This window comes from Alosa pseudoharengus, unplaced genomic scaffold (genome assembly GCF_046254945.1).
Source record: "Alosa pseudoharengus isolate Yale_2024_CS ecotype anadromous, Long Island Sound unplaced genomic scaffold, YU_APseudo_1.1 YU_APseudo_1.1_scf_18, whole genome shotgun sequence".
In the NCBI taxonomy this organism is placed as follows: domain Eukaryota; kingdom Metazoa; phylum Chordata; class Actinopteri; order Clupeiformes; family Clupeidae; genus Alosa; species Alosa pseudoharengus.
In genome coordinates, this window is record NW_027468650.1 from 35,831,462 (window position 1) to 35,975,640 (window position 144,179).

Below are 144,179 nucleotides of genomic sequence, written 5' to 3' on the forward strand. Positions count from 1 at the left end.
ACATCTGACTGTTGTACTTTTACTTGTACTTGAGTAAAATTTAGCAAGGGGTATGTGTACTTTTACTCAAGTAATGAAGCTCTCTCCGCCTCTGCTGCCAGATTTAAAATAAGTTACGCGCGCACACACACACACGCGCGCGCGCGCGCACACGCACGAAAAGTCAATAAAATACTTAGGCGCGCACACCTAAACTCTCCCGGGATACGAGACCCTCCCCCGGGGTCTAGGCTTTGGCGCTGGATGGCACAGGGAGAAAGCAGAGGCCGATTCCAGGCCTCCGAACAATAGCGGAACCGGAGCACCTCTTTTCTGAGATGCAGCAACGCCTACGCACTCCTATGCCCGGCCTTATCTACAGGTTAGCCCGCTAAACTATCTTCGCCGCCGGCAGCCCTACATAGCATGCGAACGGCACCCACCCCCAAACCTTGACTGCAGCTCGGCGTTAGCAACCACACGCCACTTCCCAGTTCACTACCCTTCGCTGTGCTCTTCTTTTTATGGCTATGCCTCTCCTTCAACTCCACGATAATCACTGTTTCAAAGTTCCTGCTCCTTCACGCTCATCAGTGGTCAGGTGCGAGCAATCAATTAACTCAACCCACTCTTCCCTCAAATCCCTCCCCCCACATATGACAATCATAACAATACATTCATCCAATGTCATTTCATTACACATTCACAAAAATCCATGACTTGACCTCTCTTCTTGATAGCTGTTGAAAACTGCATGGAACTGACATGGATTGTTTTGTTTCATAATAAATAAATAAATACATTATGCTGCTACCTTCTGCTTTTCCCAAATACAATGTAGCCTACAGGTGTACCTTTCATCAGTCCAGTTGCAATGGATGGACTGTGATGAACTGCCCTACTTGTGATTGTTTAGAGATTTTAAAGGTTTTATAACAATGCTACAAATTTTTGGCAAGTGCTACAAATCTATTCACCTTTGCAGCGCCAGTAGGCTACTTTGTGTGCGGCCCGCAAACACACATTCCAAACAAGCATACACAAAAGTTTCAAGAGTGGGGGATGGAGTAGAAGATGGAGACAAATTCATGATTTATTTTCACGGAATGGATTTACAGGACTGAGCGGCGGTCATATTTTGTACCGCTATGCGGTACATCTAGTTCCAACTGCCATAAAGATGCTCAATGATAGACAGTTGGCTACCTATATTTTATCCAGTGTGCAGCTCTGACTTAGTTGTTTTTTGTTGTTACTGTGGTGGTGTGGGGCTGTATGTGTAACTGTTGTTTTAAATTGCCTTATGCATGAGCTGTTTATGTCTGTGATGCAGTGATTGTGAAGCCCAAGACAAATTTCCTCTTGGGGACAATAAAGTATACTTTACTTTACTTTACTTACTTAACAATAATGGACACGTACCGTCACAGTCATTTTCCATGCTTGCCTCCTGGTTCTTGTTTAAGTACAAGTTCTGTAGAGAGGAGAGCCCCAATAATCCATTCAGCCCTCCTCCCTCTTCATTGCAGTCTGTTTCTTTCATATGTTGCACTGAACCAGACTGTGATTGATTAGCATAGTACAGACGATTACAGCAGTGTAAAATTAGATCCATGGCAGACCATGCTTTCTCAGTTGCCACAGAAAGTACCTCTGCTGGGCCTTTTTGAGGATGGAGTTGACTCCCACCTCAAGTTTTGGTAGCTCCCTGGAGATTGCAGGGAACTGTTGGATATTGTGAGTGAGCAGAGCTGAGGGGTGCCTCCTAAAAGCTTCAATCGTCTCCACAGTTTTGAGCATGTTCGGTTCTAGATTATTCTTACTGCACCACAGCATCAGCCACTCATCTTATGATATTTTATATTTCTGTACTATTCCAACCATTCTGTCTTGCAAAGGGTAATATTAAGAATAAATTATTATTTCAAAATACAGCATTGACTTTCTCTGGCACTGCATGGCATTTAGTTTAGTTGTTCTCTGGCACTGCATTGCCAACGTTGTTCCCAATAAAAAAGATGTGAAAAGTCTGACATACATAGCAACAATAGGCTCACTAAGAGGGATGGGACATGCGAAAGGTAAATTAATGACTGTAGTGAAAGACAACATTAAACCATTACAACTTTCACAAATATTAGATATTTAGCATTGCAGATTGGTTGAATGATACTGTAGATGAAAGTGAGGTGATGGTGAAATGATAATGAAAACAATGTTTTAAGTGTTACCAAAATGTCTTCCATTATTTGGCACATTACTATTTGTTGACATGTGTGATCTTGACATTGATCTAATGTCACCCTCGTGTTAAAAGAAAATCAAAGAAATAAATCAATGAGCAAGGTCAGTCTTCTACATCGTAGTAAAAGTAATTATGCAGTATCATAAGTCAGCATATATTTACATGTCATGATGACCCTAAAATTGATCAAAAATGATGTCATAAACAAAGAATACATACAACCCTTCAGTCCTAGAATGTATGATTTTACTTCCCTGTTTAACTTGGTATTGGTTATAATGACTCAATGATGATTTTACAACAAGTTCACACAAATACACAGGACATATTAGTTAGTTGTCTGTGTGACTCAAATGAATGTAGTGTGCATTATTGCAAACCTATATATAAAACACAGGAAATAAGTACAAGATACAAGATAAGTTAAACAAATGTCAAATATATAGAAGCCTTTCCTCGGTCTCTCAGCACTGGCTTTCGGGCAGCAGTAATGTTTGCATGATCGTAGCACAGAGAAGAGACTATTGTTGGGATGACATGGGGTCTCTGCTTACTTTCTTTGCTCAGGACTGATGTAAATGTGCTGAAGGCTGAGAAATGTACTGGTGGTATGTTCTGTTGACCTCACCACCCTGTGATCTGTGCTGCTTCCATACCAGGTTATTATACTTTATACTGTAAAAACATTCAATGGGGGATCTGTAGAACACATGAAAAACAACCTGTGGTTGACCAGAGTACTCTAAAGTAAGTGCATACTGTAGATAATTTACAAATAACAAAGACAACAACAGCTCAACACAAACCTAAAGAAAACAAGTGGGTTTTTAGGATTTAAAGCATCCAATGGTGAGGCCTGATTGAACTTGGAGAGGTAGACTATTCCACATCTTGGGCCTGGCCAGAGAAAAAACAAGGTGACATGGTGACCTTTATGCTTCAAACTGTGGATGAAAAGCTGCAGTTTATCAAATGAACTTTCTGGCTCAAGCTTTATATATCTTATACATTTGTGTGAATTTGGCTAATCACAAACAATTAATACAAGGGGATTAAAAAATGTGACCTCACAGTGAAACTACATTAGTGAATGGTCAGGGACCACTTACAATGCCTTATCACCTGGGGGCCATAGACCAGCGGTTGAACACCCCTGACGGCATAACATGAACATGGATAAAGGGCAAAAAAATTAATTAATGTAACTTAATTGCAAATGTAATGTCATCTCACTAGTAGGGAGGTACTACAATGATCTGTCTGTAAATATATTTTCTGATCCAAGGGACAGAAATGTAGAAATAGTCACTTAAAAGTCTTAAGTTAACATGTTATGTCATCCACTCTAATAATTCTATTCCATCCACTGAATGAACTATCCTCATGTAATTTGAAATACATTTATTTTTGAATATTTTTCTATCTCTTATACTTACTCACTGGTGCAGTGCTGGGTCAGCAATTAATTCCCTTAATTCCCTTGAAAGTCAAATCATAGTGACCCGCCTGTTGGGTCAGGTCACTGTGGGTGATGTGGGTGGAGATAGGGGATTTATATGGTCTATAAATACATATAGTTTCTGTTTGTCTTTAATCTTCCACTGACTGAGCACAGAATCTTAGTATATTCAAGGTAAGTGATTCACAAAATCCTAATTGTTTTTTTGTTTAAGATTTTAATTTAAAATATACTGTACTTGCATCACAGCTCATGATAGTAGGTAATCAGATGTGCTTTTATTCATGTTTGCTAGATTTCCTTGTAGATTTCTATAAATCTGTATCACCTACACTAGAGCTTTCAGTATTGCCAGATATAATATATAATATATTATATAACTATAAAATCCCAAGATCAACGCCATATAACCTGTTAGGGTAACCTAACATATCCTAAAAGCCATAAATATTGAACAGGCAAAAAATGTGGGCTATGCTATTACACTGAATTACATGATTATATGGAAGTTATATGAGTTATGTGTTCATTGTGTTAAATTGTGTTTAAAGATAGACAAGTTTGTAAATGAATGCTAAACATTATAAGGCATCATACAGAGATGTTGTCAATGAAAAAAGTTAATGGCCAAGTTGTTTGCTTAATACAGGCCTTTATATACCTTTATAAATGAATTTGTGCTATATGATTACTGTAATATACTGCACTATACATGTAATACAACTGTACTGTGTCACTACTTCAGTGTACCCTATAATTTTCCTGTACTATTATTGTAATGCTTGCTGTGTTATCACATTCATTTCAATTCAGAATGGATCCTTAGTCTAAACCTAACATTTGAACCGATTTATCATAAATATCATAAATATAGGCAGATGGAGTCTCATCTCAATTCTCATCCCAAATAGATTAAATTAGATTAGGAACATAGGAACAAGACGTGCGTCAAGATTTTCACCACGATGCACTGGGTGTAAGATAGGGCCCTAAATCTATAAATTAATTTGGTCACTGCTAGCATAAGAATTATGTCATATAATCTCACTGTTGTCATAGTAAATAGTATGTGTCTTAATTGATTCTGATTCTTGATTCTGCCTTACAGTTTATAAAAAATTGCTTCAATATACATAATGGAACATCCAGAGCAGCTTCTTCCTGATTTCAGCATGCCCTACCGTGGAAGACTAAATGCCCCCAAGGTTAAATCTGATGCTGAGAAGGATCACCTGCCTGAATTTGAATCTTTTAAAGGAGCAGTACCTCGTGGATCACAAGATTATAGTATGCCATGCATTATAGAACATGTAGGCATTTGTGTGATGGGGGTGTGACGTGTGTGACGTGTGATGGGGGTGTGACGTGTGTGTGACGTGTGATGGGGGTGTGACGTGTGTTTGTGTGAGAGAGAAAGAGGGGCAACTTTTTTTGACATGAGGAATAATAGACATGATAGCTATGCAAAGAGCATGCAAAAACACTACCAACAACCCAGATAGCACTGATAAAAACTTGATAAAAACATTTTATTGGTAACTTATGTCTTTTTGATATATATTTGGCAATGTCTAGCTGTCTTTGTGCAGACAACTACATTGGTCATGGGTGGCTAGTGGGGAAATAGCCTGAGGTTTATACTATTATTACATTTATGTGGCAAAGTGTCGCAACGAGTGGACCCCAGATTTCAGACAAAACTGATCTAAAAAAATAAAATAATCAGGGCCCCAGCAGACACCTTTAGCCGTTAATTCAGTACTGCTTGAGTATCATTTCCTTTTTTGTGCATGCTGCTTTTTCTATTCTTCATCTCCAGACAGCTTGACGCTGGTGAAATTAGACCTGCACAAGGATGAGAATACCATGGCACATCGAACCAACTCATTTAAACATGACAATCTCATCATACGGCGGGGCCAGAAGTTCATAATGACCCTCACCTTCAACCGTACATACAATCTCAATACAGACACGGCCATGTTGGAGTTTGTAATGGGTAAGCTTTGTTGTTTTGCAACATCTTGTGAAAAGCAGCATTAACATTAAGAAACATTTTTGACTGCTTAACATACAGTAAACAACATTTTAATTTAGTGATCTCAATATCAAGATCTTTGTGACGTATACAAATCATTACAGAAGCAATGCATTGAGCTTTCCTCCTAGTTGAATTTCCTTCCTGAGTCATTTGCTCAAAACTCTAAGGTTTAATGGTAATTTTGATAGTACAGACGAATGAAGACCCAATCGGACCAATGGTAGGAAAAATCAAGAATGTTTTATTTACCATGATGCGCATCAAAGGAGAGACAGCATGATTTCACCTAAAGATCCACCAGATGCTCTAACTACACAAGGAAATAGTTAGGGTTTAAGTATCCGGTTTCAGAGGTGTCAAAAGTATTCGCATTCATTACTCAGGTAGAAGTATAGATACTAGGGTTTAAAGTAGTAGTACTGGTTTCAAAACTACATAAAGTATAAAAGTAAAAGTAATGTAAGGGGAAAAAATGCTATTAAGGACAAAACTTAGGCCGCGCCATAGGGGCCTATAGTGCACTACCCAGGGATGGATTACTGCACGGGCCTACCGGGCCCAAGGGGTCAGGGGGCCCTGAAGCCCAAGCCATTGCATGGAATCATTGCCTCAATATCATCACATCAGGATGTAGGCTATAAATCTGATTGAATTAAAGTATTGGCCATCCCCAAAATGCACCAGAATACAGGAAATCACATCGACCAAATTAAACATTTTTGAGGAAAGTTAACACATATGCAACAAATTTATTTATTTTTCACAACAATTAGTGGGGGGCCCTTAACCCATTTACTCCTAAAATGCCTGCTAAAAACGCCTATAGAATCCTATGGCATTCTAGACTAAATAACCTTATTTCCTGAGGGTTTTCTGAAAACATACTAAAAATTGTCAACGTCTACCATAATGTAATATGTAAGCGACTTACAACATGGTAACAATTTTAAGTTTTAAAGCGATTCTCAACAATTTTAGGACAATTTAAAGAACAGTTTAAAAACAGTAGAGTACAGTAAGAATAAGTGCATCGGTGAGTGCTGTTACGTCTCAGTTCAAGACGGCTGGTGAGTGCTAGGATCAGCAAGACTTGTTGTGAGTGGTGCTATGAGAGGAGATGTTCTCTAAAGAGCTGGGTCTTCAGGAGTTTTTTGAAAATGGAGAAGGATGTCCCTGCCCTTGTAGGAACTGGCAGTGTGTTCCACCAGCGAGGAACAACAGATGAGAAAAGTTTGGTTTGGCCTGAGCGTACCGGTGGTAGAGCTAGACGTCGTTCGTCTGAGGAGCGCAGCTGTCTGGTGGTAGTGTATGTCTGTATGAGGGCATTCAAGTAGGTGGGAGCAGAACCGGAGACTACTTTGTAGGCAAGGGTTAGAGCCTTGAATTTGATGCGGGCCGCCATAGGTAGCCAGTGTAGCTGGATGAGCAACGGGGTAACATGTGCCCTTTTGGGTTGGTTGTAGACCAGGCGCGCCGCGGCGTTCTGGATCATCTGAAGGGGTTTCACTGCGCAGGCTGGGAGACCTGTCAGGAGGGCGTTGCAGTAGTCGAGTCGTGAGATGACTATTGCCTGAACCAGGAGTTGGGTAGCATCTTGAGTCAAGTAAGTCCTGATTTTCCGTATGTTGTAGAGTGCAAAACGGCATGACCGGGTGACTGAGGCAACATGATCTGAGAAGTTCAGTTGGTTGTCGAGAACAACTCCTAGATTTCTTGCAGTCCTGGTAGGTGAAACAGACAGGGAGTCAAATTTGATGTTGATGTCGTGGTGTATGGTAGGTTTAGCTGGGAGGACCAGCAGTTCAGTCTTTGAGAGGTTCAGCTGGAGGTGGTGTGCCTTCATCCATGTAGCTATGTCTGAGAGGCAGTCCGAGATCCGTGCTGAAACCAAGGGGTCATCAGGTGGAAAGGACAGATAGAGCTGTGTGTCGTCTGCATAGCAGTGGTATGAGAAGCCATGTGAACGGATAATCTGTCCCAAGGAGGTAGTGTATAGTAGATAGCAAAGAGAAGGGGGCCCAGCACTGAGCCCTGGGGGACCCCTGTGGTGAGATGGTGAGATGCAGATAGTTGACCAAGCCATGATACGTTAAACGAGCGTCCTGTGAGGTAGGATTCAAACCAGGAGAGAGCAGAACCGGAGATTCCCATGTTAGCGAGTATAGAGAGAAGGATGCGGTGATTAACCGTGTCAAAGGCAGCCGATAATTCAAGCAGAATGAGTACTGATGACCGATCGGTCGCCCTGGCTTCTTTTAAGGCTTCTGTTACAGACAGCAGAGCCGTTTCGGTAGAGTGGCCGCTTTTGAATCCAGACTGATTTGGATCCAGAAGGTTGTTCTGTGAAAGGAAGTCAGAGACCTGTTTGGAGACTTCTCATTCAATGCCTTTGGATAGGAAAGGCAGGAGTGAGACAGGGCTGTAGTTCTCGACTTGAGCAGGGTTGAGAGAAGGTTTCTTAAGTAACGGTGTTACCCGGGCCATTTTTTGAACGCTGTTGGAAATGTGCCGGAGGTTAGCGAGGCATTGATCACATGTGTGATAGCTGGTGCGATGGTCGGGCTGATGGACTGAAGTAGGCTCGTAGGTATAGGGTCCAGCGAGCATGTGGTAGGATGGCTGCATGTCAGGAGTCTAGATACTTCACTCTCGGAGAGAGGCGCGAATGCTGAAAAAGATGTTTCAGCAGCCTCTAGAGGTTGTAGGAGTGCGGTATCCGAGTCGGATGCATTGTGTGGGCATGTAGGGAATTGACTGCTGATTGCCGCCACTTTGTTTGTAAAAAATGAGGCGAGGGTGTCCGCAGTAAGGCTGGATGGAGGAGGAGGCAGCTGAGGGTTGAGTAGCGATTTGAAGGTTGAGAAAAGCTTTCGAGTGTCTGTAGCGTTGATTTTGTCATTGTAGAAAGCCGTCTTAGCAGCAGTTAAGATATGATGACTAGTTGCCTATAAGTATTATAATGGTGCAAAAAGTCAAACTTCAGAGGCATGTTATCAATAACCTTTATTGGAATGTAAATGTACATCCAAGTTTAGCTTCAGGAATCTGTGAGGGTACTGGATCAAGGATAACAAAACTGGAACCCAGGGCAGGCTGTCAAAATGAATGATTAATCCAGGTGAGGGTGAGGGTGTGGCCAAAGAACCTTCAGTGGATGACTTCATTTTGAGGGCTGCTGAAGTAAGTTGTGTGTACCTCTCTAGACGAGTGTGGTGTTTCCTCTGTGGAGAAGTTGAATGCACAGGCACAGATTGAGATTCAGATTATTTCTCTCAAACTACAAACTCAGACTATCTAGGACTTCTGCTGTATTAAATGACATGCTTGAAGTTCATGAATGAAGGTCAGACTACAAGTTAGGGAGCAGTTTTTACTGGTCTATGCAGTTATGCTGAGCAGACCAGAACATTGCTATTTTAGGACCACAGGCAGCTGCTGGCATGAAAAGTAGCATTATTAGTCTGACTAAATTCATTTTAAACAGCATTTGGCTGATAGTTGGTAGTTGGGCCTATTACCTCTTTACAAGGACCCATAGGCCTGCCTGCCCCACACAGGCGTGCACACTCTCATACACAGACAAGATCATGCCTATCCTTAGTACATGCTTTATCAACCAGCTGTAAAATATAGCTTGGCACAATTAACTTTAAGATATAGCATATAGCAATATAGGCTCAGATAATATTTGCCTAAAGTTGAATTTCAAATCTCACACAGAGCCCACCAAACAAATTTGCAAAGGGGGGCAGTCGTGGCCTACTGGTTAGGGCTTCGGGCTTGTAACCGCAGGGTTGCCGGTTCGATCCCCGACCAGTAGGAACGGCTGAAGTGCCCCTTGAGCAAGGCACCTAACCCTTCACCGCTCCCCGAGCGCCGCTGTAGCAAGGCAGCTCACTGCTCAGGGTTAGTGTGTGCTTCACCTCACTGTGTGTTCACTGTGTGCTCTGTGTGTTCACTAATTCGCGGATGGGATAAATGCAGAGACCAAATTCCTTGTATACACTGCTAGGAAGCAAATCATGGCATGTCTTGACATGTACCTAGCTATAGCAAACATTGCAAATTTACCATTAGTACGTTACTAAGTTACTACAATATTTTGTCAATAATCAACTGATAATAACAAATATACTTTATGCCTTTTCAAATTAGACGGCGAGTTTTTGAAAGCCATTAGCTCGTGGTACTTAGGTGCGCAGAGCTTGCGGCGCTTTTGAAAGGAGTTGTTTTTGCATCTAACCATTTCGAAAAAATTCTTCCAGTGAGCCAACCTACCAACCTCCTCGCTGGTGCTTGTTTGGGACATTTTGCTTGAGTTCTCTTGAGTCTCTGCCACGGACATCCTTGGCCTTGGCTACTGCTATGTCCTTGCTGGAGGAGTGTGACGTTGATTTGTGTCATGTGCAGCTGTGATGGATTGTGTACAAACCAATAGGGTGTCGGAATGGTATATGTTTATACTTCTCATCCAACCACAATCTAATTCACTCTATCCAGATGGCGCGATTTATCTGGAGTTTTTTTTATGAACAATGACAAGCCGGAATGAAAACAAGCCAAAATAGGAGTAAGCCTGGATTTAAAAGCAGTGATGGAGGGGGCAGTTCTTATATCAGGTGGCAGCGTTCTGGACCATCTGAAGGCGTAATAACAGTGATTGGGGGAGAACTAGGTAGAGGGAATTGCAGTAATCAAGCCGTGATGTTATAAAGGCATGAATGACTTGTTCCAGTTTGTGATATGACAGAAAGGGTTTAAGCTTGGTGATGGTTCTCCACTGATAAAAGCTACTCTTGACAACAGATGCGATCTGTTTATCAAGACAAAGCCCAGAGTCAAAGATAACAGACAAATTTCTTGCATGTGGTTTGACAAATGAGGAGAGGTGACCTAACTGTACGTACACACCGCCGCCGACTTGAGCTTCCAAATAAGCTTGGGTCGCCCTGTCAAGGACGCTTGTCAAAAAAGTACAGGGAAGCTTTGGGCGCTTTGGCCGCTGTGATGTGGCAGCATCATGTTCTATCTTACTACTTTATTTAAAGGCCATCTATTCCGATTGGTTGCTGGTCGTTGGTCGCTGAACCGCGTCATAGCTCATTACCATAAAGTTGACTTACTTTCATTTTCTTGAAAATGAATGACTTCCTGAATCTTTGGAAGCTCAAGTCGGTGGCGGTGTGTACATACAGTAAGTTGTCAGTGAGGGGGTTACTAGACTTGGAGAGGCCAAACAATATCACCTCTGTTTTGATTTCACTTTGATTTCATTAAGGCATTCTTGGAGAGCCTGCATAGAATACCTGGGTTTAAATGGGAGATACAGCTGTGAATCATCTGCATAGAAGTGGAAGGAAATATTATACTTTCTGATGATGTCACCTAATGGCAGCATGTACAGGGAGAAGAGAACTGGGCCCAGAATGGATCCCTGGGGGACTCCACAAGACACAGAGGCTATGGAAGAGGAACACTGAGAATGACCTGTGACTGAGATAAGAGATAAACCATTTTAGAGCTGTACCTTTAATGCCAACCCACTGTTCAAGGAGCCAGGAGAATGTTCGACAGTGTCAAAGGCAGCACTGAGGTCTAGTAGGATCAATATGGCATTACCACCAGAGTCTAGCGTGAGGAGCAGATCATTAGCCACCTTTAACAAGGCTGTTTCGGTACTGTGGCCGGCTTTAAAGCCTGACTGAAAGAGCTCCAGGATCTCAGCTGAATTTAGGAATGGTATAAGTTGTGATAAGACCATTTTTTTCAATATTTTTGACAAAATGGGAGTTTAGAGATGGGACGGTAGGTCTTTGGACACTTAGGATCAAGGTTATGCTTTTTAAGCAACGGCTGGACAACCAGGAACAGTGCCAGAGGCAAGGCAGGAGTTCAGAATTACCTGAATGCTGGGGCCAATAATGTCAGAAGTGTCTTTTATAATTTTGGTGCAGCATCATGTGGGGAAGTTGTTGGTTTCATATGCTTTACTATGTCCCATAGTACAGCAAAAGACACCTGTAGAAACTGATCAAAGGTAGCTGTGATAATGCCAGATATAGGGGGGTGAATAGTTCAATTTTATCAATGAAAAACTGTAAGAATGTCTCACAGATGTCAGTGGATGGTTCAGTTTCAGGAGAGAGTTGGGGATTTATGACTGAGTATAAAGTTCTAAATAGGATATTTTTGAGTGGGTCATAGACTCCTTGAGAATCCCAAAATGTCATTTCTATTTTGCGGGTTCTGCTGTGGGCCAAGTTAAACCTTGTTTGTGCTTCAGCATCAGAATCAAGGTAAGCTATGGAGTGATGAGTGTCCAAAGGAATAGGTACTGTAGGCTATCCGCTATCCCCCAGTAGGCTACCCATCAAGTTCTCCTAATTAACGCATTAATTAGCCTGTAGTGGATCTGATAATATTCCAAATATGTTGCTCAAATTAGATTCTTGGTACATCCTGGCATCGTGTACTGACCCTGCCATTTCGCCTTCACGTTTGTGATAAGATTTGACGCATCACATATCATCTGGCAATTATTAAAATAAAACTAGAAAAGCATTTCCTGAAGGAAATACAGTGCATGAAAATGCAAAAATATGAGGTAAAATATCATACAGAGTAAAACAAACTATATTGGTTGCTAGGTAGATGAGGTTTAATATAGTTGGAATGACTGAACAGTTAAATAGGTGGATAGTTTATATGGTTAAATTATTTGCCAGGTAGATGAGGTTTAATATAGTTGGAATGACTTCAGGTGGTTCCTAGGCTGTTGCTAGGGTAGTAATGGTGGTTGCTATGCTGTTGCTAGGGTACTTGAAGTGGTTGCTAGGTTAGTTGTGGTGATTGGTATGCTGGTTGCTAGGTTAAACTCATTGGTTGTTAAATTGGTTGCTAGGTTGTAATTGTGGAAGTGGTTAGTAGGCTGTTGCTAGGGTATTTGACATGGTTGCTAGGCAGTTGCTATGGTACTTGAGGTGGTTGCTAGGCTGTTGTTACGTTAGTTATGGTGGTTGCTATGCTGGTTGCTAGGTTAAACTCATTGGTTGCTATATTGGTTGCTAGGTTGTAACTGTGGAAGTGGTTGCTAGGCTGTTGCCTGGGTATTTGACATGGTTGCTAGGCTGTTGCTAGGGTTCTTTAAGTGGTTGCTAGGCTGTTGCTAGGTTAGTTCTGGTGGTTGCTATACTGGTTGCTAGGTTAAACTCATTGGTTGCTATGTTGGTTGCTAGGTTGTAACTGTGGAAGTGGTTGCTAGGCTGTTGCTAGGGTATTTGACATGGTTGCTAGGCTGTTGCTAGGGTTCTTTAAGTGGTTGCTAGGCTGTTGCTAGGTTAGTTGTGGTGGTTGCTATGCTGGTTGCTAGGTTAAACTCATTGGTTGCTATGTTGGTTGCTAGGCTGTAACTGTGGAAGTGGCTGCTAGGCTGTTGCTAGGGTCTTTGACATGGTTGCTATGTTGTTGCTAGGGTACATGAGGTGGTTGCTAGGCTGTTGCTAGGTTATTTGTGGTGGTTGCTATGCTGGTTGCTAGGTTAAACTAATTTGTTGCTATGTTGGTTGCTAGGTTATAACTGTGGAAGTGGTTGCTAGGCTGTTGCTAGGGTATTTGACATAGTTGCTAGGCTGTTGCTATTGTACTTGAGGTGGTTGCTAGGCTGTTGCTAGGTTAGTTGTGGTGGTTGCTATGTTGGTTGCTAGGTTAAACTAATTGGTTGTTATATTGGTTGCTAAGTTGTAACTGTGGAAGTGGTTGCAAGGCTGTTGCTAGGGTATTTGACATGGTTGCTATGTTGTTGCTAGGGTACATGATGTGGTTGCTAGGCTGTTGCTAGGTCAGTTGTGGTGGTTGCTATGCTGGTTGCTAGGTTAAACTCATTGGTTGCTATATTAGTTGCTAGGTTGTAACTGTGGAAGTGGTTGCAAGGCTGTTGCTAGGGTACTTGAGGTGGTTGCTATATTGGTTGCTAGGTAGATGAGGTTTAATATAGTTGAATTGACTGAACAGTTAAATAGGTGGATAGTTTAAATGGTTAAGTTATTTAATAGGAAATTATTGTAGTGAGGACTTTTATTTTGAAACAGTTGTTGACAGAGGAAAGAGTTGAACATGATGTGTAGTCTTAATAGAATGAGACTGTATGCTTAAAGCAGGGTTCCTACACATTTTCCATTTCAAAATTCCATACTTTTTCCATACTCAAATGTTCAAACTTCTCGTTAGATTTTTCTGACCATATTCTAGACATTGTCAATGGAGTGTTCTACTAGCATTGTGAAAAGCTGTATAATAATGTTTATTATGAACTTGTTAGCCCTCAGAAAACACTTGCCCATTGTTGGATACTTTTCGTTGGGGAAGTGCTGTGTTGGAAGGTGCACTCACATTTGATACAGCATAGCCTACATATGTTGGGAGACTAGTGCACTGCTGGCAGAGGCCTCAGAAATCACCGTAAACAGTATTATTTGTTTGCAAAAACAGTTTATCAGATAATGCAGTATCCATGTCTTGGTAACTTTTACAAAATCAAAAAAGTCTACCAGTGTTTTAGCCGAAAATAGCAGAGCTACGCAAACAAACCAGTGCACAATGGCATAAGGCACATGCATAGAACAGGGGTTCTCGATTTGGTTTTGGTACCAGGGTCCCCTTGTGGGAGAGTTTTTTCTGAGGACCCCCATTCAATTGTATTTTGATGATGTGGACTGACAGTTAAGCTACACAACAGTAGGAATGCTTCATTATGACCTGAGTGAAGTGATTGGTACTGTAGATGCAATAGTCTGGCAACACAAATATTTCTCCATACCCTTGTTTCTTTTTTCCATACTTATCCAGACCTGGAAATTACTAAAATCAAATTCCATACTTTTCCAGGTTTTCCATACTGCGTAGGAACCCTGTTAAAGCCTGAGAAACTGACAGTTGATCCAGGTGGCCTGGCCACCTGGCAGAAGATTCTAATTGCTATGATGTCATAAAGGCCCATGTTAAGTCAATGGGGAAATTTCAATAGTTTTTAATTATGGTTATGGTTATGGTTATGGTTATGGATTTAGCAGACGCCTTTGTCCAAAGCGACATATAAATACAAAACAACATAATAATATTTAAAAATGAACAGGGAACAGATTAAAATCTAGGTCAAATATAGTAAGGAGAATAGTTGTAGTACACAATAATATCAATTCAATCAATAGCCTAATAAAAAAGCAATGTAAAAAAGGGGAAAGGCAATAATAAAAACAATAATGTCAATTCAATCAATAATATAAAACAATAACATGCTAAGACTACATTAAGGAGAATATCAATAATAAACAATAATGTCAAATTAATTAACAGCCCAATTAAAATAAAACAACATTATATAAACCATAACACATAAGCGCTTAAACAACTAAGTATATGTTGAATAGGAATGTCTTTAGACCCCTCTTAAACGACCCAAAACTACCACAGGAACGGAGACCACTGGGCAGTTCATTCCACCAACATGGAACCACTGAAGAAAAGAGTCTGGAATTAGACCCAGTTTTTATGACTGGTCGACACAACATACGCTCACCAGAAGACCGCAGTGGGCGGTTGGGGATGTAAGGCTTGATTATTGAATTAAAATAACTAGGAGCAGATCTAGTTAGTGTCCTATAGGCCAAAGTGAGAGATTTAAATTTAATTCTGGCTACTATAGGGAGCCAATGGAGAGTAACTAGGAGAGGAGTTACATGTGTCCTCTTTGGCTGATTGAAGACCAGGCGTGCTCCAGCATTTTGAATCAGCTGTAATGATCTTGTTACACAAGCGGGTAAGCCAGCTAACAGTGAATTACAATAGTCCAGCTTAGAGATGACCATGGTCTGAACAAGAAGTTGTGTGGAATCTTGTGTCAGATAAGGTCTGATCTTCCTAATGTTGTAAAGCATAAACCGGCATGATTTTGCAATAGAAGCTATATGCTCAGAGAAGTTAAGTCGGTCATCAATTACAACGCCCAAGTTTCGTGCCGATCTAGTTGGGGTCAGTGAAGTTGAGTCAAGCTGGATGTTAATCTGTTGGGGAATAGCTGTTTTAGCTGGAAACACCAAAAACTCTGTTTTTGAGAGATTAAGCTGAAGGTGCCGATCTTTCATCCAGGCTGAAATATCCTTAAGGCATGCAGAAATCCGGTGGGAAACACTAGAGTCATCAGGTGGGAAAGACAGGTAAAGTTGAGTGTCGTCTGCATAACAGTGATGGTCAAATCCATGGGAGCGAATAGTATCACCTAAGGAAGTGGTGTAAATAGAGAAAAGCAAGGGTCCTAATACTGATCCCTGAGGCACACCTGTGGTGAGGGCATGAGACTTAGATACTTGTCCCTGCCAAGACACGTTGAAAGAACGCCCTTTAAGGTAAGATTCAAACCAGTCAAGAGCTTTTCCAGAAATTCCCAGTTCAGATAGTATAGATAGGAGAATGTCATGGTTAACAGTATCAAAGGCTGCAGATAAATCTAGTAGAATTAATACTGATGACTGAGCAGAGGACTTAGCTACTCTCAATGCTTCAGTCACAGACAGAAGAGCAGTTTCAGTAGAATGACCACTCTTGAAACCAGACTGCATAGGGTCTAGTAGATTATTCTGATGAAGAAAGTCACAAACTTGCTTGAAGACCACTTTCTCCAAAACCTTTGACAAGAAAGGAAGAAGGGAGACAGGTCTGTAGTTCTTCACCTCAGTTGGATTAAGTGTACTTTTCTTTAGCAGAGGTGTAACCCTAGCCTGTTTAAAAGAATAAGGAACTATTCCAGAACTGAGTGAAGCATTAAATACATGTGTGACTGCTGGTAGAACAGCGGGTGAGATAGACTGTAGAAGAGTGGACGGGACAGGATCTAATGGGCATGTTGTTGGACGACATCGCTGAAGCAATTGAGAGACTGCTTCCTCATCAAGAGGAGAGAAAGAGTCAAATGACGGGGTCATACTAACACAAGGCAAAGCCCTCCTTATAGGAGCATCAAACTGAGCACTTATTTTAGCAACTTTTTCAGTGAAAAATGTTGCAAAGTCATTTGCTGACAGTGAAGTAGTTGATGGTGGTGGTGGAGGATTGAGGAGAGATTTGAAAGTAGAAAAAAGTTGTCTACTGTCAGTGGCGCTCTCAATCTTGCTTTGATAGAATGCCTTTTTTGCAAGTGTAACAGTGGATGAAAAGGATGACAGCAAAGACTGGTAGTTACTAAGATCATTTCCATCTCTGGATTTACGCCATTTCCTCTCAGCAGCTCTAAGTTCCTTTCGTACTGAGACTATACTGTTCGTCAGCCATGGATGGCGAGGTTTAGAACGAGTAGGTCTTGAGGAAAGAGGACATGCTGCATTCAGACAAGATGCCAGTGTAGAGCAGAGAGTCTCTGTAGCGTCATTAACCTCAAGTGTCAAGAATGAGCTAGGAGTAGGTAAAGCAGATGTTACTAATGTTGCAAAATGGTTACTTGAGAGGCTTCTGAGATTACGCCGGAACGAAATTATCGGAGGAGGAGCAGCTGGGTTATCCAGGAGACACACAGAGAATCTGATAAAGTGATGATCCGATACATGTAATGGATTAACCAAAACCTTGTCTGTATTACAGTTACGTACCAGAATTAAATCAAGATCTTTACCAGCCTTGTGAGTAGGAGGACTGTGGACACGTGTGACATTAAATGAGGAGAGTAAGGACAGGAAGTCAATTGCAGACGAGTTATCCAAATGAATATTAAAATCGCCAAGGATTAATAATGGGCATGCATCCATTGGAATAGCAGACAGTAGAATGTCCAACTCGTTCACAAAGTTCCCAAGTTGTCCTGGAGGGCGATAAATAACCACCAAGTATAATTTGTATGGTTCAGTTATCATGATGGCATGATATTCAAACGAGTTGTGGACCTGAGCAGGCAGCAACTGTGTAAACCTCCAATCATCAGAGACGAGAAAGCCTGTCCCGCCTCCTCTACCAGACGAACGACTGGTATGCGAAAAAGCATAACTGGTCGACAACGCTGCAGGCGTGGCAGTATTCTCCGGCCTAATCCACGTCTCTGTAAGCGCAAGCAATTGAAGCGATAACTGTGAGGCCAGAGCAGGAATGAAGTCCGCTTTATTCACTGCAGATTGGCAATTCCACAACCCTACAGAAAAAGTAGGACAAGCCTGCTGAACTGATTGTTGCCTTTCAACACCAGTACGCTTATTAACCTGACCGGATACAGGGATATGTTGAAGGCACATTATTAGAAGGATTGTCAGCTAACAAGACAAGGTGAGACAAGAGTGAAACTTATCTGAGAGGTGCCTTGCTTGTGTCCTTGCTCGGTGGACTCGTCGCAGGTAGACTCGATTCGTCTTGACACGAGTAAGTCTTCACACGAGGACGGCTGCACACGAGCGCTGACGCCTCCGCTGACGCTCCAGCACAATAACCACTTTAAATGCTAGTCCTAATTGATCACGCGGAAAACCACCCCCTCTAAAAACTCACGACACCAAGGCCAGTCTAAGCGCAATTAAACAGACAGCCGTAATGAAAACAATATCAACTACCACTACCCACTACGGCTAATAACTAGTTTACCAACTTGTAACTATGACAACTACATAAACAAATCCCTTAACAACACGAGACTCCCATACAATTAAAACTTACAGCAAGTGCGGACGCAGCTCCAGAAAAAAACGAGTTGAGTTCAGTAAAGCTAACGTTAACAATCTACTTAGTCCAGCTACACTTAAAAACACCACCCCCTCTAAAAACTCACGACACCAAGGCCAGTCTAAGCGCAATTAAACAGACAGCCGTAATGAAAACAATATCAACTACCACTACCCACTACGGCTAATAACTAGTTTACCAACTTGTAACTATGACAACTACATAAACAAATCCCTTAACAACACGAGACTCCCATACAATTAAAACTTACAGCAAGTGCGGACGCAGCTCCAGAAAAAAACGAGTTGAGTTCAGTAAAGCTAACGTTAACAATCTACTTAGTCCAGCTACACTTAAAAACACCACCCCCTCTAAAAACTCACGACACCAAGGCCAGTCTAAGCGCAATTAAACAGACAGCCGTAATGAAAACAATATCAACTACCACTACCCACTACGGCTAATAACTAGTTTACCAACTTGTAACTATGACAACTACATAAACAAATCCCTTAACAACACGAGACTCCCATACAATTAAAACTTACAGCAAGTGCGGACGCAGCTCCAGAAAAAAACGAGTTGAGTTCAGTAAAGCTAACGTTAACAATCTACTTAGTCCAGCTACACTTAAAAACACCACCCCCTCTAAAAACTCACGACACCAAGGCCAGTCTAAGCGCAATTAAACAGACAGCCGTAATGAAAACAATATCAACTACCACTACCCACTACGGCTAATAACTAGTTTACCAACTTGTAACTATGACAACTACATAAACAAATCCCTTAACAACACGAGACTCCCATACAATTAAAACTTACAGCAAGTGCGGACGCAGCTCCAGAAAAAAACGAGTTGAGTTCAGTAAAGCTAACGTTAACAATCTACTTAGTCCAGCTACACTTAAAAACACCACCCCCTCTAAAAACTCACGACACCAAGGCCAGTCTAAGCGCAATTAAACAGACAGCCGTAATGAAAACAATATCAACTACCACTACCCACTACGGCTAATAACTAGTTTACCAACTTGTAACTATGACAACTACATAAACAAATCCCTTAACAACACGAGACTCCCATACAATTAAAACTTACAGCAAGTGCGGACGCAGCTCCAGAAAAAAACGAGTTGAGTTCAGTAAAGCTAACGTTAACAATCTACTTAGTCCAGCTACACTTAAAAACACCACCCCCTCTAAAAACTCACGACACCAAGGCCAGTCTAAGCGCAATTAAACAGACAGCCGTAATGAAAACAATATCAACTACCACTACCCACTACGGCTAATAACTAGTTTACCAACTTGTAACTATGACAACTACATAAACAAATCCCTTAACAACACGAGACTCCCATACAATTAAAACTTACAGCAAGTGCGGACGCAGCTCCAGAAAAAAACGAGTTGAGTTCAGTAAAGCTAACGTTAACAATCTACTTAGTCCAGCTACACTTAAAAACACCACCCCCTCTAAAAACTCACGACACCAAGGCCAGTCTAAGCGCAATTAAACAGACAGCCGTAATGAAAACAATATCAACTACCACTACGGCTAATAACTAGTTTACCAACTTGTAACTATGACAACTACATAAACAAATCCCTTAACAACACGAGACTCCCATACAATTAAAACTTACAGCAAGTGCGGACGCAGCTCCAGAAAAAAACGAGTTGAGTTCAGTAAAGCTAACGTTAACAATCTACTTAGTCCAGCTACACTTAAAAACACCACCCCCTCTAAAAACTCACGACACCAAGGCCAGTCTAAGCGCAATTAAACAGACAGCCTTAATGAAAACAATATCAACTACCACTACCCACTACGGCTAATAACTAGTTTACCAACTTGTAACTATGACAACTACATAAACAAATCCCTTAACAACACGAGACTCCCATACAATTAAAACTTACAGCAAGTGCGGACGCAGCTCCAGAAAAAAACGAGTTGAGTTCAGTAAAGCTAACGTTAACAATCTACTTAGTCCAGCTACACTTAAAAACACCACCCCCTCTAAAAACTCACGACACCAAGGCCAGTCTAAGCGCAATTAAACAGACAGCCTTAATGAAAACAATATCAACTACCACTACCCACTACGGCTAATAACTAGTTTACCAACTTGTAACTATGACAACTACATAAACAAATCCCTTAACAACACGAGACTCCCATACAATTAAAACTTACAGCAAGTGCGGACGCAGCTCCAGAAAAAAACGAGTTGAGTTCAGTAAAGCTAACGTTAACAATCTACTTAGTCCAGCTACACTTAAAAACACCACCCCCTCTAAAAACTCACGACACCAAGGCCAGTCTAAGCGCAATTAAACAGACAGCCGTAATGAAAACAATATCAACTACCACTACCCACTACGGCTAATAACTAGTTTACCAACTTGTAACTATGACAACTACATAAACAAATCCCTTAACAACACGAGACTCCCATACAATTAAAACTTACAGCAAGTGCGGACGCAGCTCCAGAAAAAAACGAGTTGAGTTCAGTAAAGCTAACGTTAACAATCTACTTAGTCCAGCTACACTTAAAAACACCACCCCCTCTAAAAACTCACGACACCAAGGCCAGTCTAAGCGCAATTAAACAGACAGCCGTAATGAAAACAATATCAACTACCACTACCCACTACGGCTAATAACTAATTAATAATTAATAATTAATAGTTTAAAAAGTATAAAAGTTACAAAGTTGAAAAATACAAAGCCCACATGTCCTAATTAAGACCTACGCGTAGGGGTGGGCGATATGGCCTAAAATTCATATTGCGGTATAATTTGGGACACAGATGGTAAACGGTATATATTGCGGTATAATTTGGTGTGTGAATTTCAATATAGGTCTAGCAGGTTCTTGCATAAAATAGTCAAGATTGTTACTTATTTAAAAATGTATTGGCTATAAAAATTATCAAAGTTTTATTTAGCCTATTCACTGCAGTAGACCAGCATCACTGTATGAAACATTACAAAAACATGAAACATGACATATTACATAGAACTGTAAATCATCTGATCATCTAATATTTACAGATATCTAGGCTATATATAACATTTATTTTATATTTGGCCTGTAATAAAATCATGTATTGAACAATTTAACCACAGCTCAGCTTTAAGAAACTCAAATAGCCTAGATGCATGCTTAGCATTTTGTGATCATTAGGCTAAGGCTACTTTCACAAACTCAGTCAGCTGTCCTCTGATTTACCAATATCTAGGCGATATTTGTAACATTTATTTTGTATTTAGCCCGTTATGAAATCATGTGGAACAATTTAAACACATTGTAAAACTTAAAGCCCAAATTTGGAGACATCCATGCATGTCGAAATTTACTGCAAATTCAAAACTGGATTACTCTGGAACGGCTAACTGTACAGGGGACTGATTTACACCTTTGTGTTCGGTAAGGTCTGCTGTTTTGATATGAGGTTTGTCGTGTGTTAAAAGAAGGGTTCGTGAAGTATTCCACCGAGATGAATGGATTGGGAGATCATGGGACGCAAAACCTTCAGTAGAATGTATGATTAAATTGAATTATATTATTTACTTTTCTCGCGAACCGTTCCACTAAGCAATTATCGGGTAACATTGTTTAAAAGCTGAGAAAAAGCTCTTTCGTGTGATACTTGTGATGTCTGTCTGATGAATAGGCTACTTCGCGAGTAGTTCAACTGAGATGAATGGAATTTGGACGCACTTTCTTTCTTGCGCTGTCACTTTCTCCACTGCGTAAAATACTCAATTAATTTGCGCTGTGAATGCTTAGATTATTTTGACAGGCCACACAGGCTAAATAAAAATCGCTATTAGTAGGACGCAAAGCAGAATATTGAAAGAAGGGGGCACCAAGGCCACCGTGGCCTGTAAACCTTTGATTTTCAAAGGGGCCTCACGGCCAACGCAAGAGGCAACGACGTGGCCGCCGTGAAATTCCTACCCTGTTTGGGGGTTTATGTCTGTATTTCTCTTAAGTTATAAGTCTAAAGTTAGCGTCTTTATCGTGACATGTTTCCCTTTTAGTTCTCCCTCGTGTGTGATCCTTTTTGTGGGCTGCATCCACCCCTGTATGTGTAGCGTGTGTGTGTAGCCTACTTGACCTGCTCCGTGTGTATTGTGTTCTGGGTCTTTGTCCCTGCTCTCGTTCTCAGCTAATAAACCTTTTGATTGGACAACTGTCTGTGTCGCTATCAAATCGTTACAATACCTTCACCGCTCGCAGCCATTTTTCCACACCTGTGGCCTCCTCGTGGTTGCTGCCGGTCCTGGCAGGCCAATCGTGTTGCAATTTGATGACATAATGACCTATCGCAATATGCCGGTATAACAAAAATCTCTATCGTTGGCCAAATTTTTATCGCATACCGCTTATACCGTTTATATCGCCCAGCCCTACCTATGCTAACATGCTAACTATGCTAACCATGTGACTTAGCTAACCTAGCTAATAATTTTTAGCAGTTTTGCTAAAAATGCTAATAACGTTAGCAATGCTAACATGCTAACTATGCTAACCATGCTAACTAGCTACAGTGGGTAGGATTCATAGTTGATGACAAGTGTTGACATAGTTGATGACAAGTTAAAAGTTGTTGATAGACAGCTAGTTTAATAGATAGTTTAATAATAGTTTAAAAGTAGACCGTTTAAAAGTTGAATGTATAAAGTTCAGTAGTTTAATGGGTTACATTGTTTAACAGTGGATTATTGTAGTGAGGACTTTTATTTTGAAACAGTTTTTGGCAGAGGAAACAGTTGAATAGGATGTGTAGTCTTAATTGACCCAGATTGTATGCTTAAAGCCTGAGGCTGCAGGTGGCCTGAACACCTGCCATAGGATTCTAATTGCTTAATGGCCGTATTATGATGTCATAATCGCCAATGTTAAGTCTATGGGGATTTTTAAAAAGTTTTTCTTTAATAGTTTAAAAAGTTTCAAAGTTGAAAAGACATAGCAACCTGCTCCGTTTGAAGACCTACGTTACAAAGTTTGAACAAAGTTTCTAAGTTAAACTGTTCAAGAGAAATTGCGTATGGAAAAAGGGGTAAGCGGAATAATAATAAGAAGAAAAACTAGAAATGCAATTCCAAGGAATTACCAGTGCATGAGAATGCTAAAGTTGTGATGTAAAATATCATGTATAGTTAAAACAGATAATACAGAGATGGTTACTACGGTGATGCTAGGATAGACATGGTGGTTGCATAGCTTAATAAAAGTTGATAGTTTAAAAGTAGACTGTTTAAAAGCTGAATGTAGATAGTTTAAAAGTTGTTGATAGACAGTAGATAGTTTAAAAGTTGTTGATAGACAGCTAGTTTAATAGATAGTTTAATGATAGTTTAAAAGTAGACCGTTTAAAAGTTGAAGGTAAATAGTTTAAAAGTTGTTGACAGACTGGAAGTTGAATGAATGTTGATATTCAAATAGTTTAATGGCTGTGTATAGGTAGATATTTGACGATAACTGAAAGTTGGAATGGCTCTAATGTTTGCTAGCAGTTATGCTAAGATTTTTAACTATGCTAACCATGCTACTTAGCTAATGTTTTATAGCAATGCTAACCTGCTAACCATGCTACTTAGCTAACGTTTTCTAGCAGTTTAACCCTTAGAACCCGATTGACGCAAAGTGCGTCAAAAAACACACCCTTTCTTCTCTGTTACATTGCTCCGGAACGGTTCATCGCAGCGAGATGAAACCTTTATTGCACGACAGAGCAGAAGTGGGGCTTTCCAACGAGACTACACACTTGTCTGTACGATCAAGTATGAAAATTAAAAAAAATCATGAAATTAAATCAAATTGCATCATATTTACAGTCTATACTTCTCTGCATTCACCTGCACACACATTACTCTAGTTTGAATTACTCGCGAACCCGTGATCGCATCGATATGGCAAGCATATCAGATGAAAGAGGGGGCACAGGGCTATCCATTGGTACCATGTTTATCGATCCTTCTGGCTTATAAAACCAGACGAAGTGACTGCAAAATAATAACGTCATGTACACAAACCAACGCTGCACACTCATTACTCTCGTTTGAATTACTCGCGGACCCGTGATCGCATAGATATGCCACGCATGTCAGATGAAAGAGGAGACTCAGAGCTATCATTTGATACCAAGTACATCCTTCTGGGTTATAAAACAGACGAAGTGACAGCAAAATAATAACTTCATATAGCTGGACTTACCCCACGTTTTTGTCTGTTTTTGTGGCAAAGCATGTTTATAATCCAATGCTATCATGTGTTTCTCTATGGCAAAGCATGTTCATATTCCGGTTTTGAGATCCTAGCAAATTCCTGCATGGCATCCAATTCAAGGCTCACATTGCATCCCAATTTCAACAAATAAACAGCTTTTTTGCCTTTACTTTGTTCATGGTAATGCAGTAAAGAGTTGAGAATTATTATGACTGCATACACACAGGCACGCAGGCTAACACGCAACCTCGGGTCAAGTCAGGTCAGATCAGTTCGTGTCACAGATATGGAGCGCAGAAAGGTCATTTTTCATCACTAAATAAAAAATGGCATTTATTTCCGTAAATCACACAGCAAATATTTCTGTAAATTGCTCAGCCCCAGAGTATCCCTCCAACATGGCAATTATATTGCCCGATTCAGGACAGTCTGCCCTACACACACATGAAATGCATGTAGAGCTGTGAGCTTGCTGTGGTGAGATACATGTCGAAATATAAGAATTTTTATAATACACTTTTTATATTTTAATTCTTTAAAAATCAAAATAAAATCAATGCTAGTATTAATACATGAAATGATGGCAGATCTGAATAGCCTAAACTCTCCTGAAAAAAACAATATATAATATATGTGTGTGGCACTTACAATGACCAGAATAAATCCTTATGAATAAAGGTAGTGAAAATGCCCTAAAAACAGCTTAGGGTTCTAAGGGTTAATGAATGTTGATATTCAAATAGTTTAATGGCTGTGTATAGGTAGATATTTGACGATAACTGAAAGTTGGAACGGCTCTAATGTTTGCTAGCAGTTATGCTAAGATTTTTAATTCTGCTAACCATGCTACTTAGCTAATGTTTTATAATAGTGCTAGCAATGTTAATATGCTAACCATGCTACTTAGCTAACTTAACTAACATTTTCTTGCAGTTTTGCTAAACATGCTAACTATGCTAGCAATGTTAGCATGCTAACTATGTTAACCATGTTACTTAGCTAACTTAGCTAATCATTTTTAGTAGTTATGCTAACTAGCATGTTAACTATGTTACTTAGCTAACCTAGCTAATCATTTTTAGCTAAAAATGCTAACTAGCATGCTTAACTATGCTAACCATGCTACTTAGCTAACCTAGCTAATCATTTTTAGCAGTTTTGCTAAAAATGCTAATTAGCATGCTAACTATGCTAACCATGTTACTTAGCTAACTTAGTTAATCATTTTTAGCAGTTTTGCTAAAAATGCTAACTAGCATGCTAACATGCTAACTATGCTAACCATGTGACTTAGCTAACCTAGCTAATCATTTTTAGCAGTTTTGTTAAAAATGCTAACAATGTTAACATACTAACTTTGTTAACCATGCTAACTAGCTACAGTGTGTAGGAGTCATAGTTAATGAAAAGTGTTGACATAGTTGATGACAAGTTAAAAGTTGTTGATAGACAGCTAGTGAATGTATATAGTTTAAAAGTTTAAAGTTGAATGTAGATAGTTTAAACGTTGTTGATAGACAGCTAGTTTAATAGATAGATAGTTTAACGATAGTTTAAAAGTACACCGTTTAAAAGTTGAATGTAAAAAGTTCAGTAGTTTAATGGGTTACATTGTTTAACAGTGGATTATTGTAGTGAGGAATTTTATTTTGAAACAGTTTTGGGCAGAGGAAACAGTTGAATAGGATGTGTAGTCTTAATTGACCCAGATTGTATGCTTAAAGCCTGGCTGCAGGTGGCCTGAACACCTGCCATAGGATTCTAATTGCTTAATGGCCATATTATGATGTCATAATCGGCAATGTTAAGTCTATGGGGATTTTTAAAAAGTTTTTCTTTAATAGTATAAAAGTTTCAAAGTTGAAAAGACATAGTCAAGTCAAGTCAAGTCAGATTTATTTGTATAGCGCATTTAACATGCACAGAGTGCAACCCAAAGCGCTCCACATATAAGACATTGTCATTGACACAGACTAACAAAGACAATAGATGCCGGACGGAGCGGCGTAGTCGTCAGCTCGGTGGTCCTAGACAGTGACCGTTTGTTGTTTCATGGTTGACGCTGTCATCAGAGTTTCTTAGCACTCAATCCAGACTCCAGGCACCGGTAGATGCTAGCATGGCAGCTCGCAAGTCAGCCGCAGCTCGGTGGTCGTGGCAGCTGCAGATCTCTTGCAGATTGACGTTAGGCCCCCTTGCTGAGCAATCCCTCTGTCCAGACATTGGATGTGCATCGTCACGGATGCATGAGGGACTTCAGAGACATAAGGCAGGCTAGCCAAGGCGCTCATCAGCCCAATGGAAGCTGGTTAACGTTAACTTGACGTTGATGGTGTCAGCCGAGTTTGTTAAACAGAAAAAGACTAAGAATAACACAAAAACTATCGAAAATAACATGAATAAAGAGTGATTACATTTAACTAGAAAAATAAATACAAAAAATTAACAGAACATTACATAAAATTACGAACATTACATAAATACAAACAAATATAGCAACCCGATCTGTTTGAAGACCTACGTTACAAAGTTTGAATGAAGTTTCTAAGTTAAACTGTTCAAGAGAAATTGCGTACGGAAAAAGTGGTAAGCGGAATAATAATAATAAGTTGCCTAGGAAGAACAGTACAGTGCATTTTCATGCACTGTAATAATAATAAGAAGTTGCCTAGGAAGAACAGTACAGTGCATTTTCATGCACTGTAATAAGAAGTTGCCTAGGAAGAACAGTACAGTGCATTTTCATGCACTGTAATAAGAAGAAGTTGTTGCCTAGGAAGAACAGTACAGTGCATTTTCATGCACTGTAATAAGAAGTTGCCTAGGAAGAACAGTACAGTGCATTTTCATGCACTGTAATAAAAAGCCTAGGAAGAACAGTACAGTGCATTTTCATGCACTGTAATTACGGAGTGTCTATTTACACCCCTGGTACGAATAGCCTTGGCCACATAGCTGAGCTATTCACACCCTGTGACATAACAACAAAAAGACGTTGCTCACATGCACAAAAAACATGGCGGACATTCGTTTTTTCATCAGCAGAAAGTGAAGAATTCTGAAAGGTTTCGGCACTAATACTGTATCTGTTCAGATTAAGTTTTAGATTTAAAACTCTTTAATCCCCAGTTCCATGTTGTCTGAATGCGCAAAGAAAGGGGTTCTAGGAACTGTATCTATTCAAAATCAATTTTTGTTCTTTTGTTTTTTTTTTGTTCTACCTTAGCAGGGGCGTCACTACACCCTTTTTTGGGCCTGTGTCCCAACTGTTGTGCCTCAGTAAAATCTCAAGTACAGGTTCAACTGGCCTAAATGTATCGTGGATTAGTCGTTACACAGATATCACACAGCACGTGTGAACGAGCGGAATCTAAGCTTTCCAATGATATGAGCGCTGTGATAAATGATTTGCGAGAAAATTAACATTGAAGTTACATGAAATGAATATTCCTTCACACCCATTACTCTTGGTGAAATATCTCACAAATACGAGGATATAAAGCATGCCTCTGTACAGTAAGCGGTTCCCGACTAATCTGGTTTTGAAATTACAACAAATGTCTACATGGTCTCCTTCTTTGGGTCGAAATTATAATGTATTCTAATTTAAACTATGTATGTCGGTAAATATACTTTTGTAAATTGCTTAGCCATAGAGTATCTCACCACCATAGAAATACATAATTACAGGCTATAGCAGAAATACTATACAGAAATACCATCCATAGATAAAAATAAGCAAGTCTAATCTCTGAATTTCTTTTTAAAGTGCATCAGACTGATGCATGTAAACATACAAAAAACAATTCTGGGGGCATGCCCCAGGGACCCCCCTACGATAACAGCATTGGTGGAACACAGGTTTAGGCCGTGTTTTAAAAGAGGTTACAAATGATGAAATTCTGGGTTTGCTGGCTGAAGTGCATGGAGTTGTGCTGAGTGTCCTAAGTCTAGTAGCTAGGATGCAATTCATAAAAATTGGGCACTTCTGGATAAGTTTTTGATTTTTGGCAGGGTGTTAGGTATAGGCCTAAGGTTTTCAAAAATCCATGGGTACAAGTTGGGGTGGCCCACCTAGTGGCAGTTATCCATAAAATCCAAAATGGCCCCCGCCGAAAAGAGAAAAGGTTATATATCAGCTTCCTTTAGTCTTAAATTGTTGTATAATGTATTTTCTCTACTTTGTTTGATACAAGGAATCCAATTTTGATATGTTCTTCTTATTTTAAGTCCATTTCCATGTAGTATTATAGTCATATTTACAGTGGGCAGTGCTTCGACTTGGCCAGCTTCCCTCGCGGTCCGCGCGCGGGATCACGCGGCATCACGCGACTTTAATTTGTATTTTTTCCCAGTGACGCTGCAACGACGCTGCAACAACCGGCAGAGGTCTCAAGTGAGCAGGGTGTCTCGTAAAAAGAAATGGAGCTGGAAAACCCTACACAGACTTCACTACAGACTTTAGCAGACTGGTTTAGAAATAATTTAATAGCCAGAAATATGCCTGCCTGCCCTAATAAAGAAAAATTTGGTTAACGGCGAGTGAATCCCGTTTGCAGCCGTAGAAGAAACGCAGGACAAATTAAACATTCTGGTTTTCTCCGAGTGCAACGATGATAGACAGACATCATTTGGACAAAATATAGAGCATATTAACCTCCGTTGCTCAGCCAAATGCCTTCCTGTTACGTCCTGTTATCACGGAGTTACAGGCGATAAACGATTTTTGATGGTCACAAGTTTACTTCATTAGCATTTATTTTTTTGATTATTAAAGAGTGTTTTTCATTTAAAGGCTTGACTTCGTGCTTATTCAGAAGAACATTTAGTGCTCTCCCCAATCCCTGACGTTCACATTGCATGTTTGTTTGTAATGGATGCAACCGCGAGATACGCTTGTCATAGGCGCCGATACCGTGGGTGCTCCGTCTCTCGGGCACCCACTGAAAACATCGTGCACCCACGTGTGCTAGCTTACAGTCCCGGCTAAATTTACATTAATTTAAAATGAAACATCGCAGTTTATGTTAAATTCAGCATCTCTCATAATGTGATTGGATATGTTGCTGTCAATTCCCTACTCCATATATTAACGCAAGGCTTTGTTGGGACTTCAGCCCCGAATGTTTAAAATGTATATAGCCCTGAACAGGGGCGCCGCTAGTACCCACCATAACCCCCCCCCCCCCCCCCCAAAAAAAAAAAAAGATACCCTTATTTACCAAATTTGCGCTTTTGGTAAATGTAGGCTAGCCTCTCCTTATTGAGCCTAAGAAAAACCTTTACATAAACTGGAACAGAAAGCCCCTCTTAATCACGTCAACCCATGTCATCCCTTATGAAATAGCCTACTGCATTAAACGTCTAACTTTTACAACACTGGCTGTAGGTTACGTGGGCTTATAGGGGTTCACGCTTTTTAAAAGTTCTAGTATGAGGGAGATTTCTCTCCCGGGATTTTTTTTTAATTCTGGTTGCTAAACACACTATTTTAACGCAGTTTGGAAAGGACAGAAATACCTTTACAAAGCAAGCGGCTCTGACTCAAATTAGGTGAACATACCTTATGCGCATTATAACTTCACTGCCCAACCCGCGAAAAAGGGAAAGAAAATAAAAAATAAACCAATGAGTTTATGTCGCGATTTGCGTGATAAAAACACAGTTATAGTAACTTACTAACAATAAGGATTTGCTCACAACACTCTAAATACATTGCACTGCTGTTTTGGTTGTCCCAAACTTTTAGATGATAGGCAGGCCTACGCACAGTCAAGGAATTTTAACACCCGCACCAACCCGACTCGTCATGACGTGCCTTAGCCCCAAAAAGGCTGAGAACCTCTGCTTGTTTCAGATAGCCTGGACAACATGTTACCTGGGTGTTGCCTACGTTATTAATTAATGGTAGCCTAGTTAATTGATTCGCGTAACATATTAGTTGGCTCAAAGAGTAGGGAATCAGGATGGAGAGAGTCACGCGTGTGTTGCTTTTGCGGGATCGAATCCAGTTTAATGCTAGTTTTCAAAACATATATTTTTTTACATGTCTTTTGTCCGAGTGGCTGTAATGTAGGCGAGCGCTCATGGCGTATGAAAAGCGACTTCAAACCGCCTAAAACAACTTTTTTGTGAATGTCTGACAACTGCTGCAGCGCATGCACGCGCAAGGAAACCAGTAGGTGGAGAAACCAGAAGGCACACAACACCGGAAAGATTTTAAGGCTATTTCGCATAGGCTACTCAATGGTGCTATTTCACACGCATTATAGCGACCCCCACTGACCGGGGTTAGGTGGAAGGTGTTAATAGACGATTGGTGTAGCCTACAGTGGACTAGGGCTGTCAAAATTGCTCTAAAATGACGTTCGAATATCCCCTCTAAAATAAACTTATTCGAATATATTGGAATATCTAGGCTATATTATTTGCGCATTATGTCAGTGACGCGCATCATGTCATCTGTTTTTAACTTTTTGTATGGTTATTGCTTGACAGGGGGGATCCCAAGCAGCTTTCAGCCATAAGGCATTTCCTAATTCACCCGACACTGATATTCAAAATGTTGAAACTATTTCGGCATAGCCTATAAGCAGTTTAATTAAATGTAATGTTAGTTGTAAACAAACGGGCTACTTGGTGAGGCTTGGCCTCACAGATGCGCTCGTGCCCTAAATGGCAATACAAATCTTCACGATATATAGGCCTATTAACTGACCACCCGATTCACGTTGGCTGGGGGGCAGGGGGGGCATTCAGACATTTGTTCCCAAGGGTCTTTGAATTGTTAATCCGGCCCTGCCCCCAACGAACGCAACTCTCCACCTCTGAGACAACTTAAAATAAGTCTAGAGGACTCCTAACTCACTAGTCCCGACCTGAATGAGATTTGAGAGAGTGGTGAATTTCATCAAGACTCGGCCCTTAAAAGCGTGTCTATTCTCGGCACTTTGAGAGGAGATGGGAGCTGACCAAAAGGCTGTACTGTTTCACAGCGAGGCAAGGCTTTCCCGAGGTAAAATGCTGTCGCGTGTTTGAGCTCCGAGTCGCCTCTTCTTGGAGGAAGAGCGCATGTTTGAATCTGCAAGCACGTTCACTAATGAACATTTCTTGACGAAGCTGGCCTATTTTAGCGATATATTTGGAAAGCTCAATGAGTTAAATCTCCAGTTACAAGGCAAAGACAAGCACCTAGCAGATAAAATCACTGCATTCAACAAGACGATTGTGTGTGAGATTAGGTGCAGATCTATTTAAAATCATTATATTCAGCACATTTGTAGGCCTATCATATGTTGACTATTGATGAGATTTGTATCATATGTTTATGATCCTATTCACTATTCTCGACAATATTGATAAAAAAATAAATATTAATAAAACAATTAAAAAAAAAACCCATGAACAAAGACTCATTGATATCTGCAATAGAGTTTTTTTTGGCGAAACAAGCTCACAGCCGAACGAGTCATAGCACTGAAGGGAGAGGCAACTGGCATGTGATCTCCCCACGGGCCAATGGATGTACAAGTTTTCTCCTGTGCCTACGATATTTAATCCAGTGTTTTGTCAAGTTGCAAAATGCTATTCATTTTAACGAATTTTTATGATAGTATGAAGTACTTTTTGTATAGGGTACTATCTTAATTGCTTTATTTTCCCGTACAACTACGGAGGTTAGCTTTTTACTAACTGGATGCATCGTTCAACTAACCAACATGTAAGTTACGACTGTTTCCCAAAACTGTCGTACTTACATAGTACTGTAAGTTTGGACCATGATAGTTTCCAAACTTCAGTAGTCTGGACTAAGGTGGTTAATGATGTTTAGTAACACGTGAACGGGCACCTGCATATACTTCTGTGGCGGATTGCGTTAAGCCCGGCAGATGACAGCCGCCGTTGCACAGCAGTTACCAGTCCCCTGTCCAAGAGTTCGAATCTGGGTTAAGATTTTGACAACAATATTGACATCGTTGTTTACCTAAGTTTATCTTTTGTGCAGATCATATTATCAAAATCAGAATCAGCCTTCTTGGCTTGGTTTGCGTAAACTAACAAGAACCCCCCCCCGCGCGAAAATCAGCTACATATTCTCAGCACCACCTTATTATTATCTGCAGGTGTGTGACTTTTACTTACGTGCACATGGCTGCAAATTGACTTTTTTTATGTATTTTCTGCCTTGGACATTTTAAAATATGGATGTATGGTGGTTAGAATTGTAAATATCAATTAGAAACCTAAATATATTTATAATTATTAATTTGCAAACAAATAACTGGCGTCAGTGACGTCGTTGACATGAAGATCCCTGGAACTATGCTTCTACTAGCATTCTACCACAGGTCGAGAGGTGTAGTTGTAACCAGGGCTTTGAACCGGTTCAAGGAACGAAAACGAAAACCGGGAACTTTTTGTATTTTACAGGGAACAGAAACGAAACCGGAAACGTTATTATTTTTTATGTTCTGGAACAGGAACACTTATTTAAAATAATGGTAACCGGTTAATACCGGTTTTATTTCGTTCCTCAAAGTTTTTGTTGCCTAATTAACTAAAAAAAAAAGTAATTATTTTCCTGCACACGTTACCATGACGGCTGAGGTTCACTTCCTCTGTGACATCACATCAGACATTCGCTGACTGAATGGAGAGAGAGCGGTGGATTACAAAGTCTCCACTCCACATCTTAAATAAGAGGTAAATTACGATCCATCGTTAATTAAAACGCTCATTCCAAACACAATATCAATAGCTATATTTGTCGACTCCACGTTAATGATGGACTAGCGAACATTAGGCCTACTGGATGGCCTTTCCCCCCGACAGTTGGAATTTGTTGTTGCCCGAGTGGCATAACCACGTGTCTTAATAATGTCGTTACGTTTGTGTGGAAATTTTCTCTTTTAACAATAAACTACACATTTGAAATAATTGTAGGCCTATTTAATTATTATTATTATTATTAATATAATTATTATTATGTAATAATAGTTGTAATATTATTACATTTGGTTTAAGCTGGATAAGAAAGATGTGACATAATTCTATAGCATTAAACAGCTGACAGGAATGAAATTAACCGTTCCGGGAACAGTATTTTTTTGTTCTAACTGGTTCGGGAACGTCAATTTATTGGTGGAACTCATAACCGGAAACGTTATAATTCCGTTTCTGTTCGGAACGAACCGATTGGAAAAAAAAATCGGTTCAAAGCCCTGGTTGTAACTACACAACTTTACGATAGTGGTTGCGAACATTCGTTGCTACTATGGTTTTGGGAAACACTAACGTAGTGTAATGATGCATTGGACTATGTAAGTTCCAAATATGAATGTAATTCTGCGGCATAAAGCAGATGTATTTGTTTATTGTACAGAAAAATAAAAATTACATGTCAAGCAGTCAATTGACTACATTGCAGTCAAGAGGTAGGGCAAATTAATTTACGAAACCAAAACGTGGGTCATAGTTGTCTAAGCCTCTATAGCGTAGCCTGTTAAAACGTCGCAGAAGCCTACCCAAGGCTACAGATTAATTCTGAACAGTTATTTCTCTACTGGCTCAATTATCACACCACTGTTTTGATTTGCGTAGTTGCGTTACCCCAACACTGACAATAATGTAGACAGCAAATTTCGATTTCGATTTTCGTTACCACCGTGTAGTCAAGCCTTAAGCCATACCCAAGTAGCCTAAATCGAGGTAAATCAAGCTTTTTCAGAAGGGGCGGCAGGCAGAGCGATGTACAGTGGCAGAGCGACGCACAGTGGCTGAAAGTGGTACTGAAGCTTCACGCAGCTTCACGCCTCGTAATACGCGACTGAAGTGGCCATTTGAAAGCGATGCCCACTGTAGCTCATAAACTGTCAATATCTCTGAAAAAGTCACATTGAAATACTCAGGTCCTTAGACCCATATGTTTACCTCCAATGTATGCTTTTCTTTGTTGATTGGACAGGTCACTATCACTATAGTGTCAAAAATCACATGTTGTCACCAAAAGGACCATTGTTGAGGCCTTAAATAAACACAACTTCAGAACTATGCCATAGCGAAAAGTTATATTAGGCTTTTCACCATGCTAAGGATCAATATTACATTTTAGTCAAATAACACAAAAAAACAATTCATACTTAAACATCATGTTTTAATTCAAATATTTTTGGTTTCACTCTTCATCATTACAGCTTTCCCCCACACTTACACAATGTGGTACATCAAAGTCCAGCTCAGTGGCACTTACAGTTGCCCATCCAGCTACATGGCAGAGACTCCTAGCTTCCCCAGGAATACTAATATATATTCGGATAAAACTTCAGCGATAGCTATGCTCATCTCATCCTTGGAAGTCACCATGTTGTTTAGATTGAACAGTAGCTTCTCGTTGCGTCACACCTAAACCCGCCTCAAAACCAACGCTGATTGGACGTTCGTTTGGCGAACTGCTCCAAATTTTCTTTATCAGAGAGATGCCAGAGTGATCTGCGAGTGAAGATCTGAAACTCGCGAGATCAGGATGGTCTCACGAGGCTAGAGAGGGACTGCTTCAAGACAAAAGCTGCAGCGTGCAGGGCACGCTTTCCATGCTGGAATAAGGCATGATGGGTCGGGGGGATTGAATCTAGGGATTTGAGGCCTGAGTGAAAACCGACACCGCAGTTCTTACTATACATGAGTACAGTCGAGCGTTTGAGAACTTGCATGTGCACTGATTCCAGTGTGAGGCTGGTTGGGTCTTGGGTGATCAGAATGAGGGTGCCGATCCAATCCACAGCTCTGAGAGGCCTAACTCCTGGAACTTTTTAAATAAATTGGTTAGTCAGACATTTGACACTTGTTTTAAAGCCATTCTTATTTGTAAAATTATTATAAGTGCCTCTGCCGTGCACGTCCCTGCCACCTCCACCCCAACACACAACCACCCCCCACCCACCCACCTTCCGAGAGTGGAGAACGTCTTCGCACCGGCCAGCATAGGAGCAATGTCTTCCAGAGTGGGCAAAATATACTTTGCGCACTGTGCTACTCGTTTTCCTAATCAGGCTGTACATCATATCGGGTGTAGCCTCTATTACAGCGCCAAGGAAAAATCTTCTGGAATGTCTTTTACCCCACAAAGTTTGAGCAGGCTGGGAATAATACTTTTCAAGATATTAATGCCCAAACATGGCTGCCAAGCATTTCTGAGAGTGTAAAAATTATACAAAATCATGGTTGATTTTTTTTTTTTTAAAACATTGGAAGTTAACAAAAATATTTGGTATATTGTACAGGTCTTAGTTTTTGGGCCCAAATATTACTGTAGGTAGACAATCTTTGAGCAAAACCTGAGACGGTGCAGCAACCATTTCCTTGATTTTGTCTGATTTGACACGAAAAGACCCAGTGGCCAAATCAGCCACGTCTGACACCTTGTCATGAGCGGCGACATTAACGTGATGTAACGTAACAACCGAGTAGGTTTAGACAGTAAAATATATGGACAGAGTCATCACGTAGACGTCAGTCGAGACGGGTGAAGAAAATTTCAACCGTTTCCTATTGGTCGACGAGGCTTTCTGTGCAGGCTCAGGGGATGTACTGTAGATGTAACATAGGCACAAAGTCTGACTCGTGTTAGCTGCACTGAGAGATTAATGACAGAGTGGTTAATGTAGGCCCCTACTTCGTTACCACCACGTCTACATTTAGTTTTCTTAAAAGTCCTAGTTGTTCGTAGATAAATGGGACTTTCGTTCTTATCCAGAGAATACGTTTTTTTGCTCCTGTGCGATGCTTTAACGCTCTCTGGTCGCATGCTCATTACGTAAATTACGTCATGATAGTATTGTTTTCGGAAAAAAAGTTTATTACTCAGCCGGTAAGTCAGTTATGAGGTTATGACGCCAATCACACAATGTTGTATTACTCCGAAAATAGAAAAGGTTCATAATAAAGGCTTAAAATGTTTCAGCTGTAACATTATTTGATGTCAAAGTGGCGCCAAATTGAACGGGGTTCAATGGAAAGGTTAGGTGGAGCTGGTCTCCTATTTAGACTCAGATCCGCCATAGTGTCGACACTCTCTGAACGTTCGCTTGCCCCCTTGCTCAGAACTAATGCTTTATTTCTTAACCACATAAAGATGACATCACAGGTGGGGACTATGGTGGCCCGTATAGTCACTTATCACTACAATAATATCAAAAATGATTACAGTGCCTATAAAAAGTATTCACCCACCTTGGATATTTCCACCTTTACTGCTTTTATAACTAATGAAATATCGATCAATTTAATTTGGCCTTTTTTACAATAATTTACAAAAATCCCCTCTTTAATGTCAAAATGAAAACAGATTTCTACAAACTAATGTTAATTGATTAAAAATATATAATGCAAAATAAGCGATTGCATAAATATTCACCCCCCTTTTAAGTGACTGACCTAAATCCACAGCGATCCAGCTAAATGATCCAACCGGCAAAATTTGTAACATTTGTGTGTTGTTCTTTGTACAAGAGTAAACATAACAAGAGCAAGTAACTTATTCTCACAGGCTAGGCACAGCAATAGAGGTAATAGAAGCTAAACTGGAAACACATACACTTACATTTAGATTTTTAGTTTAATTTATTTTTTGACAGGGAAGCTGTGTGGAAACAGGAATATGTATTGTCACTCTTTTTAAAGCACTCCATAAAAAAAGGCACTTTCTCTCCTGGAAGAAAAAGGTCAGGGTCTCAAGCCCCTTTTGACATCTATGTGTGCACGTGTCTGAGCCCACCTGTGACATCACTAGACGTCTGCTCACCGTACAGGCAACTTGTAATAAGGAAGTAGGAAATGCAGCTTCGTGCCTGCCAAGGATCGAACCCGGGACTCCCGGGTGGTAACCCCCAGCTCATGCACTCCACCACTTGTGCCTTTAGATAAAGCTAAGAAAAGACAACCTATAAAGAAAAGGGGGGAGGGAAGGGAAAGTAAGAAACAAAAGGGTGGGAATTGAACCCTGGTTGCATACCCCAGGTTTACCCCTGAGCTATTGAGCAGATGCTCACTTTGGAATGCCAGTTGGATTTGTCACTGAGGTTAAGGTTAGGGTTATGATATGATTTATACTTATCACTGAGGTTAGGGTCAGGGTTTGGGTAAAGGTTAGGGTTATGATATGGTTTATACTTATCACTGAGGTTAGGGTTTGGGTTAAGGTTAGGGTTATGATATGATTTATACTTATCACTGAGGTTAGGGTTAGGATATGGTTATGATATGATTTAGACTAAGCCATAAATTACACACAAATAATTTACAGCAGACAATAATGACGGATCTTTACTTAATGCTATTAGATATGGGTCCATAAGTTTATTTAGGCTGCTTATATTGACGAGATATGAATATTTTGTATTTGAAATACGTATTTTAAATACATGTATTAGAAATACTGCCCATCCCTGGCAACATGGTAAAAAGATGAAAATGACTTGATTTCACTTTCAATTACTTTTACATTCTCCAAGGTATTAACATTAACATTTTTTATAACTCCATGTAGGACATTTCTGTACATAAATGAAAGCACTGTGGAAGTAGTAATGCAATATTTAGAAAATGTAGGCTACTCTTGTACTCTTGATACTCAAGTACTTTTAAAAACAAGTACTTCAGTACTTTTACTTAAGTAGACATCTGAATGTTGTACTTTTACTTGTACTTGTACTTGAGTAAAATTTAACAAAGGGTATCTGTACTTTTACTCAAGTAATAAAGCTGTGTACTCTGTCCGCCTCTGAGAATAGCCTATAGAACTGGAATGTCATATCAACAATATGGCCGCGGCGGTGTTTGCGAATAAGCCCTATAGTCAGTCAAAGTTGCCATGAATGTAGTTTTGTTTCCACTGGTAGCAGTTAAATATGTGCAAGACTTTGTAAAGTGACATTTTCTTGGTTCTTGTTTGCATATACAGCCCCAAATGTTTGGCCCACGTTTTAGAGAGAAAAGAAGAAACAGTATCTCAATAAAGTATCTAATAGCCTACTCATTTTTACCTGTCACATGCTTTTATTTACTGTAAGAGATTGTGACAATCTTTCATTAAGAAATATTTGTATATTTTTAAACAGTTCATTTAGTATTTTAAAACGGTGATGGTCTTTGTCTGTACAAGTTTGATGAAGAGCCGAAGGGCTCGAAACATCATTTGTGTTGGGGATTGACAAAAACAAAAAAAAACGGAGAGCAAGTGTGCGGACCTTCTCTGTTACGTTATATTTTTAATCAGGCCTTTGAAGGAAATTATTTTAATGCCTAGCCTCATCATTTTGCAGGTAAGAACTCCCTCTCTGGCAAGGCTACCTACGTCATTGTGCTTCTAGGACCCAAGTGTCCAATTTCAGATCAAACGTGTAAGTGGGTGGTAGAGGTCAAGCCGACAGGTGACACAATGACTGTGGGCATAACACCTTCAGCAGACTGCATTGTCGGACAGTATCACATCTTTTTGACTGTGTTAGTAAAGTCTTCGGGAAAACAACGGACAGACCTCAACACAGACATTTATGTCCTCTTCAATGCATGGTGCCCAGGTAAGATTTAATATTCATCATAATTGTAGGCATTGTCCATATTTTAATTATACTGTCAAACTAGATCAAGAATTGGTCTTTTTCTGTATTGTCTGATTTTACTGTAGAAGATGAAGTCTTCTTGAGTGATGAGAATCAGCGGAAAGAGTACGTTCTCAATGACCAGGGAATAATCTTCAATGGAGAGACAAACAATGTAGCCAGCAGGCCATGGAACTTCGGACAGGTGAAAAACAGAGAGCCATTAAAATATTACTGTCATTTGTTTTAATGTTTAGTGTCAGTATTCAGGGCAGTATCATTTGAGTCTCTGATTGCCTTACATTTAAGGGTTGATAGAGGTGAATCAAATACTGTAGAGTTTAATTTGCTGTAGATGCTGTAATTCAAATGTATGAAATGAAATTGATTTTTATTTCATCTTTATAAATGGGGTTGTGGGTTAAGTATTGATCATGGCCTGCCCAATCATGTAGCCCACACATTTAAAGCAAATTATTTTCCCAAGCAGTACAAACCTGGTGTTCTGGATGCCTGTTTCTATGTCTTGAACATGTCAGGCATACTGCTGGATGATAGAAATAAGGTTATTCTGGTAAGCCGGAGAACATCTGCAATAGTAAGTATGACCTGAGGTGAGCAGGATATTCTCAAATGTATTGTATCACATCACATAATAACTAGGAAGATGGTTTTATCTAAAGCAACTTGGAGTGAGGCACAATGCAAGTGAGTAGTTGATCAAGGAAAGAAAATTGAAGGCAAAGTGCCATGAAAAGCCATCATTCATGGCCACAAAACACGGTTCTTTCTTCCTTCATGTGTAGGCCTAGGGCAACCCACTCCACATGTTATGAGATTCAGAGAGAAGTTGTTGGAGCCTATTGGGCAATTATTCATGTGGGTGCTATATAACCATGAGGGGGTGCTACATATCTGCTAAATACAGTTTTTTCTCAGTCGCTTTGGTGCATTTCTCATATCATTCGGAACGGTACGGAAAAAGTGGTAAGCGGAATAATAATAACTAGAAATGCAATTCCAAGGAATTACCAGTGCATGAAAATGCTAAAGTTGTGATGTAAAATATCATGTATAGTTAAAACAGATAATACAGAGATGGTTACTACGGTGATGCTAGGATAGACATGGTGGTTGCATAGCTTAATAAGAGTTGATAGTTTAAAAGTAGACTGTTTAAAAGCTGAATGTAGATAAAAGTTGTTGATAGACAGTAGATAGTTTAAAAGTTGTTGATAGACAGCTAGTTTAATAGATAGTTTAATGATAGTTTAAAAGTAGACCGTTTAAAAGTTGAAGGTAAATAGTTTAAAAGTTGTTGACAGACTGGAAGTTGAATGAATGTTGATATTCAAATCGTTTAATGGCTGTGTATAGGTAGATATTTGACGATAACTAAAAGTTGGAATGGCTCTAATTTTTGCTAGCAGTTATGCTAAGATTTTTAATTCTGCTAACCATGCTACTTAATGTTTTATAGCAGTGCTAGCAATGCTAACATGCTAACCATGTTACTTAGCTAACTTAACTAACATTTTTTAGCAGTTTTGCTAAACATGCTAACTATGTTAGCAATGCTAACATGCTAACTATATTAACCATGTGACTTAGCTAACCAAGCTTATCATTTTTAGTAGTTATGCTAACTATGCTAACTAGCATGTTAGCATGCTAACTATGTTAACCATGTTACTTAGCTAACTTAGCTAATCATTTTTAGCAATTATGCTAACTATGATAACTAGCATGTTAACATGCTAGCATGCTAACTATGTTAACCATGTTACTTAGCTAACCTAGCTAATCAATTTTAGCAGTTTTGCTAAAAATTCTAACTAGCATGCTAACATGCTAGCATGCTAACTATGTTAACCATGTTACTTAGCTAATAATTTTAGTAGTTTTGCAAAAAATGCTAACTAGCATGTTAGCATGCTAACTATGCTAACCATGTGACTTAGCTAACCTAGCTAATCATTTTTAGCAGTTTTGTTAAAAATGCTAACAATGTTAACATGCTAACTTTGTTAACCATGCTAACTAACTACAGTGGGTAGGAGTCATAGTTGATGAAAAATGTTGACATAGTTGATGACAAGTTAAAAGTTGTTGATAGACAGCTAGTGAATGTATATAGTTTAAAAGTTTAAAAGTTGAATGTAGATAGTTTAAAAGTTGTTGATAGACAGCTAGTTTAATAGATAGATAGTTTAATGATAGTTTAAAAGTAGACCGTTTAAAAGTTGAATGTAAAAAGTTCAGTAGTTTAATGGGTTACATTGTTTAACAGTGGATTATTGTAGTGAGGACTTTTATTTTGAAACAGTTTTGGGCAGAGGAAACAGTTGAATAGGATGTGTAGTCTTAATTGACCCAGATTGTATGCTTAAAGCCTGAGGCTGCAGGTGGCCTGAACACCTGCCATAGGATTCTATTTGCTTAACGGCCGTATTATGATGTCACAATCGGCAATGTTAAGTCTATGGGGATTTTTAAAAAGTTTTTCTTTAATAGTTTAAAAAGTTGAAAAGTTGAAAAGACATAGCAGCTTGGTCCGTTTGAAGACCTACGTTACAAAGTTTGAACAAAGTTTCTAAGTTAAACTGTTCAAGAGAAATTGCGTACGGAAAAAGTGGTAAGCGGAATAATAATAAGAAGTTGTTAAAGTTGCCTAGGAAGAACAGTACAGTGCATTTTCATGCACTGTAAATAGACTTTGGAAGAACAGTACAGTGCATTTTCATGCACTGTAATAAAAAGAAGAAGAAGAAGCCTGGGAAGAACAGTACAGCATTTTTATGCACTGTAATAAGAATAAGAAGACTTGGAAGAACAGTACAGTGCATTTTCATGCACTGTAACTAGAACAGCAATTCCGGGGAATTACACGAGGGGATGCAATTTGCTGGCTAGGGTGTTGGTGGGGCTATTGAGCTCAATGCTAGCTGGTTTTGTAGGATAATTGTGATACCTGCAAAGGTGGTTTTGGAGTAACCAAATTTGAATCTTGTTTGATAAGGCATTCTTGAGATATCACACTCAAGGTGTTTTTGACTTTGACATTTGACCTTCAACCTGCAACATCAACTCACTTCATCTTTAAGTCCATACAAACACTCGTACCAAATTTGAAACAAGTGTGTCAAGCCGTTCTGGAGATATAATTCTGAAAGCATGAGATATGGCTGGGACTTTTATTTTTAACACACAGGAAACACTTCAACAGGATGTGTAGTTCAGGGAGAGTCAGATTGTATGCTTAGAAGCTGAGACAATTGGATTCCTCAGAGGTGGCACCTGTGCCAGTGTTCTGATTAGCCCGGGAACAACTCCTTAATGAGCACAGCTGGCTCTATTATGATGTCACAGCCTCCACTCAAGTCTATGGGGAAAATACACTTTTAATTGCATTTATCTCAAAAAGTATAAACTTCTCAAAAATGAAAAATGGATAGGCCGTTAAAGGCTTGGAAGATCTAAGGAACGGTGTTTCAACCATGTTTGTATGTTAAGCGGTTCGAGCTGAATAGCGTGCACAAAAAGGTAAAAAGAATAATAATAACTAGAAAATGTAATTTCGAGGAAATTACCAGTGCATGAAAATGCAAAACATATATTTAAAATAAAATGCAAAACAAACTTTTATTTGGAAACAGTTGTGGGCAGAGGAAACAGTTGGCGGGAGTCATAGTTGATGATAACTGGCAGTTGAAATGGCTGAACAGTTAAATAGAACAGTAGTTTAAATAGTTAAATGATTTAATAGTGAATTATTGTAGTGAGGACATTTATTTTGAAACAGTTGTGGGCAGAGGAAATAGTTGAACAGGATCTGTAGTCTATGCTTAAATCCTGAGACAAAGTATATAGTTTAAAAGTTGAATGTAGATAGTGTAATGGATGTTGATAGACAGAAAGTTGAATGGATGTCGATAGGCAGATTGTTTAATGGATGTTGATAGTTTAATGGGTGGATGAGTGAATGGTTTGAATAGATAGATAGATAGATAGATACTTTATTGATCCCTAGGGGAAATTCAAGGTCACAGTAGCATACAGACAACATACACACACACATTCACTAACAGCAGAAAAAGTAATTAAAAGTAAAAGTAATATAAAAAACACAACTAAGCAATAAGGACTGTAGAAGATAAAGAATATACTAATACTAAAATACAAATTATACTAAATAAAACTTAATCTAAATCAATTCTAAAAAACGGTATCCACATAGTGGGTGATTAATCAATCAGGTGCGCTTGCAATGACTGAAGCAGGGACTGAGCCTGTGGTCCTCTGGTCATAAGGTAAGGTAAGGTGCTCTTTGTGAATGAGTGTCATGGTGATGGTGCAAATGAGTAAGTCAAACGAGTGCAACAGTGCAAGAATAAAGTCTATATATCTATGTATAAATAACTATATTAAGAAAGGTATAAGTGTGGTCACAGTTTGGAGGGAGGGGTTGTGCATATGTGCTAATAAAGCACGCAAACAGTGAGGCAATGGTAAAGTGGCTAGTGGACAGACAGTTCAAGACATGGAGGTGGTGAAGAGGCAGACAGACTATGCGGAGAAGTCTATTTCTCCTCTTCCCTTAAGTCAGTGGTCCCTAAACTTTTTCTTCCGAGGGCCAGCTCACTATGCCTGGCTCTAAGAGAGGGCCAGAGACTCGGAGTATATCAGTAACCATAAATAGCTTAGCGCTGTGAACAAAGGCAGTCTACCTTAGTTGAATATTCCATTACATTTAATCTATAGGCTATTGCCATTTAATACCATTGTTATTTGTGTTTATATTGCCATCTTGCCATATCAGTGTAAAATGTAGCTCAAATTAAATAATACTAATAATAGCATTCTCAAAACTATAAGCAGGGAGTCCCAAACATATATTTTGTATCCGGCCCGCGGGCTGTAGTTTGGTGACCACTGCCTTAAGTGATGCATTGAACAGTTCAATGGCCCTGGGGATGAATGACTTCCTCAGTCTGTCTGTTGTGCAAGGCAGTGAGCGAAGTCTCCAGCTGATCAGGCTCTTCTGCTTAAAGCAACACCAAAGAACTTTTCCTCTGTCGCACGCACACTATTTGTTTATCCAGCAACGGCTTTGCAAATAACGATGTCCATAGACAAGGTAGAATATGTTGCATGATTTTATGAAAGTACGATGTATTGCGACATCATGCAAGTCAAATTTGTAGTTTCTTATGTCTCATTCCATCGAACTACAAACCCGCTACCCGATCTGGGGGTCGTTTCTAGAAAAGTTAGCAACGACGTTGCTCAACCACCATGGTACGACGCAACTTGCGACCAAACAACGACACTGTTACACCTGTTTCCAGAAAGCATCGTACCTGTGTCGCAATTCGCTACCTCCGACGTTCGAACACCATAGTTCCAACAACGTTGTTGATGATGCAGCGATACATATCATTGGTGGAAACAGTGGCAACGTGTAATACCCCACCCCCTAGAAATGTTCTGTCACGGCCTATGTCGACATGTTTCTAATCTAAACCTAGTGATTAATGCTGGTATTGTCATTGCCATCAGCCAAAACCTAAACCTATTGCAAGCATATAAAACAGTTAACTTAAGCAGACCAATATGAGTCATTATTTGTGTTAAATATCTATGTGTTGGAAAAAATATATAGCCTGGACAAATATCTGGGTATCCCATAGATTATCAACTGTCTCGTGGCTTAACGGCAGCGCGTTGGTGCACTGCGCGCTCGGCCGGAGTTCGCATTCTATCTCTTCTTTTCATCTCTGAGTAAGAGTAGGCCTACGAGACACAACAATAGGTTTTGACCATACATATTTATGTATATAGTTACTCTACATCGAGAGACCATAGGTAGGCAATACATCAGTCAAAAACAATTGAATCTACGTGTCACACTAGTTCACCTGCAGGTAGCGAGAAGCAAGGACAATCTCACATCATAAGAAAACCGAACCTACAACGTTGGGATAACAAGTCTTCTGCTCTAGCCACTACACCATTTATCACTGCTGTTGTAAGAGTCTGTGAAGATTATAATACTAAAAGCAAGGCAATACTCGAATTAACATAAATAGCAAGAATGAGCCAAGTAGGGGAGTCAGTGTCTTAATCAAAATTAAGCTACAGGATAGATCAATCATTGAGTCACGAGATAAACATCCACTTCGCAAATTTTGGTTAGGCGGTTGTGATTTTTGGTTAGGCGCTCCGGACACCAACAGGAACTACCAAGGAACGACACAAGTGCGACTGCCTAGGGGCAGTAGTTCAAACGACCAAACTTTGCGTCCTTTTTTGCGATTGAGAGTTCGAACTACCTTTTCTAGAAACACCAAATCCAAGAACGATGGAGCGTACTACCAAGGTTGCGACGCAAGTTAGCAAACGATGCTTTCTAGAAACGACCCCCTGGCAAACTTGCATAGTGCGGTTACAGCCGATAGAGGGCCGCGAAGCGAATGCAGAAGTGTCGTTCACCCTGTTACGAGTTGATGAACCACGGAAACAATTTTGGAAAAATTATTTTAAGGTACAAAAAACTCTTTGGTGTAGCTTTAACAATAGTGCTGTGGAGTGGATGACACTCATTGTCCAAGATGTTGATCAGTTTGTTCAGGGTCCTTTTGTCAGATATTGAAGTGATGCACTCCAGTTCAGCTTCCACTACAGAGCCAGCTTTCCTTACCAGCCTGTCAAGTCGCCCCGCATCCTTCTTCTTTGTGCTTCCTCCCCAACATACCACTGCATAGAAGAGGACGCTGACAACAACAGACTGGTAGAACATCCTGAGGAGCTTGCTGCACACATTGAAGGAGCGCAGCCTCCTCAGGAAGTACAGCCTGCTCTGCCCTTTCTTGTAGAGTGCGTCAGTGTTGGCTGACCAGTCCAGTTTAATGTCCAGGTGGAGACCCAGGTACTTGTAGGTGCTTACCACCTCGACATAATGGAGACTGGTAGCAGAGTGGGCTTAGACCTGCGGAAATCCACCACCATCTCCTTGGTCTTTGAAGTGTTGAGTTGGAGATGATTGAGTTTGCACCATTGCACAAAGTCCTCCACCAGGCTCCTATACTCCTCCTCCTGCCCGTTCCTGATACACCCCACAATTGCAGTATCTGCAATTAGTATCAGAATAGGATGAATGGATAGAAAGTTGGATGGAATGTGCCTTATAGAATGAAGAGACACAGACAGAGTTGGCCTAGTTGAGCAAAAAGCAGTTGATACAGGTGCAATCAATTTAATTAGCCCATTGTGATGTCATAGTGCCAATGCAAAGTCCATGGGGAAAAATAAGCTTGTTTTTTGTTAATATCTCAAAAGGTATAAAGGTCACAAAAGTGAAAAGTAAATTGCTCAAGTGTCCCTTTCAAGACCTACGTTACAGAGTTTGAACAAAGTTTCTATGTTAATCGGTTGAAGCTGAATTGGACGCAGACATTTTGGTTAGAAGAATAATAATAAAAAGAAGAAGATTTCGGATAACAGAACAGTGCATTTCCATGCACTGTAATAAGAAGACGACTTCGGATATCATTTTTATGCACTGTAATAACTAGAAAATGTAATTCCAGGGAATTACCAGTGCATGAAAATGTAAAGCATATGGTGTAAAATATCATACAGAGTAAAAACAGATAATGCAAAGATAGTAACAATGTTGTTGCTAGGGTATATATGATGGTTGCTATGCCAAATAAAGTGGTTGCTATGCTGGTTGCCAGGGTAATCATGTTGGTTGCTATTGTGGTTGCTAGGTTGTTGATAAGGTAAATCATATGGTTACTAAAGTGTTGCTAGTGCTGCTGCCTTCTGTAATCCACTACCATTTCCTTGGTTTTATTGATATTCAGTGTCAAGCTGTTAGATTGACACCACTGTGCCACCTCATCAACCTGATCCAAGTAGAGCTGTTCATTGTTGTTACTAATCAGGCCCAAGATCACTGTGTCATCTGCAAACTTGATGATGGAGGTATGACTACTGTTGGCTTTGCAGTCATGTGTGTAGATGTTGTACAGCAGTGGACTCAAAACACAGCCTTGGGGAGCACCAGTGCTGATGGTTAATGTGTCAGATGTCAGACCCCCCACTCTAACCACTTGTGAACGGTTGGTGAGAAAGTCAAATATCCAGTGACACAGGGTGGTGTTCAGTCCTAAGGCCTTCATCTTTGTGACCAAGGTGAGAGGTACTATCGTGTTGAATGCTGAACTAAAGTCAATGAACAGCATCCTCACATAATTCCCATTCCCCTCCTCCAGGTGAGTTAAGGTGGTGTGCATGAGGTTTGAGATGGCATCCTCTGTAGACCTGTTGGCTCTGTAAGCAAATTGGAGGGGGTCGAAGGAGGCAGGGAGGGATGAGCAGATAATGTTTTTCACAAGCTTCTCAAAACACTTCATCACTGTAGACGTCAGGGCTACTGGGCGGTAGTCATTCAGACATGATGGACTTTTTTTTTTTTTCGGTACTGGAACAATAACAGACTGCTTGAGGCAAGTAGGAACTGTCTCTTGAGCCAATGATGTGTTAAAGATATAAGTGAACACAGGAGCTAACTGAGCAGCGCAGGATTTCAAAACCCTGTTAGAAATTCCATCCGGTCCAACAGCTTTTCTACAATTAACCCTCCTAAAGGCATTGCTCACATCGACCTCAGAGACACAGAAAGGTGCATCCTCATTTGCTTCACATGCTGCAGCTAGTGCAAGATAGTCTGTGTTTTTCATGTCAAAGCGAGCATAAAAAGCATTAAGTTCATCAGGGAGGGCTTTACTCACATTCATCATAGGAGGGGACTTTCTTTCAAAGCCAGTGATGGTTCGGAGTCCTTTCCACACTCGTGCTGGATCACCCTCCAAGAAATCAGCTTCAACTTTGTCTCTATAGCGCCGCTTAGCATCTTTAATAGCTCTACGTAAACTATAAGATGCTGCTTTGCAATCAGTCATATCCCCTGAAAGCCCAGCATTATAAGTCATGGTGCATGTCTTTAATGCCGTTCTCACTTCTCTATCCACCCATGGCTTCTGGTTAGGGAAGCTTTGGATCTTTACAGTTGGGATGATGGAATCAGTTAGCATATTGATGTAACTCAATGAGACTTCAGTAAACTCATTTATGTCAGCAGAGTTTGTCTTGAACATCTCCCAGTCAACGTTGCTAAGACAGATAGTTTAATAGACAGATAGTTTAATGAATGTTGAAAGTTTAGTTGAAGTTAAATGTAGATAGTTTAAAAGTTGTTGACAGACTGAAAGTTTAATGCGTGTTGATAGACAAATAGTTTAAAGGCTCTATATAGGTAGATAGTTGAAGATAACTGACAGTTGGAATGGCTCTAATGTTTGCTAGCAGTTATGTTAACCAAGCTAATTATTCTGACCAAGTTACTTAGCTAACTTAGATTAAGTTTTCTAGCAGTTTTGAAAAAAAAAATGCTAACATGCTAACTATGTGACTTAGCTAACTTAGCTAATAATTTTTAGCAGTTATGCTAAAATGTTAATTATGTTAACAATGTTAACAATGTTAATGATGCTAACTAGCTAGTGAGGACTTTTATTTTGAAACAGTTGAAGGCAGATGATACAGTTGATGGGAGTCATAGTTGACAAACAGTTACAGTAACAGTTGAACAGTTGAACAGTTAAAAAGTTGGATAGTTTAAAGGAACTTTATTTTGAAACAGTTGTGGGCACAGGAAGCAGTTGAACAGGATCTGCAGTCTTAATACAGCCATATTGTATGCTTAAGGCCTGAGACAGTTGCTCCAGGTGGCCTGAACACCTGACATAGGATTCTAATTGCTCTATTGTGATGTCATAATCTAATGTTAAGTCAATGGGGAAATTCACAATAGAGCACTTAGAATCCTATGCCAAGTGTTCCGGCCAGAGCCATATGGTTCCGGCCACCTCCAGCAACTGTCTGTCTCAGGCTTTAAGCACACAATCTGGCTCTCTTAAGACTAAAGATCCTGTTCAACTGTTTCCTCTGCCCACAACTGTTTCAAAATAAAAGTCTCCACTACAATAATTCCCTAATTAATTTAACCATTTAAACTATCCAACTATTTAACTGTTCAACTATTCCAACTGTCAGTTATCATTAACTATGCCTCTAGCCTACTATATTAAACCACCACCTACCTAGCAACCATTGAAATTAAGCATGTATGTCAGTTTCCATAGCAACCAATATGATTATACTAGCAAACCACTGTAGTAACTCCTTTATTTCTGATAGTAGCCACCATGGACACCCTAGCAACAACCTAGCAATGACTTCAAGTACCTTAGCAACAGCCTAGCAACCATATTCACAGTTAAAACCTAGCAACCAACATCATTAACCTAGCAACCAGCATAGCAACCACCATAACTACTCTAGCAACAGTCAGTTGTCAACTTTGACTTCTTTCAACTGTTTCCTCTGCCCACAACTGTTTCAAAATAAAACTCCTCACTACAATAATTCCATTTTAAATAATTTCACCATTTTAACTATCCAACTATTTTACTGTTCAGCCTTTTAAACTGTCAGTTGTCATCAACTATGGCTCCTGCCAACTGTTTCCTCTGCCCACAACTGTTTTAAAATAAAAGTCATCACTACAATAATTCTATATAAAATCAGTTGTCATCAACTATGACTCCCGCCCAGAGGCGGTCTTAACATAGAGGCATAGGTAGGCGGCTGCTTGGGGCCCCCTACCAGTAGTCTTAGTAGGGGGGCCCCCAACCAACCTAAAAATAAAAAAATAAAAACCCCTTATCATCATGAACGCTTCTAAAGTATGGTAAATTGTAATAATTATAATAATAATACTTAAAACATTGACATAGTAGTTAAAATGTCCAGTTCATGGTTATGTCCCTACACATACACCCCCTACTTCCACAATGAAATGGACTAGTCTGTAACGTGCGTTGCGCGAAAGATAAACAAGGACGACTGGGAAAGTGTTGACAATTTAGCGATTCTGTCGCTAGATTAAGTTTTGGCCATCCCTAGCGAGAGAAATGGCTTCTAGCGACTAGCTACAAATTTGCTTATTTCTTGCAACGATGGCAAACTCTGTTTCGTTGTTGAAACGTCAGAAAATCTCCCCTCTCATGCCTGTTTCGTTAGTGAATTAGGCCTAGGCTACATCGCGAATTCGCCCAAAGCGTTAGCCTACCCCACGATAATAAAAGTTACGACTGGCTTATGTGGTATCAGCCCATGTTATTACACAGAAGTAGATGTTCTATAAATCTAACAGCTCAGAAAACTTCACTGGAAGGTTCAGCAAAAACAAGACGAGAGCAATGACATGATGACAGGGACATGCTTGCCAGCATCGATCAACATGCACATTGAACAAAGGAAAGTAGGCTACAACTTCATTCACAAAGTAGATAATTCAAAATCGAGCATACAAGTAAAAAAAAGTAGAAAAACCTAGGCCTATAACATTTGTTTAGGCTATGTAACATGTTGTCAATGCAGGACAGACTGTCGGCTGGAGTAGCCTAAAAAAAAAAAAACAATTCTGTCGGTCTGTCCGAGTGACATTTAAGCCTAGCCTATATATCCAAAATATAGCCATTGCCTACAATTGTGTAGGCTACCCTATAGAGCATCACAGTCCCGCCCACAGGAGTTTCCGGAAGTAAGAATTCAATGCAATTTCTCCATTGACAATTCGGGTATAAGCCATAAAAACTTAACTGCACATGGTAGACTCAAAACCAGCTACGGCTGTACTAAGCGATTGTGTATGCTCATATAGACGCCAAAAGTTCACAGGGCACTAACCTCGTTTTGAGATAAATGTCTTTTATTCGCGATGTCTTGGATAAGTACTTCATTACCCACAATCCTGAACAATCCCACAATCCCACAGTGATGCCTCTGATTGGTGGAAAGGCCGTTCAGTCATAGTTTGAAACTTGAATCAGCGAAAATTATTGACAAGATGGCGGAGTCTTTTACTGCCTATGGCGAAAATCTTAATGTGAATAAAAACTTTCTAGACGAACATTGGTACTTGTATCAACAAGGATTGTGGTTTATATATCACAAGAACTTAGTCAGGGCCAATACACCATCAAATAGAACACTGTAAATGCTAGTTTGAACACTTAACTTTTCAGGTAGCCGATAGGCTAGCTAATCATTAGCCTTTCAGACGTTATAATGCTGCTAACATTAGCCTACATGCTGCAACACAGGTATGAAATATATTATGTTTTAGTGACCTTGTTGTTTCTATGAACATGAATTGTTGTTTATATGAAACATCAACTTAGACGAGGCATAAAAAGCCCTGTATATCCCCATTAAGAACTTAAACCTTTGAACTAGCTAGCTAGCTGATAAAGCTGGATGCTACCACCGGGTAGACACTGCAGTAAAATGGTCCGTCCATGTCCCCGGCCCGTGAATATTTCAGTTTCAAGGACGAAATCAAGAGTGACCAAAGGGGTGAAAACCACTTTAAATCGGGTCACATTATTGACTGTTGTGTGTCGAGGGTCAGCTTGTGGGTTTTGTATGGGCCAGCATGAGGAACAAGACCTATCAAACCTACGAAGTTGTGTGGTGAGTTTTGCAGGGAGGTTGGTAATGCTAGTTAAAGGAGAATTCCGGTGTGATTTTGACCTAAAGTGTTTTGAAACATGATACCGAGTGTGAACGTATGTCTCATAGCCCATCTCGGCTTGTCCCCTGCACTCCGAAATCTGGCGCTAGTTAGCCGATGCTACCAACAAGGCGGTCAATGGTTGTGCCTCGGCATCGGCATAGCCATGCAAATAAATCCGTGGAAATGCATGGATTCCAGTTGCTGCTACTGGAAGAAACTGTAATCCATGCATTTCCACAGAATTATTTTTGGAATCTGATCCCTTATCATACCTGTTCATTCTTACTCGTCGCTCGACTTATCGTGACTAAATTCAAGATGGCTGCAAACGCTAAACTTCGAGAAGATACTGTCTGTATAAATCATCTTGTAAGTAAACTACCAGTGCTTTTTCAAAGTTCTCAATGTCTCGTTTTAAATCTCAGGGCCCTTGGAAGTCTACCAATGAAGTGTGGAGATACATTGAGCCTCGTAAATGGTGTAAAACAGTGATTTATTTGCATGGCTATGCCGATGCCGAGGCACAACCATTGACCGCCTTGTTGGTAGCATCGGCTAACTAGCGCCAGATTTCGGAGTGCAGGGGACAAGCCGAGATGGGCTATGAGACATACGTTCACACTCGGTATCATGTTTCAAAACACTTTAGGTCAAAATCACACCGGAATTCTCCTTTAACATTAGCTAGGCTACTGTAGCCTTCATACTGTACGAGCTATATCAATCATTAACCTAGAAATACTTCTTCGTACATTTAATGAACATTTTGTGTAATAATTCAAGTTAATAAACTGAATATGGTGGTCCAAGAGCAGACCATGCACCGGTCCATGCATCAGGATGGCAGTCAGATACGAAGCACTGCACAATGTTGCTAACGTTAACGTTAACCGCTTTCACACACACGATATAAAATACACGATGGTAAATATAACATTCAATACCAAAACACTATTATTTACACGATTACTCCTGAAATAACTGCTATTAACTATATAAAAATCATTGTTTGGAGGAGATGGTTCGCTGCTGTCGCCGGTTGGAAATGAATATTTTGCGCTGGTTCGTGCTGCTTATATATTTTTCAGTGAGGCCCGGTGGTTTATGGGATGAGTAGTTCCTTCGCTCGGAAATGAAATTATGTACACGGTCTTGTACCTTTGACTTTTTTTGGACTTTCTATTCGTTTTTTCACTCGAAATGATATGTTCTATGCTTATGAGTTACGCCGTAGCTGATTAGCCTAAGACATGCTCTAAAACTCTTTAGATACGGATTTTTCCAAAACGTCAATGGGAGAAATGAATGGGAAATTTACTTCCGGAAACTAAGCTCTCTCGGAGGAGGGGCGGGACTGTGATGCTCTATAGTCCAGTCATTTTAGTAGAAAGGGTTGAACAAATTGCAACACAAGCAAACTTAACTGATTTTGTATCCTCAATATGTCCTGAGTAAGGGAAAAAAAGCCCCGAAGAATCCCAATAGGGGAAAGTTTAGAAAAAGACCTAAATATACCCTATTCATGCGCCTATACAGAATTTTTCTCACACAAATAGGGGAAAAAAATTAACCTTCACATATCACCATGAAAATTACTGAGTTGATTACTTACATCAAGACAAACAAAAAATGTATTATAAGTTTTTTGAAATTGTTTGTTAACATGGGCAAACAGGGCATAATGTAATTATGTATAGCTAATGTATAGTGACCCAAAACTAATTGCAACATTTGACAAACAAATGTTCCAAGGCATGGAGGAAGATAATACATGTCTTAACTGGTATTATATCTCATCTAGAGGGTATATTGTTATAGAAAATATATAGTTTATGGTGTTTCATTTGTTTTCCTTGGACAGTATAGGCCAAAATGTATCCACTTTACGCTAAATTCGCCTTTACAGAATAGAGGGCAATGTATTGTGCATGGCATAGAGGAAGATGGGAAATGTCTTAAATGGTGTTATATCTCCTCTAGAGGGTATATGCTTATAGAAAATATATAGTTTATGGTGTTTAATTTGTTTTCCCTTAATGGTGCAGGCCAAAATGTATCAGCTGTTCACTTGATTCGCCTATACAGAATAGAGGAGTATGTGTTATGCATGGTATGGAGGAAGATGGGACATAAGTTGATTGATGCTATATTTGATGTACAGTGCATATACTTTTAGAATATGTATAGTTTTGACTTTTCTATGACTTTGGTAAAACCATGACCCATGCATAGGCATGTATTGTTAATTATTAATCTTAAACTATATTTATTAGTATAGCATTTTTGCCAGATGTCACAACAATAGAGTCACTTGGAGGCTAACTGTAGTTATCCCATCTGCATCCTTCTGTCGAATTAGGACATGATCATGTCCATCTTCAACTTTGCCTTCACAATTTTCCTGCATTCACTAACATAAACATACTGTGCTGTCCAATTATTGTTTTAGACAAAAATTGTGCAAAGTAAAGGGGCAAAGTACAGGCCTCTCTGATTGGACAGACAGTATATCAGTCAACCCCTGGGCAAGAGGTCAATTACTATAAGACTTGCAAAATTATGGACTGATACTTTAGTGTGATGTACTGTATGTTTCAGTGACCTCTAAATCAGATTACGTAAAACACCAAAACCACTTTCCTAGGCTGAATAATGCTTAACTATGTGTTTGTACAAATTACACATTGTGGAACACTTACATGCAAAAACACACTTGGCTCTATTTAAAGATTCAACAACCATTTCCATTGATTCAAAGGGCCACAATGTAAAAATAGACACCAATTTTGCAACAAACCAGTCTGAAATAAGACAAAGAAATTCACTCTTTGAAAATAAAAGAATGTTCCTCAACAATGCAAGATTCTAAAATTCCATGTTAAGTTAGATGGGGTCAGATATTCTTTAGAACAGTGTTTCCCAAACTTTTTTTCTGGCGACCCACTTTTTAAAAATGACAGACCATCGCGACCCATTTCACTTCAAATCTACCCTGCAACCACCAATATTGTTTTAGGCCACAGGTTCTCCAACTTTTATATGCCTCCCCCAACCATACATTGCTATAGGATCTCTGCTTTGAACACGTTGTGTTGCATTTTGAGCACCATCAGCGTGAAAAGTTGGAAATGACTACTGAAAAGATACGTTTTAATGCGCATCCGAGAGTAGGGGAAATTCTCGCATGTTGCGCAGTCGCAGACAAATGGGTCCATAACACTGTGGACGTCAATTCCAATGTAAACAGCAAATAACTCAAGTCGTTATATTGTATTGTTGTATTATATTATATATTGTATAGTCGTTATATCAGAACAAGAGGCGTTTGCGCAATAGCCGGAAGAATGCGCCTTTACTTTGGAGTTAGCGAGGTAGAAAACGAGAGGAATAGTGTTTAAAATGCCCATTTAAATTGTAAACTAATATAATGCACTGTTGTGCATTTTAAATCAGAAATAAGAATGTGAGGAGGTTGCTATTAACTTTAAAGATTACATCTGCAATCGAAACTATGCAAATTGAATGGCCTTATGTCCGGTCTATGGATGTCTGCTTTAGTTGACAGCACCGTCACTAGATTTTAATCGGTAAAGTTGAGGAACTGGTATCTATTAATGTTGCAAATAGGCGGATTCATGTCCCTTGCAGTTTGCAACTGCGAGGTACATGGCAGGCGCCCCACAGAACGGTTTCATTTTGAGAGGTAGATATCCATGCTCAGGCATCCCCTCTGCAATGCGTTCGTCCCCCAGTTTCATGCGCCAGTTTCATGAGATTTTATGACAAAACCGTGACTGTGGTAGTTAACAATCTACATCCTAATAGAAAACTGTTAGCTTTCCTGGTATCATATGACAAATGGTATCAGTTAGGCCTATAACACAAGATAAATTGTGCTGGCGACCCAAATAAAATCTCCTGTGACCCACCCGTGGGTCGCGACCCAGACTTTGGGAAACACTGCTTTAGAATGTGTATTCTACAACATTCTAATTACAGTTTTGTCAGTATTTGCTGAAGAATAATGCATAAAACAACCCTCATTTTAACATATTTCCACCAACTGGATTTTCATGGTATTTTACTATGGTGTAAAGATCACCAATTGAAATATAAAAATGTGAAAATAAATTCTGTTGCAATTAGTTTTGGGTCAGACCTTTGCCTGGACTATTAGTTCCGTTGTGGTATTTATACAAATTAACTATACGTAATTACATTATGCCCTGTTTACCCATGTTAACAAACAATTTCAAAAAACTTATAATACATTTTGTTGTTTGTCTTGATGTAAGTAATCAACTCAGTAATTTTCATGGTGATATGTGAAGGTACATTTTTTTCCCCCTATTCACGTGAGAAAAATACTGAATAGGCACATGAATAGGGTATATTTGGGTCTTTTTCGAAACTTTCCCCTATCGGGATTCTTCGGGGGGGGTTTTCCCTTACTCAGGACATATTGAGGATTCAAAATCAGTTAAGTTTGCTTGTGTTGCAATTTGTTCAACCTTGACCCCTATTTTGGCTTAAAATGACTGGACTACTATGGTGAAATTATAATCAGATGTCATGCAGTGCAAAGTAGGACTGGGCGATATATCGGTATTACGACTACGACCGATATATTTTTGAAAATGATATGTAGTTGAGACAATATCGTAATACCGGTATTATGTCAAATAATGGGCCATTTTATCAAAGCCACTTGCTCTTCTGTGTTCAGACCATTCAGCTCAACTGCGCCCCTTACGTGTGCACGTTCTCCCTCGCAGCACTACAAACTTTCAAACATGATGACGGACACTGAGTCAGATTTTGTTTACCTTGATCAGAGGTTGGTGCTGATGCCTATTCCGTCGGCACATCAACGGCTAGACCGAGAATTCTCGTTGTGAAATCAAACTGTTTAGCAGCTACAGCTCTTTGACTCACGGTAAAATGTCATTTTTGGTACATAGCCTAGCTAATTTAAATACACTGATGAATGCTTGCGTTTAGCGACAGTAGCAGATCTAAAGTCCTCAGGGAGACAACATAAACGCTGATTTTATTAAGAGGATATGCACGCGACTCGCGAGCAGTTAGGGCATCATTTTTTATGATTCCTGAAACCCCATTCAATCGTGCATAGGGATTTTTCTTACGAACCGGAACATGCAAAAATGAACGCATACAAAACGAAGGTAGCGTCTATCACACTCTTGATGAGTGACTCAGTTACGTTGTTTAAGTAGCCTAATTGTTTAAAACTATTTTTGTTGTTGATAGCAACATGTCTAGGCCATCATAGTCTAGGCCTACATTTGCTTGTCATCTAGGCCCTATCAAACCCTTAAAGGTAAAAAAAATGCATTGTGTGACAAAACTGCAGTTTTTTTCAATATTGTTGTGCCCAAAATAGCCTGCATTCAAATTGCATTGTGCAGTACAATGTAGGCCTGCGTTGTCAGTCAGGGTCAACTTTTGGTCTTTTGTTATTTGCACAGCTTTATCAGAGCAACTGTAGCCTATGCCTATTGTAGGCCTATGTTATTGTTTACACTTTTTGCACAGCTCTGTTAGAGCAGTCTGAAATTAATATAATTAAAACTGTCTGTGTTGTCATAATTTTTGTGTTGAGTGAATATATGAAGCACTTCGCTCTTTCTGTTTGAAATATCAATATCGTATCGATATCGTATATCGCCAATCAGCCCAAAAATATCGGGATATCAGTTTTGGTCCATATCGCCCAGCCCTAGTGCAAAGCAGATGCAGCAGTTGGGAATAGGTTGGAAATGACTGCATTTCAGCCACCTGATGCTCGTTCTGGTGTATATGACGAGATAGTACAGAAATTTAAAGTGTAGGCCTACCAATTAATATAAGTATTAAAACAATTATTTCAAGAAGTTGCCTATAATATGAGTAGGAGAAAAGCAAACGGGCGTAAAGGGGAATTAAAGGGCCATCACCAGGGTTTTTTAGGTGGTGGTAGGGGGGGAGTCGAGTTCTCTGTTGGGCTGTTGTGACTATTAGTTTGTGTAGTGCTACACTTTGTGTGTTCTCTGCTTTCCATCTTCATTTTGGAGTAAAGAAGTGTATGCAGGGTTTAGAGGGGAAGGGTTTTTTCTCCTCTCCAACCTTTACTTTCCCGTAGATTAGCTTTACCTGCCTATCCACCATTCAGTCGGTAGTCTACATTTTTTTTCGTTCTCTTTTAAAGATCGGATGGGGGGGCCCCATACATACCTTCGCCTTGGGCCCCCAATTTGCTAAATCCGCCACTGCTCCCGTCAACTGTTTCCTCTGCCCACAACTGTTTCAAAATAACAGTACTCACTTCAATAATTCCCTATTAAATAACCTAACCATTTTCACTATCCAACTATTTAACTGTTCAGCCATTCCAACTATCAGTCGTCATCAACTACACCTCCCGCCAACTGTTTCCTCTGTCCTCAACTTCAACTTCAAAATAAGTCCTCAATACAATAATTCGCTATAAAATAATTTAACTATTTCAACTACTCAACAGCTTTTTTCTCTATCTGACCTTAGATTATATTTTAGACAATATTCAACAATATTTCATTCAGCAGCCATTTTCATGCACTCGTAATTCCCTGGAATTAAATTGTCTAGTTGTTATTGTAATGTCATAATGGCCAATGTTAAGTCTATGGGGAAATTTTGAATAGTTTAATAGTTTAATTAATAGTTTAATAGTAATAGTTTAATAGTAAAAGTTTAATTAATAGTTTAAAAAGTATAAAAGTTACACAGATGAAAAGTACATAGCAGCTATGTCTTTTAGAAGACCTATGTTACAAAGATCCCGAGACTGACAGCTTTTTAAAAGCCCGAACCCGTTTATAGCCCGACATCATGGAAATGTCCGCACGCACGCAGCTCTTTTGCCTTTTGTCAAGAATGAGTCATTTATACATTTTTTAACATAATTTATTCATGACTAATGTAGACTATAGGCCACTTGGAAGTTGGAGGCCTAAGTCCTCTGTAATATCGTAACATCTCAGCACTCTAAAGTTTACGGGAACCCCTTCCATACGCAGCCCCGACATTAATTAGTTCTTGCGCCAGCTCTTGTGCCAGCTCTTCTCTAATGTCTTTACAGCAAAAGCTGACACTTCTCTGTAACCGTTTGTTTCACATTTGCAGGGATGGGTTTTGTTGCTGTAACAAACAATGTGATTGTAGGTTGATCCTGTGCACTGGCAGATCAACATGCCTTATCAGCGATGAATTCCCTGTCATTCTGCAGAATGTTGCATCTTTTGCATTTCACATAACCCACTGGCTCATTATTCTCATTATGCACATGGTCAAAACTTTTCCACATCTCAGACTTTGCTTTCTTTGCCGGTGCAACTAAAACATAATCGCCAGAGGCCAGCCTCCGTTCACCTCCTCAGCATCCATTTTCACATCTTCTAGCAGCTAATCGAAACGCATCGCCTGACCGCTCATTTGACCTATACCGCACAAGCCCGAGCCCGGCCCGAGCCTGGCCAGAGCCCGTGTGAAATGATAGAAATTAAGCCCGAACCCGTTGGGTCCCGTCGGGTTCGGGCAAAAATCTTCAGCTCTACATCAACTGCTATATTTGGCATAACAACCACATTATGTTCCTTAGCAACAACCTAGCAACCACCACAATAATGTCAAACTAACAACCACCATAGCAACTAATATGATTACCATAGCAATCAGCATAGAAACAGCTTTATTTGGCATAGCAACCACAATATATACCCTAGCAACCATCATAATTACATTACATTACATTTGGCTGACGCATTTTTAGGCAAAGCGACTTACAACATGGTAAACAGTTGAAAACTTTTAAAAAATTGTTTTTTTTTTCTTTTTTAAAACAATTCTCTCAACAATTCTAGAGCAATTTAAAAACAATTTAAAAAGGTAGAGTACAATAAGAAAAAGTGCATCAGTGAGTGCTGTTTTTATACAATCAAGTGTCAGTTCTAGTCAGGTGGTAAGTGCTAGAATTAGCAAGGCTAGCTGTAAGTAGTGCTACGAGAGGAGATATTCTCTGAAGAGCTGGGTCTTTTTTGAAGATGGAGAGGGATGTCCCTGCTCTTGTAGGAACTGGTAGCGATTTCCACCAACGAAGAACAATTACCCTAGCAGCCACCAATATAATGTCAACAGGGTTTTGAATCAACTTTTTTGGTCACCACCAGACTTGGAATTTCACCATTCTGGGGGCAAGGCCACTTGGCCTTCAGTTGGGCATATTTGGTGTGGGGCACAAAGGCCACATGTCAGGGCACCAAGGCCAAAAAATAGTAGTAGGCTATAAAAATGATCAAAGTTGTATTTAGCCTATTCACTGCAGTAGACCTGCATCACTGTATGAAACATTACAAAAACATGAAACATGACATATTACATAGAACTGTAAATCATCTGATCATCTAATATTTACAGATATCTAGGCTATATATAACATTTATTTTATATTTGGCCTGTTATGAAATCATTTAAGCACAGCTCAGCTTTAAGAAACTCAAATAGCCTAGATGCATGCTTAGCATTTTGTGATCATTAAGGCTACTTTCACAAACTCTTAGTCAGCTGTCCTCTGATTTACCAATATCTAGGCGATATTTGTAACATTTATTTTGTATTTGGCCCGTTATGAAATGATGTGGAACAATCTAAACCCAAATTTGGAGACATCCATGTATGTCGAACTTTACTGCCAATTCAAAACTGGATTACTCTGGAACGGCTAACTGTACAGGGGACTGCTTTACACCTTTATGTTCGGTAAGGTCTCCTGTTTATTCTGATATATGGTTTGTCATGTGTTAAAAGAAGGGTTCGTAAAGTATTCCACCGAGATGAATGGGTAGGGAGATCATGGGACGCAAAACCTTCAGTAGAATGTATGATTAAATTGAATTATATTATTTACTTTTCTCGCGAACCGTTCAACACAGCAATTGTCGGTTAACATCGTTCAAAAGCTGAGAAAAAGCTCTTTCATGTGATACTTGTGATGTCTGTGTGATGAATAGGCTACTTCGCGAATAGTTCAACTGAGAATGGGTGAATTTGGACGCGCTTTCTTTCTTGCGCTGTCACTGTCTCCACTGCGTAAAAGACTAAATTAATTTGCGCTGTGAATGCTAAGATTATTTTGACAGGCCACAGGCTAAATAAAAATCGCTATTAGTAGGACGCAAAGCAGAATATTGAAAGAAGGGGGCACCAAGGCCACCGTGGCCTGTAAACCTCTGATTTTCAAATGGGCCTCACGGCCAATGCAAGGGGCTACGACGGCCATGGCCGTCGTGGCCGCCGTGAAATTCCTACCCTGCACCACCCAATGTGGCTGGTAACTTTCTAAAGTTACCAGCCAATCAGAATGTCCACTAGCCACATTTTTTTTGCCTTCATGATTTAATTTGATAAGTTTCTTATAATAAAAAGGAGATATCAATTATCAACAATGACAAGCCAGCTGGAACCTGCCACTCATTTTCTCTCCCTCTCATGCTCAAGTATCATCTTTATGTAACATGCTGTTGGTTCATGTTGACATTGTAAACTTTCTCTAACAAGAGTGAAAATCAGTTTGCAGTAAAGCTACTATTTATTGGATAAATGTTGGTCCCTCCTCTATCTCTTGGTGCCCTAAGCACAGTGTGTGGTGTGTGTGGTGGTACTGTAGCGGCAGCACTGATCACTGATCAGGCAGCTTTCTTAAACTGAAACTTTTCGCCTACAAGATCCTCACATTCCTCTCCATCTTCAGCTAACTCCAAAGACAATAAAATAAACAATCTTGCGGTTTCAGTTATATGACATCAGCCCCCCACAAAGGAAATAGGTAGGCTAAACACAATGCGTTAAGACAATTAATTGCGTTAATATTGACAGCCCTACTTTTTATTTTACTTTAGGACTCCCTCCTCTTTGTCTATGCTCCCTGCTCTGGCTCTGTTCGTTCTTCTTCCTTGTGTTTACAAGTAGACGCTCCGTTCATTTCCATGTTCTCTCGCGCTGGTTTCACTGCAAACTGCGCGCAGCCAATGGGCGTATGAAACGCCATCACGTAGCATTACGGCACAGTGTTCATGGGAAATGTAGGAACTGAGGAATCTGGAAAATCGAAAGGTGGCGGTGTTTGCATCATGACGAACAGCAAGTGGTGTGATCCTAGAAATGTCACCGTTCTCTCAAAGTCCTGCTCGCCTCATCTAGAACATCTAGCGATCGTCTGTCGACCCTTCTACCTGCCCCGTGAGTTTACTTCAACGCAGTCTACATGCCTCCACAAGCCAACACAGATGCTGCGGTTTCAGAATGGCAAGAAGTGTTAAATAGACAACAACACACGCACCCTGAAGCTGCGCTTATTGTGGCCGGTGATTTCAATCAAGTACATCTGAACCGGTCCATGCCTGAATTTATTCAACACATTCACTTCCCTACACGTGGTGACAACACACTGGATCACTGCTACACACAGTTCAAGAACAGTTAGGGACCGTTCGTTATTTATAAACGGGGTCACCGGAGGAAAATAGGGGAGGGTCATGTCTTTTTATTCTTTGTTGAGGGGAGGGTCACCTAACTTTTTTTGTCTAGGAGGGGGGGTCACCCATCTTTTGTATTAATGAAAACAGCAAAAAATCCAAGTGGCTTGTTTGATTGTTGATTTCTGTCGCCATATAACGTTCTCTTTCGTTCCATAGCTCTGTCAATATTGAACAATGAAAATAAGGGAGATTTCCCGGGTTTCTCACGCAAAATAGGGAAAATGTCAACATCCGTCCCCATTAACGTTGGAAGGGTTGGAGCAACAAAGTAGCCTACTTTATTCACGCCTAACAGCCTATATCAATTTGGTCAACTTTATCCAGCCCTAAAAAAGCTAACTTTGGTTTACTTGTAGTTTACCGTGTACCCTAGCCTAACTTTAGCCTGTTCTGCATAGCACAGGGTCGGTATCGACCCAAATCACTCGTTCAATCACTAATCTCAATGTAAAGTATATCGTAGCCGAGTCATTGTGCTAGCTACATAGTCATGGCATACACCATTGGAAAGCCATGAGCCTCAGGATTCATTTGAGATCCGTGTGACCCATCCCGAACGGCTAAAACCTACAATTTGTATCACTAGTCACGTTTCCAAATGCCCCCACCACCACCGTGTCTCCTCACATTACAGCCTTTGTGTACATCCCGGGCTTCAGGCTACCCCAACATGCTTGGTGTCATACTGTTCACAAGAAGCACGAGAATCCGAATATCCACCGTGTTTTGTCGACATTACGTTTAGAAGATGCATAATTCCACCCAAACAGTACCGTTTAGTTTGTAAAAAAACAAACGATAACTTTTCTCTGACAGAAAACCACATAGTTCGTATGCTTATCCTATGTATCGCCGGGATTCACACCACTCAGCGTGTTCAGGAAGCTCTCCTGAGTACGTAGACACCAGTGACAACTTTGTGTGACGTACCGTTGTCGAGAAACACGTGTTAGAAGCATGATAGCCATGCGAGCTGGCTAATGGATAAGTTAGCTTTGATTGACAATGGCTCTGGCCTATGACAAGCTACGAGGATGGTTCAAAGATCGTCTTGTAGCCAACGAGTAGACCTTTCGAATGACGTATGGTACAACCACCTCCGGTGAGGGGAACTCTGGGAAATTGAGTCCATCTTCGTTGTGCATAACGATAGCTTACTAGTACGACCGGCTCGTCAGAGGAATACAGTCGCAATTTTTACAGTTAGATAGATAGATAGATACTTTATTGATCCCCAAGGGTAAATTCAAGGATCATTTGGATCTTTTGAAGAAGAAGAAAGCAGAAAACATGCCGAAAAGACAGGCAAAGAAGAAGAACGTGGAGGTTGAACCAGCTGAGCATTTCCACACAAAAATGGCTCTAAAGGGGTCATACTTCATTGTACAAACATTTCCTATATTTATCTTCACAACACCTGGGAGTGGGCCTCTGATGTGTTTCAGTGGCCCTTTTAGGGACTTTCACATCTGAAATGTGGCCATTTCCAGGGATTTACATAACCGCCTGAAAGAAAAAGCAATATTCCAGCTACTGTAGCACCTTGACAGTACATAACAGAGTCATTCTGACAGTTTCTAAAAATTCTACAAGGTCTCAGCTTTCAGGGGATACCAGGCATTTGATGATAGGTCACAGTATGAGGACACAGGAGCTATTACAATAGACGCTGTGCAAAATCCCAAAAATAGGCCCATATGCATATCAGGTACAGTGTGCATGCTTATAAAGCACACTTGTGCTTCATTCATCCACACATCCAGCTCCTAACGTTTTGACAAGCATCTCTACCAATTGACCTTGTTCCTGCCCATCTCTAGCTTTGCTGTCTCCATCCTTTCTGTTTTTGTTGTTTGCAAAAAAATATATAGTAGGCCCTATTTATTGGTAACCAGCAACAAGTGCAATTTGTTAATCGCTGTCATTCTCTCTCCTGCCAACAAAAATGTGTTACATTCCAAGTAGCAGTGCGTAATACTGCTTCATAAAGCAGAATGCAGAATACAAATACATTGATCATATAAATAGCCAGTTTATGGTCTACAGTGTAGGCTAGAGTTGGTAAGTTATGGTAGGCCAACTTGGAGTGAATATACAGGGGGGTTTCTTTGGCTCTAGCCTGGCAGGTGCGCACGTAGACATAGCCTACGGCCGAACACTGCAAGCGCCAATGAATCGTGCTCTCACAACAACCATGTCGTTAACTTAAATAGGCCTATTGTAGGTTAACATCATTCTGAGTTCGCATTCAAGCAAGCAAAACGATGATTTGAATACATCTGTTTCTCTGGAAGGGCAAGGGGTAACAACAGGACAACACAGAGACAGGCCAGAATGCAGGACTAATGTTATGAGAGTATTACAGTAATATGGGATATTCTACGGGAAAATATTAAAACGGCAAGACATCGGGGAAAAGTTAAAATGATAGGCCTAAACCCGGAAAAAGTTGGCATGTTAGGTATTTGTCGGTCCCTGTGATTATTTGTGAAATTGTGCAAACGGTCTTTTCAAGTCATTTGAGAAGGAAGGAGTGTAGCAAGCTCCCAAATTGACGCTCTTCTGAGAAATTGAGTTTTGGATAATGTTCAGCTTCGGCAGCTTTACAATGACTGAGGAAGCCTAGAGACGAGTCCATAGCAACAAGTTCATGTGTTGAATTTGTTATTACCCAGTGTGCTTTGTTGAATGGTCTCAATGTTTTATTGTTTTATTTCATGTGAATACTTACTAGAGGAGTAAATTATTTCAAGTAGGCTAATGCAGTTGCAGGAAGTGTGCATTTAGTTTCCATGCTTATTGTGTTTCCACAACAATGTTAGTGAGTAAATCTACAGAAATGGCCACCATCTTGGTGAAGTGTGATGTGTAAGATCAGAAAGCAGAGGGTGAGTTTAGAATTATTGCAGAAGTCGATTTCATAGCGCTCGCTAGTATCGACGATTGGCTGGGGAGGGTCATGTCTTTTTTGAAAAGACTGTTGGAGGGTCGATGAAAATTTTCTTGCAGGCAGGTGAGGGTCATGCAACTTTTGATTGAATCACTCAAAATCCTTCCGGTGACCCCGTTTATAAATAATGAACGGTCCCTTATAAAGCTAAGTCTCTACCAGCTTTCGGAAAATCAGATCATGCCGCTGTTTTCCTACTGCCTATGTAAAAACAGAGAAGTCAGACGGACCCCCCAGTGACGAAGGAGGTCAAGCGCTGGACTGACCAATCGGAAGCCAGTTTCTACTAAACCCCTCTTCTACTGCGCTTTTTACCCCCCCATAAATGCACAAATAGGCTGACACCAGACATAATTTCACTGCATTTCTTACTTCCAGTAACTATATGCATGTGACAATAAACTTCCTTGTATCTTGTAGGAAGTACTGCCAGGGGGATAAATGACTGAGAACAGAGCCTTATGTATCATGCATGTAATGCCTCATGCATCACTGGCCATACTGGCTAGTAAGTTTTTATTAACACCCGCCAAAATGAATTTTAACCCGCATTTGGCGGGTTGGCGGTGTTAATTTAGAACCCTGAATGTCAACCTAGCAACCACCATAGCAACATGATTACCCTAGCAACCAGCATAGCAATCACTTTATTTAGCATAGCAACCAACATGTTTACCATAGCAACACCCTAGCAACATACCTGTCAACCCTCCTGTTTTTTCCGGGTTTGTCGCATATTTTAACTTTTTTCTTCCTGTTTGTCTTCCTGTTTTAATATTTTCCAGTACAATATCCTGTATTTTAATACTCTCATAACATTAGCCCTAATCTATTTTCTCATAACATTAGCCCTACCTATTTAAAATAACGGTTTGGATGTTGTGAGAGTACGATTTGACGCCAATCTGTAAGCAGTCACGTTAAACCTAGCTTCACACCTCGTTTAGTTAGTGCAGCAGTTTTGTAGTAGGTTTGTTGTATTCTTGCTGTCAGCAGAGGGATAGCAACAGAAATAAGATTGTTGACATTTTCCCGTATTTTAGGTGAGTAAATCGGGAAATCTCCCTGATTTTCAATGTTCAATGTTGACAGCTATGCCTAGCAATCATCTTAATTACCATAACAACAACCTAGCAACCAACACTATAATGTCAATCTAGCAACCACTACAGAAACCAACATGATTACCCTAGCAACCATCATAGCAACAGCTTTATTTAGCATAGCAAGAACCGCATAGGATCAGCAAAACCATTGTGACTACATTATCTGTTTTAACACTCAATATTTTACATCCTTTACCCTTTGGCAATCATGTAAATGCACTTTTGTACACATTATAGGCCAGCCAAGCCAAGGCATGGTTTTGAATGGACTATGTTGTTTTAGTGATGTAATTTTGAGATTTATTCCTTTTGAGTAGTCATCATTTTAGGGTACAATGAACATTATTGTCACATCTGTTTAACCTATACAAATGTAATAATGTTTCAGTCACTGTAAATGAAAGGGTAATAATGTAAATTCAAAATTTCATTTGAATTATTCACCATTTAATTATGATTGCTTGTGAAGATGTTTTGAATCTTACCAAAGAGTGTATTTGCACAGGTGAATGCCCTGGATAACAATGGGGTGTTGGTGGGTAACTGGTCTAGTGTCTATACCATGGGCACTTCTCCCTCCGCTTGGACTGGCAGCGCAGAAATCCTTCTCCAGTACAGCAACAGCGGTACACCCGTGTGTTATGCACAGTGTTGGGTGTATGCTGGTGTATTTAATACCAGTGAGTTTGTGTTACCAGAAAGTATATCATTCATACACCAATTTAGGCCTGTTTATATTATAGTTTTAGACACACTACCTCTACTTTTCTTAGTATGAAGGCAGGCTGGTATATGATTATGGGAAGGCGAGATGGAAAACACCTATCCTTCCTACTTGCCACACTGACTATATACTGAATAGTTTTGCGCTTCATGTTAGAAACTCCTTAATAACAATGTCAGAAAAATATGTTGGTTAAGCACATTAGCCAGCTTTTAGCAGTACCGATTGTACTGTTACTACTGTACATGACTAGTCGGTGACATACTTGGAACTTTACTTAGCTTGGTTTTAGATACCACAATGCCTCTTGAATTAGTAAATTCAACCCCATTTATGAATAAGATAGGCCAATAATGGCTAAAGGCATTGCATGAAGCACAGTCTTGCCCAACACTCCTAGCCATGGGAATAGCATGTTGGCATGGTAGCAAGGGTCAAAGAATCAGTAATATACCCTATGAAGCATTAGGTTGTGAGTGAGGTTAAATGTTGCAAAAACTATATAAGACTTATAAGAATCCAAAAGATCCTAATATTGCAGCCCCTTTCCATGTGTTACTCTTCTTCAGTTTTGCGTTGTCTGGGGGTCCCATGCAGGGTGGTCACCAACTACAACTCTGCCCATGACAGCAATGGAAATTTAACGGTTGATATCTTTTTAGATGAAGATGGGACAATGAACAGGACATACACTAATGACTCAGTGTGGTGAGAACATTATGTAGAATGTGTATGATAAAATGGTGCTAAATTGGTGTATCCAGCTAGAAGTTGTTGGCAAAGATTACAGGGCAATTACTAGCAAAAAGGTGAAATGGCTGTTTACTCTACTTTAGTCAAGTCAAGTTTATTTCTAAAACACAGAGGTCATTCAATGTGCTTTACATAAACAAAAGGAGACAGTAATAACAAATAAAAGCATAGCAAAAGTCAAGTCAAGTGAACTTTATTTGTATAGCGCATTTCATACACAGAGGTCATTCAATGTGCTTTACATAAACAAAAGCGAACTTGAATAGCTGATAAAATCATAGAAGGGCAATAGTCAAAGAATAGTTTAAAAAGTAAAAACATAAAAAATAATAATAATAAGAATACATAAACAACATAAGGTAATAGTACATACAAGTAAAAGGGCAATCATTTAAAAGTGTTTAAAAAGTAAACATACAAAACAACATAGAATGATTATACTAGTCAAGAACCCAGTGTACTGCAGCACTTTATGGAGATCCTTGAAGTAGTTCCAAACTGTGCGCTGAAGTTACTGAAGTTGAATTGAAAAATAACAACATTTGTATTTGTTGTAAACAAGTACAGTATATAAGTTTAATGACTTGTTTTTCAACAGATCTTAGAGCAAATGTGCATTAAATGAGCAATCTTCAACTACAAAATTAGACCTAAATAGACAAACATTAATATAATAAAAAATGAAATGTTTCAAAAAATAGATACTTATTCCTACTTTGTATTCGTACACTTGTATGACTTCAGTTTCCTTTCTAAAATATTTAGCTAACTCCATCCCCATCAACAAACTTACAATGGCCAATCTTTAAAATGTAATGGTCTTGGTTTTATTAGGAAAACGTGAATTCTGGGTGGATTTGGCCTCAGACTCGTGGTGTGAGCGGTATCGGAGCGAAATTGGAGCGGAACAGAGCAGCTGCTCCAAGCCTCTAAATTAAAAGCGCTCCGCGCTTCAACAAAATTCCATCCACTCCGCTCCTCGCTCACTCGCGCTTCGCTCACTAGCTCTGGTTGAAGTAGTGGTTGCAAAAGTAGGTGCTACAAGAAATTAACTACATGGGTTCACATACTTTTGCAAATGTCATATTTTCATTTTTTGTAAACTTATCCACTTATCCAACTTTCAAGCAGCAATATATTTATCTGTCTATCTATCTATAAAGCAAGTAACCTCTTGTCTCTTCTCTCATCTGAGAAATCTCTATCAAATGTTGAATGCAACAATTTGACAATCAGTGCAAAATACAGGGTGTCTGCACCGCATACTGGCACTTAACTAGTATTTTCAAATGTTGTACTCTGAAACCCTGATTTTACCTGTATTTGTACAAAAAGGAATTTCCACTGCTGGAATGAGGCCTACATGAGAAGGCCGGACTTGACCCTTGACTCCAAATATTGGGGCTGGCAAGTAGTGGATGCCACGCCACAAGAAACCAGTAATGGTGTGTTTTTGGCAATCCATCAGTATGTTAGACCACTGTTATCTGAAATATATAAACTCAACACTTACTATGGTAAATCAACTTCTTAATATTGTTTTTATTTACTCTCCCTCAGGATTATATCAATGTGGCCCAACCTCAATTAAAGCCATCAAAGAAGGGGACCTGTGTTACCCTTATGATGCCCGATTTGTCTTTGCCGAGGTAAAAGGTTGACTCTGGATCGCAATGGCTGATCCTTCCTTTCAGAGATGCTTCCTTTTTTTATCTACAAATGCTTCTCTCATCATTAGGTGAACAGTGATGTAGTATATAAGATGGTGGATAGGAATGGACAGTGGAAGACTGTGCAAAAAGACACAACCTATGTAGGGAAGAAGATCCTAACAAAAGCAGTTGGTTCAAATGTAGCTGAAAGCATCACGAATAACTACAAATATGAAGAGGGTGAGTAGAATGTTATACCTAAGTATTCCTTATTTCCTTACCTTGGGACACTGAATTTTTTTTTTATTAAACGTTTAATCACTGTTTTGCATTGATACTTTGGGAACTGTTACTGGTAAGCATAACATCAGCATTTCTACCGGAGTGTATTCAAGCAAATCAGTCAATACGTAAACCAAACCAATTAAATTCAGATTAAGTTTATTCACAAACTCAGACTAAAGTTAAAGACTAGATTAGAGCAAATGCCCTCCATTGCAAATGCAATCACTGTTTTTGACAATCCTATGATCCCTGGGTATCCTGGTAAACACCAGACAGCTTCTCAAAGCTCAGAGAGTGGGTCTGGAAAGGCTTCAATGGCTATGTTTCCATGCACACCATATTCTGGTTTTATTCGGAATAATGACAATATTCCGATTGCGCATGAGTCATGTAAACACCTTATTCCAGATGCCATAACCCAAATAAGGTCATATCAGAGTACTAAAAACTGGAATAACACCCCTAGCATATGCCTCTTTTAACCAGAATATTGTGGCATGGAAACACATTAGTCGGAAAATGTCCCTTTCGGAATATTAAATTGTATCTGCGCATGTTTGTGCAAAGAATTTTGGGTAACGCTTTAGAATAACATGCTTATTAGGTATTAACAGTGCATAATAAGCAGTTAACAATTCATTGCTAACAGTTAGTTAACTGTTGTTATTCTTTAATAACATTAAGTAACTGTTAACATGCAGCTTGTAAGTGTTAATAAGCAGCTTTTTAAGTTACTTACAAGCATATTTCTTAACAGTTAACGTGCAGCTTGTAAGTGTTAACAAGCAGCTTGTTAATGCTTGTTAATGGTGTATAAGACAAAGAGGTGGATAACTAATACGCTTATAAGACCTTTCTTACCTATTTGTAGTACATTTTGCCAGTGGTGTAGCCAGAAATGTTCAAATGGGTGGGCACAGAAAAAAACTGGTGGGCAAAGCCAATTTGATTGAACATAAGAGAGTCCTAGATTAGATACACCATACAAACATTAATCATAGGCATGTTATATTTATGACATAAAAGTGGAAGTTATTGAACGCATTTGATCACAGCTGACAAATTATGCAGAAACATTTTCAACCAGAGCAAAACAATGCATGAATAGCTTCTGTGCATCACATGAAACACAATTGAGACAATAGATTGACCATATTGGACAACTTTTTACTGCATTCCCGTGAACAAACGTGGGGTAAGTCAAGCTATATGAAGTTATTATTTTGCTGTCACTTTGTCTGTTTTTTAACCCAGAAGGATGTACTTGGTATCAAATGATAGCTCTGTGTCTCCTCTTTCATCTGACATGCGTTCCGATCACGGCTTCGCGAGTAATTCAAACGATAGTAATGGGTGTGCAACGTTGGTTTTTGTACATGACATTATTTTGCAGTAACTTTGTCTGTTTTTATAACCAGCTTGACATCAAGCCCCGCCCACATCCAACTCAGCCATGTTTTTCTTTGCCTACGTCACTCCCCATACGCTTTGGCTTTACTACCGACAGCCCGGTAGCGAATTAGCCTATAGTATATTGTTTCATATTAGATGATAGAAACTGATGATGTAGGCTAAACACAAATGACATTTCATGCAACAACAGTGAATTTTTCATGTAGGCCTATATAGGCTAGTTACTGTAATTGGGTTTGTGTACTTTTTCGTTCATTTGATTTCCGGTTATGAAATGCACATTAAAAAATTTGGTCATTTTAACTCATTGAGTGCCAAAAACGTAATATTACGTTTTTCCTTCCCATGTATTGAGTGCCAAAAACGTAATATTACGTTTTTAGCTTTTTTTTAAAAAATTACGAAACTAGACACTCTAAAACACCTTATATGTGATTTTGGGAACTCTGTGATGAATGGAAATGAAATATATGACGATCGTGAAACTCATGAAAACGCACAATCTGGACATTTTATCTGGACATTTTATCATAACTCGGTTGCCGCTTTGGGCATACCTGTCAACACTCCCGTTTTTCCCGGGTTTCTCCCGTATTTCTAGGTCATCTCCCAGCACCCTCCCGTTTTGTTATTTCTCCCGGAAAATTCCCGTAATTTGCATGGCCATCAAACTTCATTTTAAAATCATTGATCCATTCAGGTTGCCAGATTGTGTATGAAATACCCCCTTATACATACACGATCACTTAGTTTCAATTTCAACCGTTTTGTCATAGGCTAAAACCTGGCAACCCAAAACCTAAATAAGGAAGCGGGGGCCGACTGCGCAGCCTGAGTCTCGTCGTAAGCAAGCGGGCTAGTTGAAGCCTACTCCAGAACTAGCTGTTGTGAAATTGTTGGGAATTTAATTGATTAACACATCACATGAACTGTTATTGAGTGTTGTTGATACACTGAACTTGTGCCCTCGCAACCAAATCTGACAGCAAGCAGCTTTGGAGTTTTGGAAGTAGGCTGCAGGCAGGCAGCTGGTGGATACATAACTGGCATCCGTAAGGTAATGGTAAGGTAAAAGCAACGACCGAAATGCAGTGTTGAAACACGTGTATGAAACGTATTAAATATGCAAACACAGATCCGGATCCCCCCCGAAAAAAAATCTCCCGTTTTTGGAAAGCTAAATGTTGACAGGTATGGCTTTGGGTCGAATCAGTGACGCATGCACGTCAGGTCAAAACCAGGCCATTTTCGTGGGTCTATCACTAGGTGGCAGTCTCGCTGATCACTTCCCGGAAAGTTTACACAAGTAAGTAACAGGCAACACTTCATATTTCATGAAAGACGTTATATCTCCATTTCTAGAAAAACAGCGATTTTGATGAAAACTAGTCACTTGGGATTTCTCAGGAACAGAGGCGTGTAGAAATACTGAGAGCTTAAAGTCTCACCTTTTAATCGAGCTATTGTATGTGTTCATAGCTATAACACAGAACATGCTGTGGCTGAACAAAAATCATCAACAATGGTCTAGATTGCTGGCACTCTAGGACAAAGCTCCCGAAAACAGCATTCAATGAGTTAAATATTGATGACAATGTGTTCAAACAGAAAACGAGCAATATTTCATTTAATTTAGCCCTCAAAAGTAGAATGGTGTGTTGTTTCATGGACTATCAGTTTAACAGCAAGAATTCTCCATTACAACCAAATGTAGCCTACAAAGGGGCGGTTTTGCTTTATTAACAACAGGTGAACCAGAAGCATGCATTGTGTAACGTTAACCCAAAGATTGTTAAGGCGGAGCAAGATACTTCATCAGGAGCCACTTCCGGGAACCCGGATCGCACGAGGGGGGGGGTCAAAATCCCCCTTTATGCAGAGCAGACGCAGCGACTGCTCCATTGAAGTCTATGGGCATAGCTCAGAATTTTACCACATATGCTAAGGTCTTAGTTCTATAGAGTTAGGAATGTGAATTTCGGGCACGTTTTCATGATCCTCAAACCCTTGTGAACATTTCAGGTACATTTTTAGCATTTTTGAGCATTCCAGTCTGGAGAAAATCGACTTTATATCAGGTGTGCGCCGGTTATTTATGCCGCTGCTGTTGGCGGTTTGCAACGTACGCTCATCAATACGTCATCGACACGCCTCTTTATGCAGACAGGATTCGATCCCCATTTCGCGCCCATAGACATGAACTACGACGAAGTATCTTGCTCCGCCTTAACAATCTTTGGTTAATCGGTTAGATCAAGCTAGACATATCCATCTCAAATATAGGCTACTGCCCAGATAGCAAGCAGATATCGGACCACCGGTAGATAGGCTACTTGTCGGCAACCCGCGATGGTAACGTTAGGCCACCGGCAGTCTGCCGTAAATGAATAAAGAAAAGGTTGTCAAAGCTGCAGCTCGTTAAACCAGCGGACCGCGGTAGAACCGATGTGCAAAAATTCAGCGGTCCGCCGGCGGCAGCGAAACCGGTGGGCCGCCGCCAGCCTCTTGCCATCTGGGTGGTTAACTTTGCTGGCTAGCTAGCCAGCTAGCTAGTTCCTATCTGACGAATAAGTAGTGTGACAACGGCGTTCTTATGGAAACGTTGGTGCTGTTGCGAGTTGTTGCACTGGTTTGAATCCAGTTTACGTGTTGAATTACACAATAAAACGTGTTTTGCAGTAAGTTGCTGGTTTGTAGAATGTAGCAGCTCGCTCAGTCTCGTTGCGAGTCCAGGGGCCTCATTTATAAAGCGTTCTTACGCACAGATTTGATCTTAGTACGCTCAAATCCATGCCAACGCTCAGATTTATAAAAACCGTCTTTGACGTGGAAAAGTGCTTATCTCCACGTCAGGTTCAAACTTGACGTACGACCATTTCCTTGTGGTAATGCCGGGGTACTGCAAGTAATCTGAGGTCTAACTGCGATGCATTTTCAAAATTCCAGGACCAACGATCTCATGTCTTTCTTTGCCATATGCATGATCAATATCAGAAGATTTTTAAAGACGTTTTTGGACGCAGCTTATTGTTTCATGGTTTGGCATAAAACTGCTAATGAGAACTATAGCCCACTTAAGAAAGTGAAAAGACGTATAGCTTACTTATTTCACAATATCTAAAAAAAAAACACCAAGACCTACGATAGAATAATTGAAACATTCTTACAGGTGATCTAGTATATTTAGTGTTTTCACCAATCTAATATTGACCATCAAATGTCCAATAATTGCCCTCGTTTAGGAGAGGAAGGCATTCAAAAAGGCATTCGAACAGTTTGATAATGTTGGAGGTTATTGTGGGAATATAGGATAGTATTTGATCATACAGTTTTGAATGTTAAAAGTGAATAAACTTTTTTGAGAGGTGGATAAACTCTAATAAGAGGTGGGTAGGCCTAAACTCTATTTATAAAATTTCAGAGGTGGCTAAACTGCGTTTACTCGCGTTTAGCCTCCACTACATCCTAATTTGCGCTCATAGGCCTATTCCCAGCTTCGTAACAGAAAGGTAATATTTGACTGTAAGCTATACAATGTAGGCTATAGATATTTTATATCATATATAGCCTACACAACCAAGGGACGGAAGTTATCCTCTGAAAGCAGGGCATCTTCATATTTAGTGTTGCGTCGGAGTTGCGTAAAGAGGTGCAGAGCGCGCACCTGTTTGCTTTTTTTGACTGGCAGTGCCCAAGATCAGATGACAATACGTGAGTTGAATAATGTAGGATAAAATATAAAGGTAAGCCTAAAGCAAACAATAAAGGACAATGTTTAAGCCATTGGACATTATTGAAAGAAAATGATAGCAAAGATATGCAGAATGAATGAAAAATGACCGGCGAACTAGGCTACTTTTTCAGCAAAAACATAGCCTACCCTAAAAGAAACGTTAAGCCTACATGACATATCACGCTTATAATTTAGTCCTCTGTTTTGTAGGCTAAATCAGCATATTACCCTGGGTCATATTGGTTACGTAGCCTACTGTACCATAACGTACAGGATTAGAGGTCTTTCCTTCATAGGCCTACCCTTTTTTTTTCTACAAAGTAGGCCTAAACATACGAAATGTTGATTATTCACATTACTGCAAGCAAAAGGAATGAAAGCGAGCAGAGGACAATAGACATGGATGCATACGATCTCTTTCCAGAAAGCTTTGCTGGAAAAAACATAATTAGGTAAGCTATTCGAACTGACGCATATAGGCTAGTTAACATCAGATGGCAAAGGCTAGGCCTATACAATGTTTTCAATATATAATTTTACATAAGCTACAGCTTTTAGGCCATTGATTTCATTAACACATATGCTAATTATATTGATGAGGGGGTGTTTACAAGGCGGAGACCTAAAACCATCCGGCTGCGCACAAGTTGACGTTCATTTGTGATTTATAATGGGCACATCTGGAAGGGTGGCGTACGCACGTTTTTTTGTGCGTACGTTCGTCTTCTCTGAATCACACGTACGATAATTTCAGAAATGATCTAAGATCAAATGAAGTAGGGTTTCTACGCAACTCTTTTATAAATGAGGCCCCTGGCTCTCTCTCTGCTGACTGACTCCCTCTTTTTTTTTTTTTTTTTTTTTTATTGCAAAAATACACGTTACATGTTATAGCAATCCATCACTTCATATACTGTTCAACATGTATATTCAATAACATACCATTCATACATACAAAACACACAGTAAAACATATTGCCAGGGGGTAAATATCTAATTAAAAACATTAAAAGCATCACAAACAGTAATAGTTTTAAAAGCTTTTGCTTTCGTAGAAAATCTAATTGAACATATGTATTGTTTAAACTCGTTTCTGAAAGCAATGAAGCACAGTGTTTTCCCTAGGAATTTATTTTTGTGAATATAAAACTTTGCCATAATAATTAGCAGATCATTTAAAAATAGGCTGTTCGAGTTACGTTCATTAACTGCAAGACCAAATAGCACATTTTTCCAGAATAATTCAAAGTTTTTGTCAATGTTATTCACTATAAAAAGGCACAGATCACGCCAGAACTCTTTAACAATGGGGCATTCCCAGAACAAGTGTACCATAGTTTCAGGACATCTTCCACAGAAGCAGCAATTCACATCTATATCTTTTTTGAATCTTTTTTCAATATATACTTTAGTCGGGTAAACTCTATGAATAATCTTAAAGGACACTTCTTTAACCTTGTTTGTTATTAGATAGCGATTAGGTAGGAGCCAGACTTTCTTCCATGCAACATCATCCACAAAATTAGACCAGAAAGCAATTACATATGGTATTGAGGTAACCTCTCTCTGAAGAAGGGCTCTTATACATCTGTTGTTACCAGAGAAACATATTTTACCTACAGACATACGTGATGGAGATAACAAGGACATTCGTACAGGATCTACTCTTGGTTGTGCTTTAAAAAGCATACAGACTCCGGAAGGTATGGCACCAAATACTTTGGCATAGTCCCCTGGTGTCACAGGGATACCGTATTCTGAAAGAAAGTCTTTATAGGACAAGAGGATACCTTCTCTATTAAATAACTGATCTACCCATATTATATTATTATCGAACCAATGTTTTAGGAAGAGAGATTTATGCTTGTATAGAATGTCCTTGTTATTCCATAAGTAATAGCTGTGAGGAGAAAAATTGTGTTTGTAGATGAGAGACCATGCTAGGAAAGCCTGGCGATGGAAAGCAGATAATTTCACAGGGACTTTATCAATGTTATAGTTACAAACCAGGAAAAAACTTAAACCACCCATTTGAGATAGCAAATGTTGCGTAATGATATTCCATATAGAGGAGGGATTTCTAAAAAATTGTTTCAGCCAATTCAGCTTAAACGTATTATTCAGGGTACAAAAATCCAAAAAATTAAGCCCTCCGTTTTCATATGAATTCATAACAACCGTTTTCTTTAAATAATGAGTCCTATTTTTCCATAAAAAATTGAAGAGCATATTGTCAATCTCTTTTAAAAGTTTGTCGTCAAGATGTAAAGCTAAGGCTGCATAAGTCAGTCTGGAGAGCCCTTCTGCCTTAGTAAGCAGTACCCTACCTCTTAATGAGAGGTCTCTTAGGAGCCAAAAATTAAAACGTTTTTGAGCTTTAAATAGGATAGGCTTGAAGTTCAAAGATGACCTCCTTTGCTGGTTCTTTGTTATTTCTATTTCTAAATAAGATACTTCGCTTTTTATCGGAATGCCATGTAGGGTAGATTCGGAACACTCCTTGATTGCCATAAGCTCACACTTATTTATGTTCAAGTATAGGCCTGATGCTTTAGAAAATAGTTTGATTGCCTCAAGCGCAACAGAGATTTGGGCATCATCCTGTAGGAAAAGTGTAGTGTCATCTGCTAGTTGGGTGATAACCAGTTCCCTATTAATCAAAGATATTCCCTTTACTGGGCTAGTTTTAATGTGATCTGCAAGAAGCTGAGCCACGATCAAGAAGAGATATGCACTGGCCGGGCAACCCTGTCGCAAGCCTCTGGATATATTAAACCTCGAAGAGGTACCACTCGCCAATTTAATGGAGCTGTTACTGTTTTTATAGAGGGTTTTTATTGCAGTGGTAAAATAGTTGCCGAAACCAAATTTCTGAAGAGAAATGGGTGCTCTATCGTATCAAACGCCTTACGAAAGTCTAGAAAGAGAATAAATCCATTATCATCAATCAGCTCGGGGTAATCAATAATGTCTAGGACTAATCTAATGTTATTTGTTATGTGTCTATTTGGCATGAACCCAGATTGTGTTTCCTCAATAATTGAATTCAAAACACTCTTGAGTCTTCTAGCAAATAAAAGAGCAAATATCTTGTAATCATTATTGAGTAAGGAAATCGGTCGTCAATTTTCAATACACAAACAATCTTTGTTGGGCTTTAGAATTAGGGTGATTAGACCTTGAGTCATAGTAGTTGGGAGATGTTCTTTTTTAATACACTCTACCAGAACCTCGTACAAAAAGGGAGCTAGATCATCGCTAAATTCTTTGTAGAATTCAGAAACAAGCCCATCCGTTTCTGGCGATTTATTATTCTTCAGTAGAGCTATCATTGTTTTAATCTCATCTAAGGTGATTGGTGCGTCACAAAATTCTATATTACTATGATCAATAGGATTGACTGTTAAGGAGTTCAAAAAAGTATCAGCCGACTCTTGACAAAAGCCAGATGTATAAAGCTTTTTATAAAAATTGCTGCAGTAACTGGCGATCATGTTATGGTCATCAGTAGTAGTCCCATTAATGTTAAGTTTATTAATTGTGTTATTATTTGAACGATGTTTTTCTAGATTAAAAAAAATATGTGAATTCTGTTACCCTTCTTCGAGCCACTTTGTTCTAGATCTAATGAATGCACCCTTTGCTTTTCTGCTGTATAACTCATCTAGTTTTGTTTGCAAGTTATTTAAGTTCAATTTGTCCTGTTCTGTCAGTTCACTCGGGTTTTTCCGCAATAACTGAGTGATTTCTGATACTATATCAGTTTCTTTAGCTCTCCTACATTTGGCTTGTAGTGCACCAAACTTTCTGAAATATTTGCCCAATTCAAATTTTAATAATTCCCAGTTATTTCCAAATGATTTTTCATCTTTTGCTTTGGCCCATGAGTGTGATATTAATCTAGAAACTTCATCTCTCACATCTTCATTTTCTAGCAGTGAACTATTCAGTTTCCAATATGTTGACTTTGCGTGAGGCCCATTGTTTGATGATGACAACTTTAACTTAATAAGTATGGCTTTATGATCTGTAAGTGGAGTAGGTAGAATGTCTACATCAATATCATCTTTATCAATACTTCTTGAGATCAGCCAGAAGTCTATCCTTGACTGACTTGAACCAGTTTTATTACTCCAAGTGAAAGACCTACTATTAGGGTGTTTCGCTCTTCAGATATCAACTAGACCAAATCTATCCATAAAGGCTTGGAAATTAACATTGGGCCTATATGACTGACTAGGAGGCCATTTATCTATACTACCATCTAAAATATTATTAAAATCCCCACCAAGACATAAGCTGGCATTTGGAAATTGCATTAGCCATCCTGACAATATGCTCTCAATAGTTAAAAAAAGATTATCATTTTCCGTTTTAGTATTATAACCATAAATGTTACCTATAATGATAATCGCATCGTTATATCTGATAATTTGGCAAATAAAGTGTCCATCTTCATCACATTCCGTAAGTAATATATCTCCATTAAACCTATTCTTCAAAGTAGCTACCCCAGCTGATCGTTCTGTACCATGAGCGAGCCATATAGTGTCTCCCCATTGAGCTTTCCAAAAGTTAGTGTCATTAGTAATTGAGTGAGATTCTTGTGCAAAAAAAAAATCGGACCTAAACTGCTTGGCAAAAAGAAATAAAGCTTTACGTTTTACATTGTTACGCAACCCCCTGGCATTAAGAGATACAAAAGATAAATCTTTTTAAGAAACAATTAAACGAGTGACCGTTAAAGTTGGTTTACACAAAGCAGAGACTGCCTCCCTCTCGCCGCCAGCAATTTTAAACTGCGTGACGTAATACAAAAAAACATGGCTGACTTGGATGTGGGCTGGGCTTGACGTCAAGCCCCGCCTTCCCGCAAGCTGCAGCGAGATGCTCCTACTTTTTTAGATGGTGAACTTGAGCGAAGTAAAGCCCTTTAATTGGACGGGCAAGACTGACAAATGGGCAGGCCTAGGCCCGTCCGTGGCTACACCTATGCATTTTGCAGCCCCCCAATCTAAATCGAGTACCATGTACCCTGTAGTTCCACAAGCCCGACCTTCTATCTATCTATATATCTATCTATCTATCTAGCTTGGTTAAGCTGTGAGAAATGCACCTTCAAAATTGGTGCAGTAAGCTGGAATTAAACCCAGGTCTCCTGCATTGCACAGTGATCTGCTACTTACTGAGCTACATTCCTGTGTCTAGCTTTGGTGAAATTGTTCATGTTGATTCTATATTCCGATAATGTTCTATATCATACCAGTTATGCTTTTTACAAATATGTTTCTGATGGAAAAGTGGTGTTTAAAGGAAAATTCCGGTATTTAGCACTTTTAGTCCCTTTTCTAGTTTGTTTTGGATGAACTAGAGACCGAAATTTTGACGATTGGTCCTGTCTCGACTTTTCTGACTCATTTTGAATCGCCTTTGACTACTTCAGAGTGGCTGCCTACAGGCATGCACAAACGTCCTAAAACAACCCTTAACGTTCGTTTTCAAAACTGTGCAACTCACTGAGTGGTTAGTGGTGTTCGTTGATGTTCCAAAACAAGTGGCGTAGCAAAATACAGTTTCTGTCGTGTTTTATTTGGCATTTTGTAAAATCCCATTAATTTCTGTTGGAAGACTCATTGCACGTTGACTGGAAACGGAAACGGGGGCTGTTTACATTTGGTTGTAGTCTTTTCGCTAGATTACTGTCTATGCTTCAGGCTCAAATATTGAGCGGAAGTTTATACGCGGTTGTGAGGTATCTGAAAAAATAGTTCCACAATAGCAAATAAGACGGCTGGAAATCATACATTGCACCGATATATTTGATTTTAATAATCAACAATTGTGGGCACCACTAACCACTCGGTGAGTTGCACAGTTTTGAAAACGAACGTTAAGGGTTGTTTTAAGGACATGTTTGTGCATGCCTGTAGGCAGCCACTCTGAAGCAGTAAAGGCGATTCAAAACGAGTCAGAAAAGTCGAGACAGGACCAATCGTCAAACTTTCGGTGTCCACCACTCTAGTTCATCCAAAACAAACCAGAAAAGGGGCTCAAAGTGCTAAATACCGGAATAAATCGTTTGTCCATAATCTTTGTTCAGTGAATGCATAAAACAGTCAGTTTGTCAGCATATATAAATATAAATATATTATGCCAGCTTGTATATAGTTTGGTTACCTAGCAACCGAGGCTTAAAGACGACAAGTGGGTGTGTTCAAAGTCGCAAACATAGGCGAACGTTCGCGATCGATTTGAAACATGTTTCAGTTTGCCTTCAGTTTCCCATGAATGTCTGCGAACAATGGCAAATGGATTTTTTTCCACAATTGTTGTCTTTCTACAATGAAATTACATTATCGGAGTGTCTATTTACACCCCTGGTATGAATAGCCTTGGCCACACAGCTGAGCTATTCACACCCTGTGACAAAAAGACGTTGCTCACGTGCACAATAAACATAGCGGACATTCGTTTTTTTTTTAGCAGAAAGAAGAATTCTGAAAGGTTTCGGCACTAATATATGTTCAAATTAAGTTTTAGATTGAAAAGTTGTGTTTTATTTTCATAATCTTCGTTCAGTGAACACATACAACCATCAGTTTGTTAGTTAACAGAAATTTTGTGAATATGACGCTCAGGCCTATAAACCATAAGTTTACCTGCAAACACACCTCTAATTATGGAAGTAGATAGTGCAGTGGTCACAGACATGGTTAAGTACGTGGGAGCCCGGGGTTTGATTCCTGCATGATGCGTTTTGGCAGAGTGAGTGCGCACGTGTACCAACGTCTCTGGAGAGAAGGCGCGCAATTTAAACAAGAAATCGGTTCTCAAACGGAAGTTTTGATTGCAACAATTAGCTAGTTCACGCACCAGGGTGTAAAAAGCATACGTTACTATATACACAAGGGTACAAATAGCATCCACTTCTATACATTGATGCAAACTGCATACCTTATTCAGAGTGTCTATTACACAGCTGAGCTATTCACACCCTGTGGCGTAACAACAAGAACATGTTGCTCATTTTTTTATTTTGTTTATTACATTGTGTGATCAATATGCCAGAGTAAATGCACAGGGGTGCAAATAGCACTAAATGTAGATCTAATTAGAAAAAAAATAAGCCATGAAGCTATTTTAGAGATGGGTTTTATTGTAGGTCTAAACAGTGTTCGAATTATACCGTGAGCTTCGGGGGGTACAGCTATTTCGACTGGTGACGTCACTCTCCATTTTATATAGGCTTACACACATGATTTCACACTTGTGGTTCACAGTCAACTTTCCTTCGAAATATAGGTCATATGACCGTGGCTGGCTGGCCGACAAGTTAAAAGAAACTACTGTAATCATACTAGAAAGCACAATATACCTTACACGTTATGGGAAGGGTTGAATTTGGGTAAACACTGTTTCCAGGTGCGCCCTGTGCGTAAAATTGCGTGCCACAGTCAAAAAATATGTTTTGGTATAACAGTGCAATGCAAACCTGAAAATGCATAGACCAATAGCACGGAAATGGCAAACATACCACTTAAATATAAGAACCAGAATTGTTTACAGATGGGCCACAGAAAGTCTCCCGTTAAATAGCCAAGTTCACCTAGCCTAATGGCCTGCCTTTGGTTCATTTGATTCGTTTTTCTTGGATAGCCTAAGCCTACCAAACATCAAGCAAATAAAAAAATGACTTGTTCACGGTTGGAAAAAAAATATCTTCACCGTTGTTTAGCCTATAGGCATTTCATATAATGTAGCCTAGTGCATTGTGCGCCTGGTGTTATATCAAAAAACGTTTGTGCAGCAATACGTTTTTAAGAAAGGCTGATCTCTAATAATGGCAACGAGGAAAGACATTTCACGTAGCGTTTCAAACAAATTGCAGGTAAAGTTGCAATTATGGGCATTTGCTTAAAGGTTGAGAACCACCTACGTGCGAAATTCCCTGAATAATAATGCAGATTCCCTCTTGTTAAGACATTAATAATGAAATTGCACAACATAATAAATCGCCTCATTAAACCTCTCCCCGTGTCAGTATATCTATGGAACAACTCCTATGGCGTGTGATTGTAGGCCTGATTTTTCATCTAAGCAGCAGCGATGGTCGTGGCCGCTGAGTGGAAGGGAGACCTCCGGTTAAACCATAGCGATCTTGCTACTCAATGTTTTTCTAAGGTTGGTTATCACTGTTACAAAGGCAGTGAAATATTAGACAAATGTATGGTCAGCTGGCCACCGCTTGTTAACCCATATCAGGCGTTTGCAGCCTACACTGTACATTTGTTTTAATTCATCAGTATATCATAGCAAATAACACAGTCTGAATGTACCAGAGAAGTGGTATAGCCCAATGGGGGTGAGGGTTTGAAAATCGTATTTCATTACAGATTATATCCTGAATTGTTGGTATGTGATGGTAATACTGCATTTAATTACATGCATTATTGGATAACATTAAATTGTATTAATTTTTTTCAGTACCCCCAAACTATTATTTTCATCCATTTTGGGAGGGTCCAAGTCTCATCTAGGGGGTACGGACCCCCCCCCCCCCCCCCAATACCCCCCGTAATTCGAACCATGGGTCTAAATCAACATGTGAACTAGGCTTTGTTTATTGATTAGCAAACTGTGTAACCGATTGGCCGAAGTAGCCTGAGCTATTAATACTTGGGAAAATATCCTTTGTACAGACATCAGGAACCACGATCAGTTAGGAACAGGAGTTACCTCCACTTACTTACTCCTAATTTGCTGTGCAAACAGTCATTTCAGGGTCTCCGATGGCGCGTCCATAATGCGCGCTGGCTGCGTTATGGGTATAATATGAGGCTAGTGCAACATGGAAACAATTTCAAGTTAAACATGGAAACAATTTCATCATAGATTGCTTTCATGAGTTTCTGGGAAATGGAGTTGCCTTAATTTATTTAGAGAGTGAATAAACTTATGAAACAGAGAAGTATCATCATGTAATCCATTGATTTCAACAATGTAAATGTATTCTAAATACCAACTATTTAAATTGTAACTGTAACAGAATACAGTTACTCATAATTTGTATTCTGAATACGTAATGCCGGTGTTACATGGCAACTGGCTCCCATGTTAACTGGCTACATTGATGACGTTTCATGATTGATGATGAGTTTTTGACAGATGTGGCCGCTTTCTGATATACTAGAGACGCACACAAATATGCATGACATGTTTAGGGTGACCAGACGTCCTCTTTTGCCCGGACATGTCCTCTTTTTGAAACCTAAAAATGTGTTCGGGCGGAATTTCAAAGTCGTCCGGGATTTTGTTATTCTAGCCTCAAACATGTTTACAGCGAATTTGCATTGCTCTCTCTTTCGTTCATGGATATATCTGTCTTTCGTTCACATACTAGTCACGGCCTCCCCCTACAGTTCGCTTTGCATTGAGTGTAAAGTGTAGGGTGAGCCTGACCTTAGCTACCGTCGTTGGTCGATAGTAATCTCAAACATTTAATTGGTCAGTCAGTCACCTCAATACTGCCCTACAAAGGCAAAAGGCAGTAACTGACCAGAGTGTCAAACTGAGAAAAATGACTTTAAAGTGTTTTGTTTTGTCTACACAAATGTATTATAGGTAGAGCAATGAAAATCTGGTAAATTGTTGCCCTGATGAAGAAATGTGTGTATATAAAAAAACTTGTGCTCAAAGTTGACCTTTGACCCTTATTTGTCAGATACTGTACTCTGCCTTTGTATTATGTACTAAAAATAAGGAGTTGTGCAAAGGCAAAAGGCAGTAACTGACATATAATCAATATTTGCTACCAAAGGCAGAGTATGGTAACTGTACTTGCACGTCGAAGAACAAAGCCAAAGAACAGTAACTGCAGTTGTGGCTCTCTGCCATGGTTGCTTGTATGGTTTTGGGAGTTACGGTGAACACAACCCTCTATTTAAAAAAAAACCAGTCAAATTGAGTATATATATTTATCCACATGATAAAGGAAGTCTTTAACCCTTAGAACCCTAAGCTGTTTTTAGGGCATTTTCACTACCTTCATTCATAAGGATTTATTCTGGTCATTGTAAGTGCCACACACACATATTATATATTGTTTTTTTCAGCAGAGTCTAGGCTATTCAGATCTGCCATTATTTCATGTATTAGTAATAACATTGATTTTATTTTGTTTTTTAAAGAATTAAAATACAAAAAGCATATTATAAAAATTCTTATATTTTGACATGTATCTCACCACAGCAAGCTCATAGCTCTACGTGCATTTCATGTGTGTGTAGGGCAGACTGTCCTGAATCAGGCAATATAATTGCCATGTTGGAGGGATACTCTGGGGCTGAGCAATTTACAGAAATATGTGGTGTGTGATTTACGGAAATAAATGCCATTTTTTATTTAGTGATGAAAAATGACCTTTCTGCGCTCCATATCTGTGACACGAACTGATCTGACCTGACTTGACCCGAGTTTGCGTGTTAGCCTGCATGTGGCTATGGTGTGTAGGCACTCATAATGATTCTCAACTTATTACTGCATTGCCATGAACAAAGTAAAGGCAAAAAGGTGTTTCTTTGTTGAACAAATTGGGATGCAATGTGAGCCTTGAATTGGATGCCATGCAGGAATTTGCTAGGATCTCAAAACCGGATTATGAACATGCTTTGCCATAGAGAAACACACGATAGCGTTGGATTATGCTTTGCCACAAAAACAGACAAAAACGTGGTAAGTCCAGCTATATGAAGTTATTATTTTGCTGTCTATTCGTCTGTTTTATAACCCAGAATGATGTACTTGGTATCAAATGATAGCTCTGTGTCTCCTCTCTCATCTGACATGCGTGGCATATCTATCCGATCACGGGTCCGCGAGAATTTCAAACGAGAGTAATTAGTGTGCAGCATTGGCTTGTGTACATGACGTTATTATTTTGCAGTCATATTGTCTGTTTTTATAAGCCAGAAAGATCGATGTACATGGTACCAATGGATAGCCCTGTGTCTTCTCTTTCATCTGATATGCTTGCCATATCTATGCGATCACGGGTTCGCGAGTAATTCACACGAGAGTAATGGGAGCGCAGGTGAACGCAGAGAAGTATAGACTGTTAATATGATGCAATTTGATTTCATTTCATGATTTTTTTTAATTTTCATACTTGATCGTACAGACAGGTGTGTAGTCTCGTTGGAAAGCCCCACTTCTGCTCTGTCACGCAATAAAGGTTTCATCTCGCTGCGATGAACGGTTCCGGAGCAATGTAACATAGAAGAAAGGGTGTGTTTTTTGACGCACTTTGCGTCAATCGGGTTCTAAGGGTTAATATCCCAAAAATGACATTAACTCATTTTCGACCAAAAATGCAGTTACTGCCTTTTGGCTTTGTAGGGCAGAATAGCGCAAACTTCCTTGTTTAGTGTAAGTTCACGGACGAATTAAAACGTAAATTTCCATGTTTTTGTCTCGGTCGATATCAACATGAAGCTGAGTGCCAGACCTGCAAAGCAGGCACTTAACGCGTCGGTCGCAAATAAAGGTGCCAACGACCTACAGGTAGGCTACACAATGTTCAGCAAAGCATCGAACGGCAGCGAGGGGTGAGAGCTCATCAGCTAAAGTGACACCGAGTTTTTCGACCTTAACATTACGTCTCCAAAATCATTTTGATGGCACATAACCTCATAACCGTAGACTGTAACATGACGAACGGCACTTCTGCCATTGTCTGAGCTATTTATTTAGCTGAACCTTTAAACTGCCTTTAAGGGATAGCCTGCACACTGACAACAGCAGATGTCAATAATCCTCTATGTACTGCAGCCTATATTCAGGTGAATTAAATATAACATATAACATGAGGGATAGATGTAGGCCTATTTCTTTACAAAAGAAATATCTAATAATAATGGATTGAAAAGAGGTAGGCCTAATAATAGACCAGACATAATTGAATAGATGGTTTGATAGATAGATTGAAAATGGACAACATATCCACAACAGTCCCCATCAACACAACTGTTTTCATAGGTCAGGACTATTAAGCTCTAAAACAGATTGTTCAAAATTATAGAGCTACTGTAAAAGATTCATGTATTTTCAGAAACACCTTGAATCAAATTTAGAGATAGGCTATGCAACATTAAAGATGGGTCGCCATCCAAATGTATCTTGCGAGTATAGAGCTCAACAGCCCTGCTGTTATTGTTTTTGCACATTTAAAACTTTCATGTTTTCAAAATAGTCTTTTGATGCCACCCCCCCCCCCCCCCCACCCCCACTGAAGTGTCCTCTTTTTCACAAACCCAAATCTGGTCACCCTAGACATGTTTAAAAGTCAAAATTGTATGTAGTACTACATGCATTGGACCATGAATATGCCACCCAAAAAACAAACACCTAAATAGCATAAATTAACTCCACGTGGGTATCGAACCACAAATAAATTGACCTGTTTTCTTGGTAATAGCATCTATTCACTTGCACCACTCACAGAAATTGACTTCAGTTGTATGATTAAAAGAAGTCAGCTAACGTTATTATAATTCTAACAAGTTAACATAGCTGTTCATGTTATCTGGCTACCATGTTATCATGCTACCGTTGCCCAAGCCATTAAGTAGGCCTTCAAAGTATCATGGTTAAGTGTTACAAACGTTTCACTGAGGCTAGGCTGTGGCCGCCCCTACCTGAAGTGTCTGTAGAGCCACATGAACGTCAGCAAATAAATCAAATAAAAATGTGTTGCCTAATTGTGTATCCTTTTGTCCAGCCTATTCTTTTAAGAATTCAGTTCATGAAACACAGGCATTGAAACTCACACTGCAATGGGCAGGAGAAGTCTATAACGTGTCTATATTAGGGGTGGGCGATATATATCGTCTGCGATAATATCGTGATTGTTGTTTTAACGATGTGCAAATTGACATTATCGAGTATTTAAATTACTTTGGGGGAAAAACACTCGAAATCACGCACTGAAGACTCATACAGTCCCAGGAGGTAGGCTATGCGGGAGAAGTGCAGCAGAGCAAGTGTCACGTGATCACTAGTGGGTCACAACGTTGTCCCACGCAGCCTAATGTTTATTTTGTGCAGTGAGAGTAGCCTACTTGGGATTTTATGCGGCTACTTCTGTTCAAGTAGCATTGTATGATGAGACAGTCACGTTTTTTCCTACACGGTATTATATGGAGAGAAAACATTAGCCTTTGAGTATTTTAATAGTAAACAAATAACTATTCTCATGTAACTCTTTTGTAAATGGACTGAAGTTAGTTCTAAATATCTACGTTTACCGATTATGCTAACCGTTAGCATCTCTATGGGATTTCTCATATACATTAGCCATAAGCTAACGCATTAGTTTCTATTCTGTAACTTGGAATGCTAGCCTACGTGATTGCTCTAAAACAAAACATATAAGGAAATAACTGAGATGTAGGCTACTCTGTTGGTCTGCTCTTAGTTTTACAGTGAATCCTATGTAAAGGTTTGAAAGGAACGTCAGCTTCAGACTTTCTTTTGGGAAACTGTTAGGCCTATTCATCTTCTCTAATGTAGCTGGCTAGACCAGTGTTTCTCAAACTTTTTCAGACCAAGGACCACTTAATCAATAAAAAAAAACTCACGGACCACCTAGCTAAAAAAAGAGTAGACCTACTTAAATAGTTACTTACACAATAGGCTTATTCACTGAGCCACATTGCTTATTTTCTTTGCACATTTCTTATTGTGTCAGAGGGTTCATATGATTTAAACTGGCATAACTTACATAGGCAGCGTTGCAGAACTGTTTGGATTTACATACAAGTTGGTTCAATATGGCAAACAACTCTCTATATTATATTTTACCACATCTGCTCGCGGACCACTTGGGATAGCTTGCGGACCACCAGTGGTCCCCGGACCACACTTTGAGAAACACTGGGCTAGACCATGGCATTGCCACACACACAAGTGGGGGCAGAATTGGAAATGTGTAGAGTGACAATGCATTGGTTGATTTGGTTAAAAGGTCACATATTAGGTTATTGGTTATTATTGTAATGATGCTATTCATAAATAATGAGCTGTAAAGTAACTCAGACTTTAACAAAAACAATTTTTTAAAGGATATCGACTAATTATCGTTATCGTCAAAATCACAAAAAATATCGAGATATTATTTTTTGTCCATATCGCCCACCCCTAGTCCATATTTTACACATTTTAAACTTTGCGCACAGGGAGAGTCAAAACTTTTAGGCTTATAGGTTATTAACGTTAATGTTGCTGACATGTAAACATGGGTTTGATGTTTTTTTGATACTTTATTTCCCAATTCACACGCTCGTGCTTCTCCTGTGGCGCGACAGGTAAATGCCTATACATTGCCTTTTCACGCAGTTGACATGGGTTCAATCCTCCCCATCACACGTTTTTTTTATTATTATTTATTTCTTTTTAGACCAGCAACGCTTCCTCAATTTAGGCTACAGATACTAGGTGGCCACAGAGAGCCTGACCAGCAGTCAGTGAAATGTTTGACAACTTAACCATGATACTTTGAAGACCTACTGGCTTGGGCAAAGCTGTAGCAAGACAACACCATCAGCCGTGTTAACTTGCTACAATCATCAGCTGACTTCTTCTAATATAGACTAAGTCAAGTAAATTTCACTATGACTTATCAGCTGGTTCGTGGCGCAAGTAGGTAGATGAATGGTTATCATGTAGGAGGTTTCATTTAGGAAGCAGGTTCGATACCCACGTGGAGTTATTATTTGGGTATTTATTTTTTTGATGGCATATTCATGGTCCAGTGTATGTAGCGTACTACAGACAATTTTGACATTTAAATATGTCATGCATATTTGTATTTGTTCGTCTCCAGTTTCCATCAGAAAGTGACAAATCTGCAAGCGGCCACATCTGTCAAAGAAACGTCATCACTCGTGAAACGTCATCAACGCAGCCAGTTAACATGGGTACCAGTTGCCATGTAACACCGGTACATGTATTCCGTTACTCCCCAATACTGATAACCATTGACCGAGGTGTGTTCAGATTGCTTGAACAGAGGCTAACATTTGTGGCAGACTCGTTTCCTTTGCACTGTTAAATTTGGACGAATTTATGTTAACATTCCATCTCAACGTTAACCGCTGTCTAGCCCCTGCATGTTCCTATGTTACGTTTGTGGAGAACTACATCCTCAATACAATCCATTTGCCATTGTTCGCAGACATTCATGGAAAACTGAAGGCAAACTGAAACATGTTTCAAATCTATCGTGAACGTTCGCCTATGTTTGCAACTTTGAACGCACCCACTCGTTTAGATCAATTTCCGGATGATTGGGAGTACATACGTTGAGTTGACATCAAAATCATGTCATTCGGATGTGTTTTGAGAAAGTTCGATTTTACCGTTTTTAGTCAAAACTCGTTAGCCTGGAAGTGACCCGGGCATGTCATTTCGCCGCTACAAAACGCTATTTTTATACCTCTTCTACAGCTCCAAACAACATTACACTTACGTGGTAGTGAGTAAATGGTCCCTAAAGCCAAACCGAAGTATCCCGAGGTCTTTATGTGGTCGGATAGAGAGTCCAGAATGAATTTCATCAAGCCAGTACCTTTCCGGAAATGTTGTTGCTGCAGCTGGGCATCTTTAGGGGAAAGTCCGTAGGAGTCGATTGCCGAGTGTGGAGTAACACTGGAAATTCACAATTTCGTCGCCGTTTAAAAAAAAAAAAAACATAGTCCAGTATTTCTTTCGAAATTGAAATGAAGTTGGACTACTGGACTATGTTTTAAAAAAAAAAAAAAACGGCGACAAAATTGAAATCATTGACAAGCTTAATTCAGTGAGTGGACATTGTGCATTTATCAGCTGTCTTTGCAACCCATTTTCTTTTTCAAACAAGGGGTTTCACTTGCCTTCCACTATTTTTGTATTTTCCTGGTTTAGTCTTTGAATGATATTTGAATGATAAATGGGTCTGTGTAGTGTCAAGAAAAAAACTGTAGACTTGGAAAATCAACATATAGCCGCAAGCGGCAATGGTGGGCCCGAGCACCTCCGGTCCGCAACTCGTGACATTTCGGAATCCCACAAAGCGCTAACGCGGTGCATTTTTCAAATGTACATATTTGATGCGTGCACTATTTGTTGTTGCATGTTATTTTCTGACACATTTTCTTGCTTGGCCAGGTGGGGGCGCTATGCCAGGCAGGCCCATTGGGTGGCTGGATGTCATCATAATCATAATATTTATTAACCTGAGAAGTTTCAGACCATTCATTCAAAGCAGAGAACATTTCTGACACACTTCCTGCTTGTCCAGATGGTGGCGCTATGCTAGGCATGGGAATTACACATGTTAATTAATATCATCAGAATATTGATATCCAATATTTTATAAAGTTTGAGATCAAACAGTTAAGGCATTGCCCATTTCTGGCACATTTCTCGCTTGGCCAGGTGGTGGCGCTATGCCAGGCAGGCCCATTAGGTGTCTGGATATCATCATAATAATAATATATATTAACCTGTTAAGTTTCGGACCATTCATTCAAAGCATAGAACATTTCTGGCACATTTCATGCTTGGCCAGATGGTGGCGCTATGCTAGCCATCTGAATGACATGTGCACATCATCACAATAATGATTTGCAATATTGTATACTTATAGGTTTCAAATATATCAGTTAAGGCATTGCCCATTCTGACACATTTCCTGTTTGGCCAGGTGGTGGCGCTATGCGAGGCAGGCCAATAGGGTTTCTGATTATTTTCATAATCATAATATCTATGAACCTGAGAAGTTTCAGACTGTTCATTCAATGCACTTTGACTTTATGACACATTTCCTGTTTATGTGCAAGATATTAAAATCATAAAATATTACATCAAAAATCCCTTCGCAATCAGCGTCATCTTGCCATCATATTTGCCAAATTTCACATGAATCTGACAAACCGTCTAGGAGGAGTACATTCAAATCTATCATGTGACATCAGTGTTCTTGTCAGTGTTTTTGTTGCCAGTGGGTGGCGCTATGCCAAATATGGATTATGATATTGTCATTACCATGGTATTCAATAACCTGTGAAATTTAAAACATTTCAAGCCATGCATGGGGAATAAAGACACATTTATTGTTTATGTGGAAGGGTATTAAAATTCATAGTTTCGCCATTTCGTCAAATGACAACATATCAAAAAAAGCTTCACAATTTAGAATCAGAAGCATATTGGCATCATGTATACCGACTTTCACATGAATCGGATCAACCGTCTAGGAGGAGTATGTTAAAATTGGTCATGTACACAACGCACAAAATCCCAATTACCTCACTTCCTGTGGGCGTGGCTAATGGCATGTTAATACAAAAGTTGATTGTTTTTGGGAGTTACACACACCCACCAAATTTGGTGTGTGTATCTAAAACTATATGCCAACCACAAGTCACAGTGACATATGGGGGCGCTATGGAGTTCCTGGGCCAAGCCCAGTACCAAGGCTTATTCCCTGTGTATTCACGGTACCTCTTGATGTGTGTGCCATATTTCATGCGTTTTTACCAATGGGAAGCACATCTTTTGGCATCACAATTCATCACATTCATCACAGTGCTCGTGCCCTAATAATCCTTACAAAAACAATAGGGCCTTGCGCCCTTCGGTGCTCGGGCCCTAATAATAATCCTTTCAAAAACAATAGGGCTTCGCACCTCTCGGTGCGCGAGGCCGGGTCGGTGCTCGGGCCCTAATAATCTGTAGTCACTGTCACCTAGTCTATAATGTTCATCTAACATATCTATATGAAATTGGAATTACCACATACAGAACACAGTAATGAGAAAAAGCACCTCTGTGATTAACAAAAAAGTGATTCTTTCCCTTTTACCTCAACACACAGGATCGCCATCTGATGTAGCTACCATGGAACGAGCAACAAGCTTCGGTTGTGCAAGAGACCGTTCGTCCATTCAGGAAACTGATGTGGATATTGAGTTGATGGCACCTTCTGTGCAGCTGGGACAACATTTCTACTTGACCCTTGGGATTAAGAACAAAAGCTTGGAACAGACAACTGTACAGCTTACTGTAACCTGCTCTGTTATCTACTACACTGGTGTAAATTTTAGTTATTTCAAGGAGGAGAGAAAGACTGTCTCCCTGGGGCCATCAATGAGTGAGTGGGACATTGTATTAGTATTATTATTGACTGTGGTATACACACATGTAATGAAAGTTGTAATGGCTATCTATCATTTGAAACTGTTGTCTTGTACAAATGAAGATGTTGCTACCAAAATGCTAAAGCAAAAATTAATCAGGACTGTAGCATGTAGCTTGTTGGACTCAGTTATCAATGGTTACAGATAACCCTTTACTCACCCCCACTTGGCTTCTTATGTAACTTCATTTTACAGCCATAGAGCTTAAAACATCTGATTTTAACTACCAGATTGTGGCTACCAAACCCTTCTGTAAGGTGCTCTAAGCAATGCCATGCGTTTTTTAGGCTAAAACATTTTGTCACTTACTGTAAACATCACCTAACCAACCGCTAGCTGTCTGCTAGGATCTACAGAGGGTTATTCCATCAACCTCGCTATGAAGGCGGCACTTAACTGAAATAGCCTGGCTTCAACTAGCGTAGACTTTAACTTGGGGCTGAAGCCGGTCCATTACCTCAAGTTAGCTCCATCTCGTTTATTCAAGCGAGGCTTAGGTCAGCTTCATGTCTGTTCGTGCACGAGGTAGAAAACTAGACCAAAACAGTAGATTGACAAAAAGAGGATATATGTTGTAAAATGAAGGCAATACTAGAGGATCGATTTACAAGCGCCATCTACAGAATTTTCATCGAAAGTCATTAAATTGAACATTGAGAGAAAAAAATTAGATAGCCTACTTGCCTACATAAAATGGAGAATAATGAAAGCATAAATTTAAACAACAATGGTCATGGTTTGAAATCAATTGCAAGTAGCAAGATTCCTAGAACCACACACCACACATGTCAAGTTAAAACATTTAAAGTTGTATAATTTTCATAAATTCTTCAGAACTAGTGAATAGGTAAATCAATGCTTGATGACACTGTCGGAAAAAAAGTTTCGACTTCTATTTTTGAAGTTGTAGGTTACAAGTGGTGAGAACATGAGAGCAGGTTGACAGAACCATCTTTTGGGTCTTCGTTTTCCGACTGATGTTTTTTTTGCAACACAGCTTGATTAAGCTTGAATGTTAACCTGCTAAGGACCAGGGGATCGTTTCTAGAAAAGTTAGCAACGACGTTGCTCAACCAACGTGGTAGGACGCAACTTGCGACCAAACAACGACATTGTTACACCTGTTTCCAGAAAGCATCGTACCTGTGTCGGAATTCGCTACCTCCGACGTTCGAACACTGTAGTTCCAACAACGTTGTTGATGATGCAGCAATACATATCATTGGTGGAAAGAGTGGCAACATGTAATACCCCACCCCCTAGAAATTGTCTGTCTCGGCCTATGTCGTCATTTTTCTAATTTAAACCGAGTGATTAAAGGAACACGCCACTCAATGTCAGTAGCAATATATGTTCTTACCTTAACTTTCACGAGTTGAGTCATACCTCTCCCGTGTCGGTACGTGCACTCAAACGCTCTGGTGCGCAGTGCGAATGTGTAAGCATGTTGCTATGCTAGCGGGCTCAGACGTAGCCATAGAGGGAGGAAGATAGCAATAATCAAAAACATCCACGTTTTCCCTACTTAAAAACAGTTGCACGAGTAGTTGATAAAAATGTGTAAGGTCACACAACATGAAACGTGGCGATTTTCCAAGCGAATAAACAGGAGAAGTACAATGTGTGGCGCAATAGCACTTGGGAGTACTTCGACCTAGCGTAGTAATATTAATTAACAGGGGCAGTAGTTCAAATGACCAAACTTTGCGTCCTTGTTTGTGATTGAGGGTTTGAACTCCCTTTTCTAGAAACACCAAATCCAAGAACTGTAAAGAATTCAATGTCCACGCAGTCTTAGAATTCTTAGAAGATTATTATTTTGTACCTTTATAGAACCAGTAGTACAGACAGGTAAGTGGTAGCTTAACTTCACTCTAGCAACGTTCAACTAATATAAGGCCCCTCGCGCATTGATACACATGCACACTACATGCCACATAACCATTAAAGGGATTAGAGCTGTATTTCACTATTCACCTTATATGACATCTCCCCTTTTCAGTATTTTTTTTTCTCTAGCCAAACTCTAAACAAACAAAACACACATTGCTTCAGCACTGTTGAACGTTCAAAGTATTCTGCATTTAACACTTAGTATTAACCTTTTAAACACCTTGAACATTAATCTCTGTGGGTATTATCACATCACATAACCCATTATGTTATAAACTTTCTCTCTTTTCCCCACCCCACAGTATATGGCCCATCTCTTAAACAAAATAGCCAGTTTTACCTTAAACATACACAAACATATGTACAGCACATATTTTTTTTTCCCCACAAATTCATTCTTTCAGCAGGTTTACTCAGTCTGCCAGACCGGGTATGCAGTGGTCCAGTCTGCTTGTCTGTTGATGCGACACTGGGCGTCGGCAAGACAGTGTCAGCAGAGACTAGGGTCTTTATGTTTCAAAATTCCACGCTCTGCATGTCCATTCCCTTGGGGATTGTGTGAACTCGAGGTAATGTGCACAAAGTCAAATTTCACAGCGAAGTCTTTAAACTCCTGACATGAGAATTGAGGTCCGTTGTCGGACACAACCTCATCCGGACAGCCAAATCTTGCAAACACTGCCTTCAGCTTTAGGATAACTTGTGAAGCAGTGGTTGTTGACATGTGGAGTATTTCAAGGAACAGCGAGAAGTTATCTGACACAACTAGGTAAGTGTGTTTGTTATACTCACACAAATCAGTGGCAAGTCTTTTCCAAGGCCGCTCAGGCAGAGGAGTTGAGATCAAGGGTTCTTTCCGCTGAGTAGGTTTCATCTCCTGACAGACCTGACAGGACAGGACTTTCTGCTTGATTTCGGATGAGATGCCAGGCCACCATACAGCCGTATGGGCGCGCTCCCTACACTTGGTCAGACCTTGATGTCCATCATGAATGCGCTCCAGAATGTCTGGTCTCAACACGTGGTATCACCATTCGGCTCCCTCTGGTGACAATGCCATTGAATTCAGACAGCTCGGTTTTTATTGGATAGTACTCTCTTATTGCTACTGGTAAATTACCTATGTACTCTGGCCACCCAGTCTTGACTCAGTCAGTACTGCAACACCAGCTGTAGATTGGGATCAGCCTCTGTGGATAGTACTATAGAACAAGTTTTAATGGCCTCTAGCCTTCTTGGAGTTGCAGGCATGTTGTCCACAATGGCTGCTATGTAACAAGCCACATCGGTTTGAGAGTCACTCTCATTTTCCGGACACTGAAGTGGACTACGCAAGAGGGTGTCAGCCACAGTCAACGTCTTTCCAGGAAATTACACATGTGAATATCATCACAATAATGATATAAAAAATGTTTGTAAACTTTCAGAGCAATCACTTAAGGCATTGTCCATTTCTGGCACATTTCCTGCTTGGCCAGGTGGTGGTGCTATGTCAGGCAGGCCCATTGGGTGTCTGGATATCATCATAATCATGATATCTATTAACCTGAGAAGTTTTAGACCATTCATTCAATGCACTTTGATTTATCACACATTTCCTGTTTATGTGGTGAGAAGACGTGGCGTTCACAGACACCAGAATGAACGAGTTCACAGTAACGTTCATCAGGCACTGCCAGGCAGTAATACGTACGTTCAGTTCACGTTCGCCCAAAATATGAACAAGTTCATGAACTTTCTTTCAGTGAACGCGTTCAGGCACAACACTGCAGGCAGCTAGCAGATCAAGAAGAGATGCCTACGATTTAAGACAAAAGTGAAATCGTGCTGAAACCATGCAGGAACTCATAGTGCACCTTTAAGTTAATTGCGTGATTGTTGTGATAAAACTTGTGATCCTCGATCGGTAAAGCTAAGCATGGTATCGTAAAAAAACAATTTCCGCCCCTTTCGTTAGAAAATTCAAAATCAAAGATGTTTACCTGAAAAACACAATTAAATAACATGACTTATTAATGTTTACAAAAATGGATTTATAGCTTTGGAAAAGAGCTCTTAGGCTATATAATTTTCAAGACAGTCTAGGCTACCCATATCTGGGGAAGTATATTAGTGAAAAATACTTTGTGTCTGCATCCATGTCACCTGAAGCATGCTGGTAGAAATATCTATTCAAAAGCACAGTTAATCTGTGCATGCCATGACCAACTTTTGATTCTTTGATTCGGAAAGCAAGTTCATTATTTTGGGCTGTTATAGAATTAAAATTTCAGCCCAAAGTTGGATAACATGTAGAATTTTTGCTGCAACCGGATTACTCAGGATCCGCTTACTGTACAGAGGATAGATATCCTTGTGTTCGGTAAGGTCTGCTGTTTATTTTGATATATGGTTTGCTATGTTTTGATCAAGGTGTTTGTGAGATATAACACCGAGAGTAATGGGTGTGGAGATAGATGAAGCGCTGTGTGCACAATGGAAATATGATTAAATGCCATGTATATCCAACGTTAATTTTCTCACAAACGTTTATCACAACACCTAGCTGCTAATATCATGTGAAAGCTCAGGTTCTGCTCTTTCACGTGATATCTGTGTATTTTATGTGTGATAAGTACTCCGTGAGCAATTCAACAAAGAATGATGTGTGTGAATTTGGACACATTTTGCATCCGTCGGCCACATAGCCAGGGGTGGCCAGAGTTTATGTTGTGGTGGCCGCGGCCAACCCTTGGTGGCGACCCTGTTGGTGCTGGGCTGGTGGGTATAAAGTTCTAGAATTAAACTCAGACGCAGCAGGGTAATATTTACGGCTCTTTACTGAACTTCAATCTCACACTTCAGTTCGTACATCCATGTTAGTGAATAATGCCCGACTTCCTACTCCCGCAGTTTTACTTAAACAATAAAGCCAGAGCGCCCCCTTGTGGCTTGAATGGAACAATGTTAAGACACAACACATGTGAACATGAAACACTACAACATAACATCACATGTTATAAATCATAAACATTACAACCCTCCTTTTTTTACTTTTTTTTTTTTTTTTTTTAACTATTCACATTATTCAAAATCAGTGAGGTATGCTGGTGGTCCTCTATTCATCCTGACTGGGTATCTGTGAACAGGTGATTGAGGGTCAGGGGCTAGAGGTTCTGGAATTTGTTCAGGAAGGGGGTCAGGGGCTAGGGGACCTGGAGTTTGTTCGGGAAGAGTTTCAGTCCAGTCCACATCACGACCACCACTTGTGACTTTCACACCATACGACTGAGAGGAGCGATCTTCCTGTGTTGGTAGACTTTTGAAGTGGGATGAGTTTCTGGTAATAACATGGTTATTGTATTTGGCTGTCACCATGGAACCTTTGATAGCAATGACTTTGTATGGGTGAGGGTTGTAAGCAGGGCATAATTTCCCTTCCTTCTTTTGACGACACAGGACCATGTAGCCCACTCTCAGAACCAAAGAGGCAACACGGCGCCTCCGATCAGCATGTTGTTACATTCTGTTCTTTGCCAGGGCATCTGCCTGTCGTAGTGGTGCATCAGTCAGAGACTGAAAGGGAAGAGGAGATCCAGGTATCTTGATTCGAAGGGGCCTCCCGAAAAGCACATCAGCAGGAGCCATTCCAGTCGAACAGTGAGGTGTGACACGGTAGTTGCGGAGGAACGCGTACAGAGTTTGTTTCCATGGATGTCCTTCAATATGTGTAGCACGTATGGCCTTTTCAAGGGTACGCATAAAACGTTCAGCCTCTGCATTGGCATGAGGCCAGAGTGGAGTTATCTTCCTATGTCTGAAACCCAGATATGCTGCGAAGTCTGCAAACTCTGAGCTTTGGAAGAGTGGGCCATTATCCGTTTTGACCTCCAGCGGAATAGGAATTGTGGCTCTAGCTGACGTGGACTGCAGAATCTCTACCTCTGGATATCTGGAGTATTCATCAATGACCACTAAAAGGTAATCACCAGAAGGGAATGGACCACAGAAATCTACGCCAACCTTTTCCCATGGTGATGACGGCAGCTCAGACATGCGGAGAGGTTCTTGTGTGTGGTTGGGCACAACAGCCTGACATGGGATACACCCAGCTTTTCATTGTTTCTACCTGTCTGTCAATGCCAGGAAACCAGACTTTCTCTCTGATCAGTTTTTTCGTTTTGACCAGCCCCTGGTGTCCTTCGTGTGCGAGTGATATTGCCCTGGCTTGTAATGGATGGGGGATAACAATCTTAGTGCCCCGTAGTACAGTGTCACCAGTAGCTGTGACTGTAAGTTCATTTTTGATTTTGTGAAATGATTTTAGTGCAGCAGTATCAACTCCATTATCAAAATCTTGTTGACCAGACAATGACCCCCATGAGCCGCTTTTTATGACTTGGATGAGTTTACATAGAGTGGGGTCAGCCTTGGTTGCATTCTGAATTTCTGTTAATGTCATTGCTTTGGGGATGGCGTTTGCAGTAACAAAATGTACATATTGTTGCTCTGTGTTCGAAGCTTCCTGACATACATGTGAAACATGTGCGGGGTGGCGTGACATGTAATCTGCTGGTTTCTCTTTGCCAGCCTTATAACAGACTGTGTAGTTGTAAGGTTGAAGACGTAGACTCCACCGTTCTATACGAGCAGGGGGCTTAGATTTGAGGTTATTAAAAATCCATTCCAACGGTTTGTGGTCACTGACAAGGGTAAAGGGTGCCCCATAAAGATATATGTAAAAATGTTCACAGCCCCAGACAATGGCAAGAGCCTCACGTTCTGTTTGTGAATATTTTTGTTCTATGGGTGACAAAGCTCTGCTTGCATAACTTATCACTCTGGCGGGTTCAAGTGGGCCACTTCTCTGTGCCAATACGGCTGCAAGACCCACGGGACTTGCGTCAACCACCAGTTCAGTTAGTTTGTGCGGGTCAAAATAAGTCATGATTGCATCACTTGTTAAACTTTGTTTCATTCTATCAAGGGACTTCTGATGATTCTCTGTCCAGGTTCAGTGAACATTTGTCTTTGTAAGTTCTCTCAACAGTTGAGTTATAGTGGCAAAGTCCTTGATAAAGCGAGCACTGTAATTTGCCATTCCAAGAAGACTGCGAACCTCGCTGGCATTGGTTGGAGCAGCAGCATCATGCAGTGCCTGAACCTTCTTGGGATCAGGAGAGAAACCTCCATCTGGGAATGTGTAGCCGAAGAAGTCCAGAGTGGTTTGTGCGTATGCACATTTGGCCTTATTAAGAGTTAGATTCTTCTCTTTAAGTCGCTGAAATGTTGCCTTTAAAGCTTGATCATGGCCAGCCTTCGTTCTGCCAAATACCAAAATGTCATCACTCAGGTTGATGACTCCTGGAATACCATCCAGGGCTTGCTGAATGGCATTTTGAAATACCTCTGCTGCCGAGGAGACTCCAAAGCTGAGTCTTTTGTAGCGTCGCAATCCTACATGCCTGGAGAATGTTGTGATATATCGTGATGATGGCTCCAATTCCAGCTGATGGTACCCACAATTTAGATAAAGTTTCGAGAAGAACCTGGCTCCATTCAGTGTTTGTATGACATCATCTACTGTAGGTGTGAGATGTCTTTCTCGTTCAATGGCCTGATTGGGTACCCTAATGTCCACACAAATATGCACTGCTTCTGGGTCTTTTGGCTTTGGAACAGGAACAATTGGAGAAACCCACGGGGTAGGCCCATCCACCTTCTCAATGATGTCAAGTTTCTCTAAACGTTGTAGTTCAGCTTCAATTCGTTTCCTAACATGAAATGGAACTCTTCTGTGGGGTTGCGTGACTGGAGGAACATTTTTCTTAATGTGTAGCTTGACTTGGAAATCCCATGAAAGAGGTCAGCATACTCTGTGAGAAGATCATCTACTGCCTTCATCTCTGTCTGGTTTGAGGTTGGAGTAGACTGCACTGGCCGCTCCGGAGTTGTGTGGAGTGTATTGGCAACTTTGATAAGTCCCAATTGACTGGCAGTGTTATATCCAAGTAAACTGCCATTGCTGCCTTTAAGTACTTGGAAAGTCGCATTTGTGAATCGTGATTTGGACTCCACTAGTGAGGTGAATTTTCCCAGGGTAGGCAGTGGGGTGTTTGAACCATAAGGGAAGATGGGAACCGTGGATTTGGTGAGTAAGGGTTTGTGTCTCAGTCTCTGATAAGTTGATTCATCAATGATGTTAAAAGTAGCTCCAGAATCAAGCATCACATGTATGTTGCAGTCACCAACCTTTATCTTTGCATGTGGGAGGTTCACTTTTGATTGGGTAACTGTGTACACATATTCCTCAGAAGAATCTGTGTCTGCAGTACCTGCTTCTTGAGTTGTAGTGTTGCTGCTTTCACCCGTATGTACATAATGCACTTCGTGTCTGCCTCTGATGTTGTTTCGAGGCTGCTTGGATTCTTGAAACTCAGCAAGTGCTATAGCTCTGCAAGTTCTATAGCTCTCTCCTGTGCCAGTAAGTGTATCAAAAATGTCCTGTACCCCGTCCCCAGCATAATGCAAAAGCATTGCACGTTTCCTTTTATCATCTTTTATATCCAGAGCAACTACGAAGTTTTCAAACCGCTGTAGCCACTTCTTCCAGCGGATGGATGCGTTGTGATCCTTGTTAATATCAAAAGCAGGGAAGGACGGCAGTATGGCAGCCATTTTCAGAAGAAAAGATAAAAGTTTAAATCCTCGTCGCCAGTATAAAGTTCTAGAATTAAACTCAGATGCAGCAGGGTAATATTTTCGGCTCTTTACTGAACTTCAATCTCACACTTCAGTTCGTACATCCATGTTAGTGAATAATGCCCGACTTCCTACTCCCGCAGTTTTACTTAAACAATAAAGCCAGAGCGCCCCCTTGTGGCTTGAATGGAACAATGTTAAGACACAACACATGTGAACATGAAACACTACAACATAACATCACATGTTATAAATCATAAACATTACAGTGGGTACCCTATTTCCACCCACTCACTCCGCACATTAATGGTTAGACCGAGAATTCTCATCGCGAAATTCCACTGGAGCCCCAAGCGATTTTGTACATGCAGCCTTACAACACTGTTCTCAAGCTCTTCAAGTCACTGTACAATGTCATTTTTGGTACAGAGATAATTTAGATACCCTTATGGGGTGGGTGCTTGTGTTTCTTTAGGAATCCGCTGTCTTGGTTTGTATAGAAATAAATATTGACACATACACTACAAAATTTACAGTGTTAAAACAACTCTGTAAGAGTCAATTTTAACACTAGATCAGTGTTTATTTTGTCCCAATCTTGTCAGTGTTAATTTAACACTCTGTCGAGTGTAAATAATCCAACTCAGATACAGTGTTGGAACACCTCTGTATAGAGTTAAAATGAACACTTAGAGGTGTTAACTTCCTGTTACACTAGAGTGTAGAGTTAAATTTCAAATCTGTTTCAGTGTTTATTTTACACTAATTTGTGTTGGAACACCTCTATAAATAGTTAACAATTAACACCAGGAGGTGTTAACTTCCTGTTACACTAGAGTGCAGAGTTCAATTTCAAATCGGCTTATGGGTTAATTTTACACTAATTAGTGTTATTATTTGCTACTGAATAGTTTAGTACAATACTGATTAATACAACAACATTTTCTGAAAATAATTGTTATTTAGTTATAAAAGTTATTTAGCTAAAAAACACCATACACTGAACTCTTGCAGAGATTTTATTGCAAAATGTAATACTAGTACAAAACATTACATTAGCACAGGTGGCAATGGGGGACCAAGTAAATGTTTTCATCAGAATTGTAATACAATTGCTTGTCAAAAGCTTTGTGGTAAAATAAATCAATGCTTACAATATGAAACTGTCCAGGTCTCTCTTCTATACAAAATGCACTGAAATGGTCATGAAATCCCAAAGTCACAACTTCACAAAGAACAAGATAAGCACAGTTATCTTTCAAAATTATATTGATTTTTTTCCAATTTTTTTTCGATTTATTTTTTGCACAGGCATAGCACAGGCATATCAGGCTGAACGCCACAGCACACAAATAAACTTAAATGATACTCTCTTCCAAAATATTTTACCCAGCTAGTTGTATGGGCATCATATTGTGAGCTGATATTAAGACACTGACATATAACTTCATATCCCTCCAAATTAGAAACCACTTCAATATGTATTGGTCCATGCTCAAATCTTTCAAAATTAAATGTTTTCTAGTAAACGGCCATCTGTGAATGATGTGCCTTCACCATAGTTTTGGTTAAATTTTTGAAGTTCTTAACGGAGCGTTTAAAAAAATTATGCTTAGCCTCGAACCTCACAACGGGGATAGTGAACTAAAAAATGGTGCTTGGGTATGAGACGTTTGCTTGGGAATACAGTCTTGAAAAGGCTATGGTGCTCTGAAATTAAATGTTTTAGAAAACAAGCCATGCCTTCAGTTACACGAGGGGAGAACACAATAATATATGCATGGAATTGCCTTGCTATCCACGATGATGTAGAACTTCTGTATCTTGTTCTTCTGTTCGCCAATGCAGAGCAGAAAGGGCTGAGACGGTTCGAGACTGGTCAAGAAGATTTGAATGCTTGCACCAACCTGTAAAACCAACACAAAAAAAGGAACTCACTATGCATTAAGATATACCAACTCAATATTTGCATTAAATTATCTGCAGTTTCGCTCAATTGTGTTTTTTCCCCCTCTCAATCCTTTTCTCCACACTATATTTAATTATTACAGACAAATTGAGTTTATTTATGGCAATAAATTACCGTTTTACAAGTTCTGCAACCCTTAGTTGTTCTGAACAGGCAGTCTATTTGCTTAGGAAGAACTGTTAACATTAAGAACTTACCTGCAGATACCTCACCAAGTAGTCCTCTGCTTGGAGGGCACTGATTTCCGCAGACTTCTTGTGGCCCTTAGATGTTGGGAGGAATGAGATGCAGCAGCAAGCACAGTGAAGCAATGTCACGGTCCCATCCTAAGCAGTTTAGTGTTGACAAAGTAAGCAGTGTTACAAGTATAAAACAGGAAGTAAAGACTGATAAAATTTTCAAATGAGCTTAACCTACCACCATCATTTCCTTGTGCAGAGCTAAGGAGCTCCTCAACATGTAGAGTTGGTACTAGCCCCTTGCATCTTCAGTGATGTGTGGTCTGAAAAACGTTGGCCATCTGGCTAAGAACTTCCCTGATGCCTCCTCTCCAAAAAGCATCAGAAAGTCCTGCTCAATCTAATATTAAAACAATAGAATGTTAATACATGGTGTTCAGCCCTTCTACCCATAGATTATTTAATACCCACACTTTTACGGAACTAAGCATTAACGTGATGTACTTGATGACATTCTCCCATTTCTTAGGTAATGTACAATATTACCATGAAAGCACAAACATTTACAACATTACAGTACAAATTGGGTATGGCTGAGCAAATCTTAACATGAACCTTAATTTTTAAATTAGCATGATCATATTTCACAATTAAATGTAAACTCACAAGGCCAGGTATGTCAAGAAATCTTGGGAAGGTGTCCAGAACATCTACTGACTTGTCAGGATCACAGTCAAGTTTCTGTCAGTGTTCAAAAGTGGCCTTCATTTTCTCCATAACTAGTGCTTTATCGGAAGAATGATTCATCGTAAATATTGCCTCTTCGCACTCTTGATCAGTCAACTGTTGTATGGTAGAAGCCGAGTCTCTTGCAGCCTTTGGACCACCATTGCATTGTTCCACAGCTACCCGAGACCTTGAGCCATCAGATAGGCTTCGTTGTACAGTCTTAAGACGCCATGCAATGTACCCAGAGCCTGATGCTGCATCATAAAAGTGTTCCTTTTGGGAATAAAAATATAATTTAGTCACTTTCAGACTGCTAAATTTATATTTAACAACTGCAATTTAGTTCACAATACCAAACTTACATATCCATGCTTCGACAATGGGTCCTCAAGATATGGGAACAAGGCCACAATGCCTTGGGCATACTTCACTCGAACAGCTTGGGAAGGGATCCGTCTGAAATAATAGTATAAGGTGTTAAAAGTAGGTATTGGGACATCATAACGGCATTTTGACCATCAAGAACTCTGCAAACATACCCATGCACCTCCACCATGTCAGCAACCAAGATATTCACAAGCTGTCTCCTGGTTCCATCTGACAGTGACTTTGTTTTAGTGTACTCTTGAAAAATCTTCTCCCCCCCTGGCTTTCTTTGAAGAACTTCATTAACCATCTGCACATATAACACATAACCACATACCACAACTTTACAATCAATTACACTCAAACATCAACAACGAACACTCAAGGAAAACAGTAATTTTACATTTATCAAAACTGCTTACATTTTTGACTGCTTCTCTACAACTCTGGTCATCCCTTCTCATTTTCTTGTTTGGAGTCTCACACGGACTGTCATCCAATACAAAGTGGAGGCATCTGAGGGGTATGATGCTTCAGAAGACACTGACATATCCTCTAAATCTAAATCGTGTAAAACAATAAGCAAAAAAATGTCAAGAACAATGCATATTTAAAACTTTCATGCAATAGAAAAATATGACATTCCTGCATTACATTACAATTACTTACCATCATTCACATACACCTTGAACAAATCCTCCCCCTTCTTCAACAGTTCAGAAAAGATGTCCGGGTCAACTTCTGTTCCAGAAGAATCTTTGTAAATTACCCCTTTTCTCTGTACTTTACTTTCACAAGCATTCTCTAGAAAATAAGGTAATTTTAAATGTAACAACAAAGGTATAGTCAAGTTTAGGCTACTAAGATTTTAATGAATACTACTACTACTACTACTACTACTAATAATAATAATAATAATAATAAAAATTATAATAAATACTTTGTCAATCTTACCCAAGCTAGGAATGACACAAGAAAATCCACAACACTGACAGAGTTGTTATAAGGGTAATTATGACCAAGATAACTGTCAAGATAATTATCCAGTACTGCAAACAGAAGAAAGTACAGCAGAAATTTACCAGAGCATTCCAAGGAACAATTTAGATCTCAAATCTAGATCACTGCACATTTTTATTAAAAAAACAGAGCTGATGCTGTCTTGCAAAATATAACATAACTTATGGTTTGTCAATAGCCGTAGGCAATAAAGTTATAGTTCTATCTATAGGGCAAACTTGACGATGACGATAAAATCAGAATGCTCGCTTTGCACCCTTTCACTCGCGCACACACATAATCTCTCTCCCTTTCCCTCCCCTTTCCACTGTCACTGCAGTCGACTTACTCAGTTAGCTATTCTTCTATCGTAACTGAATGCCAATCTGTTGGCATTTTAGTGCAGGCATGAACTAAAAAAAACCTAATTCAAAAGTTTTGCCTACTATTGGATCATTCATTTGTCTTGGAATGACTGCCCATGTCTACAAGAATTTCGTTAGTCAATCAGATTTAACGTTAGCAACTTCAGAATCTGCCACAGACACTAGCAGTTACAGAATAAAAAACGAACATGAGAAAGGCACATATGACTACAAATACACGAGAGGGCTGGATTATTAGTGACCCAATACCTTTTTTATCCGACAAAGACCATCGACTACTCATAAATTCGCTAAAATGCAGCCTTATATTAACGTTACTCCGTTTAACCAAAACTAGCCTGTTGTTAGCTAGCTAGCGATAGCTAACATTTTATCAGTTAGTTCAGTTAGCTGCATCATCGCTAACATACTCCTAGTTAACTAACAATATTCAATCTTCAGGTGTAGGTTAAAATAATGAGAAACAATTATTTGGATATATTTGTACAACTATAAAGCATAGCGTGACTTACCATATACTCGGTTTCCATCGAAAAGAAAGATGGCGTCTCTAGACCTTGCTGAAATGTGGCTGAAATCCGTGAGGTCACGTTAGGAGAGGCGTGGTTTCATAACACTGAAGGAGTTGAGTCCCAAACACTGGCCAATGACACTAACTCTCTTACAAAATTGACTCCTTAACAGTTAATCTAACTGTTTTCAGTGTAGTTTTAACTCTGTATTTTAACACTTTTGCTTTACACTGGGAAAATAACTCTGAGAATTTTGCTGTGTACAGTGCAACCGGAAAGTTTTCAGACCCTTTCAAGTTTTCCACATTTTCTTTTGTTTCAGACTCATCTTAAAATGGATTCAATTATTTTTTTACCTCATCAATCTGTACACAATACCCCAACACTCGACAAAATGTTTATATGTTTATACTATCCATCAGAGGTTGTGGGGCATAAGCCTGTGCGCGTCTGATCGGGTGTCCTGGGCATCTTTGCTGTTTGCTCGTGGTCTCCTAATATATGGCTCCAGCACTTCCTGCTGTCCAGCGAGGGTCGCCAGTAGCTTGCAAGGGAGCTCTCCGACCTATGTAACAAAAAAGAGAGACATTATGCTTACAAAAAAACAATGCTACAAAAAATATTTGATGATTTAGCCTATAGATGCGCTGCGCTTACCTGTGCCCACTCACTGCCATGATCTTCCTGGCTGCAAGACCTGCGTCGGACAGCTTCTGAATAACTGTGGCCCGCAGGCTGTGATTTGTGTATCTGTGTATAACGGTGTTCATTTCGTGCCGGCCCTTTTTAATGCAGTCCAGTTCGTCTGCGCTGATGGAGACGCACCTGGATGAAGATGCGCGCTCTCCTACCGCTTGATTGTATGTTCCTCCCTGTCATCCGACGTTTTATTTAAATCGATCTCCATCTTTTTCTATGTCAAGGCTACTCGCTGTGTTAAATTATGAGAATTTTGTAATTTAACGGTTATCGCTCGTGTCAAAGCGCTATAGCAAGACATGACAAAATTACAAAATCTTCGCATTGTATCGCGGAGTGATTTATTATTAGCTGTGCAAAGTCTGAGTCATGGAAACTCATGGAAAGTCTCTCGGCCAATCAGAAACAAATAAATAGTTCCATAGAACCCAATTTTTGTATAATCCTATATATAAATATAGGATTATACAAAATGTATGTATTGTATGAGAAAAAAATGAATTGAATCCATTTTAAAAAGCACTACAGGTCTGGTTATTCTTTCGCTGTTTCTGGGTTTTTGCCAGATTTGGGCTCACATTTTTCACTACACAGCTCCCCCTGCAGCTTCGGTAGCAAGTGACTGCTACGCTAAACCCCGGCTATTGTTAGCTTTTTTAGCTGACAAATGCCGAACTTGAAATTGCGAATATTCAAGCCGCCAGGGTTTAAAAAAATCAAAATTTCAAATGAATGGCTTGCAAGTGGTCAGAGATAAAGTCCTACTGTAAATGTGAAAATCATTCAAGGGGGTAAATGTACTCATCTAATTTGCATATTATGACGTCACTGGATGGTAACCACCGTGAATTATGCACATTTCAGTAAATACTAGATGTTGAACATATTTGAGCAGTTTTACTTTCTTTTTTTGTCATTTCACCCGCATAACAAATGAACAGGAAAACAGTCACATGTAAACCAACAATAGTAAACTATTACTATAATCACAAACCCTATGCTACTATACAATAAAGTAGCCTGGTCAAATCAGTTTATATCGCGGGTGACTGTAGTTCTTCAGAGCCCTATTTTTACAACCCCTGCTGTCTATAGCACGTCCATTACAGACACTATTATCACTATTGCTACTGGCACCTCCAGCTATGTTGGGCAGAGGGTCGAAATAAGCATGGTATGCTTAGTGGACACTGTCGCAAAGACGCACCTCCATTCACAGACGCACCGTGACTATCAGTCATATTCTCCAAAAGGCAGATATTCTCCTTCAGAATCAGAATAGGTGAATAACAGACCCAAGACTTCATCACACGTGAATTATTTTTCAACATTTGGTGTATTTCTGCTTCAATTTGTGCAAAACTATGGCCCGCATCGCTTCCGCGTTATGGAGGAAATGCACGTCTTCTTTGTGTGTTTCTCGCGTGCTTCCTGAAAACTTTGAAAAAAAGGTTGAGCTTGAATCGAAGCTCTGGGTGTCTGCCAACTAGTGGTCAGGTCAATAGTACAAATAAGATTTTACACTGTACTCGGGTCTATTGTGTGTTTTATTCAGTAATGACGCTTGTCACAATATTGCGACTTGGACGGTTAGAGGGTTAACAACGTATAGCCTAACAATTTGAATGTTGCACCCTGGTTAGAGACTAACTCAAAAGTAAAGTAACGAGTAACAAAGTTACTTTCCAAAATGACTAACAAGTAAAGTAATTTAATTACATTTTAAAGAAGTAACTAGTAACTTGTTACTTTTTTGAGTAACGACCCCCAACACTGCCAGTTTGTGATTGGTTACATTGATAGGGATCACATGATGAGTTGTTGATGAGACTGAGACCATTGTTGTAGTAAGACCATTAGAGTGAATCAATCAAGACATGACAATGTATTTACTGAGTGTAGGCTAATCTTAAGTAATGTCATGTATGAAAACTAGTATTATTGGTATAGTATATGATTGGTATTGCTGTTTACTCTTAAACTGTGATGATGTGAGCACCAGCCAGTTGAGGCCATATAGCCTGATGCGCCCTGAAAATATTGTGCGCCTGTGCTGATTCTGAAGCAGTGGCCACCGCTACAAAATGTAGAGGACACACTGCGGAAGAAAGTTAAAGTTTTTGCAATAAACTAGTCTACATCAACACAATATGTGGAATGAATCTGGATGGGCCCTAATAACCTCTGACTAGTTCTCTCACATCAGTCACTGATAGTATAATGCATCAGGAATAACACATAGGAAAAACACTGGGTAACACTTTACTTGACAGTATCGACATAAGAGTGACATGACACTGTCATGACACATGAACCCTAAACCCTAATCCTAACCTCTAAGCCTAATCCTAACCCAAACCATCAAACCCAAACCCTAACCCTAACTTGTTATGACAAAAACGGAATGACACTTAATGACAGAAGCGTTATGTCATAAACGTTTATGACTTGTTTATGACACGTTCATGCCAGTGTCATGTCACTCTTATGTCGATACTGTCAAGTAAAGTGTAACCAAACACTGTTCACCAAGTCATGATGATGCAGCGCAGCAGCAGTTTGTGATGTTTTCTAAGTGTAGGCTAATCTTAAGTAATGTCATGTATGAAAACTACAATGAAATGTAGTATTGCGGTGGCAATACTATCAATACTGGTGACAGCGGCCATGCGTTAGTGGCATATGTGCTATCAAGGAGCTTTCATTTACTGCACCAAAGGTTACTGCGGTGTATGTCAACATTATATTGCAAAAAGTACAGGGAAAGATTTTGCAAAACTTAGTGGAAAGGTGTAGCACAGGCTAATGAAAACCCATTCATTTTTGGAGCAGATCCAACTCAAAGGGACCTTCAAAGTATTTTCCATATAGTAGGCTAGCCAACTTGATGTGCTTGTAGGTTAATGAAATAGGCTGTATTGTGAGGGAACACAAACTTTATTGCGAGGGAACGCAAGAAGTTATTGCGAGGGAACACAAAAACATTGCAAGAGAACGCAAAACTATTTCTCTAAATACAGCTACCCACCCTGACTCTTCGCAGGTTCCGTACATACACATATTAGTTGTGTGGTAATGGTTAACATGTGTTACCATTTATTTATCTTTATACTGTGCCAAAATATCATAGTATAATTTTGTTCTCAAGGGCGGCTTCTCATGTGGGCAGTAGGGGCAGCTGCATAGGGGTGCATTTTTAGAAAGTGTAGTTGGCTAACTTCCGTTGCAACCTTTGTAGTTAGAACCGTGGTTCTTGGATTTGGTGTTTCCAGAAAGCAGGGCTTGAAAACGAAATTATTTTTCAATCATTACGCTCTGAACGGAACCGGTATATTTAACGTTTTCGTTCTTGCGTTCCGCCACCAACATATCATTCCTGAACCGGTTCGGAACGTAAAATAACCCTTCGTTCTTAACGTTCCGGCAGTGTTATTGGACCTATCAGGTCTATTTTTGTGGTTGAAACCTTACAATAGACCTACTTATTGGTTTTTGCCCTTAATTTACACAGTAGTCTAAATGCGCAAAAAAATAAATCACAGGCAGCATCCAAAAATATTCGATATCCATCTCACATACCAGGCAGACTGCTGCTGACTGTAGCCTATATTCTATGATAAATATAATTCCGTATCAAAATCATTTCTGGATAAGCCTACTGGTAAGCGCTTCAGACTTGTAACCGGAGGGTTGCCGGTTCGAACCCCGACCAGTAGGCACAGCTGAAGTGCCCTTGAGCAAGGCACCTAACCCCTCACTGTTGTTGCAGGCAGCTCACTGCGCCAGGATTAGTGTGTGCTTCACCTCACTGTGAGTTCACTGTGTGCTGAGTGTGTTTCACTAATTCACGGATTGGGATAAATGCGGAGACCAAATTTCCCTCACGGGATCAAAAGAGTATACTTACTTATACTTACTATATTCCATGGAGATCTTCAGATATAGAGGCTCGCTCAATAATTTATATCCCCGCCCTAAAATTGAATATGTTGTATTGTCTATGTTGCTGACAAATACCCAAGTCTCTCCAACTTCCAATTTAACTCTACATTTCATTGTGCAAACATTTAAAATTCCAACTTTGAAACGACATAAGGCCTGGGCAGACACAATATATTATCTTCACAGGCCTACATTACAAACATAATTTCCAAATCAATTTCACTGTGCGAGCAGGCCTAGGCCTATTTAAGATCCCAACTGAAATGGCATACGGCCTAGGCTACATTACAACAGCAAGACAAGGCTATGATTTTGTGGAATTTTATAGGCTATAGAGAACGAAAAAAAAACTTTATTAACCGGTTTTTGGGGATTTCAGAATAACGTTTCTGTTCCGGAACAGTTGAAGACCATTTGGTCTTCGTTTCCATTCCCGTTCCTCGTAAAAATCTGTTCGTTTTCGGTTTTCGTTTTCCATTTGGGTCTCTGATGCTTCTAAACACACTCCAAGTGCGAAACAAAACCGTGGATTGAGTTTTTGTGGGTTAGTTGAGAGATATAATCATGCGCTCCTGTGAGCCATTCAGATGTCTCCCCTACTGTAACATCACAGTAAGGGAAATTTGAATACCATCCTCCCATCTTAAAAAAAAAATTCCCACTCATTAAGTTAGATGCTACCTGTCCTACATTTTGGTCATAGCCTATGGTTTACAACGTGCACCATGCGAAAGAGTTATCAATATGCTACACAAGGTATTTCAAACATCTTTAACGCGCCTGATATCCATATTTCAAGTATACAAACAGAAACTCCCCAGGAGGTCTTATTCTTGTTGCCATATTTAAGCAATATGACACGAGTGGGAGCAGGGCTGGCAATGGATATCCCCACGGCTGTAAATCGGCCGTAGGTACGAGGCCAAAGGCCATTTAGCGTAGCCTAGCCTAAGCTGGAAGCGACCCAGGCCATCTGGTAGTAGGCAGCCAATTTCACAAATGCTTTTAAACTTTGGAATAGGCCACATCACCTCTACTGGGCTTATACACAAATCCGGCGAAACACAAAGTAAAGCAGTGCCGCCATTACTGCATTGCCTTGCTGCTAAGGAAGTAGCGAAGTAACATGTTGGTCCTGTGTGCAGACGTTAGCTGTAGATGCAAAATGATCTCTTTTTCTTTAGTTTTTTTTAGTTTTTTGTAAAGGTATAACACAAACTTGATCAATTTTGGTAATGTTTGGATTTGGAATTGAATGTGCAGTGTTCCCAATGCATTGATATTATGGAATTAACAGCTATTCTAAGGATTTAGAGCTTTATTCAATTTTTTAAAACACACCGCTATTATTCTGCACATAACTGTACATGTTGCCACCATTTCCACCAATATATATCACTTCATCATCAACAACATTGTTGGAACTACGGTGTTTGAAAGCCAGAAGTAGCGAATTGTGACACAGGTACGATGCTTTCTAGAAAACAGGTGTTACAACGTAGAAATGCACCCCAGGGCCGCATCTTGCCAAGGGCGGCAGGAGCGCTTGCAAAAAAAAGTTTTTTTTTAGCTTTCATGCACTTCTGGAGCACGTCTGGAGCGGGGAATATCACATAACTAACGCAATTATTAGGCTTAAGTCAGTAATACTACGAATTGCCTCTAAAACAGCACATTTCATTTATAACATTGTGTATACTGGGCTGCATGTTATTTTCCTGATTTGTGAAATAGTTAAAAAAGATAATACCTACAAAACGAATCTGCACACCAAAATGAATTGGTTTCATTTTGACAGATTGGTAGGACCGTCACTGTTTGTTCTTACAATAGAGGTCATTGATCAGAAAGATTTAAGATAACCATAAACAATTTTTTTGTTTCTTCTACCACCAATCTTCTACAGCTGAAACATGGAATATAGAGATATTGGCAAATGAATACATGGATCATATGGTGGATCAAGGCAGCCTCAAATTCATCTGTGTGGGGAAAGTCCAAGAAAACAATCAGGTCTTGGCAGCAGGCCGGGTGGTCAGGATGGAAGTCCCCATTCTAAGTTTAAAGGTTTGCACATCTACCAATGGAAAGAGTATTCATTCACATTTTTTGCACAGACTGTATTACGTATTACATAAAATGTATTATAACCATTATATGATATTTTATCCAAGCATAAATAATAAAGTTTCTATGTATGTGCATTTCAATTAAATAATGTTAAGAACATGTTATGAAATCCAATGTCTTTGATTTAGCTGGATGGAGAGGTAAGGGTGGGCCATGAGATGTCTGTCACCGTGGAGTTCACCAACATCTTCAACATGGTCTTGGAACATGTGCATTTGCGCATGGAGGGCCCTGGTGAGATGGGATTCAAGAAGAAATATTATGAGTAAGCAGAACTAATACACATTAAATGTTCCATTTGAATGGAATCTATAGAATAAGGGGCGGTGGTAGCATAGACAAAATTGTGGGTTTGATTCCTGGCTGCCACCGTTGAGCCCTTGAGCACGGCACTTTACCCTGAGTTGCTCCGGGAAGACTGGCCCTTGTAATAATTGACATAAGTCTGACATAATATCAGTTTGGATAATCTACTGGATTTTATCACGGATGTGCAACCAATGGGAATGGAAGCATTTTAAAGATTTTATACAAGGCAGAGTGTAGGCCTGCCTAAATATAAGAAACTAAACCAAATTAGGTACTGCTTTATGATATGCAAGGTATTACAAAAGGGTTGATTAGCTATCTACTATTTATTAGGCCTAGATAATGTTAGTAGATTACATACAAGTAGTTTATAAACCATACATTAATTATCTATATGCCATTATAGTACTATTTGATTACTTACAAATAGTTTATTAGAAACATAAAACTATTGTATGCAATGTTTAATTTGTGAATAACACACATGTTTATTAATGGTAAGCCCATAGCCAATAGAATTGTAAAAAAAAAAACATGTACACTTATAAGCATATAGTTAAATAGAAATGCAATTCCAAGGAATTACCAGTGCATGAAAATGCCAAAAATGAAATGTAAAATATAATTTATAGTTAAAACAGATAATGCAAAAAAAGAGATAGTGGATCAAAAAGAGAGAATGTGGATTTACATGTAGTGTAATTTACAGTATGTTGTTATAAGTTATGCATTTTTAAGGTGATTGCTAGGGTAATCTGTTGCTTGCTATGGAGGATGCTGAGTAGTAATTGGACACAGATATTGATGGATGTTGATAAACAGTTTAATGGATGTTGACAGATTTTTTAATTGACATTGATAAATCTGCAAATTAGATGTTATCTAATTAATTTGCATATATTTTAAAACACGAAATCTGAGCTTCGGATAAAGCCAGGTTCCATTGTGTTCACATATTGGATGGGACAAAAATTATTCTGTAAATCAGAATATACGGTCAATAGCATTAAAAAAACATTGCCATGCTTTTAGGAATAAAATGTAATATAAATCAGGATAGTAATAATATATCAACAAACCCCTCTGTAAAATTCTTGTAAATATAGTTAGGTATAAGACTGGAAAGTTTGGTGTATGTAAGTGCTTCTGAAGTGGAGATTTCATTCTTAGAGTGGGAGAGGAAACTCATTTTGAGAAAACAGCCTTGAAACACAGCCAATGAGATTCTGTTCTCAGCCTAGACTCGCCTTCGAATTTTCACGATTGGTTGCTGATACAAAGGATGTGTCTATATTTGGATCACATAGCATCAAGCGTCGTATATTTAGACAACAAAGCTTATAAACAGAGCTTTACAACAGTACTACACATGATGTTTCGGATCACGGTCGCAGTAATGGTTAGAATGCTAACTTTTGGTGAATTTAGGAGAAATATACAGGCGTGAGTAAACACAATGTAATGAAATAAACAGCTAAATGTGTAAATCTGACTTTTTTATTGTTGTAGTGTGAAAGAATACATGCTAAGGTAGCAAACTAACCCAAAATCTCCAAATTGGCCAGTGCATGAAAAACATGTTTTCACCTGCCGTGTCTCGTCTTAATATTATTAGGGTGATTATAATGGTTGCTAGGTTGTGGCTAGGGTAATTGAGATAGTTGTTAGGCTTTTCCTAGGGTAATCATAGTGGTTACTCTGTTATGTAAAGTGTTATCTATGTTGGTTGCTAAAGTAAGCTGTGGAGGTTCCTATGTAGTAATTCAATTAGACATAGATGTTAATAGACAGATAGTTTAATGGATGGATGAATGGTTTGCAGTAGATGGATGGAAAGAAAGTTCAAAAACTGTTGTGTAGGTCTTGTAAAGGACTTGCTATGTATTTTTCTTGTGGTTGCAGTAATTGATTGGTAGTTACTGTGGTTGTGAAACATTGAAAAACATTAACAGTGGGCAATATAGGCTGTCTATACATTTTATGCTGCTCTATCACCTCATGGGTCATTTTAAAGAGAAACTATGCAGTTTTGGCAATTTCTTTGCTGTTTTCTCACTTTTTGCTCGCAGGTTTCTCTGCAGAGCTCCCCCTACAGCTTCAGAGTATATATTTTACGACACTCCTCAATCGTCAGTCTGACGTTTCCTCTTTCCCTGTTCCAGTTTACTCGTTTTCTGCTTCTTTTCGCTGGATCTGCATGACGAATGTCTGAGAAACTCCATCGCTACCTAGCTGGTGCCTAGCGTGTATGTGTGTAGTGCAGTAAAGCAATTTGTTACATCGCAAGGCTGCGAGACTTTCTGTCTCTGAGGCCGTCGACCCGCTGATCCAAAGTTGCAAGGGTGTTTTTTTTCGCTCACAGACACTAGGGGGAAGTGAGACGGCCACCATTCAACCCGAAAAAAGTAATATAACCATTCCAATGACCCAGAAGCTGTCCAGTTAAGGTATATTAAACTACAAAAACTGCAGTGTTCCCCTTTAATTGCAGCATGTGCTTAGCCTGACGAGCCAGACCCACATTAAAATGTAGTGTCTGGGCACTCAACGTTCACAGTGCTCAGTCCGAGGGGCGGGATAATCAGTTGTCTTTCAAATTCCCTCTGCACGCAATAGGACAGCGGCAGCGCTATGAGTCCCATGTGTTTCCCACCAGCGGAGCTAGTTGGCTCAAACGTTTGCCAACTTAATAAAATCTTAACTCGTGTCACACTGTTCGCCAGCAGCAACATCCATCTTATTTGTTTTCAAGTAGCAGGGAATTCAAGCCAAACCGTTGCAACTCTGCCATCAATCATTATGTTAAGCCCACCTAACGACTCTATACACGATTTCATTGGCCTGATTAAGTTTCGATTTCTGGAGCTCACAAGCCAACGGAGAGTTGCTAGACTAGCCCTGGCAGCAAATGTAATTTGCTGCCGCTAGGGGCGCGTCTAGATTTCTAGGCTATCATGTGCTAGGATGGATGGATGAATATAATGACATGGATGGAGGGATGAGTAGGCTGAAATAGGCTATTGCAGGCTATCGTATTCTTAGTTGGAATGGAGGAGGCCATTGAATATAATCCTACAATACAATAATGATACTGTGTATTGGTTGATAAATTGTGATGCGATCTGGGAAAACCCATCACATGGTGAAATTTGACCAACTTAAGATTCTGATACCATCTTAAAGCTGTTTTCAATCTCTTTTCAAATCCTTTTTTTCATAGCATGTCTGTGACAAATGTTATCATTATCTGAAGTCAGCTTATTAACATGGTTTTATGAAACGGAATTTTGAGAAAAACAGGTTTAAAGATAGACATTCTAAATAGAATCACCACAATCAAATACCACATGTTAAATTGTAATTACTCTATTATGGCACACACTTATTTTAGTGACTGTATATGTTGTAAAAGATAAAAAAGTGTTACTTTGGCACTAAGCAAACACACAATACTCATTAATTAGATGAAAATCAAGAATGTATTTATTCATTCAACATTCAATGAATTGAATATGTTTTACGTAACTTTTCCTCTTCTTTTTTTGTGTCTTTCTCTTAATAAGTTACTGTACATTATATATGTATTAGACAATGCCAGTAATCATGCAGTATAAATATGCAGAACATATAAATAGTATGCAGTATAACTATGCAGAAAATATCTGAAATATGCTGTATATCATGACTTATTGTGAATTCAAATGTAAAAGTTGAGGTAACACATATTCAATGTAATTAGACTGGTAGGCCTAGGCAACAAAGCAGATAATGTTCTTGTTGGTTCTGTAAATGTATGTATGTGCCTATGTATTTAGGCTAAAGCAGACCTTGTTATGTTCTAACCGAAATGTCATTACAAAGTAGCCTAATATTGTGCAATGTTGTGTATGTAAAAAATGATTATATTCATTTTATAAAAAGACAGATAGAGCAGCGTTGGAAGATAGCCTAAAACACATTAGACCTTCTTAGTAATAAGTATAAACGGTAATAATTACTTTCCCCAGTAAGGGCAATTTCCAAAACGACAATATATAGTTATGGTAATACACCAGCATTGAGCTCTTGAATAGTCCAAATAGGCAACTACTGTAGGCCTAGTTTATTATAGCCTAGTTTAGTTTTAAAACCTAAGATAATTGCTTGAGCATCGATATAGTTCACTGGATTATAAGTCATGCATTTATGGTTGTTTTTTCTGTTAGAAACTCTGCAACATAGGATGAAAGCACGAGGGATCACAGCACGATATAATTTGTGTAGGTTATTATGTGTGAATAAATGTACTTTTTTCGAAGTGGTGAAATCTTCAGTGGTCATTTATGCAGGCTCATATAGCCTAAATTCGACGTAGGCCTATATAATTGCATTGCATTTTTCCTGACTGTAAAAGAAGAGCATTAACTGTGGTTATCGAGGCTGCCCAGTGCAAACAAACATCACAGTTTGACTAGGCTATGTTATGTTGGCAGAACGATTATGTAGGCCTATGTTTTTCCAACTGCCGAAATATTCAAGGGTCATTTATGTAGGCTTGTGCGGCCTGAATTAGACTGATATCATTTAATAGTATTTATCCTGGCTGTAACATGGTTTGTTATTTTCATTCAAGCAGCAAGTATGCCTGACATGATGACGTTATTTGTTTTAGTCGGAAATCGTTGTTAACGTTAAACCCCATAGACAGTCAAATAAATCTAAGAACAGACTCCGTTGCTTTCAATGGGAGGGCACTGACACAAATTCAAAAGTTTTTTCAGTTGGCTTCCCATCGTATTGCACAGACTTGAACTTAACTTTGGTGTGTCACCATCAAACTGCATAAAACACTGTCCTACGGTTTACATAATGCGGCTAATACACAGGAAATTACTGTAGTGATCTTAGGTTCAAATTATGGATAAACAAGGGATTCAGTGAAATGTCTAACAAAAATAAAGTTAAAAGAATAGGCTAGGGCTGATATAATAAATTGTAGAAGTTTATCATGATGAACAATCAGTTATAGTTTTTATTCAAATAATGGTATGCCAGTGGGAAATAAGTAGTAATGCAGTCTAGCTATTCAAGCTTGAGACCTAGTTTCAAATCCCATCTTAATCATCAATTTTCTAAATTGTGTTGGACATAAGCATCTGCTGAGCCAGGGCTGAATCAAAGCTTAAGTGAAGTATAAGTAGTACTCACTTTAGTATTACGGCAAAACAAGATAAAAAAAGATGTAATACATACTTGACACGCATCTCACTTTCTTCATTTATTATGATCTTTCTAAATTATGAACTATACGTTTGTACATTTATATGGGGTTTTGGTTACACTTTACTTGACAGTATCGAAATAAGAGTGACATGACGAGCCATAAACAAGTCATAAACGTTTATGACATAACGCTTCTGTCATTATGTGTCATTCAGTTTTTGTCATAACAAGTTAGGGTTAGGATTAGAGTTAGTCTTAGGGTTAGAATTAGGGTTAGAGGTTAGGATTAAGGTTAGGGTTCATGTGTCATGACAGTGTCATGTCACTCTTATGTCGATATTGTCAACATCTCTATTGGCTCAGGGCTTACTGTTAATAAACATGTATGGTATGCATGAGTTACACAGTGCATACCATATGTTGTGAGTGTCTTATAAACTACTTGTAAGTAATCTGTAAGTTATCTGATGTTTACTGAATATATAACTAACCATTTAGTAATACCTTGTAAATGGTTTATTACCAATTATGTTTCTAAGTGACTTAAAAAACACTTGTATGTGATTTATTAATGTTATATAATGATAGTAAAGAGTTAACTAACTATTTAGTAATGCCTGGTAAATGGTTTGCTAACACACCTTATTTTTACAGCCCAAATTGCTATTTTGCTGACTTACTGTCAGCACTAACCTTACTTCATTATAGCCTGCATTTGATTTCCCCCCAAAATTCCCCTATAATCGTGAGTAAATGGCAATTGGGCCTACTGGAAAATCTTTGAAAGCAGGGTCAGATTTATTAAAGGCCGCAGTCAAACAATTTAGGTGCACACAAACACAAACAAAGGATTCATACACCTATGTCTATGACTTTGAGTGGCACAAATACTGTAAGTGCTTCAGCATGTTTTTTGTATATTATATACACTATGTGAAATTGATGGAATCATAGAGGATTTGTTTTTAAAATGAAACTGATCAGAAATATAAATAATTGTTACAGCTGGAAACTAGAAATTATAAACTACAGCATATAATTTCTACCTGCAGATATATTGCCCCTGGTGCCTCTTTAACCTGGACTGAGTCATTTGTCCCTGAGATGCCTGGAGAAGGAACAGTGGTAGGCAGTCTAGACTGTCCCAAGCTCAGACAGGTCTACGGCAATCTTGAATTCTACTCCCAGCCTTAAAACAGCCCTAAAAACAACAATCAAAAGAAGATCCCATTTAACTCATAGCAAGCAATATGATACAAATCAGAATGTCTGTCTCTTCCAAATGCTGTTAATAAAATAACTAGTTGCAGTTATTTTAATTGAGTTACAGTTTTTCTCAGTTGCTTTGGTGCATTTCTCAGATGATAATTAAAATTCTCAAAACTGCTTGTTCCATATCATAATTTCTTCAAACAAACAGCAAATGCTTAATACATTCATGCACTTGATTGTGTACTGATGTCACTGTTTTTTTTATTATTTGCTAATGTCATGTTAATAATAATAATAATAATAATTATAATAAGCTTTATTTGTATAGCACCTTTCATACACAGAATGCAACTGTTCAAAATGCACTATACTGGTTCCATGTTGAATGGGCTCTGTGCACTAACATACTTGAGGTACAATTAAAGCGCTCATTTTCAGATGCTTGTCGACAGCCATGTCAACAGAAAACTTGTTTGCCGACTTCAAGTAAGCTAGTGCACAGAGCCCATAGTCTTACCCCCTAAAACAAATAGGCCTTGCTTCATCGCTAGTCATTACATGCAAAAGCTTTCATTACTAGTTGTCATAGTCTGTCTAGCATACATCTATGTGACCTAACAGACTGGATCGACAGAGTGTATAGAAATATTTACTTATACAGTAAGTCTGTCTTGCAAATGGTGCACAGCTCTGGCCAAGGGGTGTTTTACAATATATTTACTATTTTCCTTTGCACAATGCTGTAAAAGCCTTTGTTTGCTTTATACTGTCACAATGTTTGTCAACAGTAAAAACTTGGAAACATATCCACTCTCTTGCAATCACCTCCTCCACACACAATAATGTGCAACTTTGTAGTTTATGTACAAGTAGTTTATTAAGTTATGCCACATAGAAAATAGTGCTGCCTTATGCATTGTTCATTAGAAAATACAGAGTAAACAGTCATATTGACATCACGACAAAGCATTTTCATTTTGATTGCACAGGTGTAAATTATTTGAGACATAGAACTAAACACTAAACAAGATGCATGCTTTTCAAGGTAATACACTATGTGGTGCAGTCAGCTCTAATTGTTTTGAGAAATCCACTAACTGTTGTGCAAACGTCGACAATGATTTGAGAAATGCAAACAGCTGTTCAGAAATGATTGATATACTATGACAACATTGCCTAAATGGGAGTTATAATCAAAACGAATTATATTCTGGCAAAAGTTAGTATAAAATGTTGATGCAATGGCTCCCTTCAAGCAATTTGTCACTTTTCAAGGTGTGTTTTTATGTTTCATTTTGGTGTAATTTTAAAAGTTAAATTTTGATGGTACTAGGTCTAGGCTATCTGGTTTTGTAACTTGGATTGGAACAGCCTGTCAAAATGTAAGAAAAGCTTTCACAGTAAATCAGCTACAACAGTAGCAAGCTTTTATCAGTCAGCTGGACTGTTGGTGGCATTTGCAAGGTTCTGTGTGCCTTTTAAGTGGGTAGGTTGATCATTTTAGACCAAAACACCATAATGCTTCTGTAAGCTATAAATGTATCCTTATGAATCCGCAACAATAAATCCTTCATGTAACTGGTTCGTCTGGCATCTATCTACATCATTCATCTAGCCACGAGGGGGTGGAGTTACGAGGTTTTGCAGACAGTTGGAGGGTCCAATGGAGTTAAGAGATTTAGTCCCAAGCTATTTTCAACACTTTTCATTGGTTAACTATTTATAAAACTTACAGACTGACATGAAGACTGACCAATAGTATCAATTTATGAAAATAAAAAAAGAGTTCTGAGGTTTCTGCCCGACAGCGATGATACGTACCCTATCAACACCCTAGCAAGTATCTTAAAGGTACATTATGCAAGTCTACTGCTGTAGATGGAGTGGGACATATCTATATTATATTAAAGGCCAAATTTGCGCCCAACACTTAAAGTAAATTGATTAGAATAAGGGTAAATGTTCAACTAATAGCTATCACTATGCAACTTCTCCAGTTGATTAGTGACATCATACCAAAGAAAAAAAGTTTGAGATTTTATGTTTAAAGCAAATTAGGCATTTCTTCATAAAATGTACCATAATTTATATTACAAAACACAATCTGAAAATTGGATGAAGCCAGATAAAAAAAAATGTTTCATTATGTTGAGACAATATAGAAAGAGAAAATGAAGGCCTAAAAAAGGGACTGTGGCTATGTTTCTCTATCATCCCATACATTAGAAAATACTATTTAGAGCAGTGGTCCCCAAACTTTTTCTTCCGAGGGCCAGCTCACTATGCCTGGCTCTAAGAGAGGGCCAGAGACTCGGGAGTATATTAACCATCAATAGCTTAGTGCTGTGAACAACAGCAGTCTACCTTAGTTGAATATTCCATTACATTTAATCATCACTGCAATTTAATACCATTGCTAGCTGTGTTTATGTTGCCACCATGCCATATCAGTGTAAAATGTAGCTCAAATGAAATAATACTAATAAAAAGACTCTGTTTCTTTGCATACATAGCTCAAGTTGTGAACAAGCAATATCCTACAAATAATTTAAAGTTATCAAACTATGAGAGTTTTATGAAGTGCTGGCAAACACATCTGAAATGACCACCATTCTAACTTTCACTCACCTGATGAGAACTTTGAACTCTGTATGAACATTTGAACGTGTGAATAAAAAATAGAAATAATTATCCCAGAAAGTCCCAGAAATATGACTTGAATAGAAGTTAGTTAGTTATTAACAAATAATTGATAAACTTTTAGAATACTTTGAGCACTGATGCAGTCAGCATAGGCCTCTTACATTGTTTGCAGGTAGGCCTACATTTCATTCCGTTTTCGATGGCAAACTCGAAACAGCGCCAAAACAACCACCAGTGGACAAAAAGAGTATTACATGTGTACTGTTAAGACTCGCCATTGAGAATGAATGGGGAAATTACGGAGGTTATAGTTTGACGATGTCGTACTCACGTGCGGGCCAGATGCTATATACCATGGACATGTTTAGGGGGGCCACTGATTTAGAGTCATCAAAAAATCTATGTTAGTCATGTTTTTGGTATAAAACTTTTTTGACCAAAATACAAAATAATGGTCCTATGGTTGTATCGGCATCAAAAAAACCTAGTCCACCTAGTTTTAAACACTGCCCACCCACACACAGTAGGCTACAATTCCTGATCTGATGGGAGTCTGACATTAGCAGCTCTGTTGTTGAAACTTGAAACAAAGGTATGTTAGACATTTCTTTATTTCTATCAAACATTATCATTATTTCCGGTTCCGGCGCCGACGAGAGTGGCAGCCCCGTCAAGTAGCTCTTTGTATTTTAGTATATTCTTTATCTTCTACAGTCCTTATTGCTTAGTTGTGTTTTTTTTTATATTATATACTTTTAATGACTTTTTCTGCTGTTAGTGAATGTGTGTGTGTGTGTGTGTATGTTGTCTGTATGCTACTGTGACCTTGAATTTCCCCTAGGGATCAATAAAGTATCTATCTATCTATCTATCTATCTATCTATCTATCTAGGCTTTTGTTTGGTTGACTATTGGCTCACAGGTTCAACTTTCAGCATCTTTACTCCTGCTAGCTGATGTTCAGTTACTAAAATAATTCACAAATGAACACAAGCAAAAGATTGGAAGCAAAGCATGAGTTTGTTGCATTTTTTCCAGGATGAGATGGCGGAGTTGAGTATCTGTTTCGTGGGAACCAAATGTCTAATGAAGCACTGACAGTCAAATTAACTCAAAAGGGATGTGAAGGTCCACAGAGCCAGTCAACAATGCAATGCCGACATACCTGTAGTCCCTGGCCAAATTATTCATGCAGAGTGCCGGAAGAAGTTCACAAATCCCAAAACAATAGCACAAAACAAGAAATCAGCAAAAAAAAAAAGCAAGCAAGCAGGGATAGTTGGTTGTAAGCGGAGATCCTCTGCCCCTTCATTTTCATACAAAGATCAACCAGTTTAGATGCAGATACAACCATAGAACCATTACGTTTGCAATTTATTTTGTTGGTCAAAAACCTTTTATACCAAAAACATGACAGATTTTTTTATGACTATTTCTAACGTATGGGATGATGGAGAAACCTAGCCACAGTCCCTTCTTTAATTTTGTCTTTCTTTATTGTCTCAACATAATAAAATAATACATTTTTAATCTGACTTCATCCAATTTTCAGATTTTGTTTTGTAATACATACAAATGATGGTATTTTATGAATAAATGCCTAATTTACATATATAAACATACAATCTCATGTCTCATAAAATGTTCCACTCCATCTACGGCAGACATTTCTCTTGTAAATTGTTTGTCTTTTTGGGCTAGATTGACTGGCCTAAAAATATAATCACAAGAGGGAGCTCTATAGTTGCCAAAAATACCTAAACCTGCATAATGTACCTTTAAATACCCTAGCAACAACCAAGCAATTAACCACAACTATAATATCAACCTAGTAACCACCATAGCAACCAATATAATTGACCAATCCAAGCCCCGCCTCCCATTGTCAGTCCCATAGTTACTGTTGCTACCTCGGACAAGTTTGGTCAGGAAAGTTTGAGAGAACGTGTGTTCAACATGGGGACACCGGCCATTTAGTCGAGTGCAACAGTGTATGCTGGATAATTGCTGGGCGTCAAGTAATATTGCTTCAAGAAGGAGAGGCCAGAAAGGCCTTCAGTAGGCAATGGAAGAATACATTCACAATATCTGCTTTTATCAATGAGGCAAAACCGCACAAATTGAAAGCAAATCATTCAGGTGTTATTGGGGTGCATGTTAACTGGTGATAAACAACACGTTATCACAAGCAGGTAGTTTACCTTATTCACTGCAGATGTGAACATATGGTCTTGACTAGCCTAGAAATCTAGACACACCCTAGTGGCAGCAAATGTAATTTGCAGCCAGGGTAGTTTAGCAACTCTCCGTTGGCTTGCAAACTGGAAAAATGAAACTTCTATCAGGCCAACCACATCGTGTATAGAGTCGGCAACAGTGAATTTCCGCGTGAATTTCCTGCTACTTGAAAACAAAGATGGATGCTGCTGCTCGTGAACAGCGGTCTTTTTTTAAATTGGCAAAAGTTGTAGAGTAGGCCATGTTCTTATTAGAATTAGTTCAAATTAGAATAAATTTAGAATAAACTAAGTGTATTGAAAAGAAATAACTAGATCTATCAGAGTTTGGACCCATTGCCTACCATGTAGATTGTTGGCATTGTTGATGTTGGAGACTTTAACATCCACATATGCGGTCCCAATAAAACCAATGGTCAATGAGTTCATTAACGTTTTAGAGTCTTTTAACCTAACTCAGTCAGTGTCTGGTCCAACCCATCAAAGGGGCCATACCTTAGACCTTGTTCTCTCCTCTGGTTTTGATGTGACCAATCTCACCATATCCGATATTGGTGCATCATATCACCACATGATTGACTTTAAGTCTACACTTGTATGCCCCCCCTCCCGTCTCTCATGGATCTTAAACCCACCCACAGCGTCAAAACTCTATCATTTTAATTTGGCTCACCAGTCAAGTCTCTGTCTCTTTCTCCACCTGTTCAAACACTGATGACTTAGCCGCTCTTTAACTTCGCCTGCACTGACACTTTGAATCAGGTTACACCTCTTGACACCTAGAAAGGCCAAGGCCGCTCTACCCTGGCTAAATGACACCACCCGTGCTCTTCGGCGTGTCTGCAGACAAGCTGAACGCAGATGGAAGAAGGATAAGCTCCAAATTAGAGGGGATGCATCCCCTCTATTGAAATCCGAAAAGTTCTTATTATTACAGTGCATGAAAATGCACTGTACTGTTCTTCCTAGGTAACTTCTTATTATTACAGTGCATGAAAATGCACTGTACTGTTCTTCCTAGGCAACTTATTATTATTCCGCTTACCACTTTTTCTAGACGCAATTTCTCTTGAACAGTTTAACTTAGAAACTTCATTCAAACTTTGTAACGTAGGTCTTCAAACAGATCGGGTTGCTATATCTTTTCAACTTTGAAACTTTTATACTTTTTAAACTATTAAAGAAAAACTTTTTAAAAATCCCCATAGACTTAACATTGCCGATTATGACATCATAATACGGCCATTAAGCAATTAGAATCCTATGGCAGGTGTTCAGGCCACCTGTAGCCTCAGGCTTTAAGCATACAATCTGGGTCAATTAAGACTACACATCCTATTCAACTGTTTCCTCTGCCCAAAACTGTTTCAAAATAAAAGTCCTCACTACAATAATCCACTGTTAAACAATGTAACCCATTAAACTACTGAACTTTTTACATTCAACTTTTAAACGGTCTACTTTTAAACTATCATTAAACTATCTATCTATTAAACTAGCTGTCTATCAACAACTTTTAAACTATCTACATTCAACTTTTAAACTATATACATTCACTAGCTGTCTATCAACAACTTTTAACTTGTCATCAACTATGTCAACACTTTTTATCAACTATGACTCCTACCCACTGTAGCTAGTTAGCATGGTTAACAAAGTTAGCATGTTAGCATTGCTAACATTGTTAGCATTTTTAACAAAACTGCTAAAAATGATTAGCTAGGTTAACTAAGTCACATGGTTAGCATAGTTAGCATGCTAGCATGTTAACATGCTAGTTAGCATTTTTAACAAAACTACTAAAAATGATTAGCTAAGTTAGCTAAGTCACATGGTTAACATAGTTAGCAGGTTAGCATTGCTAGCACTGCTATAAAACATTAGCTAAGTAGTATGGTTAGCATAGTTAAAAAATTTAGCATAACTGCTAGCAAACATTAGAGCCATTCCAACTTTCAGTTATCGTCAAATATCTACCTATACACAGCCATTAAACTATTTGAATATCAACATTCATTCAACTTCCAGTCTGTCAACAACTTTTAAACTATTTACCTTCAACTTTTAAACGGTCTACTTTTAAACTATCATTAAACTATCTATTAAACTAGCTGTCTATCAACAACTTTTAAACTATCTACTGTCTATCAACAACTTTTAAACTATCTACATTCAGCTTTTAAACAGTCTACTTTTAAACTATCAACTTTTATTAAGCTATGCAACCACCATGTCTATCCTAGCATCACCATAGTAACCATCTCTGTATTATCTGTTTTAACTATACATGATATTTTACATCACAACTTTAGCATTTTCATGCACTGGTAATTCCTTGGAATTGCATTTCTAGTTATTATTATTTTTCTTTTTACCTTTTTGTGCGCGCTATTCAGCCCAAACCGCTTAACGTACAAATTTGGTTCAAACACCGTTCCGTAGATCTTCCAAGGCTTTACCGTCCTATCCGTTTTTCATTTTTGAGAAGTTTATACTTTTTGAGATATTTGTAATTAAAAGTGTATTTTTCCCCCATAGACTTGAATGGGGACTGTGAGGTCATAATAGAGCCAGCTGCGCTCGTTAAGTAGTTCTCAGAGCAGTTCCCAGACTAATCAGAACACTGGCACAGGTGTCACCTGTGAGGAATTCAACTTTCTCAGCCTCTAAGCATACAATCTAGCTCTACCTGAACTACACATCCTGTTAAAGTGTTTCCTGTCTGTCAAAAATTAGTCCCAGCCATATCTCATGCATTCAGCATTATATCTCCAGAACGGCTTGACGTACATGCTTCAAATTTGGTACGAGTGTTTTTATGGACTCAAAGATGAAGTGAGGTTGAAGGTCAAATGTCAAGGTCAAACACACCTTGAGTGCTATATCTCAAGAATGCCATGTCACACAAGATTCAAATTTGGTTACTCCAAAAGCACCTTTGCAGGTATCACAATTACCCTACCAACCAGCTAGCAGCAAGCTCAACAGCCCCACCAACACCCTAACCAGCAGATTGCATCCCCTCGTGTAATTCCTTGGAATTGCATTTCTAGTTTCATATGATCTTTTGCGTGATAGCCTAAACAGCTATCAACTTGCTGTTAAAGTCAAAAGCTGATTACTACGCCAAGATAATTAATAAGCATGCCCACAGACCCAAAGTGCTTTTTAAAACAATTAACTTAATGTAACAGGGTGATCCATAGGAAGGGCCAAAGGGCCAATCACAGTAGACTGACTACGCCACCCTGAGGCCTAATGCATCAGGGAATCTTTAAGAGATCGTACCTCTAAACCGAGACAACTCTTTCAGGTTCGTAATTACACAGTGGAGACATGATTCCAGGAAAGCAAAGGATTTATTAATACACAAACGGTTGGGCAGTGGGGATCTGAGGGTGGCAACTATGGACGTCCACACAAATATTTTACATGCAAGCATAAAGAAAGGCTCACCTGTTACACAGCAAAGGCACACCGCAAAGTGATAAGCAATACACAAAACCACACCACACGTGTGCTTAGACTAGCCCCCCTCAGAGCCACCTCCCTACTAAATAAACAATAAAGTTACACAAACAAAAGGACAAGACAGGCAACACAAAAACCAAACATAAAATAACCAAAGCAAAACCAAGACAAGACAAGAGCACGACCCATGTTACCCCACCAGCATGACTGTGCTGCCTAAAAGAACAGAACACAGAAGATTAAACAATGAAAACACCACAATATACATAACAAAAACCACAAATGTCTACAGGGAGACAGCATACCTGACAGTAGCACAGACAGGAGTTACACCAGTGGAGTCTACGTTGCTACTGGCTGCTGCCCCTCTTAAGTAGCACTCCACTGGTGTCAGATTGATTAATTGCCTAAGCCCATGCCCCGCCCCCTTCATTAGCACTGGCAGGTGCTATTGGAAATAGCAGGCAGAGAAGGTCTACCTGCTACATTAATCTTAAACCCTGCTGCCCACACTATTGAATGCTCCACCAAAGCTTGTGAACATTTTTAAATCTATTTTATTCAAAAAATTGACTTAATAAGAGCCAATATCCTTTGTTCTACTCTTGACCCTGCAGAGCCTCAACCCCCCATTTAATTAGCAGCCATCTCCAGCACTTTGTACCAGTTTCTTCCTCTGAGCTGTCTCAGGTTGTCTCACGAATGAAGCCCACTCATTGCCCCTTAGATGTCATTCCTTCTCAGCTCTTCAGAGATATCTTTTCAATTATCTGTCCTTTCATTCTGGCTATAGTAAACAGTTCACTAGCCACTGGTGTTGTCCCATCCTCTTTTAAGCATGCTACTGTGCAACCTCTCCTAAAAAAGCCTTCCCTTGACTCTAGTGATTTGACAAATTACAGACCTATCTCAAAATTGCCTTTTATCTCCAAAATTTTAGAGAAAGTGGTTTTCCTGCAGCTCACAGAATATTTAAACAGTTTTAATTTATTAGATAAATTCCAATCTGGTTTTAGAGCTATCCACAGCACTGAATCTGGGGCCTCATTTATAAAGCGTTCTTACGCACAGATTTGATCTTAGACCGTGTGTACGCTCAAATCCATGCCAACGCTCAGATTTATAAAAACCGTCTTTGACGTGGAAAAGTGCTTATCTCTAGCCTGGTGTTACCATCCTACATACTTCCGGCCAAAATTTGATTTCAGCCTCGCACGTAGTCTGGACCAACCCACAGTATGCGGTTCGCGTACGACCGCGCCAATCAGCGAACAGTTGAGTGATGACGCGGAACTTGCCTGCCGAGGTGCTTGTAGTCCAGCGAAGCTTGTAGTTCAACAGCATAGCAACAATGGCAACGGAGGAAGTTGTCTCAACTCTCGAGGGCATCACGCAATTAAAGCAGGAACAAGAGGATTGTCTTGTCAATTTCATAAATGGCAAGGACGTCTTATAACTCTCCTTCCAACTGGCTTTGGGAAAAGTTTGATTTATCAGATGGTGATAGCTAAACCTAAATGCACAAGTGTACTACATGCATCATTACTTATCATGTTTTCAAATAAACGTTTGCTGCTCGTTATTCTCCCCCCTACTCTCCCTTAACAAAATCAATGCGGCATAGGCCTACTTAAGAAATTGAATGTTAGCTACTAGCTACCCTACTGAGTGGGGCTTATGGAGAGGCGATGTGTCTTGACGTGAGCTAGCCGGTTACCGAGCGGAGCTCAAGGCTAGGCTGTTGTGATTGTGCTTGACTGGGACTAGCGGTTACCGAACTGGGCTCAAGGTAAACCGCTCCGTGTTTGTGTTTGACAGAGGCTAGCCTGTGGCCGAGCTGGGCTCCAGGCGAGGCTACCGTGCTTGTGGACAGTAACGTTAGCCAGTCACCGAGCGTGGCTCAAGGTAGGCTGCGTTGTTTTATGCCGAACAACTGTTAGTTTAACTGAGCAAGCTCCAGGTTAAATAACACGTAGGTCGTCAGTACAATCCAACTTATCCGAGAGTGTAGTCTGAACAGCCCGTGGAGAACAAAGTAAGCTCCGACGAAGTCACCGGGCTGAACACCGAACAACAATCGAACCGAACACCGAACAACAATCGTCTGATAAGCGGTGAGAAGAGATAAGAGGGAAAACTGGCGTGTGACAAGAGCTGATATAATCTCGGCGACGTGACGCTTTTGGTATACAACTCACGGTCTGTGGCTGGCGCAAGTTAAAGATATATCCACTACGAAGAGACTGCCCTGGCGGTCAGGTAGCCTGCATACTAGCCAGCGGTCTGTTTACTACTGAAAGCAGAAGTGGGAAGCGTAAGAGCCTGAAGCGGAAGTGGGAAGCGTAGAAGCCTGAACTCCGGCGCACAGCATACGTCAATACCAAACATTGCTGATTGGTTAAGGGAACTCCAATGATTTTAAACCTCAAAATAAGCATCCGCCCACTACGGAGACAGATTATTAGGCTTGTTTGACTTCGGCTGAGTCTGACTTGGTCTGGCTTACTACGTAAACGTGATCTTCAGAGCCTAGCCGGGAGGAGCTACAACAGAGGGCAGCTCATCCCGGACAGAAAGGCTACAGTCTGCCTGACGTGACTCGCGGGAGATATCGCGGAATGTTGTTTGCAATAAACACAGCAGAACTTTCATTCTTACTCATTAAAATGAGCATGATGACTGACAAAATAAATTCTTATGATGTAGTTTAAATAAACCACTGTTGTCATACAGTTAACAGGCCTGCATTGTAGCACATAAATTCAATATCAAGTGTTTCCCCTATGTGTGTCTATCTATTTAGCCAACAGCAGAAAATAACAGAATATCCAAACGTTTTCAGTAGGCTAGCCTACCATTGTTGCAGAAATCACGTATAAGAAGGTATCCCTTCGATTTCTGTTTATTTTCGCATATTCCAACATAAGGAAGCAGCATGAGCCTCTAGTCATAATCGTCATGAGGACATTCCTCCCAAATGGCCCTATCACGTCTTTGAACTGACGTCATGAGGGCGTGTTTCAGCTCGTGCAGCTCGTGGAAGGCAACTGCAAGATCTGTCTGCAGGCTAAGGGCGCATTCAGAGCACCTCAGAATGACAAGGACCGCCCCCATGGCTAGTTTGTTTTTCCGACAGCAAGTGTTCATGTGCTTTGCCAACGGAATGTGTGACAAACACGGATGCCACAACAAAGGTTAAATCATACACTCACTAATCCTAAACAAACAACTGTATTTGCTTAAACTATAGTGTAAGATGCTCGTGAAAGAAAGATATGCAGCTTTCAAGTGATAAAAAGGGCAAATTCCCATTAAAACTGTTGGACATGAAAGGCCACATGGACTACAAACGAACTACAACGTGACGACAAAAGTGATGACGAGCCCCTAACTGGGCAACTCTGTTAGCAAAATCTAGCCCCAGTTTCCGACCTCTGACTCACACATTAGGGGAGTTCGACTTGCGGCAGATCTGTGCAGATCTGACTTGATGTGATGCATGCTGGGTTGAACACAATGCATACTGGGATGGACGCAATGCATACTGGTTAGAAATTCTGTCCGACTTCTGTCAGCCGGGGAGGGACTTACCACCATGACACCATGTCACATGGCCTTAAAATATCGCGGGAGTCTTAGCCTGCAGACAGATCTTGCAGTTGCCTTCCACGAGCTGCACGAGCTGAAACACGCCCTCATGACGTCAGTTCAAAGACGTGATAGGGCCATTTGGGAGGAATGTCCTCATGACGATTATGACTGGAGGCTCATGCTGCTTCCTTATGTTGGAATATGCGAAAATAAACAGAAATCGAAGGGATACCTTCTTATACGTGATTTCTGCAACAATGGTAGGCTAGCCTACTGAAAACGTTTGGATATTCTGTTATTTTCTGCTGTTGGCTAAATAGATAGACACATATAGGGGAAACACTTGATATTGAATTTATGTGCTACAATGCAGGCCTGTTAACTGTATGACAACAGTGGTTTATTTAAACTACATCATAAGAATTTATTTCGTCAGTCATCATGCTCATTTTAATGAGTAAGAATGAAAGTTCTGCTGTGTTTATTGCATACAACATTCCGCGATATCTCCCGCGATGTCTCCCGCGAGTCACGTCAGGCAGACTGTAGCCTTTCTGTCCGGGATGAGCTGGCCTCTGTTGTAGCTCCTCCCGGCTAGGCTCTGAAGATCACGTTTACGTAGTAAGCCAGACCAAGTCAGACTCAGCCGAAGTCAAACAAGCCTATTAAGTGACGTGAATGACGCGGAATGATGATGTTTTCACTCGGAGAAAGGTTTTTACGAAGCCCATGAACGTAAGACTTCCGCGATATTTTAAGGCCATGTGACATGGTGTCACGGTGGTAAGTCCCTCCCCGGCTGACAGAAGTCGGACAGAATTTCTAACCAGTATGCATTGCGTCCATCCCAGTATGCATTGTGTTCAACCCAGCATGCATCACATCAAGTCAGATCTGCACAGATCTGCCGCAAGTCGAAATCCCCTATTATTACTTTGTTCCAGACTGTATGACGAAGAGAAACGTAGTCACAGGCGGTAAGGACCAGGCTAGCTTATCTCCACGTCAGGTTCAAACTTGACGTACGACCATTTCCTTGTGGTAATGCCGGGGTACTGCAAGTAATCTGAGGTCCAAGTGCGATTCATTTTCAAAATTCCAAGACCAACGGTCACATGTCTTTCTTTGCCTTATGCATGATCAATATCAGAAGATTTTTAAAGACGTTTTTGGACGCAGCTTAATGTTTCATGGTTTGGCATAAAATTGCTAATGAGAACTATAGCCCACTTAAGAAAGTGAAAAGACGTATACTTATTTCACAATATCTAAAAATAACCCACCAAGACCTACGATAGAATAGCCTAATTGAAACATTCTTACAGGTGATCTAGTATATTTAGTGTTCTCACCAATCTAATATTGACCATCAAATGTCCAATTACCCTCGTTTAGGAGAGGAAGGCATTCAAAAAGGCATTCGAACAGTTTGATAATGTTGGAGGTTATTGTGCAGTATTGGGAATATAGGATAGTATTTGATCATACAGTTTTGAATGTTAAAAGTGAATAAACGTTTTTGAGAGGTGGATAAACTCTAATAAGAGGTGGGTAGGCCTAAACTCTATTTCTGAAATTTCAGAGGTGGCTAAACTGCGTTTACTCGCGTTTAGCCTCCACTACATCCTAATTTGCGCTCATAGGCCTATTCCCAGCTTCGTAACAGAAAGGTAATATTTGACTGTAAGCTATATAATGTAGGCTATAGATATTTTATATCATATATAGCCTACACAACCAAGGGACGGAAGTTATCCTCTGAAAGCAGGGCATCTTCATATTTAATGTTGCGTAAAGAGGTGCAGAGCGCGCACCTGTTTGCTTTTTTTGACTGGCAGTGCCCAAGATCAGATGACAATACGTGAGTTGAATAATGTAGGATGAAATATAAAGGTAAGCCTAAAGCAAACAATAAAGGACAATGTTTAAGCCATTGGACATTATTGAAAGAAAACGATAGCAAAGATATGCAGAATGAATGAAAAATGACCGGCAGACTAGGCTACTTTTTCAGCAAAAACATAGCCTACCCTAAAAGAAACGTTAAGCCTACATGACATATCACGCTTATAATTTAGTCCTCTGTTTTGTAGGCTAAATCAGCATATTACCCTGGGTCATACTGGAAACGTACAGTAGCCTACTGTACCATAACGTACAGGATTATATAGGCCTATAGGTCTTTCCTTCATAAGCTAGGCCTACCCATTTTTTTTCTACAAAGTAGGCCTAGCTTACTTACAAACATACGAAATGTTGATTATTCACATTACTGCAAGCAAAAGGAATGAAAGCGAACAGAGGACAATGGACATGGATGCATACGATCTCTTTCCAGAAAGCTTTGCTGGAAAAAACACAATTAGGTAAGCTATTCGAACTGACGCATATAGGCTAGTTAACATCAGATGGAATAGGCTAGGCCTATACAATGTTTTCAATATATAATTTTACATAAGCTACAGCTTTTAGGCCATTGATTTCATTAAAACATATGCTAATGATATTGATGAGGGGGTGTTTACCAGGCGGAGACCTAAAACCATCCGGCTGCGCACAAGTTGACGTTCATTTGTGATTTATAATGGGCACATCTGGAAGGGTGGCGTACGCACGTTTTTTTGTGCGTACGTTCGTTTTCTCTGAATCACACGTACGATCATTTCAGAAATGATCTAAGATCAGATGAAGGATGGTTTCTACGCAACCCTTTTATAAATGAGGCCCCAGGCCTACTGAAAGTTTACAATGACATTCTGATCTGCACTGATTCTGGGGACTCATTTATAAAAGTGTTGCGTAGAAACAATCCTTCATTTGATCTTAGTTCATTTCTGAAATGATCGTACGTGTGATTCAGAGAACATGAACGTACACACAAAAAAACGCGCGTACGCCACCCTTCCAGATGTGCCCATTATAAATCACAAATGAACGTCAACTTGTGCGCAGCCGGATGGTTTTAGGTCTCCGCCTTGTAAACACCCCCTCATCAATATCATTAGCATATGTTTTAATGAAATCAATGGCCTAAAAGCTGTAGCCTATGTAAAATTATATATTGAAAACATTGTATAGGCCTAGCCTATTTAAGTGTAGAGGTGTACGCACATCTATATAAATTTTACAGGTGCTGGATATTGGGAATGCTACGTAGAACACAAGAAGAGATATCTGCACACTGTATCTAAAGCTCCCAGTTTAATGGTGGATGATGATACACAACGTTTCGACCACTCAGGTCTTCGTCAGGTGTAAACCAGAACAGATGCAGGGTAAGGGTATATATAGCCATTGTAGAGGCATGGGCGGATTATGAACTTTTGGGCCCCTGGGCCCAGGGGCCTCATTTATAAAAGGGTTGCGTAGAAACCATCCTTCATTTGATCTTAGATCATTTCTGAAATGATCGTACGTGTGATTCAGAGAAAACGAACGTACGCACAAAAAAACGTGCGTACGCCACCCTTCCAGACGTGCCCATTATAAATCAGAAATGAACGTCAACTTGTGCGCAGCCAGATGGTTTTAGGTCTCCGCCTTGTAAACACCCCCTCATCAATATCATTAGCATATGTGTTAATGAAATCAATGGCCTAAAAGCTGTAGCTTATGTAAAATTATATATTGAAAACATTGTATAGGCCTAGCCTTTGCCATCTGATGTTAACTAGCCTATATGCGTCAGTTCGAATAGCTTACCTAATTATGTTTTTTCCAGCAAAGCTTTCTGGAAAGAGATCGATCGTATGCATTCATGTCTATTGTCCTCTGCTCGCTTTCATTCCTTTTGCTTGCAGTAATGTGAATAATCAACATTTTGTATGTTTAGGCCTACTTTGTAGGAAAAAAAAGGGTAGGCCTATGAAGGAAAGACCTCTAGGCCTATATAATCCTGTACGTTATGGTACAGTAGGCTACGTATCCAATATGACCCAGGGTAATATCGTCCCCTTAGAATTATAAGGTTCTATCTGACATTTTTGTCAAAATTGAGTTATTTAATTAATCTTATTCTGTGACACCTTAAGAAGATGAGGTGAGGTGTTTCTTGTAGTTGTATACATTTTTGGACATTATATCTGAAGAGGTTTTTTCCACTTATCAGTATAAGTCTATAGAATTCTAAGACTTTGAAGCTCAATATCTCAGAACTACTCAGGACGTAGATAGAACCCTATAATTCTAAGGGGACGATATGCTGATTTAGCCTACAAAACAGAGGACTAAATTATAAGCGTGATATGTCATGCAGGCTTAACGTTTCTTTTAGGGTAGGCTATGTTTTTGCTGAAAAAGTAGCCTAGTTCGCCGGTCATTTTTCATTCATTCTGCATATCTTTGCTATCATTTTCTTTCAATAATGTCCAATGGCTTAAACATTGTCCTTTATTGTTTGCTTTAGGCTTACCTTTATATTTTATCCTACATAATTCAACTCACGTATTGTCATCTGATCTTGGGCACTGCCAGTCAAAAAAAGCAAACAGGTGCGCGCTCTGCACCTCTTTACGCAACTCCGACGCAACACTAAATATGAAGATGCCCTGCTTTCAGAGGATAACTTCCGTCCCTTGGTTGTGTAGGCTATATATGATTTAAAATATCTATAGCCTACATTGTATAGCTTACAGTCAAATATTACCTTTTTGTTACGAAGCGCAAATTAGGATGTAGTGGAGGCTAAACGCGAGTAAACGCAGTTTATCCACCTCTGAAATTTCATAAATAGAGTTTAGGCCTACCCACCTCTTATTAGAGTTTATCCACCTCTCAAAAAAGTTTATTCACTTTTAACATTCAAAACTGTATGATCAAATACTATCCTATATTCCCAATACTGCACAATAACCTCCAACATTATCAAACTGTTCAATGCCTTTTTGAATGCCTTCCTCTCCTAAACGAGGGCAATTGGACATTTGATGGTCAATATTAGATTGGTGAAAACACTAAATATACTAGATCACCTGTAAGAATGTTTCAATTATTCTATCGTAGGTCTTGGTGTTTTTTTTTTAGATATTGTGAAATAAGTAAGCTATACGTCTTTTCACTTTCTTAAGTGGGCTATAGTTCTCATTAGCAGTTTTATGCCAAAACATGAAACAATAAGCTGCGTCCAAAAACGTCTTTAAAAATCTTCTGATATTGATCATGCATATGGCAAAGAAAAACATGAGATCGTTGGTCTTGGAATTTTGAAAATGCATCGCACTTAGACCTCAGATTACTTGCAGTACCCCGGCATTACCACAAGGAAATGGTCGTACGTCAAGTTTGAACCTGACGTGGAGATAAGCACTTTTCCACGTCAAAGACGGTTTTTATAAATCTGAGCGTTGGCATGGATTTGAGCGTACGCACCGTCTAATGGCGGCCTTACATTGTACGATTTTGGTCTGTTTTCACAGTCGGCGACAAAATTTCCAAAGTCGGACAGAAATCATGGGAGTTGTACTGGAATCGCGGCGCGCTCCCGTCAACTAGATCGTTAAGTGTAAGGTGCAAATCTTAGCGGTTTTAATTCAGTCGGAGTCAGTCCTTTTCTAGTTTTGCCGTTACGACAATATCAAACATGTTTGATATTATCGCAAGTCTTTCTAGTCGTGGCTCATGCAAATAGTGACGTGAACTATAAAAACCAATAGTGACCTCTCTCCAACACCAAACAGGAAGGGGCAAAGTAGGCGACAGCTGTAGCCTATGATTATGTGTTATTCTTATAATATTTGTCATTTCTTATACATATTGAGTCGGCTCTTCCACGTGACAGAACGACTCTATATTGATGTCACGCATGAAACAATGCTGCAGAAACATGAAAATACGACTTTGAGTTTAGTATGCTATAATTTCGGTTCCTGTTTATCTATTGCACGATGGGTAATAATTTAAAGGAATCTAGTTGCAGTCTTGTAAATAGTGACCCTGCAAGATCCCTAGTCATTGCAAAATCATAGTCTGTGACTTAAAACTCTACTACTTGTCTTTAGATGTGAGAGGGTCTGAAACTGTAGTCTTTCAAAAATCTTTTCCAAATCCTTGCAAATCTTTCCAAAGTCTGTCAGTGTAAGGAGGGCTTTAGATGAAATCTGTGCGTAAGAACGCTTTATAAATGAGGCCCCAGATGTATTAAGGGCCCCCCACTTATTGTTGTATATGTGGGAGGGGGGGTTTGGGGGTCCTCCCCCAGATTTTTTTAAATTTGTTTAATGTGATTTCCTGCATTCTGGTGCATTTTGGGAATGGCCAATACTAAATTCAATCAGATTCATAGCCTTCATCCTGATTTGTTGATATTGAGGCAATGATTCCATGCAAAGGCTTGGGCTTTAGGGCCCCCTGACCCCTTGGGCCCCTGGGCCTGGGCCCGGTAGGCCCGTGCGGTAATCCATCCCTGTGTAGAGGGCTGGGTGGAGTCCAATTATTCTAACATCCCATCTAAACATCATACAAAGAGGTGGGACAAGTCACATAAAAAACAAGTCACACTGATACATAGCCTATTTAAACAGTTAAAAAACCTTCTCTGTTAGTGAACATAATAATGTTGCCGTTTCATGGCTCATAGTTAGCAGATCTCTAGCCTGTCAACATTATAAAACACTTAGGCTACTTTTCACAGAGGGTAGAGGGATGTAACCATATTCGGTTACCCACATCTGTTTCCATCTGTCATCCCCACACCATCAACAAATATAAACAAACAAAAAAATAAATAAAAATAATAAGGAATAATAATAATACATCTCATATCAATACTGAAATCCATGTCCTGGGGTCCGTTGCACAAAAGCAGAATTAAGACATCCGGGATAAGTTACTGAGCTGCGCTCAATGAATCCAAAACACGATCGTACAGGCTTAATTGGTTGCACAAAGAGCAAGCCAGGATGAGCAGACACGGATTCATCAAGCCAGGTGAAACCTATCCTGGATAAGTGCGCGCTCACGGCTCCCTCAAATAGACCCCGCCACCGATCACAGATTCACTGATTTACCATGGCAACTAGCGGCTTCATTGCTTCTTCTACGGTGTGAAGTAGGTAGCGATAGCCTTTTCACAACAGGCAACAAACAGCAACACCTCTGTTTAGGAGAATATTGCAACTAGTTCCGCGACCACCACGTGCGAAATAGTTAGGCACTCCCGTGATGTCACATTGTCACATGACAGGTCGGGAATGGCGAGTATGTAAAAGTTAATTAATGATCACAAACATTTAAATAATGACAATGGGTCTAGGTATATGTGATAACAATGTGTAGTGGGCAGTGGAATAATTATTGGTTTCCGTTTGTGGTGACTGCTGACTGAGATAAGGGACGAGATTAAATAGATCCTGGAACTTAGCCTGGTCTGGAGCAGGCTAGCTCCAAAGAATAAATCGCCATGGTAACTTATACCATAACATATCCTGCTGCCCCCTAACCCGCTTTTGTGCAACTGGATCACGGATAAATTGAGCAAGGATAACCAAGATATCCCGGCTTAATCCCTTATCCTAGTTTTGTGCAATAGGCCCCTGGAATACCCAATCCAATTGCAATATATAGCAAAGAAATAGTCTAGAAGAAAAAAAGGGGGGGTGTCAAGGAAGCACAATGCATGTAAAGAACAACCCTGTCTATAAAAAGGGTTTGATGTCAAACTCCTCATTCAAACCAAAAGGGGCCAGAGTGTTAAGCGCGTGTATGTGATATGTTTCACATTGTAAAAGTAGTCGCTCGTGGTTTCCCCCTCTAGGGGGTCTTTCAACCTTCTCTATGCCAATGTAACGCAGGGAACTGATGTTGTGCGCAAATTTCTTAAAATGTGCGGCGACAGGATTTCGCTCATCACCACATTTAATATTGCTGCGGTGTTCGCTGATGCGTGTGCCTAATAGTCTGCATGTCTTACCAACGTAACCAAGACCACATGGACACTTGATCAAGTAAACCACAAAATTGTTGTTGCAGGTGATCACACCGCGAACACTGAGATGTTTACCGCTATGTGGGTGTGCGTATGTTTTGCATTTGGTCGTAAAATTACACTGTGTGCAGTTCCCACACCTGTTTACCTATTATGTGCCAGTGTTTATAAATAATCCCTCTGAATGTAGAACCCATCGGCGAGTATCTCGTAACACAAAAAGGGGGATGTGTCTTCTGTCTGCTGGCTTTGGGTTTGGGCTTAAGAGAGTCGTCTTGGGAGATGGTGCTGAACCTCGCAACAGCCACCTCAACCCATTCACTCTTGTAACCCCTCTCCAGAAATCTATTCGTAAGGTCCGAGGCCTGGGTGTCATAACTGGTGTCAGAACTGCAAATGCGTCTAACACGGTGAAATTGACTGATGGGCAGACTTTTTATTAGGTGCGTGGGGTGGAAACTGTCTCCCCGTAGTAGAGTGTTCGGTAACACAATAACTACACACAATTCATCATTTATTAAGCCTTTGTTACTTATTAGTTAATGGTTTGTTCATCATTAGTAATTTCTTGTTCATACATAATTTATCATCAGTAAAGCATTTGTTCACACAATTATAAATGGTTTGTTCATAGTAAATAAGCCTATCCAAAAAATATGTTTGTAAGGACATGATTTATACTTAATAAGTAATGAAACAACCACTTATAATGAAATCATTTTCTTATTATAAACCAGTTGCAAACTATTACAAAATGCTTTGTTCATCATTTGTAAAGCATTGTTCCTATGTTAATTCTCATAAATAAAGTATTTGTACACACAGTTATAAATGGTTTGTTCATAGTAAATAAGCCTATATCTAAAATATGTTTATGAATTATTGTTAATACTTAATAAATTATGCAATATACACATGCACTAATGATTAGTTAGGGTGAGGATACATATTTTATAAACCACTTCCTAATACTATAATTCATGATTAGCTCAGGGGTTACAAGTGGTTAGTTAATGATATTTTGTGAGCTTATCTAAAGTGAGGACTTTCTATGCCTTACAACACATTTTCAAATGAGTTGTAAAGATTGCATTCACATTCATTCATTTAGCAGACAAGCGACGTACACATGTAAATTAAATTGAAGGCCATTGACATAACAGTAAAAGCCCGGAATCGAACCCCCAACTTTTCAGGCTACTGCATGTTAGTCCAGCTCCTTATCCACTACACTACCTTGGCCCAGATAGAAACTCCTACAACTATGCAAGAATTTCTGTTTTCTTCTACTACACACTGTTATTAAACATCTATAAACTATTATTAAATGTTGTACTCTTCATTTGTAAAGCATTATTCCTACATTAATTATCATCTGTAAATCATGTTTACACACAGTTAAAAATGGTTTGTTCATAGTAAACATGCATATCTATATTATATTTTTGAATTGACTGTTGTAACACCACTGGGCAGAGGTAGTGTAGTGGATAGGGAGCCAGGTTAACATGCAGTAACCCATAAAGTTGGGGGTTCAAACCCCGGCGTCCACCAATGTGGCCTTGCCCTTTAATTTCATTGACATTTGTAAGTTGCTTTGGGTGAAAGTGTCGGCTAAATTAATAAATGCAAGTGTAAACTTTATAACTCATTTGTAAATGTGTTGCAAGGCATAAAACGTCCTTACTTTAGATGAGCTCACAAAATATCATTAACTAACCACTTGTAACTCCTGATTTAATTATTAATTATAGTATTAGGAAGTGGTTTATAAAATATGTATCCTCACCCTAACTAATCATTAGTGCATGTGTATGTAACAACTGTTAAAGGCACACTATGCAGTTTTTTTAGCTTAATATGCAAGTTTTTTCGCTTAATTTAACTTCATTTAACAGCTTCATTGGAGAGTCATTGGAATGGTTATATGACTTTTTTCGGGTTGAATGGTGGCCGTCTCGCTTCCCCCTAGCGCCTGTGAGTGGAAAAAACACCCTTGCAACTGTTGGCCGACGGCCTCAGTGTCAGGAAATATAACGAGTGTAACGAATGGCTTTACTGCATTCAAATATACACGCCAGGCACCGGCTAGAAAAAGGTAGCGATGGAGTTTCTCAGACATTCGTCATGACAAAGCCAGCGAAAAAGAAGCAAAAACCGAGAAAACAGTAAGGAAATTGTCAATACTGCATAGTTTACCTTTAAATAATGGAAATATTACTTAATCAAAAACATATTATTGCATCATTTATTAAGTATTAACAATAATGTATAAACATATTTAACATATAGGCTTATTTACTATGAACAAACTATTTATAACTGTGTGAACAAATACTTTACTGATGATGAATTAGAAATTACTAATGATGAACAAACCATTAACTAATAAGTCACAAAGGCTTAATAAATGATGAATTGTGTGTAGTTATTATAAAGTGTTACCGAGTGTTCCTATCTGTGGGTTTGCGATATAGGTCAGTGATATAGGTCAGTGTGAAGTTGGCGCTCATGCTTGATAACCATGACATCAAGAAAACTAATTCTTTCTGGGTCAGATTCCAATGTAAATTTAAGATGCTCGTTGCTGGAGTTCATGTATTGATGAAACTTTTCCAGGGTCTCTGCAGTGCCTGACCAAATAAGAAAAATGTCATCTATGTAGCGCTGATAGGTCAACATGTTGCCGAAAAAAGGGTTTGTTAGTGGATCGAGAACAAAGGCATTTTCAAACAAACCCATGTACAGATTGGCATAGTTAGGGGCCATAGTACTTCCCATAGCTGTTCCCTTAATCTGTAAAAAATAGTCACCCTTGAAAAGAAAATAATTGTTGGTCAATACTAATTCTGTCAAATCAGTAATGCAGGCAGTGCTGGGTTTGCTCGTGGGAGACAATTGACCTATAGAAAGGATTGAACAGCCTCTATCCCCCCATTATGTGGGATGTTCGTGTATAAACTGGCGACATCCAACGTGACTAAAATACATTAATTTTGTTTTGATGTCATCAAAAAGGTCTTAATGTTCCTTAAATAGTCTTAATAGTATATAGGGTTCCACTTATTGCTAATGATGTGTATTTGTTGCCTTGGTCCTTTTCTTAGACCCATTGTGTTATTCAAGGTAAAGCTCAAGTTACTGTTGGTACGATAAATAACTTATGACAAGAATGTGTCAGTGTTCAAACATTATGTCTTAAATTAAAAAAAAGTTGACTAGGTTATGCACTTCATGTTTGGTAAGGGTTAGGGGCAGCCTCTGACGAGCAATTTTAGTTTATTGCCATAGTCTAAAGCAGACACTACTAGGCTGTCTGTTTACTACTAGAAATCTCTTCTCCGCATCATCCAACAGGGCTTATTTCCATTTTTTGAAAGTAGCAATATTCATGTTGACATTGCTCTTTGAAATAAAGGTATTTGATTTTGATTCTCTCTTAAGTTTTTATGCTTATGCTTTTTTGCTTATCTTGCATAATATTCACAATAATGCATATCTTAAGCAATTGTCTATAGCCCTGAGAATAATTAAGTTCATTGCAATCAATATTGTTTGCAATTAAGACTGATATTTTAGGAAACTGCTGAATTTAGTTATTGTATTATCTGCTGTGCCTGTCTACAGTAAACTGTTAGAAGTTAAAGTAACAACCTAAACAGGATATTATTGTAATTTCCAAATAATCACAGACATATGCTGCATTATTGTTTTTACTGTATTAGACTGTAAACAGTGTGAATACAGAAATATGCTGTATTTCTGGTTTACAGA

The 144,179-nt window shown here is 39.5% G+C and overlaps 1 protein-coding gene and 3 long non-coding RNA genes across 4 annotated transcripts; 1 reads left to right on the forward strand and 3 right to left on the reverse strand.

Annotated features, from left to right (window-relative positions):
* Positions 1–10,863: 10,863 nt before the first annotated feature.
* On the forward strand, positions 10,864–120,746 carry LOC143131795 (coagulation factor XIII A chain-like). The gene is made up of 13 exons (XM_076291387.1): positions 10,864–10,918; positions 39,053–39,241; positions 39,349–39,467; positions 39,753–39,860; positions 67,047–67,221; positions 67,835–67,973; positions 69,354–69,463; positions 69,579–69,667; positions 69,757–69,910; positions 93,013–93,288; positions 113,596–113,756; positions 113,948–114,084; positions 120,383–120,746. Exons 1-13 carry the CDS (start codon positions 10,864–10,866, stop codon positions 120,522–120,524), a joined length of 1,854 nt encoding a protein of 617 aa, XP_076147502.1. The 3' UTR covers positions 120,525–120,746.
* On the reverse strand, positions 104,141–104,812 carry LOC143131433 (uncharacterized). Its single transcript, XR_012988104.1, has 3 exons — positions 104,723–104,812; positions 104,295–104,456; positions 104,141–104,203 (listed from the first exon to the last, which is right to left on the reverse strand). It is a non-coding gene; the product is annotated as an uncharacterized LOC143131433 (long non-coding RNA).
* Positions 104,968–105,617, reverse strand: LOC143131432 (uncharacterized). The gene is made up of 4 exons (XR_012988103.1): positions 105,574–105,617; positions 105,325–105,461; positions 105,148–105,241; positions 104,968–105,058 (listed from the first exon to the last, which is right to left on the reverse strand). It is a non-coding gene; the product is annotated as an uncharacterized LOC143131432 (long non-coding RNA).
* On the reverse strand, positions 105,661–106,159 carry LOC143131434 (uncharacterized). Its single transcript, XR_012988105.1, has 3 exons — positions 106,106–106,159; positions 105,821–105,955; positions 105,661–105,712 (listed from the first exon to the last, which is right to left on the reverse strand). It is a non-coding gene; the product is annotated as an uncharacterized LOC143131434 (long non-coding RNA).
* Positions 120,747–144,179: the final 23,433 nt, after the last annotated feature.

Excerpts from the sequence above, each read along its gene's own strand:
- LOC143131795 (XM_076291387.1), top strand. The coding sequence starts at position 10,864 with ATGAATGACTTCCTGAATCTTTGGAAGCTCAAGTCGGTGGCGGTGTGT. Across the intron at positions 10,919-39,052 it reads GGTGGCGGTGTGTACATACA|ATCAAACGTGTAAGTGGGTG; the intron begins GTAAGTTGTCAG and ends GTCCAATTTCAG. Across the intron at positions 69,464-69,578 it reads GCCACAAGAAACCAGTAATG|GATTATATCAATGTGGCCCA; the intron begins GTGTGTTTTTGG and ends ACTCTCCCTCAG.